This window comes from Mesoplodon densirostris, chromosome 10 (genome assembly GCF_025265405.1).
Source record: "Mesoplodon densirostris isolate mMesDen1 chromosome 10, mMesDen1 primary haplotype, whole genome shotgun sequence".
Taxonomy (NCBI): domain Eukaryota; kingdom Metazoa; phylum Chordata; class Mammalia; order Artiodactyla; family Ziphiidae; genus Mesoplodon; species Mesoplodon densirostris.
Genome location: NC_082670.1, coordinates 28,734,359 through 28,878,537, shown reverse-complemented (window position 1 = coordinate 28,878,537; position 144,179 = coordinate 28,734,359). Strand labels below are relative to the sequence as shown.

The 144,179-nt window shown below is 42.9% G+C and overlaps 1 protein-coding gene and 1 pseudogene across 1 annotated transcript; one reads left to right on the top strand and one right to left on the bottom strand.

The window, feature by feature from the left end:
* Positions 1-71,700: 71,700 nt before the first annotated feature.
* On the bottom strand, positions 71,701-136,444 carry TNFRSF21 (TNF receptor superfamily member 21). The gene is made up of 6 exons (XM_060111025.1): positions 135,969-136,444; positions 117,153-117,804; positions 115,114-115,608; positions 96,286-96,551; positions 74,452-74,680; positions 71,701-73,133 (listed from the first exon to the last, which is right to left on the bottom strand). The coding sequence occupies exons 1-6, from the start codon at positions 136,053-136,055 to the stop codon at positions 72,904-72,906; spliced, it is 1,959 nt and encodes a 652-aa protein (XP_059967008.1). The 5' UTR covers positions 136,056-136,444; the 3' UTR covers positions 71,701-72,903.
* Positions 136,445-136,609: 165 nt separating this feature from the next.
* LOC132497885 (CCA tRNA nucleotidyltransferase 1, mitochondrial-like) lies at positions 136,610-140,500 on the top strand (annotated as a pseudogene).
* Positions 140,501-144,179: the final 3,679 nt, after the last annotated feature.

Here is a 144,179-nt window from a genome sequence, read left to right as displayed (position 1 = left end):
AATCTATGACAAAGGAAGCAAGCATATACAATAGAAAAAAGACAGTCTCTTCAATAAGTGGTGCTGGGAAAACTGGACAGCTACATGTAAAAGAATGAAATTAGGACACTCCCTAACGCCATACGCAAAAATAAACTCAAAATGAGTTAAAGACCTAAATGTGACACTGGACAGAATAAAACTCTCAGAGGAAAACATAGGAAGAACACTCTTTGACATAAATCACAGCAAGATTTTTTTGACCCACCTCCTAGAGTAATGGAAATAAAAATGAAAATAAACAAATGGGACCTAATGAAACTTAAACACTTTTGCACAACAAAGGAAACTATAAACAAGACGAAAAGACAACCCTTAGAATGGGAGAAAATATTTGCAAATGAATCAACAGACAAAGGATTAATCTCCAAAATATATAAATAGCTCATGCAGCTCAATATTAAATAAAAAAACAACCCAATAAAAATTGGGCAGAAGACCTAAATAGACACTTCTCCAAAGAAGACATACAGATGGCCAAGAAGCACATGAAAAGCTGCTCAACATCACTAATTATTAGAGAAATGTAAATCAAAACTACAATGAGGTATCACCCTCACACCAGTTAGAATGGTCATCATCAGAAAATCTACAAACAACAAATGCTGGAGAGGGTGTAGAGAAAAGGGAACCCTCTTGCACTGTTGGTGGGAATGTAAATTGATGCAACCACTATGGAGAACAGTATGGAGGTTCCCTGAAAAACTAAAAATAGAATTACCATATGACCCAGCAATCCCACTGCTGGGGACTGGGAGGAAACCACATACCCAGAGAAAACCATAATTCGAAAAAGACACTGCACCCCAATATTCATTGCAGCACTATTTACAATAGCCAAGTCATGGAAGCAACCTAAATGTCCACTGACAGACAAATGGATAAAGAAGATGTGGTTCATATATACAATGGAATATTACTCAGCAATAAAAAGGAACAAGATTGGGTCATTTGTAGAGACATGGATGGACCAAGAGACTGACATACAGAGTGACGTGAATCAGAAAGAGAAAAACAAATATTGTATATTAACGCGTATATGTGGAGTGTAGAAAAATGGTACAAATGAATGGGGTTTGCAAGGCAGAAATAGAGACACAGATGTAGAGAACAAATGTATGGACACCAAGCGGGGAAAGGAGGGGTGAGATGAATTGGGAGATTGGGATTGACATATATACACTAATATGTATAAAATAGATAACTAATAAGAACATGTTGTAGAAAAATTAATAAACAAAATTTCTCTAAAAAAGAAAGTATTAGGAGATTGTTAACACAAATAAGAGAGAGAATGAGAGGGAAGGGGAAGGGGGGAGGAGGGAAGATAGAAAGAAAGAAAGAAAGGAGGGAGGGAGGGAGGGAAGGAAGGAAGGAGGGAAGGAAGGAAGGAGGGAAGGAAGGAAGGAAGGAGGGAAGGAAGGAAGAAATAGAAAGAAAAAGAAAGAAAGAAAGAAAGAAAGGAGGAAGGAAGGAAGGAAGGGAGAGATGGACAGAGGAAGAAAGGAATCCTGGAAGGAATATAAATATACATAATTTTAGGAAACCATTAGGTCACATTACTTACCATTTTGCACCGTTATTTTCAAGCTCAACACTATGTTAGGATGGCTAGCCTATTTTTAATTAGAGGCTGAACTGAAAGCTAAAGGAATAGACTCACAGAGGGTGAAAAATGCAAAGAGCAGCCCTCTGATATGGGTGGGATGTGGGGTACAGAGGGCTTTCTCTTAGTCAAGGGAAACTTCCTATGTGAGGACAACCTTATTTAACACAGACTTTACCCGCGATGTAAGCACATGGGGTCATTTTTTGCTGCCAGTTATTTGTGGCAGATGTTGGCTTCATTTGGTGAAAACTATTCTAAAATCCTGTTCTTGAGGAAAGGAGAGAGGAATCTTGAAGGACACAGTGCCTCACAGGGGTCCGTCTTTTGGAGCTGGATGGGGACACCCTCCCACATATCCACACCTCAACATGATGACATGTGAACCTACCAACACAAGAGGATCTCGGGAACAAAACCCAGATACCCTCCATACTCCACAGCTTCCTAGGTCTCGATGCAGGACTGCTGGTAAAAAGTTGTTTGAATATTGGAGGAGGATGACACACAGCAAAAAGGATTCCGGGGGAATATAGAACTAAAAATTGAGCAAAGTTATGTGCTTTTCTTCTCCCGAACTGGCCATTAGAGAAGATTCAGTTTTAGGCTCTTGAACGGGGGTTGGCAAACCATAGCCCTGAGGCCACATCCAGCCACATTCATTTAAGTGTTGCCCATACTGTTCTCTGACTACAATGGCTAGATTGAAGCCTTCTGGCAGAGACCACATGGTTCGCAAAGTCAAAAATATTGACTATCGGGCTTCCCTGGTGGCGCGGTGATTGGGAGTCCGCCTGCCGATGCTGCCGATGCAGGGGACGTGGGTTCGTGCCCCGGTCCGGGAAGATCCCACATGCTGCGGAGCGGCTGGGCCCGTGAGCCATGGCCACTGAGCCTGCGCGTCCGGAGCCTGTGCTCCGCAACGGGAGAGGCCACAACAGTGAGAGGCCCGAGTACCGCAAAAAAAAAAAAAAATTTACTATCTGGCCCTTTGTCCTCGAATGAGTTTGCTGATGTGTGACCCAGAGAAGTTCATTCTAGTTCCAGGGAGTCCCAAACTGAGTATTCCTAGTATGTTTCGTTGCTGTTGTTCTCTGGTTGGGGAAGAAACTTCGTTCTTGGTGGAAGCGAGGAATGAGGGAAATGCCTGCCGTTCAGTGGGAGGATCCAGGTTTGCCTCAGAGTCTAAGCCCTCAGGCCTGTTAGGACAGAGTCTGTAGGCGGAGGATGGAACAGGTTTCTTAGAATCAGATCAAGAATCAGCTCTCTCCAGCAGCATTACTCCACCCTCCACACCCATGACTGAAGAAACACTCTTTATCAACCTTCCGTGGGGACCAAAGGGGGTTGACTCATCCTAGTGCTAACTGGGGAATATTTTAAAAGGGGCCACAAAAGAAGATTTACAAATGACAAAGCTTTCTGTGAGGGATTTATTCTTTTTTTTTTTTTTTTTTTGCGTATAGTTGCTTTACACTGCTGCGTCAGTTTCTGCTGTACAGCAAAATGAATCAACCATACGTATACATATATCCCCTCTTTTTTGGATTTCCTTCCCATTTAGGAAACCACAGAGCACCAAGTAGAGTTCCCTGTGCTAAAGAGGATGTTCTCATTAGTCATCTATTTTATACATAGCAGTATATATATGTCAATCCCAATCTTCCAATTCATCCCACTCCCCCCTTTCCCCCCTTGGTGTCCATACATTTGTTCTTACGTCTGTGTCTCTATTTCTGCTTTGCAAATAGGTTCATCTGTACCATTTTTCTAGATTCCACATATACGTTAACATATGATATTTGTTTTTCTCTTTCTGACTTAACTTCACTCTGTATGACAGTCTCTAGGTCCATCCACATCTCTGCAAATGATACACTTTCAGAGACAAAGCCTTGTACAACATAATGCATTGTTTTTCAAGAACAAAGCCCTTTTTGCGGAATATTACTCAGCCACAAAAAGGGATTTGTTCTTGAAAAACAATGCAGTATGATGGTGCAAGTCTTTGTCTCTGGAGTCAGACAGGCATGGGCTTGAGTTCTACTAACTGAGGGACCTGGGGCAAGTTACTGTAGTTCTGGAAACTTCTCTTGAATCATCTGAAAAATAAGAAGAATAATAGTAGCCTCCTCATAGGGTTGTTATGAGACGTAGATTAAATAATGGATGAAAAATATTTAGCATGATTCCCAGCACACAAATAGTGTTCAGTGAATGTAAGCTGTTATCATCATGAAGACAGTCTTCTGGGTGACTCATAGACAGGGAGTGCGTCATTGTCATTTCCTAAAAAATTTTCTTAAGCATTGTTATTAATGGGCCTGGAAATATTTAGGCATTTAATAAATGGTAATAAAGATCTAGGTTGGAGATTACTTTGGTGAATGGAACATCTTTGAAATTGTTTGATTGAATCTGTGAGGAGAAATATATTTTATAATAAAACCCATCATGTACACGTGTGTGTGTGTTTACAACTTAAACAAAATGCTCATGAAATGCATAACCTTCCTACACAAAATGCACTTTGATATTTTCTACTGTATTTTTTATATGGTGGACATAATCCACTCAATTTTACAACCCACTGAGGGGCTGAGACCCACAGTTTGATAAATCATGCACCATGGAATCATCAAACTTTGAGTCCTAAGGCATGAATGTCTCTTGTCCCTAACACAACCATTTTTGGCGACCTATAACACCTCCCATTATGATTTGTTTTATGTTTCTATGTCTTGCATCCTTAATTATACCTTTTGAAGTCAAAACAAAGTTGTTTGCTTTCTTAGAATCTGGCTCCCAGAGAAGGGATATTGAACAAAATATATAAAATTGTTTTTAGGTGGAAATGAATTTATATTTGCTGCAAATTTAAGAAACAGATTTTCTGTCTTCCACAGGAAATTTCATAACACAAATTATAAAAGATAATCAAATGCCACAATTATCTATTATGGTCTACACTGGGATGTGAAAGTTTCTCAGAGAGGGGATTTTTCTTTTTTTTTAATTATTGAAGTTGAGTTGATTTACAATGTTGTGTTAGTTTCAGGTGTACAGCAAAGTGATTCAGTTATATATTTATTTATTTATTTATTTATTTATTTATCTATCTATTCTTTTTCAGATTCTTTCCCCTTATAGTTTATTACTATATATTGAGTATAGTTCTCTGTGCTATACAGTAGGTCTTTTTGGTTATCTATTTTATATACAGTAGTGTGTATCTGTTAATCCCAAACTCCTAATTTATCCCAGCCCCCAGAGAAGGGATATTGAACAAAATATATAAGGAAAAAAAAAAAAAAACCACGACCAGTCCTACTGGTTCCTTTCTCCATCTACCCCCTCAATGCGCTGCTAATGACGATTGCTGAAAGGCTGGATGCCAATGACTGTTCTGTCTTGACTCTTCTCCCTCTAACTACACTCTAACTTTCTAAATTATGATTCCCTCTGTCACTGACAGAAACACAGCCAATATCTACTGTTTTTGCCCAGGTGTCTTAATCAGAACTCTGCTGGTGAAGACCCTAGGAAGAGGCTCCAAGACTCAGAGGCAAACTCCAGCTGCAGGACTCTACCTGCATTCCAGAGCCACCCTGTGCTTCCAGCACATTCTGCCACCCACTGTCCTGAGCCAGATGAGACCAGCCTGCAGAATCCTCAGCCTCCTTTCTTGTCTATTTCACACACATTTTCTAATCTCCGTCCCTTATAATCTGTTGACCTTTGCCTGCACTGGAATTCCTAAATAAGCTATCCACTCTCAGCCAGCTTAGGAAAGCCATTTGAGTTTCAAGTTATTAAATTTTTTCTTGAAGCTTTATCCTTCAAACATTAAACCTGAGATAAATACTACAGAAAAAAACCTCAAAATATTAGTGGTATAGTGTTGACTCCTTTTCTTTCTTTCTTCTTCCATCTCTTTCTTTCCCTTTCTTCCTTCCTTCCCTCCCTCCTTCCTTCCTTCTTTCTAATTTGCTGAATAACTTTTTTTTAATGAATTATGAAGGGATTTTTTTTAATTGCTTAAGAAAAACTATACTCTTCTCTCTCTAAAATTTCAAAGAGCTTGTGTAAGAGAATTCATCATAGCTGGTGTGTTCATAGCTGAGTCTCAGAGGTGAGATCGGGAGAACAGGACATTTTTTTGTAGAGTAGTAATTAAAGGGAAGATAACCTGGTCCTTCCCTTTGTTATTTGGTAGCTGTGTGACTCTAGAATGGTGCCTTATCCTAGATGCCTTCACAGCATCCCTGTGAAGATAACCACAGCAAGCACTTAGCATACTCACTGGTCCCAGGCAAACACACAATACATAATAATAATAATAATAATAATAATAATATTATTATTATTATTATTATTGCCATAGGAGTTCTAATCCAAAGTCAGAACCCCTATGGGAGGAAACCCTGGCAATGACTGAATGTTTATTATCTTGATTGTGGTGACGATTTCACAGGTGTATGTATATGTTCAAACCCATCAAATTGTATATATTGAATATATACAATTTTTTTAAACATTGATTACACCTCAAAAAAACTTAAAACAGTAGAGTCGGCATGCATGCACATATGGGTGGAGGACAAATAGCATCTGTCTCTGCTAGAAACCAAACATGTTATTAATAGATATGTTAAAAAAATTTTTTTTCTAATTAAACCATAGAAATGGCAGAAAACAAACAAACAAACAAACCAAAACCCCACAAAAGCCAGAGCCCATAATCTTGGATAGAAGGAGGACTCCAGCAACATCACAGGGGGAAAACTTTACTTCCGGTCCCATCAAGAATTTCCCACCAGTGAACAGCCAGTCCTGTGACCAGAAGTTATGGGAAGGATCCCCAAGAAGAAGACGTGACCTCCTGAACGTCCTGTAACAGATCATCGAAACCTTCAGATGCAACTGGCCTGCTGCTCCAAACAGACTCCCCAGGCCGAGGGGTCCTAGGAGTTCACCTGCCCTTCCCCACAGTCCCCGAAAAGCACACTGTCAGTTCAGTGATGGAATGGGGTTAAGTGGAGGCGCATCCCTGAAGATACCCCACATCAGCTGGGGACAGGTTCCCACAACACAGTTATCAGGAGCAGATCATCTGAGGCTGTATGAGGAGGACGAGCTGCAGCTTGTGTTTTGCAACATTACCCAGAATTCCCCAGACTCCACAACTTTGACCCTACGTCCTAGAACCATGAGCTGGGAGCACGAGAACTGGGAATAAGGGGTCACACGTGTCCCCAGCTCCCACAGTTTCCTGCCTGGCTTCTTAGTGGTTGGGAAGTCTTTGCAGGCCCTTAAAGAGATGTGAAGGCTGGTCCCCAGTTCACCAGACCTATTGAAAAGTTAAATTCCTGGCTGAGTTGCTCAAAGTAGACCACCTATGACCGGAAGGAAGAGATCTATGGATGGCCCTGAGGTCAGCTCTCTGCCCTTTTCAATGCCCTGGTCTGTACCTCAGCCATTAGAGGGTATAATGAAGTACATGGTGACCTCTGGCTCCTCTCTCAACCCACAAGATTAATCAAGGTAAACTTTTTTTTGTTAATTGGAGTGTAGTTGCTTTACAATGCTGTGTTAGTTTCTGCTGTACAATGAAGTGAATCAGCTATATGTATGCATATATCCCCTCTTTTTTGGATTTCCTTCCCATTTAGGTCACCACAGAGCACTGAGTTCCCTGTGCTCTACAGCAGGTTCTCATTAGTTATCTGTTTTATACATAGTAGTGTATATATGTCAATCCCAATCTCCCAATTCATCCCACTCCACCTTTGCCCCCTTGGTGCCCATACGGTTGTTCTCTCCATCTGTGTCTCTATTAGAGTCTGATTATCTAAGTCTCCATCTGAGGAAATGAACTAAACACATTCCTCTGCATTTCCCAGCCTCCAGCGTTTTGGCCCAGGGCCCTGGAGACCCAGGAGGCTGAGAAAAACAAAGACATCTCGCCTCATACTGAATTCCCATCTCCTACCACTTCCTGTCAAATCCTCAGCCGTTCTCCACTCCGGGGCTTCACAAGGATTAAGTCACATCCCTCTGACTGGGAAGGGCTCTAGGGAGCATCCAGGCCATCCCCCTGCTTACTAGGAATTACACTCAAATCATGAGATACGCTCGTGACTTTGTGAAGGGGATCGCCCTTAAACATCCGCCAGACCCTTTCCAGGATGAAGCTGTCAGGGTTGGCCGTCCTGATGCAGTCAGGAGCTGCTCCTTCAAGTTTCCCCAGCCTCCAGCCCATGTGCAGAATCTCTGATTTGCACTTAACAGGAGCCTTTGATAACATATGTACCATTGCCACATGGGATAGAAACCACATATTTCTGGTCAGTGTCCCTGGGTTGGGCCAGGCCACTGTGTGATGGACAAAATCGGGTTGTATCTCAGGACTAAAGATGAGCTAAAGGTGACCCCGTGGTTTTGAGTCTGAAAGACAGAGGTGTAGTCTCTGATGGAATAATCAAATCAAGAAGTGAAAGGACGGTGAGGGTGTGGGGATGACAAGAGAGCAGATTCATGGAGTCATTTTAGAGGGTGTTTAGACCTTCATTCTGAATCCAGAAAGGATGAATCTCATTAGATAAATGAAACTATTTCTGAAGAGTTAAAGTGGGGGAGATTGTGCTATTATTTGTCACAGGAGATAGCTAGAAGAATAGGAAGAAGATACTACAAGATAACACCAGAAATTACTTGACATTTATACATAAAATAATAGCATTCTTCCATTTCCAGTGAAATTTCCAGGGAAAAGGGAAATTATAGGGGAAAGCATAGGGGAGCAAATAATGTTCCCTCTTCCAAAGTCAACCCTGAGTTCTCAGCTCATCTCAAGATTTGAGAATAGTTCTTAAGTCTCCCCAAAGCCATCTATTTTTAGTACAACAGTCCCCAGTTCATACATGGCTGCTTCCAAAACCCTTGACACTTACTCTCCTCTGAATACGTTCTAGTTTCTCACTGTGCTTCTGAAGATGTAGCATCCAGAATTTTCGAAAAGTCTCTAAATGCAGTATGATCTCAAAAAAAAAGAAAAAAATTGACAGACCTATCACCCACCTTATGCTGTCCGTGTTTTCCCTTTCACGCAGCCTAAAACCACATTAGAGTTTTAGCAGCAATCTGGCAGCCACAGTTGACTTTGTATTGCCTTTTGGTCAGTTAATTTCAGTTTATCTTTTTCAAACAAACTGGGTTTTTTTTGTATGTGTTTAGCTGTTTGGGTTGTTTTGTTTTGTTTCTGTCTGTCTAAAGGCAAACATTTATCCATGTTAAACTATATTGCAGAGATGGTAGATGCCTACCAATCTCATTTATTGAGACCTCTTCGAATCTGGATTCTGACTTATTAACCATCCTTCCCAACTTTGTGTTATTCCCGGATCAATAATCAGGCTACTTAAGACTTCTTTCAGTTAAAATATTGAACTGGGGAGGAAGGAAACCAAGAACACTTGGCAGGTGATATAATTTTCCTTCTTCTTAACTGGGTTTTTCAGGATCATATTGGTTTTTTTTTTAATTGAAGTGTAGTTGATTTACAATATTGTGTTAGTTTCAGGTGTACAGCAATGTGATTCTGTTATATATATATATGTGTGTGTGTGTGTGTATATATATATAATATATATGCTCTTTTTCAGATTCTTTTCCATTATAGTTTATTATAAGATATTGAATATTGTTCCCTGTGCTATACAGTAGGTCCTTGTTGTTTATCTATTTGATATATAATAACGTGTATCTGCTAATTCCATCCTCCTAATTTATCTCTCCTCCCCCCACCCCCCCACTTCCCCTTCGGTAATCATAAGTTTGTTTTCTATGTCTGTGAGTCTGTTTCTGTTTTGTTAATAAGTTTATGTGTATCGTTTTTTAGATTCCACATATAAGTGATATCACATGATATTTGTCTTAGCCTGACTTACTTCACTTGGTATGATAATCTCTAGGTCCATCCATCAAGACATTGTTAATGTAAGCTTCATTTACTTAGAAAATAAGCCATTACATAAGTAATTGGAAATTTTAAAAACTCTTCTTGCAATGCCTGTGTCATGAACTTCATTGGACTGAAGAAACATATAAGTAGCTATTTCATTATCAGAAAAAATATGTCTATGTTATTAACTTAGAATAAAAAAATGATAAGTATTCAACTTGAGATTCCCATTTGATTTCATGACATAATAACTTTCTAGCCCGAGATGAAAGATTAAGGCTAAAGGGAGAGTTGAGAATCCATAAAATAGATGTTGACAACGCGCTAGAAGAGGTCACTCCCCAGACCTCAGCAGTGTGGTGACGTCACAATTACTTTTTCGTTGCACAGGCATGTGAATCACTTAGGCTTGACACAAATAGAGTAATAAAGGCCATTTATTTATTTTTTTAAACATCTTTATTGGAGTATAATTGCTTTATAATGGTGTGTTAGTTCCTGCTTTATAACAAAGTGAATCAGCTATACATATACATATATCCCCATGTCTCCATATCTCCTCCCTCTTGCGTTTCCCTCCCACCCCTCTAGGTGGTCACAAAGCACCAAGCTGATCTCCCTGTGCTATGTGGCTGCTTCCCACTAGCTATCTATTTTACATTCGGTAGTGTATATATGTCCATGACATTCTCTCACTTCGTCCCAGCTTACCCTTCCCCCTTCCTGTGTCCTGAAGTCCATTCTATACGTCTGTGTCTTTATTCCTGTCCTGCCCTTAGGTTCTTCAGAACCATTTTTTTTTTAGAAAGGCCATTTAAAATACCATTTCCCTCTTAAATGATGTTTCCCATTGAGTGTAAACTAAAGAATTAGCATAATCGAGTGGCAGATTTTGACATGGTTATAAAAAGGGCAGAGGGAAACCTTTGCAAGTATGTTGACATTCGCCTAATAAAAATTTTGTAAGTGAATTAAATCGAGTTTCTTGCCAGCTATGAGTCCCTAAAGGGTAATCACAGTTCCTCAGTGAAACAATCTCCAGCCTAGCCCACACTCTTATCTCCTCTGGTGTCCATAGAAGAAGTGGGTTTGTTCGCAATCAGAAGTTTTTTGGTTTTCTTTGTTTGTTTTTTGTTTTTTTGCAGTACACGGGCCTCTCACTGTTGTGGCCTCTCCCGTTGTGGAGCACAGGCTCCGCACGCACAGGCTCAGCAGCCATAGCTCATGGGCCCAGCCGCTCCGTGGCATGTGGGATCTTCCCGGACCAGAGCATGAATCCGTGTCCCCTGCATCGGCAGGCGGACTCTCAACCACTGCACCACCAGGGAAGCCCCGCAATCAGAAGTTTTGATTGTTGAAACTGATGTTATCCTAGCTCTGCTATGACCTTCTCAGGCCAGTGGCCTTATGGGAAGGTCCTCTTACTGCCAGGGCATCAGAGGCCGTGTGCCCTGAAAAGGGAAGTGAGAAGGCTGGAAACCCACTGAAAGAGGGCCAAGAGCTGGGTGAGGAACCCACTGAAGGTCAGTGACTCTTCTCCCTTCTTGGGTCCACGTGGAACTGAATGTGGCAGGAGTGTTTCAGATTCAGGTGCAGAAACCTCACACTAGGGTGACCGATAAAGGTGGGGAAGTGGGTGATGGGAGCCTTTCAGGCAGAGGGAACAGACAGCATTTTCAATTGCTATAAAGTTTGGGAAACATGCTGCTAAAACCTTAAATTCTGTGCCCTGGGAGTCCCACTGATAGACAGAGGGTCATGGGAAAGACTAAGATTTGTCCCCATTCTCCACTTCTTCCTTTTAGGAGAAGGACTCTGATCTCTTTGGGTTTTAGCTGAGCACATAGCCCCCCAGCTTCCCTTGAACCTAAGTGTTAGCCAATGTCCCAACTTCCAGAATACATTTTTAAAAAAAGCAATCTGCTTGCCGTCCACTTCCTCTGACCCGCTTCCTGTGGGCTGGACTCTGTGGATGTGGAACGAGCCAGCTTCAACCATGCAGATGAACCCTGTATCCTAGGAGACGGAAGAACCACATGAAGGAGGGAATCTGGACCTTCAAATGGCCTGATGGAGAACAGCCTCCTTGAGCCACTGCTTCTGGACTAGTTCAAAAAGGGAAACAAATAAACTCTTTGCCGTTTTTTAAGCCACAAGATCTTGGGGGTCTTTTTGTTATAGCAGCTTATTATGTACTGTAACTAAGAGAAAGACAGGGGAAGAAGAGGGACAACACTGGAAGGGGAAGGGAAGTGGGAGAATAAGAAAGAGGAAAGAAGATGTGAGAAAGCTGGGGGAGAAGAATAGAACTGAGAAGAAAACAGAGAAGCTGTTTAAGCTTCCTAGTGCTTAAGTGACTGAGGATAGTACTATTTCCAACTAGGCAAACCTGGTGATTGAGGGAAAGGGGACCTGAATCAGGCAAGAGAAAAAGAGGCATATTAGTGAGCGGGTCCAAGGGCTAGTCTCCATCCTCTTGGGCAGAGCTGCCTTCACCTGTCCAATGCTGAAGTAAAACTTAGTGATGAGTACTCACTCTTCTGGGTACTTACTATACCATGAGTACTTTACATGGGTGGTCCCACTTAATCCTACTGTGACCCTAAGGGCCATTATCATCCTCACTTTACATTCTAGGATGAAGAAGTTAAATTATTTACCCAAAGTCACCAGGTAACAAGTGGATCCAAATCCAAGCACATGTCTCCGTACCTATTTGTTTCCCTGCTACATTACACTTCCTAGTAGGATGGAGTCTCAGGGAGAGCCCCCTGAAGAACACTGAGAAGACCTGCAAGTTTCAAAAGAAAGTGCAGTTTTGATCATAATGGCGTAAATTCTCAGCCACTGTAAGAAGAGCACAGAAGAAATACCCTTTGTACTGGGTGCCCCACTCTACCACCCACAGCTAATGGGCTCTGAGGGACACCTGGCCCAAGGGTAGCTGGTCTTAGTGTCACCCGAGAATATGCTATGATTGGCACCGCAATATGACCAATTCGAGTTCTTCCCTTATAACTCTGGGCTTGAAAAGATCAAGGGAATGTGCAGTTATCTACCGGAGTTTAAGGTAAAACGTCTTGCTCTTGAGAGGGAGGCTAGTTTAAAGTTGACGGAGCAGAGAGTATGAGAAAGGGGAGGAAAGAATGGAGCCGGTCAGGTGTCCTGGGGAAAAGAATATGTAGTTCATGAAAGCGAGCCTGAGAGAATGTACCTGTAGGGATCCAAGTCATCTCTAGCCATAAAATAAAGCCACCTCTTCTGAGATAACCTGGAGCAAATCTTTATGCTATGCGACTAAAAGAGCCTAAGGGGGAAAAGAGAGAGAGAGGGAGATTATTTACCTAGGACAGTGGTTCTCAGAATGTATTCTAGGAAGCCCTAGGGGCCCCTCAGACCTTTTCAGGGTGTCTTGGAGGTCAAAACTATTCAACGGGGCTTCCCTGGTGGCGCAGTGGTTGAGAGTCCGCCTGCCGATGCAGAGGACACGGGTTCGTGCCCTGGTCCGGGAAGATCCCACATGCCGCGAGTGGCTGGGCCCGTGAGCCATGGCCGCTGAGCCTCTGCGTCCGGAGCCTGTGCTCCACAACAGTGATAGGTCCACGTATCGCAACAAAAAAACAAAACAAACAAACAAATAAAAAATTATTCAACGAAGAAGTGGGAGGAAGGAGAGGAAGAGGAAGAAGAAGGAGGAGAAGAGAAAGAAAGGGAGGGGGAGGGGGAGGGGAGGGGAGGAGGGGAGGGGAGGAGGGGAGGGGAGGAGGGGAGGGGAGGGGAGGGGAGAGGAGGGGAGGAGGGGAGGAGGGGAGGGGAGGGGAGGGTAGGGGGGGAGGGGAGGGGAGGAGGGGAGGGGAGGGGAGGGGAGGGAGGAGGGGAGGGGAGGGGAGGGGGGAGGGGAGGGTAGGGGGGGGAGGGGGGAGGGGAGGGGGAGGGGAGGAGGGGAGGGGAGGGGAGGGGGGGAGGAGGGGAGGGGAGGGGAGGGGGGGAGGAGGGGAGGGGAGGGGAGGGGGGAGGAGGGGAGGGGAGGGGAGGGGAGGGGAGGGGAGGGGGGAGGGGAGGAGGGGAGGGGAGGAGGGGAGGGGAGGGGGGAGGGGAGGAGGGGAGGGGAGGGGGGAGGGGTAGGGGGATGGGAGGAGGGGAGGGGAGGGGGGAGGAGGAATGATTTTCCCTTTTTACTCTCATTCTGTTGCATCTGTATAGAGTATGAAAAGTTCATTGATATAGCTTGAAATGTCACATTGCAACTCGCCTTTAAGAATCATAGGTGAAGGGGATTTAAGAGGTGCAAAGTACTAGGTATAAAGTGAATAGGTCACAAGAGTGTAATGTACAACAGAGGGAATGTCAATATTTTATAGTAACTTTGTATGGAGTATATTCTATAAAAATATACAATTACTATGTTGTACTCCTTAAAACTAATGCAATATTGTAAGCCAACTATACTGCAATAAAAAAAGAAAAGATTTCCTTGGAAAGAGTAGTAAAGACAAATGAAAAAAAAAAGAATCAAACACCTGTCAATTTTTAGTGTATTATCAAAGAAGAAAATCCATAATTTCCTGAAAGGCTATTAAACATACTTCTCCCTTTTCCAACTAAATATGTGACAAGCTAGATTTTCAGCAAAATGATATATCACAACAGACTGAACGAAAAAGTAGATATAACAATCAAACTATTTATTAAAAAGCCAAACATTAAAGAGGTTTGCAAAACCTGTAAAGCAATAACACATTTTTGTTTTGGAAAATATAGCTATTTTTCATAAAAATGATGTTATTTATGCTATCAATACATAAGTTTTATTATTTTTAAGTTAATAAATATGTTTAATGTCTTTAACAACCCATAAGGTAAAAATAAGATAGAAACAGCCCATGTTCACAAAAGCTCTTTGAAGTCTGCAATAATATTTTTAAGAGTAGAGGGATCCTGAAACTTAAAAGTGTGGAAATCGCTGCTCTACTGTGTTTCATCCCCCTTCATCATTTTGCTTTTTATTCAGCTTGTTTCACACATTGGCCCCAAAGCCCCCGGTCACTGCTTTTCCACCATTTAATCCACAGCCCTCTCGGGTTGCTTTAAGGAAAACGGGAAGCCAAAAGCTAGCGTGCATGGCACGCTGCGAGGCCTGTTCCCACTACCTAACCTGCTGGCACTGTTTTTAATTCGCCCTTTAATTGTAGCCTTAAGTTATATCTCTCCAACCGATTTCATTTAGCAGGAGCTTGTTGGCAAATTCAAATGAGCTCACTTCATACGCGAGATTCACGGAGATTGCCTCCTATTGAAATCGCCCCCCCCCGTTAAATTATTTATTTCGCTCCAAAGGCGTGATGATTTCACTTTGCTCTCTCTTTGGGGACACGAAAAACAAGCAGCCTTGATTAAGTCTTAGCATGGCTGGGCACAGTCTAAAGGGTGTTGCGTGCATAGCCTAATTGACTTCTATGGATGATCCTCTGGGGTTGTTGTGGAAATTAAGGGCTTAGAAACAGAAAGTGTCCAATAAACAGGACATGCTCAGGAAATGATGATGATTGTTATAAAAGCCTCTCTACTGCCTTGTGAGTTACTTATTGTTATCATACCCATTTTGCAGATGAGAAAACAGACATTGAGCAATTCCTCCAAGGTCACCCTGGCAGCTTTGCCAGGCTTGGAACCCAGACACTCTTTCTTTGGAGCCCATGTTCCCTCTTTTTTTTTTTTAATTAATTTATTTTTATTTTTGGCTGCATTGGGTCTTCGTTGCTGAGAGCGGGCTTTCTCTAGTTGCGTTGAGCAGTGGCTTCTCTTGTTGAGGAGCATGGGCTCTAGGCACATGAGCTTCAGTAGTTGTGGCTCATGGACTCTAGAGTGCAGGCTCAGTAGTTGTGGCGCACGGGCTTAGTTGCTCCTCAGCATGTGGGATCTTCCCGGACCAGGGCTCGAACCCGTGTCCCCTTCAATGGCAGGCAGATTCTTAACCACTGTGCCACCAGGGAAGTCCCTGGAGCCCATATTCTTAACCCCTATCCTTATGGCTTTTATTTGCTAGAAATTTATGAAAGTTTCAAGTAAGACAGACTTACTCAAGATTTTATTTTAGACTCCTAGTTGTCTCTACAAATGGCTAAATAATCTTCTTCCATTTAAATTCCTTTGCATGGTTTTTCAGAAGCAATTATAAATAAACTTACAGTTATACTTAGTGCTGATCTTATCAATACTGTACCAAAAAAAGGAGTAATGAGTTGACAATTACCTAATATTATAGAAGATATATGGATAATTGCCCCCAGATCTTTCAAAAGATGACATTTCTTGGGGAATTCTCTGGCGGTCCAGTGGTTAGGACTCTGTGCTTTTACTGCCGAGGGCCCAGGTTCAATCCCTGGTGTGGGAACTAAGATCCCACAAGTGGCATGGCATGGCAAAAAAAAAAAAAAAAAAAGACATTTCTCTACAGATAAAATTCTTCTCTCTCTCTCTCTCTCTCTCTCTCTCTCTCTCTCTCTTTGGCCCCGGCTATCCATGTCACTAATAACTCCCTTATTTCGGGTTCTGGCTTGTGGTTCCTACAGGTTGCAAAATAAGTACTGCATTTGGTTGCTGCTCAGAAAGATTGTGCCATAAAACATTACAAGCAAAGTTAAACGACTGGCAGGGGAGAAGCCGTGTATCTGCATGTCAGTGATGCAATTTTCTGTTATTATTCATTATAATAACCATAGTGGTGCTTTCACTTCACCAGGCCCTTTGTTCCAAGGGTCACAATTCATACCTAATTTCTATTCAACACATACCCACTAAATAAGGGACAATTCCCATTTTACTTCCTGGGGTACTGAAAGGATTAATTGTAGAGTTAAGGTTAAAAGCAGTAAGTTGGGGGAAGCAGAGACATATGCGGTCTAAGAGTTGGGTTATTAACAAATAAACTCTTTAATGAGCAAACATTGGAGTCAAACTCAATGATGCCCAAGAGTGTAGTTCAACGTTTTTCATTGGATAAACTGAGGCAGTGTGAAAGGGTTCTGAGTTCTCAAACCAGCTTACTCTTTAGGGACAGAGTTTAATTTTAGTTTAATACAGGAGAAACATGCCCTCAGAATGGATGGGAGAAGGAACCAGCCGTTTGGTTTGTCTTAATGTTTACAAATAACAAGAAAACTAAATTAAAACAGAAGTAACATCCAAAGAGAGCTGAGGGAGGTCTCATCACGCATAAGAGAACTTGGGGAATAGTTGCTTTTAAGGATTTGGCAACAGTTGCCTTTGTACGTGCTGAAAGGCAAAAAGAGAAAACCAGTGCTTTGCTGTGGGTCTCACGGACAACCAAGGGCGGGTGACACCAGCACTCTGTACCGTCAGGTCTGAAGACTCCCCAGCTCTGAGGATGTCAGACCCAGCACTAGGACTGTCTTTGGAAAAGGCGCCCAAGTATACATAGAAGCCATTTACACTCATAGAAGGAGTGTTTTTAACTCATCACAAACCGAGCTTCTGCTCCTTGAGAAAAGGATCAGGAGTGCACAGCACCAGGGTGCCAAACGGGACCTGGATGAGGAGCCCCTTGGCAGAGACCTGACAGAGGATGTCGACAGAATGGTAACCTGGACGCTTTGGCCAATTTGACGGAGGCCAGGCAACACCTGATCAGGACGGTCGGAACCGTACCCGGGTCTTCTGTGCGCCTATGCCCTGAAGAATCTTGGGTTCGTGGGGAAGTGATACTGAGCGTTTCATTCATTAGCACAGAGAGCAAAACACAGAGCAAAATCGGATACAAACATGCAGAAAGCCGAGATCTTAGCCTAGAAGACAAAGACCTTTGATCTCTAGAATTGCTGTTGCGAGACACAGGTGAGAGGAAGTCCTTCTCTGCAGACCTTTCTATGGTCTCCTTTCCAGGCCTCTGCGGGGAGGATTTGCAGGATTCTCTGTGTGGGTGACAAATGTTTTGAAGCACATTGGAGATATTTTTAGGCAGAATGCGGAGTGCACCCGCCATCCCCACCCACCCATGGACTAGGGTAAACAAAGGCTACAGAACTCTTTGCACGGGGGAAAGCATTCCTTCCTTTCACCGTGATAATATTTCTGTGAGCCGAGCAGGGATATGGGTGGAGGGCAGGTCTAGGACAAAGCCTCAGCCGTCTCCTGTGACGGTCATCTCTGCCTCCCGAGACCTGCAATAGCTAAGAAGAAAGGGAGAGAAAAGAAAAGAAAGAAATTTCAAGGAAAGGAACTGTCGGCAGCCTGCCCCCCCACCCCATCTCTTGGCTTAGAGGCTGGGGTACATCAAGCTTCCTTTTTTTCTCTGTGTTAATGACACCAGATATTGAGAAGCCACTTGCATCCAGAGGCATAAAGCCACCCAAATTGCCTGAGGTGTTCTTCTGGGGTGCCCAGTGCCACCAGAGACAGCAGGAGTGTTCAGAGATGATTTTTTTTTCATTTGCGTTTAATATACCTGGAGCCAAAGAGTACACATTATTCCCTGCAGTGCCAGAGCACCTGGCAGATGGTGAAAAAAACCAATGCAGACAGCCAAAGCTCTGCTTTTAGGATTGGGAAATGGGCCAGGGACAAATCGCTGTGAGCCCCACCAATATTGAAAGGCAGGCGAGAGCAAGTCAAAGGAGCATCAGGGGTACTCTTTTGACAAATAAGTTATTGGTTTTTGCTTTTAAACAGCAAAAAGCAACAGCGTGATTTACAACCGGCCAAACAACACTGAAATGTACACATCTAAAGCCAAGATCCTCCTCCCCTCCCATCCTTCCCTACCCTCCAGGTAACTATTATTAACAGTTTGGTATGCATTCCATCCACCCCTCTTCAGTATAACCAAGCAAGCATACATGTGCGTATCGTAGTGAGATTTTTTTGTTTTTTTTTTTACTCCAGCCCATCAAGAAATCCTATTAGAAATATTTTCACAAAGCATCTAGAATCTGACCACTCACCCCCTCCACGGTCAGCACCCCAGTCTGAGCAGTGCCATCTCTGGCCTGGGTTACTATCATAGCCTCCTAAGTGGCCTTCCTGTTCCCTTTAGAATTTGTTAAAACAAAAGATGCTTGTTCCTTCTGGACCTAAATTCTCTAAACATTCCCATTCTCTTCAAAGTCAAAGCTAAGGGGCTTATCTGCCCACGACAAGCCCTGCCCCACTCTTTCATCTGAGCCCCAACCTCCTACTGCTTTTCCAGTACCTTCTGCACCCCATCCTGAGCCCCGGCCCCCTTCAAACGCACCAGCTACATGCCCCCCAACCTTTCCACAGAGGGCGTCCCCTGTTCCAAATGTCCTTGCTCAGATTTCAGAATGGCTCTGTCCCTCTGGACGAGTGTCACCTTCTCAGTGCAGCCCGCTCTGCAAACCCTATCTTAAAGTTAAAATGCTACGCCCCGGGCTTCCCTGGTGGCGCAGTGGTTGAGAGTCCGCCTGCCAATGCAGGGAACACGGGTTCGTGCCCCGGTCCGCAAAGACCCCACATGCTGCGGAGCGGCTGGGCCCGTGAGCCATGGCCGCTGAGCCGGTGCGTCCAGAGTCTGTGCTCCGCAACGGGAGAGGCCACAACAGTGAGAGGCCCGCGTACCGCAAAAAAAAACCCCAAAAAAACGTTATGTCCCACTCTACCTCCCCCTTACCGCCACTTTATTTTGTTCACAGCATTTGTCACCTTCTAACAAAATTTTCGTAATTTATAGTGTCTAGTAGTTACCGTTTCTTCCCCAACTAGAATGTCTGCAGAGGTTTCCATCTGTTTGCTTGGTTTTCCAAAGGCCTAGATCAGTGCCTGGAACAATCAATGATGAACCATCAAGGAAAATTACTTTTGCATAATTGTTGGAAATCATTGCGTGACATTCCATAGGGGTGTGTTCTATCAGTGATACACTCTTGATGAGGAACTAAACAACAACAACAACAAAAGGATCTTGACAAAGAAATAAAGTGTAACCCGTGGAGTGGAACAAGGAAATTGTGGAAAAGTGGGACTGGATGCCTCAACCATGTCATATATTAAGACTGGACCTTTTTATAAAATAGATAAAGAACAAGGTCCTGCTGTATAGCACAGGGAACTCTATTCAATATCTTATAATAACCTATAATAGAAAAGAATCTGAAAAAGAATATATATATGTATAACTGAATCACTTTGCTGTACACCTGAAACTAACACAACATTGTAAATCAACTATATTCCAATAATAATAATTAATAATAATAAAAGACTGGACCTTTTAAAACATAATAAATGGCACTTTCCCTGGAGTGTTGCCTGGTACCAGTAGTCTCACTGATGTCATCTGCATACTGGGACCAAAAAACAATAACAGAATAAAAATGCAAAGTTTCTAAAAATAATTTTGGTCAAACCTCATGATTTAGGAAAAGTCACCCTTCACTCTTTGTTCTCCTTTGAGCTACCTTTCTGAAAATTGGAAGTTATCAATGCTCAGCTCTGTCTGCCTGGTGCAGATGTGAGAACTGACGAAGCCAAGGGGATTGGGGGAGATGAAGATGAGAAACACAGATAAAGCCCACGGAAGGTCAACCCCTCCACCCTCTACTACACCAAGTCTCCCAGCCATACACCCTTGTTATAATTCTTTTTGTGTACTGTGGCTCCTTTTATAGCCTCCCCATCCCTTTCCCCATGCTGTCAAGTTGCTAGGGAAACAGTAAAGGGCAGGGATATGGTTAGGGTGAGGGGGGATTAGAATGCCCAGGCTGCATGCAGTTTGTTTAGGTTATGGGAGGGGAGGATATACACTCCAGGAATTATTGTGATTGCTCTCATGTCTCTAATGGTCTGTAAATATACATGCCAGAGGTTCAAGCCTCTTTCTGCTTGCTGGAGTTCACGAGCCTGACAAGACCATTGGGTCTGGCTAGTGGGAACAAAACTGGCAGGCATTCAACTGAGCCGTTCGAAATTCAACTGCATTGTTAAACACCTAGCTGGTATTTGAAATTTCTTCCCATCCAAGCATACTTCTCTTCCTCCTGGCTCTTCCCTTCCCTCAGAAAAATCAAAGCTCCCTTTGATCTTTGCAAGATTACCACCCAGTTACCACAGTATTGGCCCTACGGAGCCAGTCATATTTGCAGCTAGATCCTCTGTTTTACCACGTAACTAAGTACGAGCCCCGTGGCTCAAGTATTTTCAGATCCAGGCTTTGCCTTTTTCCACATGTTGTGGCCCAGAGGAGAGGGTGGGAATGGAACACAGTGGCAGAGGATCCAGTCTGGCCGTTGCCATGGCAACTTGCTGTTGCGTGAAATCCCAGTGTGGATGGTTGAGTGGTACCCATGTGTAGCAAATTTTGCATTCATCTGTTCCTTCACTCAACTCATCCAACAAATACTTATCCAACACCTGATATGTACCCCAAACTGTGCCACCGTGAGGAGAGTATTTATTTTTGTGTATGCTGAAAGACGTTATTGAACCTTACAAAGATCCATAGATACAAACCCTGTGCATAATGATCATCCATTTTTAGAAGAGAAGTGGAGTTCCTCCATTTGTAACTACAACACAATGTAAAAATTAATCCTTGAGTAGGAGAAACGTGGACAAATGTCTTGTGATAAAGTGGGGTCAGGGAATCCAGAGGATCAAGGCTTATGGCAGAGATAATATCTAAAGTACACTTAAAACTTGAATTCACTTCAGAACAACAGGGAAAGAGAAGAGAAGGTGACACTGGCTTTCAGATCGGAAAGGAAGCTGCCGGAACCAAGGTCAGTCCGTGGCAAACTAAAAACGGCATGAAGTTGGACCCCGCTCGCCTGCCCGCTTTCGTGCCTACCGCATACCCAGGCCAGCCCCACCCCATCTTCATGCCCCCTACTCTTCTGAAGGCAGAGGGGCTGTAAAGTCAGACCCCTGCACCCCCACCTAGTCTTCAGTGTACTTTCACATTTGCCCTTTTTCCCGCATCAAGGTCTGATAATCTGCTCGCAGGAAATGACTCATACTAAGGTGTAAGTTACCAGTATTGACACAGCACATTCCCCTGCAAGGAGATCACGCACTTTAACAAGAGATAAGCCGCCTTTATCCACGTAAATGACAAATGACGTTGGGCCTCAGGCTGCCCGGTGCTTGGAGGAGGAGGGAGAGAATTGCTAGAATCTCTAGGAGGGGCAGCTCCCCCAGCGATACACACCTCATCCGGATGCGGGGTCTACTTACCCCTTCTTTATGGGCTTATTTTAGGGCTTCCCTCCACTCAAGTGTAAGCTCTTTGGGGGCAGCTTTGCCCATCTTGTGTACCTCTACAACTGGTGTGTAGAACAGTGCCTGGCCTAGAATGGATAAGTAAGGGTTATTTGTTAAGTGAGGGTTTAGGGAATGTTGTCTGTTTCTAGCACCTGGCAGCAAAACGGATGAAGAGAATGGGAGGCAAGAAAGCCTGAAATTTTTCAAATAAATACAACATTTTTTCACATAAACTACATGTTCATTGTTGGAAAAAACGTTTTAAACAGATAAGCAAAAATAAGAAAGTTAAAAGCATTCATAATCCTGTTCCCAGTCAATTATTGTTAACATAGTGACTAACCCCATTCAGATTTTTATCTATGTCTATATCTCTCTTGTATACATACACTTTAACAACAACAAAAAAAAATCAGCGGCCTTAATGCTTTATGATTTGCTTTTTTTTAATATAATAAACCACAAACAACTTACCATGTAGTAACATATTTTATAATCATTTAAATGACTGTCTAACAGTCTAGCACCTTGCGGTGCCAGAAGGCCCTGTTTTACCAATTCCCTATTGCTGGACATAGGTTGTTTCCAACTTTTCACTATTATTTCCAAAACACAGTTAAGAATGTCTTTATCGCTAAATCTTTGTGCTTGTTATTTCCTCATACAAGTGAAAATATCATGATCAAACACTGGCAATATTTATTGAATGCTCTAGATACGTTGGGATATTTAACATTACTGTATTTAATCCTCTCCCAAACCCAATTTTTACCAGAGGAAGAAATGACCTAGAAGATACTGAGTAACTTGCCCGAGACTACTGTGAGTCATGTGTTTACTGTTTTGGATACGTATTGCTGAATTGTCTTCCGGAAACACACTTTGGAATGCTTCAGGGAATAGCTAGGAACCTGCTTCTTCAGGTAAACCCTCTACTATGGGATACAATCTCCTTTAGTGAACAATTCCCATGTTTTATTGACCCATCAAAGTTTGTTTTCCCCTTACATTTACCCAAAACCTTTGTGATAGTTTAATCACCTTGTACTTCCTGGCAGCAAGGTGTCTTTTGACTTGCTCTCTAAGTGAACCACACTCCAGAGACGCAGTGTGGTCCTGGGTTCAGAGTCCTAAAACACAGGCTTGACCCCTGAGTTCATCTCTTTTCCTGGAGTGGTGTCCTCGGGCATATCAGTTCACTTACCCCAGCTTTGGTTTCCATATAAGATGACAAAAATAATATTGGCCTAACTCATCTCCTAGGTTGCAATGAGAGGAGAAAATGGAATTGAAGGAGCTTTGCATGTGTTATCAGTACCAACATCTTCATCTTTATCAAGACCCTTAAATCAATTACCTGGTACTTTATTCAGGCCTTAGCCTTTTTAATAAGTAAAAGCAGTCAGAAAGAGGAAAAATAAAGATCGGAGGGAAAGGAAGATAGAAAAAAACAGAGGTCAGAACGGAATGGACTGTGGGATTGGGGGACATTTGAGGGAACACCCTGTAAGAAGGAGCAATTAATTGAAATTCAGAACAGGCTGAATGAAACCGAATTATACATTCCAGGGCCTGTATTCAGTGCGTAGTGCATTAGAGAAAGTACTCACAGGAAACCTAGCCAGACCTGCAAAAATCTGCAAGCCGCACCCATAATTAACTTTGCATCTCATTTTCTTAATCTTTTTATTTATTTTATTATTATTATTATTATTTTTTGCAGTACGCGGACCTCTCACTGCTGTGGCCTCTCCCGTTGAGGAGCACAGGCTCCGGACACGCAGGCTCAGCGGCCATGGTTCACAGGCCCAGCTGCTCCGTGGCATGTGGGATCTTCCCAGACTGGGGCACGAACCCGTGTCCCCTGCATCGGCAGGCAGACCCTCAACCACTGCACCACCAGGGAAGCCCTCATTTTCTTAATCTTTAAAATGAAGGAGTTAAATTATATACTTGGACTCATTTAGTCCTGAATTCTACAATTATTGGAAGTATTTCTTATCAAATTCCTTTGTCCTTGGGACTTTGAAAATTTCTTATCCTTTTTCCAAGACCCTGGACTTTAAGAAATCTGAAATCTCACCCTGCGGGGACAGAAGAATAGATTAATAGCGCCCTGTATCTGTTATTCCAGACGTGGTCCAAAAGGTATTTTGTCTTTCTTGCAACCACAACCCAGCATGAAGTATTGGTTTTACAGAGGATCCCATCCCTATCGCTAGCAAGGTCTAGTGAGCTTGAGAAAATCCACTGTACAGAGTTGAATTTTTAAATTTAATATCTGCTTGCTAATCAGTCATTCCCAAAGGAAAGAAAAAGAGGTTAATCTAATACAGGCCTTGAAACAAAGCAGAAGATTAAAGTTAGCTTCTGAGTCAGGAAATATTCAGAGTCGAGCACAAAGAGAAGGAAAATGGATAATTGATATTAAGCATGACATGTCAGAAAGAAACTTGAATGATTTCTAAATAAAACTATTCTCTCCCTTAATTTCTTAAAGATGCACTTCCCGCCCACCCCACCCCCAAGGATGGATAGGAAGCTATTGGCTTTCCTTCCCTACCTTATTTAAAGCTGAATGTCATTTCACTGCCAAATTATTCTAACATTAGTAACCTGGCTTTTAAAAGGGAAAATAGGATGTTCCTATGAATGGCTTGAGACAGTAAAAATGCAAACGCAAATTTACAAAGCTGTTAGTTCAGGGAGGGGGGCTGAGCCCAGAAGAGTGGATCCTGAGGTTCACACACTGGTTTTCCCATTCTGTGGGAGCCAACAAAAGGGGTTCAGCCCGGGTATTTCAGATTCTTTGCACGGAAAACGGGAATCTATTCTCTTAAAGCCCATCATGTCAGATTACAAAGCTTTGTCTTAAATCATTTAAACAAGAAGTTGGGCAATGACTTCTGTGAAGAAACCCAATTCCTGGAACCAAACAGATGAAAAAAAAAATTTAACTGATAGGTGGCTACGTGTCTTGTAAGTGGTAGTTTGGAAAGAAATTTATTGGAAATGATGGGAAAGGAATGAAAGTTACTGAAGTGGATGGTCTCGGTTACAGAGGCTGACCCAGGTTTTAGGGGTTACCCTGAAGTTTTCTGTTGTGGGAAAATGCCCAGGAAGTGACTGGGCCAAGCCCGTCATTATTGGAGGCACATAGAAGAAAGTCAGGATTGGCTGTGACCCTCTTCTGGGAACACTCTGGAAAGGGGTAGTCAGGGTGCTGGGATCAGGCCAGCCCCACATGGCCTCAGTTTGCAGGAATAGAGGTAAAACAGGATGGTATCTAGGAAAAGCAGAGTGGTCCTGAGAATTCAAGTGGAAGGGGACAAAGGAAGGAGTAGCATAGTAAGTGTGGTGGCATCAGTTGTGACAGTCCTGTTCTGTGAAGAATTGAGCCCAGGGGTCCCTGTCAACCTCCCCAACAAGCGGAGTGTACACACCTCTGAATAAAACAATTTCTCCTTCAGCCTGCTCTGAAATCCCCACCTATTTCCCTAAGAGTAAAAATGTAGACACCGGTGCAAAAGCAAATAAGCAGTTCTTGGGAATGTTGGAATAAATTAAACCTTGATTACTCATGAGTGTCTTGGAAAATTTGCATTTACCAGAAGTTATCCCTTTTGCAGGAATTCTGATGAAATAGGTACAGTTATTTCTGTATTAACAGTGGAGAGAAGGAGATAGGAAAATGCTTGCAAAGGTTTTCATTCATGGATGTGTTTAACAAGTGTTTACTGCAGCAACGTGGATGGACCTAGAGATTATCATACTGAGTGAAGTAAATCAGACAGAGAAAGACAAATATCATATGATATCACTTATCTGTGGAACCTAAAATAATGATACAAAGAAACATATTTACAAAACAGAAACAGACTCACAGAAAACAAACTTATGGTTACCAAAGGGGTAAGGTGGTGGGGAGGGTAAATTAGGAGTTGGTGATTAACAGATACACATTACTATATATGAAATAGATAGCCCACAAGAACCTACTGTATAGCACAGGAAACTCCACTCAGTATTCTGTAATAACCTATATGGGAAAAATCTGAAAAGGAATAGATAGATAGACAGATAGATAGATAGATAGGTAGATGTATAGCTGAATCACTTTGCTGTACACCTGAAACTAACACAACATTGTAAATCAACTGTACACCAATATAAAATAAAAAATTTTTTTAAAACCCAAAACAAATGTTTACTGAGCACCCTCTCTGTGCGAAGTCCTAGACTTGAAGTGTAGTGGGGACTTTCAAAAAGGCTTAGGACAACATGACTGCCCTCGGAATCTGAAAGTACAGCTCAGGATCTAAGTAAGCCCTGAACTGTAGGAAGGGGAACACTTAACAGAAGGCAGGACATGGCGCCCAATGAAAAGTAGAGTCAATTCTAAGTGATGCAAGAAGTCGGAGGAGAGAGAAGACCTTTGAAGAGGTTCAAAGCTACCCCAAGAGAGGGTCCTGAATAGGATAGTGCAAGAGGCACAGACAATGCAAAAGGGATGGTGAGACTGGGGCCAATAAGGGGGCTCCAAATGTGGGTAGCTAGAAGATGAGGATGCACAACACAGAAAAATGAAACTTGCAGTGAGGAGGAGAGCTCCAAAAGAAGATTCACAGCTGGGAACCAGACTCCCACAAGCCCAACCACCATACTTATCAAGGCAGTTTGGCAAAGCAGAAACAGTGGGTTTGCCATCAAAACAGCCTTGAGTCAGATGACTAGCTGTCTTGTGTTGGGCTCAATCCAGTGCCATGGTGACCTTGTTTGTAAAATTGGGATAAAAGCCCCTATCTCACAGGATAAAAGACATAACAGTGAGCCTGATGCATGGTGAGATTATCACACAAGCTCAGTCCCTTCCCCTGACCTCCAGATCCTTACACACACACACACACACACACACATACCTCCCCAAGAAGCTAGGAAGAGAAAGGACAGTCATCATATGTTCCTGTTTAACTTGATCCATAAGTCAGTGCTGTAAACTGTCTTTAGGAGAGTGGACTAGAGGAGATGTAAAACGATTCCGAATGTATAGGGGTAGAACATCTTTTAGGTTGTATCTCTTAAGAAAAACCACCATTGGGAGTAACAAAGAAAATAGATATTGTATATTCACCTGGAATGGAGAACATCTCTGGTCGAAGTTAGCACTCTACAAATAGGAATGTTGTTAGTAAATCAAGATTCGTATAGCTGTGGTCACTCCCCTTCCTTAACCCCCAATATTCTATTTCATATAATAACTGCATCAGCTTTGGTCTTTTCTTGGAGGTGAGTTATAGTAACTCCCCCTCCAAGTCTTACAATTTCCTCTCATTCTTGATCATTATTACTCAAAAATAGTGACGGTTTTAAGGCACATTCTCCTCCGTATGGTTAGGATTCTCCACCAACTCTGCATTCTTATTTGTCTCCAAGAACAAATCCTAAAGGCCAGATGAAAGAGAGACGGTGATGGAAGAAGAAGAACATTTCACAGTAAAAGTCAAATATTTGGCTATACACCCATCTGAAAGTACTGAGCACTATACTTAGGTTTTGTGTCTCGCACACGAGATTTTTGGACTAAGAACTGGTTTCTGCTCCCTGAGCTTTTTGGTACCTGTCTTCTCCCTCCTTTTATGACCACTTCTATTACCATTTAGCTGTTCTGGAAAAGATCAGTGTCAATACAGACTAAACTGTTTGACTTTAAGATTCTAGCACATACATTTAGAGTATGCAATAAGGATTCATTACAATAGGTTTCATGTCACAAAGACTTAGGAATGCTAAAGTAGCTCAAAAATTTGCCCCTCTTAGAATTCTGCCTGCAGTTTTGATAAACTGCTCTAAGATTTACTAGCTCAATATGGGTAAACTATCCAAAAGGTATGTATCCCTTTCATATGGCTAATAGTACACGTGTTTTCCTCCATTATACTTTTAAATAAAAATAGAATTTAAAACTTAAAGAGTGTGTTTGTTAGGGAAAAAATGTCAAAAACTTTGAAATGGGCAAAAAAAAAAACCCTGAATATTCTTTCAATGAAATATTATACATTATCTAGTGGACCTTTCAGAGTTATCTGATGCCATAGGATTGTTGCCTTTCATTGTCTTTGAGCCATTTTACAACTTTATAAATTACAGAAAACTGATAGTAATGCAAATGAATCTTGTCCATAAAGATGAAAATGTGCCCAGCAGAAATTCAATTGACCTCTCCCAAGTGGAAAAGACTTGTTTTGCATTTATTAGGAAATCCTCTTCAGTATTACTGATTGCCTGTTTAAACATCTGTTCTATGGATTCTCCTTTGAACTGGTTGTAACATCTTACTGGTTTCCTCATTAATTGATGGCTTAAATAAAATCTTTGACGTGTGTTCACTTTATAGTTGTAGGAGAGTCATAATTTTACCATTTTGAAATTTTTTCTTTTAACATTGGAAAGATATAAAAATTATTGATAACTAATTCTGTACTTAAAAGAATGAAAAAAATTTAGAACAAGACTTATCTAATACATGTAAGTAGATAAATTTACTGATGATAATTCCCAGCAAGCCCTCCCAAAGAATTGTAAAACCCGTCTGAGTCTATTTCCTTGCAGTCATTTCCCTCAGAAAAATCTATCCGTTCAATTTTTTTCCTAAAGAAATCTCACCTGAGCCATCCTTCCTCCTCTCCCACTGAGGATGATTTGCTCCACTGTAGTCCTGGGACTTTCCCTTCCTTCTCTGAATTTCTGGTCCCATGTTTTCCTCTTTCTTTTTTTAACCCCTTGTTTTTGAGAGGCACATCCTACAGTATCATTTGAGAAAGAGTTTATGAGGAATACATTTTTGAGACATTGCTAGTCTTAAAATATAGTCGTATTCTCTTAATCCTGTTTTGTTTTGTTTTGTTTTAATTTTATTTATTTATTTTTGGCTACTTTGGGTCTTTGTTGCTGTGCGCGAGCTTTCTCTAGTTGTGGCGAGCGGGGGCTACTCTTCGTTGCAGTGCTTGGGATTCTCATTGCAGTGGTTTCTCTTGTTGCGGAGCACTGGCTGTAGGTGCTCGGGCTTCAGTAGTTGCAGCACGTGGGCTCAGTAGTTGTGGCTTGTGGGCTCTAGAGCACAGGCTCAGTCATTGTGGTGCACGGGCTTAGTTGCTCTGTGGTATGTAGGATCTTCCTGGACCAGGGCTCGAACCTGTGTCCCCTGCACTAGCAGGTGGATTCTTAACCACTGTGCCACCAGGGAAGTCCCTTACTTCTGTTTTGTTTGGCTAGGTATAGAATTCAGCTCCCCCTCTACACACACAAACATAATAGTAATAATCGTTTCTTTAGAATTTTGAATATGTTTTCTCATTGTCTTTTTTGCTTCCCGTATGTATATTGAGAAGACAAATACCACTCTTATTCTTCCAGCAAAGATCTAATTTTCCTCTTAGAAACATTTATGTTTTTTTCTCTTTATTCCCAACTTATGGGTATTTCATGATGAGTCACATTGATATGAGTCATTTTTTTCTTTCATTGTACTGTGTCCTTGGTGTATTCTTTCTATCAGTAAACTGAAATTCTTCTCTTGTGAAATGTTTACTTGTATTATTTTAATACTCTTCTTCCTCCTTTCAGTTTTTTGTTTTTTTTTTTAATTTCTATTTCTGGAATTCTTATTATTTACTAGGTTGATTCTCCAAGTTTCTTAATTTTTCTCTTTACTTTTCAGGGGTTTTTTGTGTGGGTTTTTGCTTTGTTTTGTTTTTTACTTTTTGCTCTATATCCAAGAAAATTTCTCTAACTTTATTTTCCAACCTTCCTTTATTTTTCTTCTCTCATATTTCCAACTTCCAAGAATTCTTCTTGTCTTGAACTGCTCCTTTCACTAAGATGTTAGTCTTATTCTATGGATGCAGTAACTTCTCTTGATCCTCTGAAGATTTTAATTATAGATTTAAATTTTTTTCTTCTATTCCCTGAATTATTGCTCTTTCCTAAAACAATTTCCTCAACTCAGGGAATCAGCTGAGTTCCACCTGGTTTCCACTCCCTGAACCACAGGCTGGAAACTGTCTAAAGGCAGTAAACTGAAGAAATCAGAAGACTCACATCGTTTGCTTTCCCTGTTTCAGGAATCAGTGTGCTTCACTGCCTGATGACCATTGTTTCAAAAACTGTTTTTTTAAAAACCCAAAACAAATGTTTACTGAGCACCCTCTCTGTGCGAAGTCCTAGACTTGAAGTGTAGTGGGGACTATGTATTTCATCAGGTTTTGGGTTGTTTCCATTAGGAAGGTAAATTTAGTCCCTCTTATTCTATTTTAAGAAGAAACAAAAGTTCTGTGTATATGTACTTATTACTTTTATAAAAACAGTTACATTTTTGAGATCTCATTGTTCTCATAGTTTATTCAATTTATTTTCCTAGTTTTCTTGATATAGTATTTATGTCACTTACTCCTACATTTATCTAACTGTAGTAGACTGTGCATATCAAACAATGTCTCAAAATAGTCCTGAGAGTGGGGAGCCTTGTTTTAAAGTTTCTAGTGTCTTTTAAAGTCACATAATGTGCTGACTTAGGGCTTGAAATACATTTTTTATTGTTGTTTGGTGAAGAAAGTGTTCTCCTATTATAGTTTTCCTATGTGTTTGCATGTTTGTCTGTGTTTCTAAATCAGAACTAATTATTGAACTTCATTAAATGTCTTCTGGCCACTGATTGAGATGAACATTTTTTTCCTTTGATCTATATTAGTAGAATGCATTATCATAATATATGTCAAGTACTTAGCTGGCGAAATGAATTTCATTTGCTGTATTTTAATGTTTTGTTGAGTTATGTTTTTTAATATTTAATTTAAGATTTGTCAGCCCTATTCTTAAGTGAGATTGGATGTTAGATTTCTTCTTTAGTGCTATGTTTGTAGATTTTGGTACAATGTTACTTTGGCTTTCTAAAAATAATTTGAAAGCTTTGTATATTTCTCAATGCTCTGGAACAGATTAAATAGCATTGGAATTACCTGTTACTTAAAGATTTAAAACAATTCATCCATGAAGGAATCTAAGCTATATTTTCAGCAGTGGCCAGCAGGTGTAGGAGTCAGGGAGGTGGGTAGTAGATCTTTAATAATTTTTTCCATTTCTATTGTGGTGGTCATTCTGTTTCATGTCTTTTTATCTTCTGAGGTTAATTTTGTTCTGTAGAAAATTATCCTCTCATCCAAGTCTCCAAATACATTTACATATTGTCTTGCAAGGTGCTGTTTAATAGTGCTTTAAACATCCTCAGAATGTGTGGTTATTTCTAATTTCTCATTCATAATTATATCGATGATTGGTGTTGGTGTTTACTTTTGTCTTCTTCATTAAGCTGGGTCAGGGTTAGCATATGGTTAAGATAAAATGGGCTCCCAGGTAAAAATGCCTGGATTCAAATCATATCTCAATTACCATTTGTCCTTGGTGTCTGCATCTATAAGCGAGTGTACCCATTAGGACAAACTAGGTTATACCAAGGAAATAAACAATGTCAGCATCTCCCTGACTTGCCCTCCACCATGCTGCATATTCACTGCAGGTCAGCCTCATCCCTTCTTTGTGTCACATTCTCTCTAGGACCTCAGCTAACAGAGCAGTCTCTTTTTGGAATCTTGCCTCTTATCAGAGAGGGAAAATAAAAGAACACAGAGGCTCAGATGCTGGTTCTTAAAACTTCTGTTCAAAAATGATATACATCACTTCTGCTGGGATTTCACCAGCCACAGCAAGACATGGCCAAGCCTGCATCAATGAAGCAGATAAATTTAATCCTTTCTATGGAGGGACAGCAAATATCTTGAGGGATTCTACAGTCTACTGGAATAGATGACATTAATAAGTTTGTCAGGATCAATCCACACAGCTTCCTATGCACGTGCTTAAGCATAGTAAAGACTTACTAAATTATTCCATTCAACAAATATCACAGAACACCTGTTACGTGCTATGCATTATTCCAGGGATAGAATGTAAGTACAGGGGTTCTTAGTTACAGATTTATTCTAGCCAGTTTAATCTGAAGAATTGAACAATTCCTGTGTATTAGCTATCTCCCGGAATCTGTGGGAGGCCCAGAGAATCTGTATGGAGGCTACCGATGTACAAACAGTGAGTGCCCAGTTCAACCACAGACCTACTCCAGGCAGAGCTCACCACCCCACAATGGGGCATGAACGTGACAGACTGTGCCCACATTGCTGGATGTCAGATGCCAGAACTTTCACCACTCCTGTCTTCTAAAAGCTTGATGCCTTCACCACCATCCTGGCTAAAAGATGTATTCTTCGTGGAACCTGCTTCTTTATATTGTCGCTCCTCAGTCAGCCTCACACAGCTTAGTGTGACTGGTAGAGCCTGGGCCACTTGCCTGAACTGAAGTGGCAAGGAAAGATACATGAGTTCTGCATTCTGTCTTCAAGACATAGGACTCATAATGAAGAGAACTGGCCACATTTTTACAGGTGGGTCAGGGTTAGCATATAGTTAAGATATAATGGGCTCCCAGGTAAAAATGCCTGGATTCAAATCACATCTCAATTACCATTTGTAATTACCAGATGACCACACGCATGATAAACATCTACCACCTAGTATGAGGATAAACGTATATGGACAAAGGCTCTCACCCTTGCGGAGCTTTAGAGTTCAACAGAGATATTGATATTAATTAGAATTTAATCAAATATAAACATATAAGGAATTGTACACAGTTCTATGAGAGCTTAGCGTGTTCAGGCCTAGATGGATGGTCAAAGTCTCCCTGAGGAAATGGTAATTGAGTTGAGAGCTGAAGAAAATGCAGGATAAGGGTTTATCAGACTGAAGGTGAAGAAAAAGCATAAGAGGCAGAGGGAAGGATTTAGGCAAAGGCTCCTTTTAGGAAGGAGCTGGGAACCACATGAAGGACTGAATGAGAAGTCCTCAAGTCAGGCAGGTGGAAATACACTGGCGAGGTGGGCAGGGCTGCCCCTCGGAGTCCCCCTCAGGGCTCGGAGACTCTCTCCTTCCTGGGGAGAGGGCGGCATCCCCACCCCATGTGAGCCAGGTAGTGAACAAGGAAACAAGGACGTGTATAATTGTAAACTTTCCCCAGGGGCTCTCGTGCATTGGCAGCGTCAGTCTGGCCTAGCACTCCCCCTTCAAGTGACTTTTCCAAAGGTATCCGTAAGGGCAGCTAAAGAAAAGGAGTGATTGTTCTTTAAATACTTACCATTTGCCGAGCACTGTGCTTATGGGCTTTACAGAGATGACCTCATCAGTGGGTGTATTTACAGCAAGGAGGGAATTAATTCCCAGCAAGGTTAAGTAACTTGCTCAAGGTCATGCAGGTAATGAGGAATAGGAACAAGCTTTGTGCTCATAGCTCTCTGGTTCCAAACTCCAAAGTCTTTCCATAATACTGTGTAACCAACAGCAGGTTGGGGCAATGAGGCTCCAGGCCAGTGGTTCCCCAAGTGTGGTCCTCAAACCAGCCACGTCAGCGGGTTTAACAGAAACTTGTTGTGACAACCTAAATGCGAAAAGAATTTGAAAAAGGATACCTGTATATGTATAACTGAATCCCTTTGCTGTACACCTGAAACTAACACAACGTTGTGAATCAACTATACTCCAATATAAAATAGAAATTTTAAAAAAACCAGGAACTTGTTAGAAATGCAGATTCTATTACATGTAGGATGGATAAACAACAAGGTCCTGCTGTATAGTACAAGGAACTGTATTCAATATCCTGTGATAAACCATAATGGTAAAGAATATGAAAAAGAATGTATATATGTATAACTGAATCACTTTGCTGTACAGCAGAAATTAACACAACATGGTGAATCAACTATACTTCAATAAAATTTGAAAAAAAGAAAGAAATTCAGATTCTCAGACCTCACCCCAGACCTACTGAATCAGACCCTCTGTGGGTGGCCCCAGAGAATGACCTGAGTCTTAGCTAGCCGTGCAGGTGAGTCTGAAACACACCAAATTTTGAGAACCAGTGCACAAGGCCAGTCGTTCTCAAGGGTATTTGATGAAGGGTCCCTAAACTTGCATCCACTACTTTCCTTGCCTCTATTCTCCTTCAATCCAGAACAGCCATCTTAGCAGGGCTTTCTAGGAAGGATCTCTCATTGTTGCCATGATTCTGCTGTCAGCAGCAGCCCAGTGAGTTCACACCAGTCCATACAGAACTAGTGTGTTCACAGATGCTATTGCCCTCCTCTAAAAATAGTCCAACGGAGCCTGCTCCGAGGGCCTGTGAGTAACAGCATGTGCTTTCTCCCCTCCCCTGGAGAATAGAGAGCATAGGAGGAAGAGAAAGAGAGACTTCCTGTCCCTTTGTACTTGTAAAAATATAGAAGAATGGGGGGAGTAGCCTTAGTGCTCCAGAAGGAACTCTCACCATCTTTCATAAAGGAAATCCAGCAAGAGGGGCCCTAACTGGGCAGAGTTACCCCAGGGAAGCAGGAATCCATCACTTGCTCATGCATTTTTTAACGATCTTAGCAGCTGAAATCTTGTTTAAAAGAGCATGGTAAAAAGAACAAAATAATGCCATTTGCAGCAACATGGATGGACCTAGAGATTGTCATATTGAGTGAAGTAAGTCATACACAGAAAGACAAATATCATATGATATCACTTATATGTGGAATCTAAAAAAAGGGGGGATACAAATGAACTTATTCGTAAAACGGAAGTAGAGTCACAAACGTAGAAAACAAACTTATGGTCACCAGGGGCTAAGGCGGGGGAGGGATAAACTGGGAGATTGGGACTGACATATACACACTCCTATATATAAAACAGATAACTAATAAGAACCTACCGTATAGCACAGGGAACTCTACTCAATGCTCTGTAATGGCCTATATGGGAAAGGAATCTTAAAAAAAGTAGAGTGGATATATGTGTATGTATAACTGATTCACTTTGCTGTACACCTGAAACTAACACAACATTGTAAATCAACTAGACTCCAATAGAAATGTTTTTTTAAAAAAGCGTGGTCATATATACAGTACCAAGGTAGATAGATTGTGGGAAGCAGCCGCATAGCACAGGGAGATCAGCTGGGTGCTTTGTGTCCACCTAGAGGGGTGGGATAGGGAGGGTGGGAGGGAGGGAGGCGCAAGAGGGAAGGGATGTGGGAACAGATGTATATGTATAACTGATTCACTTTGTTATAAAGCAGAAACTAATAAAAATAAAAAAGAATAGTAGAAAAAAAAAAGTGTGGTGGCAGTGGAGTGGGCAGGGAAATCAAGGAAGTGAGATGCCGTCTGCAGGGCACCTGGAGGGGGCAGGAGAGAGGATTGCCCATCAGCCCACCTGGGTCTGCCTGACGGAGGGACTTGGGGGGTTGCAGTTTACCCATGAGATGCTGCCTTTTTCGCACCGCTGGAAGAGCCTCCTCCCCTCTGTCCCCCTCCCCAACTTCAGCCATCACCCTCACTTGCCAAGGCCCCAAACAAGTTCAAGCCTTCCCCAGAGCATCCATCTCAGGAAGAGTGACCCAGTTTGCTGTCCCCTGAGAGGGCCTGGCCTCTGGGAATTGCTGTGTCAGGTCACACTGCCTCTTTGTCATTTGCTCAAGACTTGTGTCAAATGTCAGCTTGGTGCCAAGACAGAGCCCAGATCCGAGGGTATGGTGGCGACACCAACCGTACAATCTTTACTTCGGGTTCAAGTCCTCAAGCAGAATTATGCTGACCCACGAATTTTCAATCAGGGCACTGGGCAGTTCAGAGGTTGGTAGAGGGAAAGAGGGATGTTAAATAGGAACCCAAAACCATCGATTGCTTCAGTCAACAATGACGAAACAAAGGAAACCTCACGCAGTTATGCCACAGGAATCGTGCTTGTCACTCTGCCCATGACAGAGCCCGGCCAGCTTGTGAAAGCTCAGTAGCCTCTTTATATGGTAACAAAAGAAACAGTGAGAAGAAAAATACTTTGTTTTCACTAAGCAGACTCCCCTGGTGGGTGTTAGGTGTGTCTCTTTCTTTTCCTGGAGAATAGGTTTTCTGTTTGTTTATTTGTTTGGTTTGCTTGTTTTTACCAGGTTCTGGTTACAGGGGAAGGGCCTGGATTCTCCATGAGTGTTTTGCTATAGCAAGGCTTGTACAGCGATGCACCATTTATGAACTCTACTCCGATGTTCACGTGAAGAATGGAAGTGGGGACTAAGCTGATGCTAAAGAGTGAGCTGAATTATTTAGTGGATTTAATCATAGGGCTGCTTCTGCTTACCCTTAAAAAACGAGTTCACCAGCCTCTCACAGGAGGAGGAAATTAACACGGAGGTTAAAGAATTTCATCAGTATGAATCCAACTCAACATCCCTCAATCAGTGGGGTCCAGAGACGCTGCTCCATTTTTAGTGGTTCTCCCAGCCCACAGCTCTGACTGGGGGCCCTTCAGCCTCCTCCTGTGCCCTCCTCACTGCCAAACTAAATGCCTTGCTCTCAAATGAATATGAACTGCAGACATATGTATGCAGTAAACATTTGTCATTTTCCTTCAGTCTCCCAGCATCTTCAACACCCTTCTCGTGACTGGGCAATTCCTCAATATAGTCACCAGACATTCTCTTCTGGACTGCTTTGCAGCTGGGGCCTGGCATATGACTTAGATTTTGACATCAGAGCCACCTGCTTCAGACTTTGCTTTGAAGCCTGTAGCATAAAGGAGTGGGTACTGTGCAGATTCCATTTTGGTGAGCATGTTAGCAGGCAGATCCAGTTTCCTAGGGCAACAGTGATGGGGGATTCTAGCAATAGCTCCCAGTGTCCCAGCACTAAGAGGGGGGCCAGTCCTCTGCCACCACCCCCAGACTAGATCCTCTACCAAATCTTAGCCATCTCTGACTACATAGCCCTTAAGCCCAGTTCGCTAGTCCTGACGGAGATTCTGTAGGTTACCTATTCTCCAATAAATTATTTTTCAGCCTAAACTTGTCCAAATTGGCTTCTGTGGCCTGCAACTAAGAATCCTAAGGCATACAACATGCTCCATCTCATTCAATCCCCCATAACAGCCCTATAGAATAGGGTTAACCTCATTTTACAGAGGGGAAAGCACAGAATCTTAGCAGTCACCAAGCCTAATAAATGGGAAAGCTGAGATGTTTTCTTTTTCCGATTTCATGGACTCCCTATCTTCCAGTGAACTTGGAGTAATACTTTATTTGATTTTTCTGCCTCTGGTATTCTACCCCAAATGCAACCGTTACTCTTTCTCATTGCTCTAGGCACTTAGGTCTTATCTCTCAGTGTGAACTTTCAGCTGCTGGGACCCTATCTAATACTTATGTTATATCACAGCTAGCTCTTTTCTCTTTCCCCTCTTCTTACTTATCATTTTTATACAACTAAAATCTAATTCAAATGAAAATATTATAGATAACATTTCAGTGTGTACATCTTAAAATCAGCACGCAGCCTATGGAAATTCATGGAAGGAAGGAAGGAGGGGGATATTGTTGCCAGGTACCCCATCTCCACCTTGCCTGCTGGTGGGATGCAGAAGAGCATCATTTCTCCTTTGGCAGCTGTGGTCTGCTGCCAGCTACACCCACCGCTTCATGCATACCTGCCGCAGCCTCTCTGAGTCACTCAAATCGTCTTGCCTCCAAAGAAACGCAAAACTTTCCCTCCGAACTCTTCATGAGTTCATCTCCTTTAATCTCCCCTTGCTGTCAGCTCTGGGGCAATCGGACCAAGGCTGTCCTAAGCCTCATAGCGGTGTAGCAAACAAGATCTGCCCAGCCTGACGTTCCAAGTGGAGTTGGCAGCAGTTGTTAATTGCCTAACATGAAGCCTGTGTTCTAGCTTCAGTGTCACCAGTCACAAGACACTGGGACCCCCCCTCACCGCCCACCTTGCAGCAAATGAGGTCTTTGATCATGTGGCAGCCACTCTAGGCTCCATCTCTCCCACCTCCTCCATTTTCCTTCTTCTCTCTTACCTCTAGGGAGATTTGGGGGATTTATGCTCCTCGAAGGTCCTTTGGGGCTTAGGATTCTCTCTCTGGAATCTTCCCTACTAGTGAGAACGAAGTGGGCACTACAAATGAGACCAGAGAAAGGAAGTATGGAATGGAGACAGAGAAAGTTGCAGTCTTTGAAATCACTGCATGTCATGCAGATGCTGTTATGGATTGAAGGTTTGTGCCACTCAAAACTTACGTCTTAAAGCCCTGACTCCCACTGTGATGGTATTTAGAGGTGGGGCTTTGAGGAGGTAATTAGGTTCAGATGAGGTCAAGACAGTGGGGTCCCCATGATGGAATGAATGACCTTGGAAGAAGAGGAAGAAAGACCAGATTCCCTCTCCCCCCTGCATATGAGGACACAGTGAGAAGCCAGGAAGAGGGTCCTCACCAAGACCCCAATCTCCCAACACCTTGATCTTGCACCCTCCCAACCTCCAGAACTGTCAGAACTGTGAGAAATGAATGTCTGTTTAAGCTGCTCAGTCTATGGTATTTTGTTACAGCAGCTCAAGCAGACAGGCAGATGTTATCCCACTGTGGCCATTATGGATTCATTCTTCATAGAAACAATAAAAAGAGGAGTGGAAAATAAGCAACTAATATTTCCCAAGTTTCCTGTATGTGCTATGCTCTATGCCAGATGATTTAAGTTTTTTCCTTAATTTTCACACCACCACCACAGTATCATCTCTTTTGTTTCAGTTTTAGAAATAAGAAAATTGAGCCAATAAGAGAACAAGTAATCAAAGTTATACAGGTAATATCTACCAGAACTACAATTTGAACTCAGAACTTGTTTGCTTGTTTGTTTGTTTGCGGTACGTGGGCCTCTCACTGTTGTGGCCTCTCCCGTTGCGGAGCACAGGCTCCGGATGTGCAGGCTCAGCGGCCATGGCTCACGGGCCCAGCCGCTCCGTGGCATATGCGATCTTCCCGGACCAGGGCACGAACCCGTGTCCCCTGCATCGGCAGGTGGACTCTCAACCACTGCACCACCAGGGAAGCCCAGAACTTGTTTAAATTTATTTTTTTATTGAAGTATAGTTGATTTACAATTTGTGTTAATTTCTTCTGTACAGCAAAGTGACTCATTTATAAACATATATACATTCTTTCTTATATTCTTTTCCATTATGGTTTAGCCCAGGATATTGAAAATAATTCCCTGTGCTCTGCAGTAGGACTCTGTTGTTTATCTGTTCTATATGTAGTAGTTTGCATCTACTAACCCCAACCTCCCACTCCATCCCTCCCCCACCCCCCTCCCTGTTCGTAAGCACAAGTCTGTTCTCTATGTCTGTATGTTTCTGCTTCATAGATATGTTCATTTGTGCCATATTTTAGATTCCACATATAAGTGATATCATACGGTATTTGTCTTTCTCTTTCTTACTTACTTCACATAGTATGATAATCTCTAGTTGCATCCATGTTACTGCAAATGGCATTATTTCATTCTTTTTATGGCTAAGTAGTATTCCATTGTATATATGTACGACATCTTTTTTATTGAACTCAGAACTTTTGATCCCGAAATTTCTACCACAATAAAATGAAACTTCTGAACAAGACCTCCCTTCTTAGAGCACACACAGCATAATAAAATGCAGATAAACAAAGATTTTGTCTTTTAAAGTCCAGACTGTTTTTGCTTTGGGGTATTTTGAGAAATGTAGATACTGGTTGCTTCTTCCTTAAACCGGGTTATTTCATGCAATAACTCATGAAAATTATTTCCTTAGCTGACAAGTCTAGAGATTCAGGCGCAGACATATCTCATTCATCTTAATACATCTCACAGTGACACCACCAGCAAAATGCAACAGGAAAATAACCTTAAGCCCCAGCTGGCCTTAAAATGTGGAGGAAAATGAAGCTAGCACAGTCTTCACACTGTCAGGCCTGTCTTTGAGGCAAAATTTTAATGGACTATAAATGAAAAGCCTACAGCCAGAAAACACTGGGAATTCTAGAGTTCTGACTCCAGAATTCCAAGTTGTATCCCTATTTGCATAAACCAGGGATTTTTAAAACTACAGTGAGCCAATTAAAATATTAAATTATTACACTTTCTGGCATACACTACAAGTGCTGTAAGGTTTCACAAGGAAGGGGAATTGATTTGAAGGCTGTGGGTAGGCAGAATCAGGTTCACTAAACTCCTTAGCCTCAACCTACGCCTTCCACAAGGCCAGCTCCAAGCCTGGAGGCTTCCCTGCCAGGCCAGTTGGCATCTTGCTTTGGTATTAACCATAAAGACTTCAGACATTCATCCCTTACTAGCTTCCAGTTCAAATAAACAGACACGTATTCATAAACGACCATGTGCAAAGTGCTTCCTGTCTTTTGAGGACACAGTGATCACTAAGAAACCAGCATTCTACGACACTCACCTTCAGTCTTTGGATGTGGGCTGCTGCAGAAAAGAGGCGTGTGACCTCGGGCAAAGCAACTCTCTTTAGCCAAGGTAAGTATTGCAAAGCGCTAACAGCTTAGGGCATCTGCACATAGCACTCCCAGCAGGTAGAGGAATAAGCCCTTCAAGTGCTGATGGGGAAGCTAGGCAGGGCATCACTGCATACACTAGTCTTTCCTTTATACCGTTTAAATCCACTACTTTAAGTTCTGGAAACATCTCCTCTAGAATCCCAGGGTGGTTTGTGAGGGGTGAGGAGATTCTTTTGAGGGAAACTTAAAAGAGGAAGGTTAGCCCTGGGCACTACCGCTGGTTTCAGGGTCAAAACCAAAGATCATTATTTCCTTCCTCTTCAAACATTGTAGATTCTTCTACCTCCTGGCCAGCACTTCCGGGGTCTTGGTGGCTTACTTTGTGGCATCACCCACATCCTCATCCCTGAGGAATCTCAGCCCTGGTCATCCTGCCTTTATCAGACTGTGGCTGCTGCACTCTTTTGTCATCAAACAAGGGAATTTTGAGAGGTGCCCAGGTGAATTACTTGTGTCTCCATTGTATAACAGAAACCATACTTGATCCTGATAATCAGGGTTAATTACCCCTGTTGGACTGTGACGTGAGCTCATAAATACAACCATCTAGCCTTTTTTTTTTTTTTTTTTTTTTTGCTGTACGCGGGCCTCTCACTGTTGTGGCCTCTCCCGTTGCGGAGCACAGGCTCCGGATGCGCAGGGTCAGTGGCCATGGCTCATGGGCCCAGCCGCTCTGTGGCATGTGGGATCTTCCTGGACCGGGGCACGAACCCATGTCCCCTGCATCGGCAGGTGGACTCTCAACCACTGTGCCACCCGGGAAGCCTCCAGCCATCTAGCCTTGAATCAAGCTGAGGTTTTTGCCTCATCCATTAGCTGGTTGTTAGGATTCTCCATATGGTCATAGGTGTGAGCTGAGGGAGAGGTTCTGTTGCAACAGTGATCCTCTTTATCTCCTATCTGGGCTACTTGCTCAGAAGTCTTGCTTGTCCAGAAATCTTGCTTGTCAAGAAATCTTGACTATTTTTTTGTTTTTGTTTTTGTTTTGCGGTACGTGGGCCTCTCACTGTTGTGGCCTCTCCCGTTGTGGAGCACAGGCTCCGGACGCGCAGGCTCAGCGGCCATGGCTCACGGGCCCAGCCGCTCCACGGCATGTGGGACCTTCCCAGACCGGGGCACGAACCCGTATCCCCTGCATCAGCAGGCGGACTCTCAACCACTGCACCACCTGGGAAGCCCAATCTTGACTATTTTTATTGCTCAAAAAAAATCTCTATTTTCTATAGCACTGGCCCTGCTCATGCTCCATCCTATGCATGCTGCTTCTATCTTGCAATGGATGGTTGTTGGACCTGTCCAACTTTGTGACTAGGTGGATCCAAAAGAACTCTGCCCATGATGGACACTTTTGACTCCATGATCATTGGTGTCCCCTGATCAGTCATTCCATCACTTCCATGGCTCAGTAGCACGCCAGAGGCTGTTTTTCAAAAGGTATAAAATTAGTTGTTAGAATTGGTATGGTCTTGCTCTAGAATCCTATGGTCTGTGTTGTGATTCTTCTTTGGTACTTAGTATAACTTCTATAGGAGTCTTTTCCTGCCACTGGGGATACTTCTAATCTTATAGGTCTACTAGGTCATAAGGCCAAATAACGCATAGCAGCCTTGACCTGCTTCAGGGCTCTTTCCTGCCCCAGCCCCCAATCAAAATTAGTGAACTTCCATGTCACTAGGTATATCAGCTGGAGCAATATTCCAAGGTGTGGAATGTGCAGCTTCTAGAACAGCAAGAGGCCCACCAGGTGTTGAGCATCCTTCTTTGTGCCAGGAGGCACAAAATGAAATAATTTGCCCTGTTCTGATAAACCCCCAAATAACTAGACACCTAAAATTTTTGCTAATATGGGGCCCCCAAAATTTTCAGGGTTTTTTCTATCCTCTGAAGTGTATGGGCTTCCAGTGAACTAGCCATTATTTTTTTCATCTAGTCCAATTAGCATGATTCCATCCATATAGTGGACCAGTGGATGTTCTATGGAATGTCCAGCCAGTCCAGATCTCTGAAAGTTAACACAGCCTTAGAGCCAGACTATAAATTTGTATAGTTGTCCAAGTAAATTTATAGTATTCCAGGTATGTTTTTCTGACAGAGATACAAAAGAATGGATTGTCCAGATCAAGGACCACATTTCATGAATCTGAGGCTATGTTTACCTGATCTAAAAAAATACTCTCAGGACTCAGCTGCAATTAGCACCAGTCCTTGCTTGAGCTTGTGGTATCTACAAGCATCCCACAGGAGCCATCTGGTTTTTTCAGGCTCATACTGGTGAATGTAATGGAGATAGGATGGGAAAGAATTTCAAGGATGACACTCATTTCTTTTGTTCCCCAAGGATGTAGTATTCTTTTTCACTTACTACCCTGCTAGAGGAGCAGGGTGCAATTTCAGAGGCTTCCTTCCACCCAGTCTTCCCCACTACAATAGCTCTTACTGCACAGGCCAAGGAACCACTGTCAAGATTGTGCATATTACCAAATATGTCTTCTTCAATTATATACCAGGGACTGAAAGAAGGACCCTGGCTGAGTCCATGCAGCTAGTGGACATTGTGCTTAGCAAGAGCTACCCAATTTCACTATCCTTAGAGTTACATTTCCCATATTTCCCAAACATGGCACTTTGGAGAACATTCTCTCCCACAAGAATACTTTTCCAGTTCACCTCCAGTCTATGTGTTCACAAGTGCAGAGCTGTCTTGTGCCAGGCACTGTCTGGTGGTGGGTGGAAGTCCCCATTGCCAACTGAGGGGCAAGTGACCCAGCTCCAAAATCTCATCCTAGCATCTGGTTTCTCAAACCACTCCTGGCACCAACTGTCATGGGCTGAGTTCCCAGGAAGCAGACACTGAGACAGAGGGTAGCATGTAGGAAATCTATTCCAGATTGCTCCTGAGCGTGATACCTGCAGAAGAAAAAGGGTTCAGAAGCAGGACTGTGCAGAGGGAGAAGCTGGGTTAGAAGGCAGTTTTGACAAAGCATCAGTTGACTCATCAGGCAGCTCAGAATCTGGGATGACCTGGAGGGCTGTGCAGAGTTGGAGCATGGGGCCAGGCATTGTATCCACATCAACTAGGCATTAGATACAGGTTGACTCAGGAAGAGGGTCTTCAATTTGAGTAAGGTGAACCTTTTTAAATAATTCTGAAGAGGATGGACAACTTAGGGCTCTGTGGACAATGCTCCCTGCAGCTGGGAGAAGAGGGTCCTTCAGTGTTACCAAGGGACCTAGGCAACACATTGCAATATCTACTCCAGCCACTCTCTTCATTGTGTAAGGAGATGGGATAACTAATGGGAGCTAAGAAGCTTCAGAGGACCAGCTTTGAACAGCTGGCCCTGGAAGGCCATGTGCCCAGAAAAGGACTGTTTTGTCCAGAAAAATTGTGTGGATTAAATTGAAGAAAGGTTGCTGAGTCAGCAAGGTAAAGGCACTGCATGAAGATTCAGGAGACAAAGATTTTGACCTTTCCTTCCTCAGCTACTAAGTGACCAGGAAAGTCACTCCACTTCTCTGTCCCTCACTTTCCTCATCAGAAAATGTAAAAGGTACCTAGAGGGTAATACAGGAGAAAACCTAAATGACCTTGGGTATGGGGATGACTTTTTAGATACAACACCAAAAGCATGATCCAACAATAAGATACAACCGCACACTTATTAGAAAGGTAGGAATTCAAACCTCTGATGGCACCAAATTGTGGTTTGGAGGATGTGGAGCAACAGGAACTCTCATTCATTGCTGGGGGGAATGCAAAATGGTACAATCACTCTGAAAGACAGTTTGGTGGTTTTTTACAAAACTAAACATATTCCTACTATACAGTCCAATAATCATGCTCCTTGGTAATTAAACAAGGTGAAACCAAATAAGAACAGGAATTACTTAGGAGGAAATAGCCTGGAGTCTTGAGAGTGACAGGATGGAGCAGGGGTAATGTGCAAGGGCCCAAATTTAGATTGGAGGGGCACACAGTAGCTGCATCATATAAGCTTCCAAGGCATATTAAGGACTTTAACTCAAGAGCAACGGGAAGATGTGGAAGGGTTTCAAGCAGAGTAAGAGGTGATTAAAGCTGCACGAGAAATCTAAGCTATTTTAGGAAATTTGCAATTACAGTATTAATTCAGCAATGGAATAGATTAACAACAGAGCTTGGGGGAACATTCTTCCAGAATAAATTGAGTTGACAGTTAAGGAAAATAAATAACTTCACGTGGGAAAGTTGCAGAAGAGAGTGCCAGGGGGCTGCAAATTAGGTCAGAGTTGGGGTGGGAAGGGTGGACAAAGCAAAGATTTCAGGCTCTTGTCCCTGAGACTGGAGTCTTCAAAGTGGGAAAGGAAGGGTAGACACTTTGCTCCTTTTGTCACAAGCTGAAAGTCTATTCTGAAGGGATATAGGAGCATTTTCCTGCTGTATCGTGGGCTCGCTAAGATGCAGGATAATAGGACAATATTTCAAAAGGGTAAGAATGATTATGACAGCCAGAAGAACTGCTCCCCCAAACATCTGCAATGACTTTTTCAGAGACTCCTCCATCCACATCAATGGATGATTATTTTCCTGGAGCACAGCCTGTCCCCAAGGTGGGCAACTTGTGAGAAAGAGAAATAGGAAAGGAGATGGTCTTAATTTTCAACAGATTCTCAGAGAACTTTTTCCTTTTTCTATCCAGTTTCCCTAATCTCAAACTAAACTCTGTGACTCCTTTTATTTTATTTCACAATTTCTACTACTTAAGGATGAATAGCTTCAATGCTGGAGTAGGGAAGCTTGTAAAATCCATGGTAACTAACAGGTCCATGGTTATCATTTCGAAGTACTTTCTAATTCCATTTAGTAATGACATGAACATCTATTGATGACATATTAAGTGCCATGCTGCTATAAATTTTATGTTTTATACATGTACTTCTTAGAAAAGTTTTAGTGCAAATGTTTATTGAATGAGTGATTGAACAATAATTGGTAGTCACCATTAGGTAACCGGAAACTGACAAACTATATGAATGGATCAGCTAGGGGATGAGTGAAAGAGGGTCCTACTAAGTTAAAAAACAAAACAAAACCCTGATTGTGCACATTTATCAGAGAATAAATCTGGCTGGAAAAAAAAAGGGCAATAATCCTGTAATTAACTGTATTGAGAGATCTCTAAATTGGCTTGAACCCCTGAAAACTCAAGTATATTCTGACTTGAGCCAGTTACTAATTTATTTGATGGGATTGTCAATGAAAAGTTAAACAGACTAGCAGAGACTCCTGCATAAGCTCAGATCTCATGTAAAAGAGATTGGTTTGAATGCATTTAATGAGAACTACCAGTTAAGAATCCTTTAACTGAATATGACCAGAGCTAGAAATGCTGAATAAACTATGGAAATCATGACCACAATGCATAGGAAAGGACATGTATATGTATATGAATATTGTTGGAAATTGAAAATTCCATATCTAGTAGTATTTCAACCTAAGTCTTCCACTCTAATGTCTTATTTGGTATTTAAGATTCTTCATCACTGCCCCTTCTTAACTCCTTTTTTTTTCCATTCATTGAACCCAAGGCTAGAAATTAAAGGAGAAAAAGCTGAGAAGCTGTAGAATGGTAATGAGATCAAAACATATAGTAATCACCAGCATTTGGGATGTTTATTGTTCTATCAGCCTGGGTCCCTGAGCAAAGACCCTCCGTTGAGGGTCATTTTCTTGCTTTAAAAAAATTAATTCATTTTATCATACATATATAGACCTAGGCAGTACATTGTTTTAGCTTTTGAACTTTATAAAAAGTATATCAAAAAAAGGGGGGGCTTCCCTGGTGGCGCAGTGGTTAAGAACCCACCTGCCAATGCAGGGGACACGAGTTCAAGCCCTGGTCTGGGAAGATCCCACATGCCATGGAGCAACTAGGCCCATGTGCCACAACTACTGAGCCTGTGCTCTAGAGCACACGAGCCATAACCACTGAGCCCGCGTGCCACAACTACTGGATCCCACGAGCCTAGTGCCCATGCTCCACAACAGAGAAGCCACTGCAACAACAAAGAGTAGCCCCCGCTCGCAGCAACTAGAGGAAGCCCGCGCACAGCAACGAAGACCCAACGCAGCCAAAAATAAATAAATTATTTTTTAAAAAAGTATATCATACTATATACATTCTCCTGGAACTTGCTTTTTTTCAATCTAGTTCATCTATGTTCTTATTTATAGCAGTGATTGTTTAATTACTGTATAATATTGTACTGTATAAACATCTCAATATTTTCTCCATTCTACTGTCATTGACATTTGAGTTGAGTTCAGGTTTTTTGCTACTATAGTCATTCTTGCACAGGTCTACTAGCATACATTTGCAAGAATTATGAGAGAAATAAAAATGAAAACAATAAGATATCATTAGGTATGAAAATTATTTGAAATGTCAAAAATGAAAAGGTCTATCAAGATCAAGGTTTGGAGTGATGAGCAGCAATTAGGGTCTTGTTTACATTGCTGATAGGAGTATAAGTACCAACACCATTTAAAATAACTCCGCATTATTGTTAAAGCTGAACATTGGCATACCCTGTAGCACACCTCAATAAATGTTGAATGAATACCTGAATGGGTAAGTAAGCACTCAGAGAGTTAGTTAAGATACTTTCAACCTCTTTTTCAAGTTTGTCCCTTTTCAGTCTCCTAGTGACTTTTCCATAATCATGGATTTTTATGCCTGGCCCATTTCCCTCTCTGCCTCATGTCCTGCACCATTTAGGTTACTTCATTTCCCAAATGGACGAACCACCCAACACGCTAGCCTTCTCTTTACATGACATCAGTTATGAGGACTAAACAAGCTAATAAGTCCAAAGTACTTAGAACAGTGCCTAGCACAGAGTGTTACATAAATGTTCATTATTGTTGTATTTCCTTCAGCGCTCTTCTAGAAAAATAGCACAATGGTATATAATTTAGGTGTTCTTGGTACCTTGGCCAAATATATTTGTATACCCATTTCCATTTCATTTTTATTTGGGGGCAAGATATTTGTTTTCCTAGCATACTTTTCCAGATTTTCCAGTGGAAGTCCCCCAGAGTGAAAGATCAAATGTCCATGAGTTCTGGATCTGCCCAAATCATCCATTATTCAAATAAGTCACACCTCCTTTTCCATTCTTTTGGAAGGATAGCTCCACTCTGATGTTACCTGCTCATGGTCATTACAACACCTAATGAAATCTGGACTTCACCCCTTGGAGCCATGCCTGTACCTCCTTTAGTGAACTTCATCTCCCCTTAGAGTTCTGACTTTATAAATTGTCCAGGTGTATCAGTCATTTCTACATTCTCCCTTTCAATCACACTGCCACATTGAAACTTACTAACCAATGCTCAAAACAGCTTACTCTGATCTTGTTTGTTTCTTCCTCCAATTATCCAAAATTTCTCTGCTGGCTTGTATAGCTGTCCCAGTCATCAAAGGCAAGTTCCTCTATTGAATTTACTATTGATTCCCTTTTTATAGCTTTAAGAGAACTGCTGGAAACTTTCCTCCTTTGTCAGGATCAAACATGTGTTAGGCATTGCTATTTTGGGATTGAAAGCATGTGTAATTGACCCTGGAGTTTACCAACTAGATTCTCTCTAAGCCAGGAAGGACTTGGAGAGCATAGCGAAGATTTAGATGAAGTGGCTTCCATACTGAGTATGTGAGCCATCAAGCACAGTCCTTCATTTTTATCTCCACCAGGCAGGGGTCATCAAAACAAGTCAACTTCCAGGGTCTGTGAGAGGACTGTGTCCCAAGCAGCCTGGATATATTGTTTACAGCCTTCTGGGAAAAGGTTTGGAATGGGATATGGGCAGGTCTCATAACACTTCCAGGAGACAGCTTGCTCAGTCAGGAACTATAGCATAAACTGGTAAAAAGAGAACAGAAAGAAAGGTGGATGAGTAAGAAGAGTGGAAAACAAGAATCAGATAACAAGGGTTGGAAAGGGGTCACACACTAGACCATGCATGCCTTAGAATTATTAAATTTCAGAACTGTAAGCGACCTTAGAACTTGTCTACTTTAACCAGCTCACTTTACAGTTAGGAAAATGTAGCTCATAGGGGTGAATGGATTTGTCCAAGGTCTTAGAGCTGTCAGCGGGATGGAAAATCCAGTTGTGGGAAATCAAATTTTTTGTTTATATCAAGAAGTTTATCATAAGATGCAAAAATGCTTCCTATATTGAAAGTTAAAATAATATGATAATGTACTACGATAAGATCATAATAAAATTAAATTAAATTAACCAAGAGTTAATGTCGTTCCCCTGATCGAGATCCCATGATTATTATTATTATTTTTTTGATTATTATTATTTTTTTTTTTTGCCGTACGCGGGCCTCTCACTGTTGTGGCCTCTCCCGTTGCGGAGCACAGGCTCCGGACGCGCAGGCTCAGCGGCCACGGCCCACGGGCCCAGCCGCCCCGTGGCATATGGGATCCTCCCAGACCGGGACACGAACCCGTATCCCCTGCATCGGCAGGCGGACTCTCAACCACTGCGCCACCAGGGAGGCCCCCCATGATTATTATACATAGGCTTTAATCATTAGTGGCAGTTTTCTCTGGTACAAGGAATTAAAGGTATTTTTTTCCTTCTACTCTTCTGTATTTTCATGATAATCACATATTCCTTTCACAGTCATTAAAAAAATGTTTTACCCATTTGATTTAGAGTTATTGGTCCCCATTGGGTTGTTCAGAAGGGAACAGTAAATTAAGTAGTCTAACATCTCATTTTACGATATGGGAAACTTGGCAAATTTCTTTTGGTTGCTATTCTTAGGAAATACCATTTTAACATTTTGTTTCACAAAGATTCTCAGATACCTGTTCTGCTCTTCAGTTTCCAAAGCACTAATACACAGTAATCTAGGAGCTAGAACAAATTCCCATGGGAAAAAATTCCTCTATTTGTCAGTCATGTCAAAAACACAGACCTGGAGGGGAGGGATAAATTAGGAATTTGGGATTAACAGATACACACCACTGTATGTAAAATAGATAAAGAAGGATAGTATGGGAACTATATTCAATATCTTGTAATAACCTATAATGGAAGAGAATCTGAAAAAGAGTTTTTATATGCATATGTATAACTGAATCACTTTGCTATACACCTGAAACTAACACAACATTGTAAATCAACTATATTCCAATTAAAAAAATTTTTTAAAGACACAAACCTAGGAGGATTCTAGAAAGATGGTGTGTTCAGTTCCAGACCACCCCAACAGAGTGAGTTACAAGAATGTTTTGGTCTCCCAGAGCATATTAAAAAGTTATGTTTATACTATATTGTAGTCTATTAAGTGTACAATAGTATTATGTCTAAAGAAAGTACATAGCTTAATTCAAAAATACTTTATTGATAAAAAACACTAAGCATCATGTGAGCCTTCAGCAAGTCATAATGTTTTTGCAGTAGTAACATCAGAGATCACTGATCTCAGATCACCATCGCAAGTATAATAATAATGAAAGAGTCTGAAATATTGAGAGAATTACCAAAATGTGACACAGAGACATGAAGTGAGCAAGTGCTTTTGGAAAAACAGCACCAGTGGACTTGCTTGAGGCAAGGTTGCCACCAATGTCCAATTTGTATAAAACACAATATCTGTGAAGCACAATAAGAAAATGAGGTGCACCAGTAACAAAATATATATAGTCTATATAATATAGTATATAATACATGGAATTATATATAATACATTTTTCTAGTTTATTTGTGATATTGACATGTAACAACTTTCAAGTATGCAGTACAGTATTGTCAACTGTACACCCTATGCTGTACATAACATCTCCAGGACTTACTTATCTTGTAACGAAGTTTGTAACTTCTGGCCACCTTCACCGATTTCTTCCACCACTCACCCCCCAACTCTGGCAACCACCAACCTGTCCTCTGTTTCCATGAGTTCGTTTTTTTTTAGATTCCACATACAAGTGAGATCATATGGTATTGGTCTTCCTCTGTCCAACTTATTTCACTTAGCACGATGCTCTCAAGGGCAACAACCATCACAATGCCCTTCCTCTCCCTTCCCTCTACCTGTTGCTAGAATTCCCATTGTCCTTTTGATCCATCCAGTTGAAGGTGAGCTCTAACCCCAGCTTTCAAGACAGCCATGAAGCCTGTGAATGGAGTCTGTCTCCACACACTGACCCCAGGTTGCCCTCCTTACTCAGGTGTTGTCATGGTGATCCACCCGCTATTCCCCGCTAGAACCTTCCTTCTGTTCCTTCCTTCAACTCCTCCAGCATCAGGGTTAGACCCTCTTAGAACTTTCCACAAACCCAAGTATTTCATACATCTTTCCCAGAGGGAAATCTCAGTACACCATTCTGCACCTCTCCACTCCAACATGTGAGCATTTCCGTGACAACTTCCTGATAACAGTACTTTTGTTACACTGAGGCTCGTGTTAACATGTCAGACAAAAGAAGCCGTGATAAGTCACTAGAGACATTTAGGGGCAAATTACTCTGTTTAGCAGAGTAACACTGGATGTCAGACCAGGGCATGGCGGAGGGGGCATGAGGGCAGCAGGACTTAATTTTCTCTTTTCCTCCATGTTCTTGCCAGAGGAGTGGGATTGCTCACTCCATGTGGCTCTTGGTTACACCTGCTTGGTAGGGAAGAAAGAGTTGAATCTGGAGGGAGACCTGAATTCATTGTTAACTCACTCTGTGGCCCTGGACCCAGTTCTTAATGCATCTACCTGGGCCTCGGTTTCCTCATCTGCAAAATGGGGAAGTGAATATCTACTCCATGAGATTGTTGTCTAAAGCACCTGGCATATAATAGAGGCTCAGAAAATGGTTACTCATGACCAGCCTCCTTGTTCTAAGACTCCATCCTTGCTGTCCCCTTCTGAAGCTCGGGGGAGAAGTGAGCACACATGATTGGGAGGGCCTTGGACAGACTGGGTATGGTGTCCACATTCAGAGAAACACCCTAGGGTGTGGCGAGCCTCTTGCTTTCCTTTCCCCAAATCACTACTCCCACCGGCTTCCTGCATCTTACACCACTCTGGGGCCACCTCAAAGCTTCCTGCCAGCATCCTCGCCCCTCCCTGAGTCCTCCCAGGGCAAACATGTCAGCACTTGGTGTTCAGAAACAAAGCTTTGAGGCCCATCCAGGTGCAGCCTATGGCCATAAAACTCACTTGGCCTGGACCCACATTTGGCAATCAGGGAGCATCAGAGGGTATGCTGCAGTGACGTGCGATTCAGGGAAAGAAATCCCCTTTCTCCCTTTCCTTTTTAATTTGTTTTATTTGCATAATGCCATCCATAATTGCTTAACAATTATATTCATGGACCAATCTCTTCCTGCCCCGGACCTCCCCACACTCATGCTTTCAACTTCTGATATTCCTGAGCAACAAAGATTTATGTCCCCACCCCATACATCAAAGTTAAGAAGGCAAGCCCTCCAGGTTCCATCATGCCTCTGGGGTTATTCAAGCTGCTCATCCGGTTATATTCATGGACACAGGAAACCAGCCTCCCTTCTGTTGTGAGGACCAGCACTGTGTCCAACTGAGTCTTCCTTGGCCTCCCTCATTCAATCCCCTTGTGTCCCTCGTCTGCTGTGGTCAGCCCAGCCTGTGTGGTACTCAGCTGACCCCTCAGGCTGACCATGGGCCTCTACCACGTGGGTCGGCAAAGCTTTTCTGTAAAGGGCCAGATAGTGACTATTTTAGGCTTTAGGAACCAAGAGACAAAGTCATAGATACTACAGTCATGTAGGTACTTATGCAACCCTTTCAAACATAATAATTTTTTACTTTTATTAATTTCAATTTTTGTTCCTGAAGGTTCTATTTGATTGTCCAGTTGGCCCAGTCATTTTCAATAATCTCTTATTCTTTACTCATCCATTTGATAGCATCTTTTCTTTGATAAGCATATTAAATATACTTCAATTTATTCCATAACCAATAACCAAATAGCTGAAGTGTTTGGCAGGCTGTACCTGTTGTCTGTTGTTTTTTCTGCTTCTCTCTCATGAGGCCTTGTTTCCTCAAGTGCCCTGTGATCCTTTTTTCAGTTGTGAACTCCAGTTCCATGGAATTTTACATCTGGGCATCGGTAAGGTCTATGATAAAGGTGATTCCTTCAGTGTGGATTTGATTTGTTACTAGACTGAGAAACTTGGCCCCATTAAAACAAACTATCAACTAGGGTTTTTCAAACTACAGGGAAAGTGTGAAGTTGGCTGCAAGCCTGCAAAAGGTTAACCGGTGGTCATAAATTCTCAGCTTCTTCCTCCTGTTATCCAGAGACTGTTAACGCAGGCAAGTTTCCTTTCTATCCTCTTCCGTGGGGAAATGGAGTTGCAGAAATTCCTGGTTTCAACTGTCACCGAGAAGATATCCTTTGGGGTTAAAGTACTTTATAAGAGGGCCTCTGATCTGACTTCTCATGTTCCCTGGACTTTGTCTCACGTAGATTGTGCAGATATTAAAACCAAGTCTCTGGGTCACTTGAGGGTAGAAAGATACCCACAAAGGAGCCGTCAGCTTCATCATTCTCTTATGTCTCTGCTTCCTCATCTGTTCATTTATTTTGTCTCTTACTTTGCAATCAGCATAGTGATACATTTTGAAAGATTTTAAAAAAAATTTTTAACAAATTTTTTATTGAAGTATAAGATTAAAAATTTTTTTTATTCAGAAATTGTAGGTATTTTAAAGAAGAAAACTTTTATGATATCCAGGTCCCCCTATGACCTCTTGTATATTTTTGGAAAGCTCTAATCTCCCCAAAATATGAGTTCAGTGGTACCAGCATTCCAGATGCTCCCTAGCAGTCCCACCTATTTTCTCTCTTCCCTATGTGACTGACTGTATCTGGCTATGACCTTGACTTGGGTACTTCTTTCCTGGCTAGGATTCCTGTAAGTTGTCACATTTCTCTCTCGACTCCTGTTCACTCTCTCTTTTTTCTGTTTTTAAATGCTCATTTGTTTCCTGGTTAAACCAGTTTTCAGTGTTGATGTTTAATACATCTGCTCTTCATAAACCCTGCAGGCTGTTTCTATCTGCGCAAACAGAAGAAAGTCAAATAAATGGGCCTCACAACTGCCACTTGAATGAGCTGCCTATGATCCCAGGGCCCTTTGGTTCCATAGCATGCATGCTCCTTTCCACCTTCTTTTTAAAGTCTTCCTGCACCCCATCCGCAGCCTCCTATGGCCAAGAGAAGATACTCATATTCCCTTAAATTATCAGAGTAAGTTCTTGGTTATTTACATGGAAATGAATTGAATCAACTTTTTTGTTTTCTTCTTCTTGAATAGAAACCCATTACAGGATGAAAATATACAGGGAGAGGCAAGTGGACAAACTTCTACTTCATTTATTTGTCTCACTGGAGCTGAATAGCTATTATTTTTGGAAGTCAGTAGCTCTTAAATTTTGGAATATATTTCTGTTCTCCAATAATATTATCATGAAAATCAATATTTCTAAGTAACATCATCATCTTCATTAGCACTTACAAGGATATTCTATGTGCCAGGCACTGAACTGATTTCTCTATATGCACAGATCATTTAATCTTTACAACCACCATATGAGGTTTATTACTACTACTGCTACTTTTATTATTTTACACAGGTAGAAATGAAGGTTCAGAGAAGTTAACTTGCTCAAGGTCACAAACACACAGCTTGTAAGTGGTGCAGCAGAAACTCAGAACCCAGCATGTCAGACTCCCAAGTCCACTCAGTAGTCAACATTCCAGCAATATTTACAGAGTACCTGCTAAACCCCACCATGATTCTAGGCACCAGGTACACAGCGGTAATCAAAACAGACTCGGTGTCTAGAAGAGTTTACAGTTGAGTGGAGGAGACATAGTAAACAAATAAACAGGCCAATTTTTTAAAATAAATGTATTTATTTATTTTTGGCTGCGTTGGGTCTTTGTTGCTGCACGCGGGCTTTCTCTAGTTGCGGCGAGCAGGGGCTACTCTTCGTTGCGGTGCGCGGGCTTCTCATTGTGGTGGTTTCTCTTGTTGCAGAACATGGGCTCTAGGTGCACGGGCTTCAGTAGTTGTGGCACGCAGGCTCAGTAGTTGTGGCCCACGGGCTCTAGAGCACAGGCTCAGTAATTGTGGCACACGGGCTTTGTTCCTCCGTGGCACATGGGATCTTCCCGGACCAGGGCTCAAACCCTTGTCCCCTGCATTGGCAGGCGGATTCTTAACCACTGCGTTACTGCTCTGCCAATTTTGTTTAGTGAATGGATTTTTCATGGAAATCATGAGTGCTAGATTTTGTTACACCTCATTTAGCAACAACAACAAAAAACCCCTGAAATTCCCCAAAATGAAATTGGTCAAAGATCACAGTCCAAAGAAGTAGGCCAATGGTATTGAAACAAAGATCACCTTCAAATGTAGATCATTAATGGCACATGACAATTTTCTTGGCGGGGAAGACTTTCTAAGGTATCTTGAAGATGAGAGAATAGGAAAAAGGGAATACAATCAGCAAAATCCTTAAAAATAAATGGAAACAAAAAAGAAGACAAAGTCAACTGAGCACATAAAATGAATTGCACAGTCTAAGCCTGCTACCATCCTGGCCTGGAGAAAGATGACGTAGAGTGAAGATCAACAGAGAAGAAACAAGTCTCTGAAAACTGGGTAACTTGCTGCAAAAGATTTCCAAAGAAAACAATGTAAAATAAACTTGGGGAGGAAAAGTCACCAAAATACCTTCTTAAGAACTCTTTTCACACAGTAGAAGAGCAGAACATGCTGTTGCTTCCCCCTCAGCACTTCTGAGCAGTTGTGTCCATATTTCCACAGTTACACAGAACACGTTTACATCTAGGATTAATCCCAGCAACTGAGACAAATAATCCTTGACTACAAATCATAGGAAAGTTTTAGGGCCCAAGTTCCACAAGTGGGGACTATGGGGGATCAAAGTAGACTGTGTTTGATCTTTTTGTCTTGTATCCTAGTAAACTGGACAAGAGGATAGCAATATAATTGTGATGATTGTCAAAAATAACTAAATCAGAATCTCTGATGACAGGGTCCGGACATCAATACGTTGGATGTACTGGTTTGATTCTAAATGTGCAGCCAGTGTGAAGAGCTCTTGGCTTTGACGAAAGAGCCAGAGGGTTGGAGTCAAAAAACTGGGTTTGAATCGCAGCTAGAAGGTACCAGCCTTGAGACCTTAGAGCGAGTTCCTCACCTCGCTCATTCTGTTTCTTCATCCACAAAATTGAGCACATCTACCTTATGAGCTCTTGTGAGTATTTGATGGGACTTTGTAAGCCAAGTATCTCATGGTGCCTGGTAGAGGGGCCATTAAAGTCGGGGAGAGTGGGTTTTGCATATAGCCCAGTAACAATAAATACATGTCAGATTTGAGTGATTTTGCTCATGGCCACCCATTCAACTGTGCCTGGATAATTAGGAGATGCCAGAATGACTTATTTCTTCTACCATCACACACACACACACACACACACACACTCAACACATTACACACACACACACACACACACACACACACACACACAAGGCAAAAGTATCCAAAGGAAGCTGCAAATAATTTCTAGTTGGGGAAAAAAAAACATCCAGGACCAGGGGAAAGGGAGAAGAGGGAAGTAAAATATGGTCGTGAAGGGCTGGATGAGGCACTACAACATCTCAACGTGCTGACAAGGCAGGCTTAGAACAAGAGATGAAGAACAGACACCTTAGAAAGCCAGACAATACCTTAGCCTGAGAGTAGGACATACCTTTGGCTTGGGACACTGGAAAGAAAAACCAAATGAGTTAAGACATTTCTCCAAAGGAAGACTGGGATCCATCCTGCATTTTTATGTTTCCAAATGATATATAACTGATTCCTTTATAGAGTCCGTATTGTCTGTAGCGAAGTGGCTGCTGCTAAACTCAAGCTATGTAGTCTGAATGTATTTCAGTGTTTCCAGTAGTAACAGCTAACAATTACTGAACGTTTTCTATGGAGCAGACACTCTGCTAAGCCCTTAATGTGCGTTCAGAAGACAGAAGGTAGATAGTGACTACAGAATAGATACCCTTGTCTTCTTACCATTTCACAGATAAGCATGATTTGAGAGTGGGTGGTTTGCTAAGGCACACGTGGTTAGGCTAGTGATGGGAACACAACACGGTCTGGTCCTCTGATTCCAAAGCTAAGGCTCTTAGGATCTGTGCTCATACCTGCTGGTATGACAGTCCCTTTACTAATCAACAAGAATTTACCAAGCAACTTCTTTGAGGAAGAAACACTGGGGGATGCAAATGTGACAAGCTTGCTATCGTCACATCTTGTACCTTTCAGTGAAGGATCCAGAAAAGTGCACAGCTATCTGTTAAAAAGTTAAAACACACACACGCACATGCACACACACAATACAGGGTGCTCAGTTAAATTTTAATTTCAGATAACCGACAGAAAAATTTTAGCATAAGTATTCCCCCTATTATATCTAGGCCATAATTATACTAAACAAATGTACTCATTGTTCATCTGAAATTCAAACTTCACTGAGTGTCCTGTATATTATCTGGCAACCCTGCTGTGTGAGAGGTTGCATGGCAGAGATTCAAAGTAGAAATTCAGAAGAGAGAGAGTTCTAGGAACAATTAAAGCCAAGATATAAAAAAATGGTGACGAGATAGAACACTGAGATAACTCCAAAGAAAGATCACACCTAGTTGTGCAGTTAAGGAAGAATTGGGAATTCCCTGGCGGTCCCGTGGTTAGGACTGCACATTCTCGCTGCCGAGGGCCCGGGTTCAACCCCTGGTCAGGGAACTAAGATCCCACAAGCCGTGTGGAACAGCCAAAAACAAAAAAGGAAGGGCTCACAGGCGGTATTTGCACTTGACCTTAGGGGTGAAAGATGTTGTAGAAACCCAAGGAGGAGTGAGAAGACAAGAGCAGACCACAGCATCCATGTTGCCAAGAGGTCAAATAAGATGAGAATTAAAGAGTGTCCACTGGATCTGGAATGGAGAAATCATTGATGACCTGGCCAGAAGCCCTCTGAGCAAGTGATGTAGACAAAGGCTAGATCACAGTGGAGAGAGAAATGAATTAAAAGTGAGGCACTGGAATTACAGACAAATCTGAGGAAATTCAAAAACCACTACATCTTTATGATGTATCCTCGTTTACATCACTTTCCTCCTCTCCTGCTTCTTTCCCTCGTTTACCTATACTGTCATCCCCAATTCTCTTCCTATTGAAAGCCTAGCCATTTTGTTAAAGATCAAATCAAATAAAATCTTCTTTTAAAATCTTTTCCATCCATTGTCTTATTTTATTTTATTTATTTATTTTTTAAATAACAGAACATACATTTTTAAAATTAATTAATTAATTAATTTTTGGCTGCTTTGGGTTTTCGTCGCTGCGTGCGAGCTTTCTCTAGTTGCAGCAAGCGGGGGCTACTCTCTGCTGTGGTGCACGGACTTCTCATTGTGGTGGCTTCTCTTGTTGCAGAGCACAGGCTCTAGGCACGTGGGCTTCAGTAGTTGCAGCATGCGGGCTCAGTAGTTGTGGCTCACAGGCTCAGGAGTTGTGGTGCATGGGCTTAGTTGCTCCGCAGCATGTGGGATTTTCCCAGACCAGGGCTGAAACCCATGTCCCCTGCACTGGCAGGCAGATTCTTAACTGTGCCACCAGGGAAGTCCCCAAATACCATCTTTTTTTTTTTTTAACATCTTTATTGGAGTATAATTGCTTTACCATGGTGTGTTATTTTCTGCTTTATAACAAAGTGAATCAGTTATACATATACATATGTTCCCATATCTCTTCCCTCTTGCGTCTCCCTCCCTCCCACCCTCCCTATCCCACCCCTCTAGGTGGTCACAGACCTACTAGAGAATGGACTTGAGGATATGGGGAGGGGGAAGGGTAAGCTGGGACAAAGTGAGAGAGTGGCATGGACATATATACACTACCAAACGTAAAACAGATAGCTAGTGGGAAGTAGCGGCATAGCACAGGGAGATCAGCTCGGTGCTTTGTGACCAAATACAATCTTATTTTGAACTTCCCTGCACTCCTGGCAGTTAAAATGGATTACTCAGTACTGGTTACATAAATCTTTGCTGAATTAGCAAACTGTTCCCATCGCACTGATCATATGGAATTTCCTTTGTATGTCTGTTATAGCACTGACTTCTTATCACCTTGTAATCTATTTAGTCATACACAGCTGTCTCCCTGACTATACAACTTAATGATGAGCTAGCTATGTATTAGTCACCTTTAAACCTCTCATAGTTTCTAAGTGCGTTGGGCAGTGGCGTCATCCAAATTGATATCTACTGACTGTTCTCTAGCTTGCATTGATGTAAGCACATGCTATGTATGCCATGATCTTTATCCTTGGAGACAGTGGTTTTTAATGGTAACTATAATCCTAGGATTTGCTAGAGTCATCTTTTCTTTTTTTGTTTGTTTGGTTTTTTTTTTTTTTTTTTGCATTACGCGGGCCTCTCACTGTTGTGGCCTCTCCCGTTGCGGAGCACGGGCTCCGGACGCGCAGGCTCAGCGGCCATGGCTCACGGGCCCAGCCGCTCCGCGGCATGTGGGATCTTCCCGGACCGGGGCACGAACCCATGTCCCCCGCATCGGCAGGCGGACTCGCAACCACTGCGCCACCAGGGAAGCCCTTAGAGTCATCTTTAACCTCTCAAAATCTTTCCACTATTATTCATATGCTTTACATATTCTAAATTCTATACAATGTTATCAGATTGGATCTCTGTATGAATGAATACTCTACAAGCCAACTTTCTGATTCAAGGAAAACAACCCACTCAACTTTTAAGCTCAGAAGACTCAAATAGCAACTCATTAATGAAATTAAGTTAATATTCACACATATCTTTCTTTCCAAAGAACAACCTAGGAAATGTTAAACCAAGCCAAAATAGGAAAATGACATTGAGCTTTTGGGTTTCTAAGGACTAAAACCAAAAGAATGTCATATTCTTAAATTCTAGGAACCTGATGATTATTTGGATTTGATTGATTTGAAGAGGGCAAGGACCATACAATGTTCGATGGATTTATTATGTCATAGACTGAAAGACTTCCAAAATTTTTCAAAAATTTAGTAGTTGGGGAAATTAAGAGCAACTTAAACTCTGTTAAATTCATACAACTGATAAACTCCAGTTTTAAATTATTTTAGAATTTCTATTAGCATGTTACATAATTCTTCTGCAATGGAATCTGGAACTTTTGTCACCTCTTCCCTTTCAAAGCCCCACCTTTCACCGCATTTTAAAGAAAAAGCACAGAAATAGCCAACTCATCTCTGGGTCACTCAATAGAATTGGGATTAAAGTCCAAAGCTCCATTTCTTTAGAAAACAAAATTAGGAAGCAACTATGGTTAAATGTTAATATCTGACAAAACTGGGTAGTGGGGACCCAGGCAATTGTGATATTACTTTCTGTTCTTTTCTCTTGGTGTGAAATGTTTCATACCTTTAAAATGAGAGGGAAAATATCCATGTCATCCAAAATTACTGGAGAACTCAATAACAAAGAATTTCTTGTACTGATTCTTAGTTACCCAATTTCTGTACTTGCCCCATGAACACTTAGGGCAGAGCTATTTCTTCAGTTTCCAGAGGAAGAAACAAAAGTAGTTAAGAGAAACCAAATGATTCTGGAGTAAGGGTAGGTGCAAGTTCAAGTCAGAGTTAAAATTCCTGGAGTATCAAAGGACAAGAGTCTGCCTCCAAATACTGAAAGCATAAAAGACATTCAATTAGCACTGATTTGATTAAATGGTTGCTTGTTTAACAGGAACGAGAGCTCAGCTCCTTGAGAAAGATGGCAGATGTCACCTTTCATTCATCACTGACCATGGCAGTGCTGGACCAGACTCAGGCGACCTTTGTGTGACTTCAGGAGTGGTGAGAGTTTCATGTGGAAGCAATCACACTCTCAAGGGGCCGTGCATTTATAAGGTGACTTACCTGGGGTTATGGGTACTGTTAATAGCCTCCGTGTAGAGCAAAGTTAATAAATCCAGTGATAGGAAGAACTACAGAACCTAAGGACAAGAAAGAGCAAAAATATCCCCAAGGAAATTAACATCCAATCTCCCTCACTTTGCAGCATTTCTGTTGCCAAAGAGGTGACTAGATGGTGCTGATTTGGTTGGTGGAAGAGTCCACCAAACAAGAGAGAGAATGCATGGTGGTCCCAGTCCAGCTCTTTAAATCTTCTCTGTCCTTCAGTTTAATACAGCAGCACTTATTAAGCACGAGCTTTTACTGAGTGCCAACAGTAAGATACTACACTGTCTTTTCTCCCTCAGCTTCTCAATGTGTTATCTCTCTATCAATCCTTCTCAACCAGCCCCAATCTCTCTCTCTTTCTCTCTCCCTCTCTCTCTCTCTCTCTCTCTCTCTCTCTCTCTCTCTCTCTCACACACACACACACACAGACACACACACACATTCCCAATATTGCTAGCAATTTGTTCTGCCTACAAGAAACCCATGTTCAAAGTCTATGAGGCATCACTTTAAGCAGCTGTAGTGGGTTGAATGAGCCAAGGAAGGCCAACCTCAACTCTAAGGAAAGATATTGGCTGAAAAAACAAACTGAGCTCGTCAGTGCTCATTTCCTTGAGGCTGTCTTCTTAGGATTCCTTCACAGTGCTAACTCATAACTAAGTCGCTACCATCAGCTGACCTTCCTCAGCAGCAACACACACAACGTGGGCCCACCTTTCTAGGTGCCAGCTGTTCAGCTCATCCCCAGTGTCCTTGACTGATGCCTCCTTCTTCTCTCCAACATCATCTCCCACTGCCCATGAAACCCTGCCTCAAACAGGCAAGTCCAGGCTCATCTTGGACCTCTTCTTTCTCACATGCATCTCGGTTCATGTTCTCCTGGGAAATCTCCCTGTATCCACCCCACACAACAAATCCTCCCAGTCCTCACATCTCCACTGCAGGCACTAGAAAACTTCCCTGGACCTATCAGCTCTTCAGCTGAAAGGAGGACACTTGTGGCATTGACAGCCTCTCCCCTCTCTGGGTAGTTACTACATAAGCCTCTCTGCAGGACTGGTCACCTGTCTCCCTTAACCAGACTGAAATCTTCCTTCAAGCTGAAACCCTGGCTTGCCCCAGTCTGAAACAGCATGGTGGGCCATGCCAGAGTCGTCAGTACTCGACTTACTCATCCCCTGTTGACTATTGCTGCTGTGGGATGAGAATAGCAGAGAAGAGGGTCTGGCAATTCAAGGATATGGGGCAGATTCAAGGATCCAGAGATGCTATGACTTAGGGACCACATGAGTCCATGATACATATAGAATTTCCCTTAGCTTTGTCTTAACCAAGGGCCATTACACGGTGCAAGAGAATTCTGGTGACAAGGGCACAGGTGATATGTTCACTGAAGTGTCTTGGGAGAACTGTAGTTCAAATGCATCCTCTTAGAGAGAGAGCGGTCAGAGTCACAAGAAGCAAAGATGTGCATGTGTCTATGTGCGTGAGCATGTGTGTGACTGCTGTTTGCAGGAGTGGTTCTTACATGGAGGCGGCATTCATGTGCCCTCCCTGGGCAGCCACAGCCCTGGTTGGAGCCAGGATTCCACCCCGGCCAGGGCTGAGGATGGGAAGGTCCTCAGGGAATCCTGAAGGCTGCAGCTGGAAAGAACTTAGCAAGAAGCCCAGGCCGCCCCCCACCCCACATTGCACAATGGAGAGGTAGGACCTGGAGATGATGCTGAGCTTAGACCAGACTCTGGGTGAGCGAGAATGTCAGCTCAGACTCTGTTCCTGACCTGAGTGGTGTGGGGCACAAATGCCCACCGGGAGCCTTCTTTGTCACCTATAAAACACCGCCAACGACCGAGAGGAGGAATCATGAGGCTCATGCTCTCATGAGCCTCATGAGTCACCCTCCCAGGCTGGGCCATATACAGTGTCTTTCCAAACCTTGCCCCTGTGACTGGCAGTGGAATTTCTCCTCCACAGCTCCATGAGAAGGAGCCAGAGAAAGTTAGAGAAGGTTTCAAGAAGGGCAATGAATGAACAGGTGGGAGAAAGGGCTGCACAGAGGAGAGGGGGTATAAGATGAGCCAAAGGGAAGCCAAGGTCAGCCCTGGACCCATGACAGCAAAGACCAAGTTGAGCAATGCTTTTCTCCTCTCTGCAGGGGAGGAGAGCCAGACCAGGCAAGTTCTGGGAGTTTCCTCTGAACACCCCAGCCTGCTGAGTCCTTTGCTTTCCATGACCTGGAAATGGTGGGTGAGGGGATGGCATGGAGGCAAAGCTGGTGGTGGGATGAGTCCCAGACACACACAGTCAGGGCCCCCGAGTGAGTCCATACTTCCTAAGCAGGCTGCCATCTCTGTATCTGGGGGACCAATGCTGGGCCAGACCTCAGAATAGGATACCTCCTTCAGGACTTCTCATCAACCTTTGGTCTGAACTTGCCTAAGACCAAGACATCCTATGCCTCAGCCAGCCTAATCCTCCTAAAAAATGCTTTCATCTCACCGCTCCCAGGATCAGATCACTCTCCTGGCTCCAGAGTGACTCCTGCTTCAAGTCTCAACTTCTCTGCCTGCTTCCAGGCGCCCCTAGTTCAGCCCTGCCTCCTTCCCCATCCTCAGATCCCTCCCCTCTCTGCACACTCACTGTCCGCTCATTCCTAACTCCCTTGCCTTTCTCTCACCTCTCTTACCCAGGACATCCTGTCTTCTCCCTCTGCCTAAAAATAATCTGCTTATCCATTCAAGCGTGGCTTGGGCTGACTTCTCCCATGAATCCTGCTTCTTTAAGAATTCACATGGATCTCTCCCTTCTCAAAATGTCATTGTAACAATCCAGAGCACACCCGGGAATGTAGACTCTGAGCTCTGGGGAAAGAGAGCTCCCAGGCAGCAAGATGAAGAGTCAATGGTCTGACTCCCAAGTCTGCTGGGCAGGTTCACACAGGGCATCTGATAGTCCGTATGACATCTTTGTGCCCATTAGAAAGAGGTGCCCCACCTGCACAGTGGTACACAGCAGCCCTGGTGCCAATCGCTCACCTGCTGCCCACTAGCTGTGTGCCCTGAGGCAAGTCCTTAATTTCTATTAGCCTCAGTTCCTCAGCTGTAAAATGGAGGTAATAGTGCCTACCCCACTGAGTTATTCTAAGAGTTAAGTATGAAAGCTGATATAAAGTGCTCAGCATTTGAATCCATGGAGCAGTCAGTCACTAAATTTTAGCTATTACTGTCATGAACCTTCACTACCTCTTTGATGAGCTGTCTCTAGAAAAAGGAAAGGTCTTCAGTAATTTTTTAAGACAGCAACTGATGCCTCTGCCTCTTTCTCTTCTTTTTTCTTTGCCATCATATCACTACATCCCATAATTGGCAATTTCAAAGACCCTGGAACCAAAAATATTATAGCTGTGGGGAAAAATTACATCTGAGGAGTAAGAGGAATCAGATTTAGCCTAAGACAATCCAGGCATCAGGAATACAAGAGAGAGAAAAAATTAACTTCTAAAATGGGAGAAAGAGAGTGAGAACATTGTCCCTAAAGCCAGTATTCGAGAGTGGGGAGGTATGAGTACAAATGAAGTGTATGTGGAAGCCGAAGCATTATAGGGCTGACTTGGGCAGTTCTTAATGATTAAATGAATTGACTTTGGAGTTTGACACCATAGGGTTCAAATCTTCAATTTGCTCCTTACTAGCAGTGTGATATTGGACAAATTGCTTAACCCCTCTGTGCCTTAAATTTCCTTTCTAGGGATAAGAGTTGAGTGGAACCAATTAAGGGAGATAGCATGGTAAGTGTCCCCATATTTGATAGATATTTAATATGTAAGAGGCCCTCTGTGGCATCCATTGAGAGGAGAAATCTCTGCCCATTTTTCAGCCATGGGACCATTAATAACCCTTACCATCTCCTCCAGAATAAATCATCCCTGAACTGAGTCAGGGTTCAGGACAACCAGGATTCACTTTGAGGAGGAAGCAGGAAACATAGGGACAGTTGCATTTATCACAGTAAATATGTGATGCCTTGTCAAGTATCCGACACATTAACTTTTGTTGAAGGCATGCATAAACAAGCAGTTAGTATATAATTTAGCCTGGAATAATACTTAACCAGAGCAGAATTCATAATCCTGATGAGGATTTATTTTGTATTTTTTATTATGAATAATTTATACAAAAGTAGAAAAGTTTCATAAACCTCAGTGTATTCATCACCCAGACACAACAACAGTCAACTCACGGCCAGGCTTGTTTCACAGACATCCCACTCTCTCCCTGCCCAAAGCCAAATTATTTTGAGGCAAATTCAAAATACCATAGCATTTCATGATGAGGATATATTTTTTGTAAAGGAAAGGGAGAAGGGACACATACCTTTTACATAAGTTTTACTTTTCCTAAAACAAGGCATGCATGGCAAAGAGGAGGCAGGATGAGCAGAAAGTGACTGATTCTAGTCCTTTTTAATTGCTTCTCCACTTTATATTTACACCATTTATTCTTTATCATTGCTGTTATGTATGTTGCCCTGTAATGTGTAGCTTTAATCATCTCACTTGGATTTGTTTCATCAACTCCAATGGAATCGAAAACACATGGTTAGCAAGAACCATGTTTTCCTCTCACTGAATTTAATGTACGTTCTAATGTTCTGTATGACATCTGGTCTACCTTTCCACGACCCTTTCCTCTTAATGTCCTGCCTTCCACCCTCACCAATCTCCTAACCTCCTAATAACTTCCTAACTTCCTTCTATTAATCCCATCAACATTGACTGGGCACAGATCCTGGCGTACAGTAGACAAAATGAAAATGAGATGGGAACACCTAGCAGACCATTGGAGGCTGAAAGCTGGCAGGAAGGTGGTGCATGCAGCTGAGTCTTAAAGGATAAGAATGAATTAGCCAATAAAGGAGGAGGTGGAAGGCAGTGAGGGTGCAGGAAGATCATTTTAGGAGGAAGCAGCCCTGACAAGGGTCTAGGAAGGAAATTTGGGGTCTCTTTGGGGAACTGCAAAATGTACCATGTAGCTGGACAAATAAATTTGAGGGGCTAAAGGGGTGAGAATAATAAGGGTTGAAAAGGTAGAATTAAACATAGTCCAGTCCCTGGAGAACAGTAACGGTTGGTTAGGGTGGGGGTTTGTTGGAGTAGGGCTGGTGGGAGTGAGGGGTCCTGATATGATGGAGACACAGTTAGGATGCACTCTCCAAGTACCTGGAAGTCTTTTCAAGTCCTACATCATCTCCTGGGAAAGCATAATCTCCCAAGACTGGCTTATCTGTTTGCTAGTTTACTAAAAACTGGCTCCTGCCCCAAATATTTTTTTTCTTGATATAGAATCTACATGTCAAAGTAGGCATAATATCCAAAGCAGGTACATTTATTTTGTTTGCAAACATTTGTTTTCCCTGAAAATATTTTCAAAGCAGAAACGAGACCAGACCTTATTATTATTATTATTTTAAAATAAATTTTATTTATTTATTTATTTATTTATGGCTGTGTTGGGCCTTCATTGCTGCGCGTGGGCTTTCTCTAGTTGCGACGAGAGGCGGCTACTTTTCGTTGCGGTGCACGGGCTTCTCGTTGCGGTGTCTTCTCTTGTTGCGGAGCATGGGCTCTAGATGCACGGGCTTCAGTAGTTGTGGCTTGCGGGCTCTAGAGCGCAGGCTCAGTAGTTGTGGTGCACGGGCTTAGTTGCTCCGTGGCATGTGGGGTCTTCCCAGACCAGGGCTCGAACCTGTGTCCCCTGCATTGGCAGGCGGATTCTTAGCCACTGCGCCACCAGGGAAGTCCCAGACCTTATTATTTTTATCTATTTCTTTTACTTGGTGCAGCAAAACAAATGCTAATTAGGATGGAAAGGTGGTGATGTGGACAAATCATTTTTATGGTGGTGGTTGTTTTTATTAGGTTGACTGTATCTGTAATGCACCTGTGGAAATATATTTGGAAATGTTCACTTCATAGCCCTTGAGCTGTTTACTCGTGTAGCTGAGGCTTTGAGTTAGATTTGTAAAACTCAAAATGAAATCAATTGACCACTGAATTGGAGTGCGTAGATAATCATTGCCATTGAATTATCTATTTTTTCGTCACTTCCCCAATTTGCTTGGCAGTTGAAAATTCCACACTTTGCACTTGAGTTGTTGCACTTGACTACTTTTAGAGCTCAGGGGCTGGAGGGTTGTTTTTAAGTTTCATGGGTCATGAATTTGAATTACAGTGAAGTATGCAATAGAGCACTTTGGAGTGAGAAGTGTGATTAAATGACCTCTAAGTTTCCTTCCATTTACATAATATTCTAGTTCCTGGACCACAGAGATCTGGAGCTACTAAATTTAACTATCTATAACTAGATCTACATCTATATCTATATATTAGTATTATCACTTTTAATGTTCTATAAAAAGGGAAAGGCTATTTTCTACCTGAGCCCTAGTGTGATCAAGAAGAGACCGTGTACCATGGGACAAGCTGCTTTCTGATGGACCCCTCCCCTCCAGGGGTGCAGGGCAGAGCCAGAAGTGGGCTGGAGTTAGAATTAAACTAAATTTCAGGAAGATGACTCAACGACAAGTTTGGATGGTAGAGGTAGGAGTTCGACCATGTTGAGATCTAGTTTCATATTTTATGATATTTACATTCAGGGACCACAGAGAATCTTATTCCAGGACAATTCCAGTTCCCCTGCATCCAGAAGTGACTTCATTTCCACTCACTTGCACCCCCTTTGAATCAGGGGCTCACTCACCTGTCTTCCTCAATTCCCATGGTTTTTTATGCCCTGCTTGTATTGTCTTGCTTGATTGCCATCCACCCACCTCTCATCCTCATCTATAAAGACAATTGTGCCCCCAACTCCAGGGATAGATCTGATCTTAGGGGAGGAAGGGCTCTTTGGGGAGAACTTGGAGCCTAAAATCCCTGCCTTTAAATCCTCCACTCTCAAACCATCACGAGTGGGTTTCCGCCCCTATTTCCATCTTTGAGGGGCTGCTTGCTGAACCCATGCTGCTGGCCTTCTAAATACTAACATTCTACTCTCTGGACTTTGGCTCATCTCCCACGCTACTCCTGCTTGGGGCCACCACTGATTTTAAACTGGGAGGCCTTGAAAATTGTCCTTGTGACCTACGAGTTCTAGATCCCTGGGACACACACCCTCTGGAACCCTCCTCCATCTGTCTCCCAGCTGGGCTCCCATGTGGACCTTCAGGTTCTGTCTTGACTCAAGCTAAGCTAATAATCCATAATTCCCTAGTCTGTCCCAGCCCCCTGCCAGGCCTATGACCCTGGACTTGGTTTCAGGCCAAGGAGAAAGTGAAGGTGAAATCTCTGGCTCTGCCAAAGCCTTGCCTCAGTTATCAGCTCCACATGATCACTTTCTAATGGCTTTTCCCTGTATCAATCTTCTGTCTTCTATGTCCAAATGCTGGTCTCTGACCCAGAGCTTGACCTGATGATCATGGTAACAGTGTCTGTCTTATGCTGCTTGCTTCCTTGGAACTCTCTGGGCCTCTTTAGCCACTGGGATATTACCTAACTCTGATAGATGGCTCAGATGTGCTCAAACCTCCCTAGCCTTAACCAACAGCATTTGTGGGCTAAGGCCTTCTGACCCCAAATCCAGTGTTCTTTCTAGGATGCCACAGTGTTATGATTTATACCAGTGCCCTAACTTCCCACCTGAAAACCACCGGCTCCCTGGATGATGTCCAGTGTTCCCTACAAAGGTAAGGGCTACAATTCTGGCTAAACAAAAGATCACATTTACTTTTCTCAAATCAAAGGTCAAGATAGGACCTTGCTGCATCTACAGGACTGTACAATGAGATGGAAGCCCCAGTGGCTCAGGTGTTGCAAAAGTCTGAGATTCTATGATACAGTCAGTGCAGGTTTATGACTCATGATACCTTATTTCATTTCTTTGAAATTGGCAAACCTTCAATCAAATATACAGGTAGAAACATAAATCAGGATAACATCACTTCCCAAGTGTTCCTGTTGAATCATAGGTTCATAACATCACTTCCAAAATATTCTTGATTAATCATACCTTATATATTATGCTCAAAGCCATGAAGAACTGATTAGTTGCAGATGGGTTCATCAGTGCAATTAAGCCATAAGATGTTGCCCCAACTGTGCTTGGTAGTGTATCGATTCCTAACAGTTACATAACATTTTTTAAAATTAATTAATTAATTAATTAATTAATTAATTTGTCTGCACTGGGTCTTTGTTGCTGCACTGGGCTTTTCTCTAGTTGAGGCGAGCGGGGGCTACTTTTTGCTGCGCTGCACGGGCTTCTCATTGTGGTGGCTTCTCTTGTGGCGGAGCACGGGCTCTAGACGCATGGGCTCCAGAGCGCAGGCTCAGTAGGTGTGGCGCACGGACTTAGTTGTTCCGCGGCATGTGGGATCTTCCCGGACCAGGGCTCGAACCCATGTCCCCTGCATTGGCAGGCAGATTCTGAACCACTGCACCACCAAGGAAGGCCACTAACAGTTACATAACATTTTACAGCAGGGTTATGTGTCCCAAAGCAAGTCTGCAGGGTTGTGTGGGACTGGCTATAGCAAAATCACAGCTGCAGATCCCCAGGTTACCTCCCTGTAAGATTTATCCATCAGATCTGGGGTGAGGCTCCAGAATCACTCTCTTCACGAGCTCTTAAATCAGCAGTTGTGCAAGCTGACTACACACTGGCATCTCCTGGGGAGCTTTAAAAAATGCTCATGTCGGGGTCCCATCCCTGAGAGGCTGACGCAATTGGTCTGGAGTTGAGCTTGGGCATTGGATTTCTCAAAGCTCCTCTGGCTGATCCCAGTTGCTGTAGATTCTGACCAGGACTGGATTGCCTGACGGTGGAAATCTCTTTAGATCATCAGAGATTTCTTCCTTCTCTCCTGTGGAATTGGTGTAAGCTTCTCCCACATCAGTGCTACTCTTTGGAAGTCTCTTTGAAACCGAAGCTTCATCTCAGGCTCCTCAGTGTGATCTGGGGGTCAGCAGCATCCATGCCACCCAGGCACCCCCTCTCCCCGGCCAACAACTGGAAAAGAATCTGTGCTGTAACAAGATTTCCAAGTGTTTCATTGCTTATTAAAGTTTAAGAAGCACAGCAAAGTGGCCTCAAACTATGCATTTCTAAAAGCTCCCAGATGTAGTTCGGCTGGTCCCCAGTCCACAGTGGCAAGGATCTAAAGCACTTTTCTCAATGTGACCCAATGAGGGTTTCCAGAAAACTTGTGTGGGAAGCTCGAACTCCATGTCACCACAAATCTCCTGAATCAAACTTTCCAGGAATCTGCCTATTTAGCAGCCTGCTCATTCCCAGACGATGCTTACTTACATGAAAGGTTCAGAAGCACTGAAGCACGTCCAAGTTCTCCTCAGAGGAGGAATCATTCTCTTTGAACACCAGCCTCACCTAGGTGTGTCAAAGCTCCTCTGCATTTAGCCTAAGTTGGTCTAGAGAAGACAGTATGACTCTCTAAAGATAGTCTCTTGCTTAGCCTTTCAAATCACTGAAGGTAGTCTTCCCCCTGCCTCCATGGATCTTCCTCATCAAGTGTAGATTTCCCAGCCGTTGCTCTCAATTCTGTGTCCTACTCTTCCCCCCAACCCCACAGTGGAGACCTTCCAGTTCAGCAGACCCCTCAAAGCAGGGCAGCTCCAATCAGAGAAAACCTCCAGAGTGAGCAAGAGAGTATACAAATGAGATTATCATCAGCTCCAATCAGAACATTCTAGTTTTTAATACTGCAGTTAAAGGTGATCTTTTTTTTTTTAAAGAAAAGCTATATATCATGTTAATTCAATATTCAGCTTCTGTTTAACCACAACTCCTATGTCCCTTTCCCCCGGGTCATCAAGAGATGCCACCCCTTCCCTATATTTCCACAATTATTTATTGAACTTAAGTATAGGGCTTTCCTTATAACCCAGATAAACTTTATCACCATGATCTCTGTGTCCACTGTTTCAGCCTGACAAAAGAGTTCTGGATAAACAGTCCTGAATAAACAGTCTTGGATTCAGATTCAAGTCTGATCTCTACAACTCTGCTGTTGGCCCTTAAGCAAGTTCCTTAGCCTTTAAAATAAGCCTATTTTTCATCTATAAAATGGGCACAAATTATAGTTCCTGTCTTATAGGATAGTTGCGCGGATTCAATAACATAATATGCAAAGTACTTTGTAAAGTATAAAGCTGTGTAAAAGATTAATAAAAGCATCTCCAAGCTATGAATAATTTACAAATTACCGTTAACGCTGATTCATTCATTTATGATGTTCTCAACCCCACATAAAATAAGCGGCAGTCCTGAAATCCTCTGAAAAACAAAAAAATCTGTCTCCTCCACTACCCTCCAGGACCCATTCTGGTTTGTTTTCCTTTTGTGAAGAGTTTCTGTCTTCTGGTGACAAAGAGGAAAGGAAACTTGGCCCGAGAACCATGAAACCAAATCCCAGGATGGTGCTCTAGAAACCAGCCACATGGAAGTGGACAAAACCAGAAAACCCCTTTCATGTCACTGACATGGGTGTCAAAGTGTTCAGACAGGGTATCTACTTCCAATTTCTCACTGAAAGAGGAACTCAAAGTTGCTGAGGGTCTGGCTGTGGGAATTCTGTAGAGCCAGGGTTCCCAAGCTAAGGGAGATAAGCAGTGAAATATAAAATATAACATAATAGCTAAAATATAATGTAATATATCCCACCAACATAAGATGTTACCCTGCCATACTGCCAAGAAAGCCCCCTGAAGTTAATCAGGGGCAATAAGGTTTCATATAGAAGCCTATGAACTTGTGTAGACAGGCCCATGAACTTATATAGACCCGCCCATGAGTATTAATTTCCAAGATGGAAATGAGTTAAGAAGAATATAATCCAAAGCCTAGTCAGCATTTATACCTCTCCACCTCCCAATCCTCATTTCTTAAAGCAGAGACAATCTCAAAAGCAGGAGCCTCAGATTTACCCCCAATAAACTAGGAAATGCTTGTTCATCCTCAATGCTTGGAAGTCCTTCTCTATGAATCTCTAGGTCCTTTTCCAAACACAAACCTTCGCTAATGTGCATGATTCAGATTAGAAATGCTTACGTTTTTAGAATACACTTTTCCAAGAGACTAATCAAAGAATTATAACATGAGCACACGAACAAGGCAAGGATTAAATATACTCAACTACTCAAGTAACAAACACCTAATATTTATTAATAAATTAGTACACTTGAAGGCAGTTTTCTGATATCAGTCCCTCACCACTACCCACAAACCCCACCCACACAAAGGGAGTCCAGACCACCTTTGCATTAGAATTCAGCAACTAAGCATCAAAGAGCACGTTTATAAATGGGAGCAGAGTTGCAAATATATCAGACAAGAGTTCTTAAAGCTGCAGCCATTTTTAACTAAAGTGATTGAATGAAGGAAACCCACCGAGACCAAGGCCTTGAGGGCAGACCAGACCTATCGACTATGTGTGTATAAAAAACAAGACATCTTGTAAAGCAAAGCTGGACAAATTCCCTTTGGAAAAGGTGCCATTTGTCACCAGCACTTCAATTGTGACTTTCCAAAGTGCAGCAATATGTTCCAGAAGAGCTCAATCTCTAAAAGTTGAAGTTCAAGTTCCTTGGTGGCCCAGTTGTCAAGCCACTCAAATAGCAAGTCATGATGGCTTGTGAGGATTTCATGTCTCCAGCCCAGAGCAGATTAGCGTAAGGGGAGCACAAGTAAACAAGCATTCAACACGGTGTCCAGGTGAAAACCATACAATCAGCAACAGTGTGGTCAAGTTTCAGCCATAAATATGAACTATCCAACAAGGCATGTTAAAAAGAGATTTCAAGATCTAATTGCATTACAGTAACTCAATGGGGTCTTACGTTTCTTGAACCCTTAAGAAAATTCATAAATGGCAAATAATAAAATAGTAATAATAATAATAATAATAATAAAGCAGATGTGAATGTTGAGACATGAAGACAGCTTATAGCATTCACAAGATGCTATGACACTTTTAAGAAGTTAAGAGCCTCATAATCCAGTGTGTGGGAAAAGCCACACTATATTTGTGATATATTAAGTGAATTTAAAGTGCACAGAACAATTTTGAGAATACATATGAAGGCAAAACAGAGAAAATATGGAACCTAAAAAAACTTCAGCGGTGGATATTCTGAAACAGTTGAAAAGGCTTATATGTTAACTTCCCAGGAGGGTTTTTAAAAAGAAAGAATGAACTCAAAACACTGGCCATATACTCTGTTAAACACACACACGCGCACGCACGCGCGCACACACACACACACACACACACCAAAAAACAAAAATTTAAAAAAAATAAGAATAAAAACGCCACCCTGCCACTAAATTGAGTAATTTCCAGAGTGTAGTATTCCTCGTGTTCTACAACAGGTCGGGAAGATGGCTATAAACAGAGTCCAGGAGGGTCTGGCTGGCTTCCTGGCTCTTGACTCCAATGATCTCAAACAGCCGGTCCAGCTTGTCCTCGGCCTGAGGAATCTCTTCAATCACCCGCAGCTCCTCGGGATTCAAGATGTGGAGCATGTCATCAAAAATAGGCTGCAAGTCGCAGGGGTCCAGGCGCACCTGTCGCAGCACTGTGTCCTTCTTTTCTGCAGGGAGGAGAGCAGAGGCGACAGCTGTAACGGGACTGTATTGGGGGACAGAGGAGAGCTAAGGTGACAGCGACCCTCTCCCCAGGCTGTCCCCATCCCACTCCACAAGGTGAGGGAGTGAAGCTCAGGCACATTGGTTTTTACCGACGTTGCACGTAAGATAACAAACAAGATGTGCCTAACAGAGATCAGACAAGGATCTGCTTATCTGCTTGAATGCACTGTTGATGGAACATGACATTTGCCTAGACTCAAATGACGTCTCCGAAATTCTCCTGAAACTCAGGAGAATGCTGAAATACTTAAAGAAACTTTAAAAAAACAAAAACAAAAACAAAACGTCACTACTTTCCCCATCTGTAACATGTTAGTAAGCAAAGATATGAGCCCAGCCTTTCCCCTCAAACATTCCAAGTCAATAATCGGCTTATCTGACTTCCTAATTACATTGTCATATTTTAAAATTAAACTGCTTAGAGCAAAAGCACATAAATAAGAAAATATTGCTTCTTGGGTCATATCTTACAATGGAGTGAGGAACTATAACTTCTATTATCATTTATAAAACGTATTCTCTAAAATATAATATGTAACATAAATTATAAACTAAAATATAAATCTTTATATAAGTATAGAGATATATGAATATATAAAGTATAAAATATAAATATGTAAAATAGAATTATAAAGATATAAAAAACAACATAAAGTATAACCCTTTTGGTAAAATATAACCGGTGTTACCCAAACTAGGAAATTTCTAACAAAAACCTGTCATCAGTATAGTGTACATGCTAATTCCCTACCCTGCTATTCAAAACTGCAAGTGGCAAATTATTTACCGAAGTACCAACCCATGATGTTTAAAACATTGTTATTTGCAACCAAGCTTAACAGAGCGAAATTTAATTTCAGTCACTAAAACCTCTACTCTAAACTCTCAAGATAAGTTATACTTTAAATCCCTGGATTCTGCAAGCCTAGTAAATAATTTGCACACACACAAAAAAAAAACCTGCCAGACTACACGTTATCGGACCTTCCCCGAAACACACACTCGATAGCATCATGAGGATCAAGGGTGACCGATACTCCTGGACACAGGCTCCCGGCCAGACAGTCGGGGCTGTAAAGATTTTCTAGGCAGGTCCCGACTAGCTAATGATGTCATTTCGCGCAGGCCTCACCTCGGAGTCCAGGGCAGGTCATTTAGATGACCCAGCCCCTACTGGAATGGGGAACTGATGGAGGGAGAGATGCCACGGGCTATTTGAGGGGAGGCTAAAGAATGAATGTGGGTCTGAGCCATCCGTACCTTTGGTTATAAAGGATCCGGTCCTGCTCAGCGCCGAGGAGCCGCTGGACGTGGAGTCACAGCGAAGGAGGGGCTCGGACTCGTCCACGAAGAAGCCCTTGTTCTTATCCAGCGGGGAGGGCTCCACCGTCAGAAGCGTGGAATTCTCAAGTTTCGGGTTGGGGCTGGCGACCGGGCTCGTGCTAAGCGGGCTGGGGCTCCTCGGGAGAGCCAGCTTGTCAGTTTCCAGCTGTGGAAAGAAACAAACAATTTTGAATTATATACTTCAAAAATTATAGAAACTGGGACTTCCCTGGTGGCGCAGTGGTTAAGAATCCGCCTGCCAATGCAGGGGGCACGGGTTCGAGCCCTGGTCCAGGAAGATCCCACATGCCGCGGAGCAACTAAGCCCGTGTACCACAACTACTGAGCTTGCGCTCTAGAGCCCACGAGCCACAACTACTGAGCCGGCGTGCCTAGAGCCCGTGCTCTGCAATAAGAGAAGCCGCCGCAATGAGAAGCCTGTGCACCGCAACACAGAGTAGCCCCGGCTCGTCGCAACTAGAGAAAGCCTGCACGCAGCAACGAAGACCCAATGCAGCCACAAAAAAAAAAAAAAAAAAATTATAGAAACTAAATGGAAAGCATCTGAAAAAGAATATACATATATGTGGATAACTGCATCACTTTGCTCTACATCAGAAACTAACACAAGATTCTAAATTAACTATACTTCAATTTTTTTAAAAATAAAAAAAAATAAAGATAGAAATAATTTTTAAATTAAAAAAATTAAAGAAAAAAATGAAATTAAAAGCCCTTCTTGGATGCTTTTTTTTTTTGGTTCCATTTAGTATTTTGTGGATAAATTCTCCCATTTGGACAGTCCATAACTTATATTATTGCTAGATATACACACACACACACACACACACACACACACACACACACACGCCCTTCAAAATGCACGAGAGGATATGTATGAACATTAAAAATTAGGAAGCATATGCACCAAGCTGTTACCTCATAGGAGTGAAACTTGGGCAAGAAAGTGAGGAGGAAGATCTCCAACAAAAATATAATTTCGTACTGCTGGAAATGGTCTTAGATATTATGCAGCATATTCCCCTCTGTTTCGGGATGAATTCTGTGCCCCCAAAATTTGTATGTTGAACTCATAACTCCTTGTACCTCAGAACATGACTATATTTGGAGATAGGGCCTTTAAAGATGTAATTAAGGTACACCTGGGCCTTCCTCCAATATGACTGATGTCCTTATAAGAATAGATTAGGACACAGACACACAGAAGGGAAGCCATGTTGAAGACACAGGGAGAAGATGGCCATCTTCGACACACCCAGGAGAATCAACCCTGCTGACACCTTTATCTCAAACTTCTAGTCTCCAGAATTGTGAGAAAATACACTTCTGATGTTTAAGCTTCCCAGTCTGTGGTAGTTTATTATGGCAGCCCTTGCAAACAAATACACCCTCTCTTTTACAAGTAAGGAAACAGGCCCAGAGAAGGTAAGTGACTGTCTTTAGGGCACCCAGCCAGGAAGTGGCAGAACTAAAACTAAACCCTCCGTTTCCTGATTCCCATTTCAAACTAGCTCAGGAAGTAAATAAAACTGCTTGAACAAAATGAGAACAGGAGAAGCCAGAGCAAGAGCGGCTGGAAGGAGAGAGGGAGAACCACCCCGCTGGAGCCAGTGGATAGGCTCTTCAGGATGTAGGGGAGACCGTGAAGCTTGTATTCCAGGGCAGGGATCAGAGAGAAGATAACAAGAAAGCAAGCAAACAAGATGGTTTCAGATGAAGACAGTGAGCATCATGACCTCTCTGGCTGGTGCATGGAGGCTGGATTTTAGGGAGGTAAGAATCAACACAGGAAGACTAGTTAGGATGCTGCTACAGTGAGTGGGCAGGTGAGGTGTAATCATGGCTTGTACCAGGGTGCGCAGTGGAGATGAGGGTAAGTGATGAGTGGTATCACCCCATTTTGCAGGTGAAATGACTACGGCCCAGAGAGGGCACACAAACCCAGGGAGAAAGTCAGTGCTCAACTCAGGCCAGCTGGACATCTCTAGTTGCCCCTGTCATTTGACACCGTACCCTAGAAATCTGGCAGACACTGGTGGCACCTCCTAGTCAGTTGACTTATATTTTTATTGGTTCTTCTGGCACACAGAGGGAAATCTGGGAGCCAGGTGGCCAGACGACATGGGGCCGGGTGCAGACAGTGATGTGCACTCTTCCCGGAGCTGTTAATCACTGCTCATTAGAAACCTCATGACTCGACTCCCACTTGTCAAGAGAAACATTTTCAAGTTCCTCAATCAGGAAGACATTGCCCCTTGTTTCAAAGGATGACGTTCTCCAGTTGTAAAACACACAAAGCAAAGCACAACTGCCTCTTTTACAAGCCTTACGGCCTGAGAAATTCTTGCAACTGTGCAGATTCCGAAGGCCTCTGACACGGCAAATCTAATGTTCCAACAGCATTTTTCCCTTATACAACCACCCACATCCTGCTTCTGCTTCCAGTGCAGTCTTAAGGCTTAGATATCACGCATTCCCACCAGCCCCCTTCTGATCCACAGACAAGTTTTATGGATACGCTTTTAAGATTTGAATTCATTAGGCCCTGGCATGCATATGCCCCTCCTCCCTGAAAATGCACATGGCCACTCATGCCAAAATATGTTTTTTATTCACTCAATTAGACAAAGAACACTTGTCTACACTCTGGTTCTCAGGGACAGTACATTGGATGACCCGGCCAGTCAATATAGTGCACTGTTCTTGCTTAAGAAAAGGAATTCCTGCCCACAAACCACATGCCAACAGCCTAAGAAATCCACCCACCTATTTCCTGAACTCAGTTCAAAACTTTCAATATTTAATATCCCCCCCCAATTTTGCCAAAGGATATTATCAGTGGAAATTAAGTACATGACTTCTAACATGATTTCGAAGGCAGAATGCTGAATTGGTGCTGTCCAATCATTAACAGTGAGTCAAGTGAATGGGAAAATGCTGCTAGGAATGGTTTTAGCAGCTCCACGATGGAGCTCAGAACCACAGCTAAAGCCAGAGACCATTTAACAAGCATCTTTCTAGAAAATCTATTCCTCTACCAAGTATAGATATCTGTCACTATGTACAGGATACACAGTAGCTGGCTGCATTCCAGATTCCTCTAAAGTTACTGGCATTTTTTTCCTAGCAGGAAAAAAAAAATTTGCCCCTAGAAACTTCCTTCTTTCCTCCCTTTACCTTACTATTGACAATATCCATCAAAATTCTTTTGCAGCGCTGCAACTCAAGCATTGTGTTACCTGTGACTTCTCTAATAAGAAATTGAAGCCTCAGGGTGTGTGGAATAAATTAATTCTTTATTTTCTTAGTTCAGAAAGTTCATGGTTCAGTATTGAGTTTATGGCAAATAAAGAGCACTTATAATAAGATTCAGATACTAAAAAAGAAGGCAAATGCTCTAAACAAGAAAGCTAGATGTCCACAGAAGCGGGTTGTATCCTCTTGGAAAAGATTTGAACATACACTTATCCAAAGAGTCACAAAAGAGATCCTGAGTAAATTAATGTATTCCTTTTTCTCCTTTAAGCTTCCCAAATTCTCTACAGGGCCATATTAACTTTTATAATTAGAAAAACAATAAATGTTATTTTTAAAAGCAGTCACCACTGATAAGTATATTTTCCCTCTGTTAAATGGACAATGCGGCTGCAACAGCTTTTATTTATATTGGTAGCCAAGGAACAGGACAGGTGGAAAATCATCTACTTGGCTGAGCTCCTCTCTTTACTTTTTGTAAGCATTCACAGGCACAAAAGGGCAACACTCCTCCCAACTTATTGTGGTGATGCAAATATTAAGACTTAAAAGAAAGGCCTCAGGGAAAACTTGGCCAGTGAAGGCAATGGATCCACCAGATATTTGAAGTCCCTTTGGAGAAACTTGAAAAGTAGAGTTCTTTTTGCTCTATAGCCATGTTGTAACCGTGCTAACTGAGAAGACTCATTTGAGAAATCAGGGTGAGACAGTAAGACAGACCAAAAAGGGGGAGAAGGCAGGGATCATGAGGGGAGAGCTCCCTAAGTAACCCAAATCAGTACGAGTCTATTGTATGAACTTCAAGACCGTGAAATTTATTTTGGCCAAATGAGCCCCAAATGTCATCCTGATTAATTTCCATACAAATACACTTTGTCCTTCCAGATACTGTATTTATTGGTCTAAGCTGATAAGAAAAGAGAGATAAGTGGTTCACCTTACTGGACAGCTGAGTCATACCTGAAACTCCACTGCTGACCTGACTATTTTCCTTTCGGATTCCCAGAACCACTGAGTATGAGGAACCATCCAAACGGATTAGGTAAACAAGCTATTGATTAAAATTCGTGGGCTTGAATGCCTCTGAGCTACAGAGGTTTGAGCAGTATCGGTGAGAAAAATGATATAACTTGTCCTGGGTTTGCATTGGAAAGAGCCATTTCCAGCTGTGTCCTTGCAACCGTCCACGCCTCCCTCAACCAGCTCCCCAAACTGACATGCCCGCTCTGGGTGCACAATCAAATCACAACTTGAAATTGAACCTCAAAAATAACTCTCCTCTTGGGCTTCCCTGGTGGCGCAGTGGTTGAGAGTCTGCCTGCCGATGCAGGGGACTCAGGTTCGTGCCCCGGTCCGGGAAGGTCCCACATGCCGCGGAGCGGCTGGGCCCGTGAGCCATGGCCACTGAGCCTGCGAGTCCAGAGCCTGTGCTCCGCGACGGGAGAGGCCACAACAGTGAGAGGCCCGCGTACCTCAAAAAAATAAATAAATAAATAAATAACTCTCCTCTTAACAAATATACACTACTATAGATAAAATAGATAATCACAAGGACCTACCATATAGCACAGGAAACTCTACTCAATATTCTGTAATAACCTGTATGGGAAAAGGATCTGAAAAACAATGGATGTATGTAGATGTATAACTGAATGACTTTGTTGTACACCTGAAACTAACACAACATCATAAATCAACTATACTCCAATATAAAATAAAAAGTTAAAATAAAATAAAATAACTCTCCTCTTTTAACATCAAACAAAACACACTTCCCTGTTGACTGGCCTTTCTGAGGATGACACACTGTGGAAGGCTGAAATGTTTCTCCAGCCCTGGGGATGGTGGAGCCATGGATGCTGAAGCCATTGTCATGGCGAGGGTGGTATATAAGTGAAACAAGAGTTTGAGACTACTTTGCTTCTCTCCTATGATGGAGCAGCATTCCTGAGGATACTCTGCAAACAGGCAGGGGTGGAAGACTCCAGCCCCAGAAGCCTTCTTTTCAGCGTGTTTCATGATCTTCATAGTCAACTCCTAAAAGTCAAAGTCATGACAATCTTGGAACATCATGGCAAAGGAAGAAAGGAAATCTACCACTCACTAGCTGTGTGGTCTTAGAAAAACCGCACCCCTTTTCAGATCTGTTTCCTCATTTCTATAAGAAAAAGGTTACTCTAGGTCATCTCTCTTCAAATTGTCTTATTGTTTGTCTCACTATGGCTCTTTCATTCTCCCCCCCTCCCCACCTACAGACCCCAACTCCCTTTCTCCTTCCAAGTTACTTCCACTGGTTCCTCAACTAAGGTTTACCACTGAGTTATTTTCAATTACTATCCAATTACAATCTCCCTGTGGTTGCACAATTTGTTTTCATAAAACTAATTAACAACTTTGATGCATCAGTGATCCCCTGAAATGAAGCCTTAATTACCCAGCCCTGATGCCCCTTGCCAATCTGCTAAAATGGTTCAACTTAACCCCTTGGTTCCTGGCATCACCCAATCAGATTCCACAAGATCCTTTTCTCTCCCCTCTGTAGCCAGATATGTCTGATAGACTTAAGAAGAAAGCTCCTTACAATTAAAAATCACCTTCCTACTGAACTTTCCCTCCAGACCTCATCATCCAACACTTAGAAAGAAGGAAGAATTCTCATGTTACATTTGTGAAAACTTCTGTCACTTTAATGATGGTTTTCGAAAACCCATTTGCTAAATTCAATGTAAACTAATTGCTATTCCATCTGAGTTGACCAGCTTGTTACTCAGATCCAGTAAACAAAAAGGGACTTTAAAAAATAAGCCATCATCAATACTCTGCTAAACAACTCAGCATGAAATATATGGAATCCATTTGATGTTAAGGTAGCTCTTATTAGCTCCATTTTACAGATGAGAAAACTGTGGCTTTAAGAGGTTTAAGTAACCTGCCCAAGATCACAGAAGCCAGGACTCAAGATCAGGTCGGGTCTAGTTTCCAAGTAATCCTCTTTGCTGAGTCATGTCACTTCCCTGTCTGGACCCACTGCAGTTACAGAAATTGACAAACCCTGTAAACTCAATACAAAGACATCACATGACCACAAGGGGCTGCCGTGGTCCATCAGCCAGGGTGAAGGGGCCAGAGCCAGGGTCTGCAAGGACCTGTAACTCAATGGCAGATCTTGAAGCCCAGCTGGATGACTGCCCTGAGATAAAGATGAGAGATTATGTAATGAAACTTAAAAGCTTTTGCACAGCAAAGGAAACCATAAACCAGACGAAAGGACAACCCTCAGAATGGGAGAAAACATTTGAAAATGAAGCAACTGACAAAGGATTAGTCTCCAAAATATACAAGCAGCTCATGCAGCTCAATATCAAAAAAACAAACAACTCAATCCAAAAATGGGTGGAAGACCTAAATAGACATTTCTCCAAAGAAGATATACAGATTGCCAACAAACACATGAAAAGATGCTCAACATCACTACTCATTAGAGAAATGCAAATCAAAACTACAACGAGGTATCACACCTCACACTGGTCAGCATGGCCATCATCAATAAATCTACAAACAACAGATGCTGGAAAGGGTGTGGAGAAAAGGGAACGCTCTTGCACTGTTGGTGGGAATGTAAATTGATACAGCCACTACGGAGAACAGTATGGAGGTTCCTTAAAAAACGGAAAATAGAACTACCATATGACCCAGCAATCCCACTACTGGGCATATACCCTGAGAAAACCATAATTCAGAAAGACTCATGTACCACAGTGTTCACTGCAGCACTATTTACAATAGCCAGGACATGGAAGCAACCTAAATGTCCATCGACAGACGAATGGATAAAGAATATGGGGCACATATATACAATGGAATATTACTCAGCCATAAAATGGAACAAAATTGAGATATTTGTAATGAGGTAGATGGACCTAGAGAGTCTGTCATACAGAGTGAAGTAAGTCAGAAAGAGAAAAACAAATACTGTATGCTAATGCACATACATGGAATCTAAAAAAACGGTACTGATGAACCTAGTGGCAGGGCAGGAATAAAGACGCAGATGTAGAGAATGGACTTGAGGACACAGGTGGGGGGAAGAGGAAGCTGGGACGAAGTGAGAAGGTAGCATTGACATATATACACTACCAAATATAAAAGGGATGGCTAGTGGGAAGCTGCTGCGTAGCACAGGGAGATCAGCTCGATGCTTTGTGACCACCTAGGTGGTGGGATAGCGAGGTGGGAGGGAGGCTCAAGAGGGAGGGGATATGGGGATATATGTATATATATATAGCTGATTCACTTTGTTGTACAGCAGAAACTAACACAACATTGTAAAGCAATTATACTCCAATAAAGATATTAAAATTTAGGGCTTCCCTGGTGGCGCAGTGATTGAGAATCTGCCTGCCAATGCAGGGGACATGGGTTCGAGCCCTGGTCTGGGAAGATCCCACATGCCATGGAGCAAGTAGGCCCATGAGCTACAATTACTGAGCCTGCATGTCTGGAGCCTGTGCTCTGCAACAAGAGAGGCCGCGATAGTGAGGGGCCCCGCGCACAGCGATGAAGAGAGTGGCCCCCACTTGCCGCAACTGGAGAAAGCCCTCGCACAGAAACGAAGACCTAACACAGCTATAAATAAATAAAATTTTTTAAAAAAGATATTAAAATTTTAAAAATAGATAAAGATGAGAGACTATGTAAATAACCAGACACTTCAACTGTGGCCAATAACTGTTTTCTATTAGAAAATATTTCCGATCCCAACAGACCAGTGACTATTTAAAAAAACACAAATTCAATTTCCACTAAAGGTTTATCTCAAAGGAATTACAGTCACAAATAAATACATGACTACAACTATTTAAGGATGATATTATCTGAAGCTTGTTTCCCCCATTCTCCCAGCTGCCCATGTAATCAAGATCTAATTAGATTTCATGACCTCCCATAGGTCCATGTAGGTATGTAAGATGGGCTCTGATAAAAACGAGCACTTTCCTCCTTGCTATACCAATACCTCTTGATATCTGAATCTATGTAGTTCCTACCTTGAGAGAACAGGAATTTGGATGATAAGAAACGCTTTGTCATCCAAAAAGCTATGTGGTTCCAGGACTTCAGATCTACATGAGGGTTCAGATAATGATGGCTACCAGCCCTATCACAAAACATGTACCTGAATCTATTCAATTCCTAAGTTCAGATACTAAAGAATACCTGTATACGATGATTTCTCCCTAAAAAAATTAAAACAAATACACCACCTCCAACAGAAAAGGGGGAAAATAGGTGGGTTTCTTTAAAGTTCCAGCTGATAGGGGACAGACTTTTAATTATTCTTCCGAGTGTGAATTCTTGTTCAATCCAACCCAGAGAAAGAGGTCTTAAGAAGAATAATCCAAATTTACTCAGCAAAAATTTTTGCAAACAAAAAGAAAAAAATTAAGAGGAAATTGAGAAGACGCTGATTCCTAAACCTTTAAAAGAAGGGTTAGCAGTTATAAGAAATTTGGACGAAAGTCTTAGAAAGAGGAACATGGACTGGAAATATATACACACATATATAGATAAAGCAAAGATGTCAAAATATAATTGTTGAATCTAGGTGGTAGGTTCTGGGTGTTTGTTGTACTGTGTTTTAACTTTTCTTTGTTTCCTAAGTCTTATTTTTAAAAGTTAGGACAATAAATAAATAAAAAAGAAGGGCTAAGGGCCAAATAACCTGAAGACAGAAATTCCCCAAACTTTTCCTAGGCTTCTGATTATTTAGTCTTTTGTTGACCTTCCTTCTTTCTTCTCCGGCCCAGCCCAGAACATAGGAAAGGGAAGCACAGAGGGGCTTCCATTGCATAAGTAGGGAACAGTGCTAACACTTAAACGTAAATCATCAGCTGGCAAGCGGACACTGCAGCATTATGCTGTCTAGATCTCCCTGGGTTCACTGGAGGTCACGGGATGGAAGCAGGAACAGGAGTACAATGCCAAGATGCCCTGTTCAGCTTCCCTGGGAACCCCTGCGCTAGACCACAGAGGCAACAGAGCTGAGTGCACACTGAGCTATGCACTGCCCAGGTAAGCTGCAAGCACCTGCAGAACAAAGTCACCCACCCTCAGGAAGCTCACAGGATTCACGTGACCAAAAACTGCCCAAACCACTGGGGAATTATTTTAAAAGACACCCCACACGCCCCCTACATCTGTCCAAGCACAGGATAATTAAAGAATTTTGTTTCAACTGCAACCTTACTTAAGATTCCATTTAAACATTAGTCCAGGCGAGCTGGCCATGGCTGGTTTCTCCTTTAAGTATCTCAAGCCCCAATCAAGGCAGTTGTCAGAGTCTTGTGTTTATATGTCATCTGCTAATTCTGATCATGTCTAACAGTTCATTTCAAATCCACCCACGTTTAAGCCAAGGTGTGGTTGGTGGCCAATCCTTGCCTAGCAAGAGAATTTAAGAGGACTGGGTGCACGGTTGGGCGAGGGGGCAGCCACAGGAAGCCACAAGCAGTGCTGTGCAAAGCTGCCAAAACTGGTAAGAACCAGCTGGCTCCGGAGGGAGGAGAGGAGGGCGTGGCCACCAGCTGCTGGCACATGTGTCTGCCAAGCAGTCCAGGCTGCTGACATCAACCGTAATGCTGCAGCCCTGAGCTGACTCACCGACTAGCTTTCTCAAAAAAGGAAGTGAGGAGAGTAAGTCAGGGGTCCCCATCATTATAGGAGGAGATCTTGCTGTTGGAAATGCCTCGGGTTTTCGTAAACTTCACTCAATGAGACCTATTAGGAAACCTTTCCCACAAAAAAGCCTTTGGACAATTCTAATCATGAAAAAAGGTTGCAAGAATCATAAGCTTGACTTAAGACAAGCTAGAAGTATCCAACTATATAAAAGGTCTTGTGCATTTCAAGTTTGCAAGGCACCTGTGTACTTAAGCTATGTACAGACACTTACTGTACAGTAGCTTTGACCCTTTATTTGGGGTACATTAATCTTAACAGTATTTATCCACCCAACCCCAGACTGAGATACTGCTCCAAGGTGCCTTCAGTAGCTGCCAGTAAATTATTTTAATGGCTATCTTGAAGTTAACAACTGTTATAATGAAATAGTCTACCTGGTGCTAAATAAAGCCTTTAGAATGTTTTTTAGAAAAGTATGGAGGACAGAAAATAATTTCATAGGAAATGCATGACCTTGAAATAAGAAGGGTCAAGCCAACCTTTGTGACTCAAGTTTTCTGAACGTCCCAAATTTGATTAAATTAGTGTTGTTTAATAAAATCGTTAACTGAATTCATGCCATTAGAATTAGACTATACATGGTACACAATGCCACAGGTACAAAAGGGGACCATGAAAATACTTCCCCCTCACTAAACCCTGACTTTAGCTTCTCCATACCCACCCCGCAGTGTTAACTGTTACCAATTCCCCATGTATTCTTCCAGACATTGTCTATACTTATACCAATTGGTAGGTACATATATTCTCCACCCTATTCCAGACCTTCTCTTTCATGTTTTACAATTTTTTTTTACAATATGGTGGCAAGGTATACATACACACTGTCCTGTACCTTGCCCGTTTTTGTTTAAAAACGCTTCTTGAGGTTAGCACATAAAGAGCTGACTCATTGTTTTTTTGTTTTTTTTTTTTTTCTTTTTGCGGTATGCGGGCGTCTCACTGTTGTGGCCTCTCCCGTTGCGGAGCACAGGCTCCGGACGCGCAGGCTCAGCGGCCATGGCTCACGGGCCCAGCCGCTCCGCGGCATATGGGATCCTCCCAGACCGGGGCACGAACCCGTATCCCCTGCATCGGCAGGCGGACTCTCAACCACTGCGCCACCAGGGAGGCCCCTGACTCATTGTTTTTGATAAGTGCATATTGTTACACGGTGTAGATGTTCCATAGCCTACATAACCAGTTTTCTATTGAAGCGCATTTGTGTTGCTTCCACTCTTTTGTTATTAATGAGAGATACTACAATGAATACTTATACTTGCATCACTCTGCACATATGTGGGATGTATATAAGGATATATGTAGGATGGGGTCAGGAAGGGATGGATTGGGAGTTTGGAATTAGCAGATGCAAGCTATTATATAGAGAATGGATAAACAACAAGGTTCTACTGTATACCACAGAGAACTGTATTCCATATCCTGTGATAAACCATAATGAAAAAGAATATGAAAAATAATGTGTGTATATATATATGTATAATTGAATTACTTTGCTGTACAGTAGAAATTAACACAACATTGTAAATCAGCTATACTTCAATAAAATAATTTTTTTTAGAAAGAATATATGTAGGGCTTCCCTGGTGGCGCAGTGGTTAAGAATCCGCCTGCCAATGCAGGGGACATGGGTTCGATCCCTGGTCCGGGAAGATCCCCCATGCCGTGGAGCAACTAAGCCCGTGCGCCACAACTACTGAGCCTGGGCTCTAGAGCCCGCAAGCCACAACTACTGAGCTCGCATGACTAGAGCCCGTGCTCCACAACAAGAGAAGCCACTGCAATGAGAAGCCCAAGCACCGCAACAAAGAACAGCCCCCGCTCGCTGCAACTAGAGAAAGCCCACGTGCAGCAACGAAGATCCAACATAGCCAAAAATATAAATAAATAAAATAAATTTAAAAAAAAGAATATATGTAGAATGTATTCCTAAGAGTGGAATGTCTGTGGTCAATGGACATGTCCTTAGGTAGATGATACCAGATGGCCCTCTGAAGGGGCAGGGCTGATGTACACACCCATTGGCAATGGATGCTGTTCCTCTTTCCTTATTCCCTTCACAGTACCAGAATGGTGTCATACCTTTCCCTCTTTGCCAGTCTAAAAGGTTAAAGTTGTATCTCAGTGTAGGTTTCAATTTGAATTTTTCTTATTTGAGCAAGGTAAAAAAATAAAAAACAAAAAAATAACATTCCATTGTATATATGTGCCACATCTTCTTTTCCATTCATCTGTCAATGGACACTTAGGTTTCTTCCATGTCTTGGCTATTGTAAATAGAGCTGCAATGAACATTGTGGTACATGACTATTTTTGAATTATGGTTTTCTCAGGGTATATGCCCGGTAGTGGGATTGCTGGGTCATATGGTAGTTCTATTTTTGGTTTTTTAAGGAACCTCCATATTGTTCTCCATAGTGGCTATATCAATTTACATTCCCACCAGCAGTGCAAGAGGGTTCCCTTTTCTCCACACCCTCTCTAGCATTTACTGTTTGTAGATTTTTTGATGATGGCCATTCTGACTGGTGTGAGGTGATACCTCATTGTAATTTTGATTTGCATTTCTCTAATGATTAGTGACGTTAAGCATCCTTTCATGTGGGTAACGACTAGTTTGTTCTCTATATCTGTGAGTTGCTTCTTTTTTGTTATATTCACTAGTTTGTTGTATTTTTTAGATTCCACATATGTGATATCATACAGTATTTGTCTTTCTCTGTCTAACTTATTTCACTAAGCATAATGCTCTCCAAGTCTATCCATGTTGCTGCAAATGGCAAAAATTTGTTCTTTTTTATGGCTGAGTAGTATTCCAATGTATATAGTGTGTGTTTTCATTTAGTATATCTGGTGCCTGGTACAGGGCTTGAAACAAAATGGGTGTTCCATTAACGAATGCTAAATAAATTGCTTGTGTTAAACTATCTCATTTTTAAAGGCTACTAAAAAAAACAAAAAGCATGTGTAAGTCTGTGTGTGTTGGGGAGGGAGGGTATATCAATCCCAAGATCCCAAGAATCTGTTTCCCAGACTTTTCCCCCTATAACCTGTACTCTTCAAGCTCAACTACCATATTTCATTAATTCTATGGTGGGATATTTCTTTTCACATTTTAACATCTCTGAAATAGGGATGTATCTAACAACTATAATTAGCAACGTTTTTATTGCTTTCTTAGTGGTACCTATAATAACGGTGCATACATGGTTGCCATGGCATTCAACGAAATACAGAAATATATCTTAATTCTAATATTGACCTATATCTCACAGGGCCATGAAGCTTGCTAGATAAAAGCAGATGCAAAGCACCCAATGTGTTTGGGACACAATAGATACTCAGCAAACACTGGTTCCCTTTCTCCTTAATCTCCTTTTACAGAAAGTAGAGTGGTATTGCTCTTGAGTCAAAAAAGGAGAGTGTAGAATTCAAATTCCAACATGGAAAACAGTAGCTAAGATTTACTGAGCCCCCCTAGTAGATGTCAAGTGCAGGACTGGACATCTACAATCATTACCTCTACTATGTACACTCTATCTCACCAGATGCTTACAAGATGGCTACGAATTCAAGAAGTAGGGAATTCCCTGGCGGTCCAGTGGTTAGGACTTGGTGCTTTCACTGATGTGGGCCCAGGTTCGATCCCTGGTCAGGGAACTAAGATCTTGCATGCCGCATATTGTGTCCAAAAAAAAAAAGGAAATATATATATATATATATATCTGTTCTTATTTTCTAGGTATATTTTGGTGGGTCGCATAACCCTGCCTTCTGATGCTATCTTACAATTCCTCGTGCACACTTCTATTATACATTTGCTTATCCCACTGAATTGTCATTATTTGCACATGTCTCCATCTCAGTGAGTGAGCTATTGAAAGGCACACACCTTTCTTCTTTACATAGTACCAGGAACACAGCTGGTGCTCGACAAAAGATTGTTGACTAACTGAATGAAACCTTGGAGTATGATAACAAGTAGAATGGCCTGAAATGTCATTAAAAGTCAAAAGGCTTATTCATAGACATGGCTCCTTTGTACACAATAACCACCTTAAACACAGGCATCACTCAATGTACTTGGGCCCACTGTGTGTCAGCAATGCCTTTACAATGTCCCCTTCTCACCACCTCACAAGTTCCCCAGAGCCCACAGTCACACCCTGCAAAATTAAGCAACTTGACCTGAAATGACCTTCCACGCAGTGGTCACACAGCAGAAGTCAGGGGCTCGACACACGTGAGTTTAGCTAACATCTTAAGGCCTTAGGACAATAATCCCTGTTTTCTAGGAGATGATCAACTGGCAAGTTAAAGACAGATTTGAAAAGCCAAAAAGTCAACAGCTAAAGGTACAGCTGGTATTTGCCTCCACTCACCCTCGCTATATTAAATTTCTGAAAAGAGCTGGTCTCAGTCACACTGTAGATAAGGACAGCTGCATCCTGCAGCTGGTAAGAGAAAAAAAAAAATCACATAGTTCCCTTTGCAGCAAAAGCAGTAGTACCGTCCTTGCAAATAGAATGACCAGTGCTCACCTCACTGGTAGATTCTCCCTGTTGATTATACAGAGCAAAACCACTCAATCTCCAACACAGAGTCCGCTATAGTTGAGAGAGAGAGACAGAGAGAGAGAGAGGGAGAGAGAGAAAGAGAAAAAACTCTGTCCCTGGGATGTAGGTTTCCTATGTGGTTTCTGGAAAGGATTAAGAATCTCTAACAAAGAATCATTCTACTACATAGAAGTTAACCACAACAATACTGGCTTCAGAGCCACTGGTTGGTACATTACAGTGTAGTTTTAATCTAGCTAATCCTATGGAAGGAGGGCAGGGGGGATGAGCTACCCAAACCCCCTGCCTGACCAACACCAACTCTTTTCATTTATGAATCTCTGGTCAAAGCAGGAAGCTAAAGTAACACTTTATATTATTTTAAATGACTGTGGTTGTTTTTAATATGATCATTTCTTTTTATGGAAGTGTAGTTGATTTACAATGTTGTGTTAGTTTCTGGTGTACAGCAAAGTGATTCAGTTATACGTAGATATATTCTTTCTCATATTCTTTTCCATTATGGCTTATTACAGGATATTGAATATAGTTCCCTGTGCTATACAGTAGGACCTTGTTGTTTATCATTTTTAAGTATACCTAAAATTCCTTTTGCCTCCCTTTCTCAAAATGAAACTATAAAGGAATGCTGGAAAATTCAAATCACCACGACTTCCGAACCTAGCCAGTAGGCATCACTTTCATTACCTCATTTTTTTTACATCCCACAGTTCAACAAGCCATTATCTGATTTAACTCTGAAAAGCACTTGAATTCCCATTTTAAATAGAAAACTCTGAGTCAGAGAAATCATTTGCCCAAGGTTTCCTAGAGAGAAAAAAACAAGTCCAAGGCGAGGGGAAAAAGAAAAGAAAATGACAGCACTGGGTAAGCCTATTTGAATACACAAAGTCCCCCCCCCCCCAAAAAAGAAAACAAAGGAAAGTAAGGAAACCTAGAAATCCAGTTGCTCAATTTCATGTCCTTTTTCTGACAGCCCTTGAGAGCAGACCTGTCTACATACACACCATCACCTTTGTTTCTTCACTACAGCAAACATCCCTGCCAGCCTAGGAACGCTCACTCAGGAAGTAAGGAATAAATATCTATAACTACTAGAATTTCCAGTTCTTGGGCACTGAATGCAAATGGCAACCCTCGTGCTCAACCATCTACCCGTCAAGCAGTCTTGGACTTGGCTGTCCCTTCCCACCTGACACTGAGCAACCCTTGGCGTTCAGGATTTAAAGGATCCACCATGTGAGTTGGAGCTAGTTCAGGAACATTCTTCCACCTCTCTTGCCTCTAGAGCCTGGGAATAACTGCAACGATTCATGGCAAACATTCACCAAGAGCTTCCTGTGAGTCACACTGACCTAATGTCACAACAACTCAAAGGACAGGCACTAAGGGTGCTCCCATTTTCTCAGGAAAACACTGAGGCAGAGAGGTCAAGTAATTGACCATTGAGTCCCCAGTGTGATATGCTGCCTGGACAGGAATTTAACCCGGCACACACCTCCACACTGACATCCCGATTTGGAGCCTTAATGTTGATAAACTGTACATCCACCAATTCCCTCCTCCCTCCCTCCTGGGTTTACTCCCTTAGATTAAACATTGATATGTATACGTTTCTTCCCTTCAATGGTAAGTTTCCCCGACAGCAATGAATCTGTCTTCCTTGTCTTTGCATTGCCCGAAGTCCATGGTATAATACTGCACGTGTAATTCATTATGTAATATAGATTTAAAAATAAAATCACATCCCCTCCTTTGCTATTTATTTAGCAAGGGAAACTTAAACCCACGCAAGAAAGTACTGAAAGAAAAATAACTATCAAGCTTAAGTTCTATTTTCCAGCTCACCTTCAAAAACAAAGGGCAAGAGGCTTCCCTGGTGGTGCAGTGGTTGAGAGTCCGCCTGCCGATGCAGGGGACACGGGTTCATGCCCCGGTCCAGGAAGATCCCACATGCCGTGGAGCGGCTGGGCCTGTGAGCCATGGCCGCTGAGCCTGCGCGTCCGGAGCCTGTGCTCCGCAACGGGAGAGGCCACAACAGTGAGAGGCCCGCGTACCGCAAAAAGAACAAAAAAAAAAAACAAAGGGCAAATAATGCAATTTATTTTAGTCAGTGGGCATTTTCCAGGTGAAGAAAAACAGAGTTTATTGCCGGAAACCTACACTAAGTATTCTTTAGGCCAAAGAAAAATGTTCTCAGGCAGAGATGGGGAATGAAGAACAATAGAAAATATCAGTAAGTAGGTAAATCTATGTGGATCGTGACTGTGTAAAACCGTAATAATTATGCCTTTGGGAGGTTTAAGAAATGTGTAGTGTTAAAACGTATGACAACAAAAACACAATATAAGAGAAGGATAAATAGGATTAAAGTCTTTTTTTTTTTTTTTTTTCTTTTTGCGGTATGTGGGCCTCTCACTGTTGTGGCCTCTCCCGTTGCGGAGCACAGGCTCCGGATGCGCAGGCCCAGCGGCCATGGCTCACGGGCCCAGCCGCTCCGCGGCATATGGGATCCTCCCAGACCGGGGCACAAACCCGTATCCCCTGCATCGGCAGGCGGACTCTTAACCACTGCGCCACCAGGGAGGCCCAGGATTAAAGTCTTTTAAGGCTGCTGTGTGGTCTGAAAAGTAGTAGAAAGTACACATTTATAAAATGGCTCATAATTTAAGTAGGCGTGTTGTAACCTCTGGGGTATCCGTTAAAAGTAAAGAAAAAATGTGTAACTAAGAAGTTAAGAGGAAAAGTAGAATAATAAAAAAAATGCTTTATGAACAAGAAAGGAAAGGGGGAAGAGAACAGATAGGACAAATACAAAAAAAATAATAAGATGGCCAAATACACAGGTAATTATGTTAAAAACGTAACCACACTGAAATTCTCTAGTTAAATGACAAAAACTGTCAGAATAGGTTTTTTAAAACCTTAAATATATGCTCCTTACAAAAGACTTTCTTGAAATAAAGCCACAGAAAAGAATCAAAGTAAAAGGATGGAAAAAAAGAGATAACATAAAATTTGGAAGGCTGTGTTAGGTTTTTGTTTTGTTTTTTTTTTAAAGAGTTTCGGCAAAATCCCAGTAACTTCCAAACTATTGTCCCACTGCTTTACTGCTTCTCCCAAAAGCTCATGACCAGGAAGGAAAGAATTCAGATGATTCTGGAAGGCTGGGTTCAGTTTTGATGTTGACCTTGAAAGAAGAGGGAACTGAAAAACCCAGCTCATACTTCAGAGAAGGAAAGAGTCAGGCAAGTGGATGAATACATAAACTGTGATAAATCCAGACAACTGAATATTATTTGGCGCTTAAAACAAATGAGCATTCAAGTCATAAACAGACACAGAGGAGGCTTAAATGCATATGACTGAGTGAAAAAAGCCAACCTGAAAAGGCTACACACTCTATGATTCCAACTATATGACATTCTGAAAAAGGCAAAACTGTAAGAGACAAGGAAAAGGTCAGTGGTTGATGTGGGAGAGAGGTGGGCAGTGGGGAAGAGAGAAACAGGGAAAACATAGAGGATTTTTTGAGCAGTAAAAGTATTCTGGGGCTTCCCTGGTGGCGCAGTGGTTGAGAGTCCGCCTGCCGATGCAGGGGACACGGGTTCGTGTCCCGGTCTGGGAAGATCCCACATGCCGCGGAGCGGCTGGGCCCATGAGCTATGGCCGCTGAGCCTGCGCGTTCAGAGCCTGTGCTCCGCAACGGAAGAGGCCACAACACTGAGAGGCCCGCGTACCGCAAAAAAAAAAAAAAAGTATTCTGTATGATAGTATAGTGATGGACATATGTCATTGTACATTTGTCCAAATCCATAGCACATGTACGACACCAAGAGTGAACCCTAAGGTAAACTATGGACTCTGGGTAATTATGATGTGTCTGTCAATGCAGGTTCACTCTTGGTAAAACTGTACTATTCTGGTGAGTGAGATTGATAACGGGTGAGCCTGTGCATGTGTGAGGGGAGGGAGTATACAGGAAACTCTGTAACCTCCCTCTCAATTTTGTTTTAAACCTAAACCTACTCTAAAAACTTGTTTAAAAAAAATGCAAAGAACAGTACACCAAAAAGTAAATTTTACTGTATAATTTGTTATGCATATTTTTTTTTTAAAGTAAGACTCTGGATGTGTTTAACCACCATGGTTAATAATGGACCAGCTGTTCCTGACAGAGGTAACTAAAAGGAACACCAGGGCTAATCCTTCGAGTGGAACATAACATAGGTGTTCTCAGGCTCATGAATAGGAAAAAACATTTAACCATTTTAAACACACACACGGAGTCATTTTTGCATATTATGAGTCCATTAACTCCTGGGGCAAAGTCTCAAATTGTCAGCAGTACCACCGTACACACAGAATACAGATCCACTAGAAAATGGAAGCTAGGTCTCAATTATGCCCCCTGCGTTTTGATTCTCTTGTTTGACTCCACAAGTCTCAGAGATAAACTATGAACAAACTGTGCAATCAATAATAGCTGGCAGCCAGAAATCCATGCTCACTGGCTGTTAAAATTAGAGTAAGAGCTGGGTCCACAACACTGCCAGACAATGATGGACATGATTAAAACATGGAACAAGAAGCTTAATACTGCCTTCTCAGCCTCTATCCTAACATGCAGGCTGCACTAGAACCAAGAAGAAGGCTACAAGAGGTCTTGATGTCACTGTTTCTTACAAAATAAACAACAAAAAATAGACCCTAGCATCTTTTGTATGTGTAGGAGATAAGAGGAAGGAAAAAACTAAAAGGAACAAGAGCTTGGCACTTGGGGACCAAGGGTTTTGGTTTCTTATTCATTGACCCAGTGATTTTTGCTATAATCACTCTCCCTGACATGTAGTCTCCTCCATGGAGTCTGCACCTTTGGTCCACTTTTCTCAGCACCTAGGACAGTGCCTGGAATAAAGTAGGTGCTCCATAAACATTGATGAAGCTCAATGGTACTATAAGAGAAACATACCAACGTCATTTGGTATAGACAATACTCTACCACCATCATTACCACCATTCAGAAGTACCTTAAAGACTAGGCCCAAATTCTAAGTGATTGCTGAGTGTACACAGAGAGAGGAGACAGGTCTGCAGAACCTGAAAGTAAATTAAGTTTTAGGCAAATATGACCCAACATAGCAAACCTCAGCCAGTCCTCCCAAGGAAGAATGGATGGCACATAAACCACTGTCTGCTCTTCCTCCATTAAAATGAGGATGGTTCCGTCTTTCAATTCAGCACAGTAAAACAAAGCCCTACCTATCTTTCCTCGTGGGCCTTTTCAGCTGTCATTTAAAAAAATGTTTTAAACCACAAAAGTAATGTTTTCATTATAGAAAATAATTTTTAAAAATCACTTCTAATTCAACCACCTAGATTTAATAATATTAACATTTATGCATTTTCCTATGTTTATATTTGTTTTTTCTAATGAAAAACCTTCTTTTGAACCCTTAACAATACATCATGATCATCCTTCCACCTTATTAAATATTCCATTGAACGACATCAATTACATTTTCTCTTTTTTGAGAAACATCGCATCAATTACATTTTCTCTTTTTTGGAGGCATTATCAAGGTGATACAGCGGCTTATTCTCAAGTATCTAAATCCTTCTTCAAATCTACTGCTCGTCCTAGCAGTTCTTTCCTTAAAGCCAGCACTCCAAGGAAGCACAATAATGTTTTTTTGTTTGTTTCTTTGTTTGTTTTTGCGGTACGCGGGCCTCTCCCGCTGCGGAGCGCAGGCTCCGGACGCGCAGGCTCAGCGGCCATGGCTCACGGGCCCAGCCGCTCCGTGGCATGTGGAATCCTCCCGGACCGGGCACGAACCCGTGTTCCCTGCATCAGCAGGTAGACTCTCAAACCACTGCGCCACCAGGGAACCCCTGCCTTTTAAATTTTAAGTGGGTTTTTTTTTGTTTGTTTGTTTGTTTGTTTTGCAGTACACGGGCCTCTCACTGTTGTGGCCTCTTCCGTCGCGGAGCACAGGCTCCGGACGCGCAGGCTCAGCGGCCATGGCTCACGGGCCCAGCCGCTCCGCGGCATGTAGGATCCTCCCGGACCGGGGCATGAACCCACGTCCTCTGCATCGTCAGGCGGACTCCCAACCACTGCGCCACCAGGGAAGCCCATTAAGTGGGTTTTATCAAGGCTCAAGGGCAGCATTTTTCCTTTGGGAACACGTTACAAAACATCAATCGAAGTCTAAGAAACATGATTGAATAGCCAAATTTGTATTTAATTCATGGCCTTTCAGGGAAGTACCTTATGATTAAGGAAAGGCTAAGTAAAATGAGTTACATCATGACCATAACTACAATTTACAGAACACCTTCAATGTGTCAGGCATTTTACATACTTTATTTCCAGTCTTAATTAACCCTATAAACCTGGCTTACAAGGGAGAGAACAGAGGCAGAGAAAGTTGAAGTAAAGTACCCTTGGTCACCCAGCTAGTAAGTGTCAGAGCCAGGATTCCTATCCAGTGCTGTCTGACTCCAAAGCCAGGGCTCATGGACCAACGATTATAAATAAATCACACTCCGGGGTCCCCTCAGTTTCATCTGAGGCACTGATTGGACAAGCCCAAGGAGAAATATCAATCCTGTTACTAAATACTGCCAGTACCACCTGCATCCTTGGGGGTACTCAGGGGTAAGACACAGCATTCTTAAACCACATCACAGAAAATATCGTCTGGAAGGGAAAGGGGATAGAAAAAAGTCTTCCTTCTTGCTTTTGTTCCAAATGTGTTATGCAAAATGAAACTCTAAATTGGGTAACGAGGAATAGATCTAGCCATACAGTCTGATGCCAGAATCCACTCCAAAGGCAAAGATTCTCAACTTTGCACATTAGAATCACTTGGAGAGCTTTTAAAAATACTGATTCCTAAAAATACTGGTTCCTAGTCCTGTCCCTAGAGATTCTACAGTGACTGGTCTACAGTGAGGTCCAAATAACCAAAATTTTTTAAAAGTTCTCTAGATAATTAATGGAAAACCATTGAGAAGTACTGCCCTAGAAGAGGGGTGTGTGTCTGTGAGTGAGACAGAGAGAGAGAACCTAGCCACCTGCTATCAGTTCTTTCTCCTTATTACATATACCTGGTAAAGTCTGGAGCACAGGGACCTAAAGGTTAGTGGGAAAGACAGACAATCCAGGCTGCATTACCTGGGCTGTATCTTCCATCAGGCCACGGATCTTCTCCACAACATCGTTGCGCCGGTGCTGGCGCAGGGCGCTAATTAACTGGGCCAGGCTGGCCTCGGGGCCCCGGATGGTCCAGTGCTGCAGTGCTGCGTAGGCCCGCTCGTGGTCCGCCGTGTACCCGTTGGAGAAAGCGGCCACCTCCCTCTCGCTGGCATTGCACAGAAGCTGATAGATATCCTTCCACTGGCTTCCCACTTGGGCTGCTACAAGCTTCAGGATGTCAATGCCTATACCAGACACAAAATAAAATAAAACACAAATACAAATATGTGAGGTCTTTACAGAAGGCCAATCTGTTTTAATGAACTTAAAGAAGCATGCTTTCCCATGGCTCTCGTCCGTCAAAGGGATGCAGGGCCTGCTACTGCACACACAGGCCATCCGGGAGACTAGTTAGGTACCCTCCTGCAAATGTCACTTCCAGAACGTGGAACCAGAGGAGCAACCTGGAAGAAAAATAAATCGCCCCTAAACAATATTTTGAAAGTCAAACCCAAACAAAGTACTCAGAGTGATGCCTTTATCGCTGCTAAAAACTGGAACCAAATAAATTAGAGACTCTCAGATGAAAAAAGTGGCGACTTTATAAAATCTAGAAAAGGTAAGCCACAGGTTCAAACTGCAGTGGAGTTTATCCAGCAGGGTCTGGGTAATGGGTGGTGAGAGTCTGGCTATGGTGTCTTGTATATCAACTGATGAAATTCCCAACTGATCCAGCCCAATGGGGGTATTCCTTCAGAACTTCTAACTTCCCATGCTCTAAAATTCTATGCTCAAAAGGCAACTTTCTGATTTATTAGTCAGTCTCCTAAAGTTGACTTGCAGTTATAATGAAGACAACAGCAAAATGACAATATACTAACAATAGCTATTATCTTCCAGGTATTATGTGAAGGCATTCGCTCATTAACATTCCAATTGCCCCGTAAGAAAAAAAAAAACAAAAAACACAGAAAAGTCAGGCAACTTGCCCAATATCACAAAGGTAGGTGGGTTGGGTTTTGAACCCAACTCACTGGATAATGTTATAAATGGAGTCATTCTGGCTCATCAGTTACTTATAAACTCAATCAGCATGGGTCTGCAGTCCCCAGATCTGATGAACAGAGGGTGAAAATGCCAAAATCAAATCTTGGGATTTGACAACTAAGGATAAGCACGTGGCACCGACCCTCTGGGAGCTGGGGTTTTCCCCGAGTGGCACAATTTGGTGTCTTCCTCTTTAAGGCACCTTCTCTCTGCAATTATGCATTGGCTTTTCCCAAATTTATCCATGGAGTGTATATATAACCCCACAGTAAGGGCTCTGGTAGGTATCACAACAGGTGAATGAGTCTTCTGAATCAATATCACCATATCTTTGAATGAGGCCATACTCACAAACCCAGATACCAGAGTTATTATAGTTAACAATGTCTTGGCTAACTACAGCTAACAAAGAGGATACACAATGGAATACTACTCAGCCATAAAAAAGAATGAAATAGGGACTTCCCTGGTGGTGCAGTGGATAAGACTCCGAGCTCCCAGTGGAGGGGGCCCGGGTTTGATCCCTGGTTAAGGAACTAGATCCCCCGTGCATGCCGCAACTAAGAGTTCACAAGCCACAACTAAGGAGCTGGTGAGCCGCAACTAAGGAGCCCAAGAGCTGCAACTAAGGAGCCCGTCTGCCGCAACTAAGACCCGGTGCAGCCGAATTAAAAAAAAAAAAAAAAAAGAATGAAATAGTGTTATTTGAGCAACATGGGTGGGCCTAGAGATTATCATACTAAGTGAAGTGAGACAGAGAAAGACAAATACCATGTGATACCACTTATATGTGGAATCTAAAATATGACACAAATGAACTTATTTACAAAACAGAAACAGACTCACAGATGTGGAAAACAAACTTACGGTTACCAAAGGGGAAAGGGAGTGAGGGAGGAATAAATTAGGACTTTTGGATTAGCAGACACAAACTACTATATATAAAATAGATAAACAACAACATCCTACTGTATAGCACAGGGAGCTATATTCAATATCTTATAATAAACTATAATGGAAAAGAATCTGAAAAAGAATATGTGTGTATAACTGAATCACTTTGCTATACACCAGAAACTAACACAACACTGTAAATCAACTACACTTCAATTTAAAAGGAAAGTTGAAAAAAAGTCTTTAAAACATTTACTACTCAAAAAAAAAAAAAAAAAAAAAACAGGGGGCGTATTCCCTGGCGGTCCAGTGGTTAGGACTCTGTGCTTCCACTGCAAGGAGTACAGGTTCGATCCCTGGTTGGGGAACTAAGATCCCAAAGGCCACGGGGCGAGGCCAAAAAAAAAAAAAAATGAAGTCAAGTTCCCAAGTGAAACTTGGGGAAGAAAGCAAAAGAAGAGAAGAGGCACTTACTGTGATGGTTAATTGAATTTTTCAATTAACTAGAGGTTAGTCGGGAGGGAAAGAAAAAAACCTTTTTTGCTCCAATCAGTTGTTGGGGAAAGCATTTATAAAATGAGCTATCAACTTTTGCCTGAGAAAAGAGCAATAAGAATTCCCGAAGTTCCCTTGTAAATAGAGGAATTTGTGGTTCCTCCATGGAAACCCTTCCTCTGCCATGCAATACCATTGAAGCAGATGACTTGGAAGACTTGCGTGTACATCCTGAACCAACCCCCTGAAAATGGTTTCGGAAAGTGAAGTTCCTGGTGGCAGGCTGCTTTCTTGTCAACTGTAAAAGTAGAATGCCACAGATTGAGACCCGACTGTACTTCCCACACTATTTTCCCCGGCAGTGTGAAATACACTTGAACCCGCTGCTTTTCAGTTTTCATAGCAATGTTTAGCCAGATACTGAGCTTCTGATTTCAAGCAAACAGACGCCTCAAAAAACAACATGTCTTATTTAAAACCCCGCAGGTAACTTTCAGAAGCAAGCCAGCTCTTTGTGGTTGGTGTGGTCGATTCTTCCAAACACCAAAAGGCTTCTTAGCCCCTGAATCTTTTTTTTTTTTTTTTTTTTTTTTGCGGTACGCGGGCCTCTCACTGTTGTGGCCTCTCCTGTTGCGGAGCACAGGCTCAGGACGCGCAGGCTCAGCGGCCATGGCTCACGGGCCCAGCCACTCCACAGCATGTGGGATCTTCCTGGACCAGGGCACGAACCCGTGTCCCCTGCATCGGCAGGCAGACTCAACCACTGCGCCACCAGCGAAGCCCTGCCCCTGAATCTTAATTTAGGTCAAGTCAGCGAAGGCCCACAGTGTCTTACATGGAAACATGACTGTGTTTTCTTGTATGTGGGCCCTTTGCTTAAATCTTCGTAGTGACAGTGACAGTGTGGCTTTGGGCAAACCACTAACTGTCATGTTCATTTCCTCATTTGTACAATGGAGATACTCAGTATGGTCCCTGGGGATGAGCTGATTAACATTTTCTATAGAGTGGATGTATTTTTGGAAGCACCCCATCATTATAAATGTTCCATACACTGGGCACTACAACTTAAGACTAAATGCATTTCTGATGGAAACACACAGGCTTTATAGAGTAATTACAGAGTTTAAAAGGCTTACGCTTAACAATAGCTCCTTCTTCCAAAAGCCAGTATTTATACATTTTTTCTGCCACAAAATTAAAAAAAAAAAAAGGAAAACATGAAGAATGGGTGCAATGAGATTTTCCTGCAACTAAAATTGCCCGGAAGCTAAATTTTAGGTCCACGAATCAGGTTTCACCTTATTCTTTTCCTATGTAAACATGGAGTCAACTTATGTGAACCAGCCTGGATCAACAAGGTTCCTCACCAGGGGCCCCTCCCACTTCGGAGCTGATAAATACAAAGATATCAGAGACAACCACTACCTCCGGAGAGCCCAGCCTCAGCCTAGCACAGGATCCCAAACCACAGCAGGAGGAGGGAAGACCAGTCTGAACTAGCCCACGACTTTGACTTTGGTGTACCCTGCCCCGACCCCACTATCGCCACCAAAGGGAAAAGAAAAACCTGCGGAATATTTCAAGAGTATTTGTTGGGCAGCCACTGTGTGTTAACTTTGTTTGCTGGACTGAAAGCCCTTGGGAGATTTTCAGACAAAGAGTTTAGCACCAAGAAAATGAAGTCACACTGATGAAGCACAAAATTTGATGGAATCTGAAAGTGCTCTTCGTTTAGGAAACAAGTTTCAGGCAAAACTAAACAATACAACTATAGGGAAAAGCAGTAGAATGATTAAACTAAATTGAGATAGCTACCATTGGGGAGGGAGGGGGGTATGGTAGCTGTCCACTACTGGATAGGTGCACAGAGGGGACTTCAAAGGTATTCCCGAGGTTCAATTTCCTAAGCTGGATGGTGGGGAAATGGGTCTTCTTTTTATTTTATTATTGTATTTGATATTTATGTTATTATTCCTTTTAAAGCTACATACATATATATAACACACATATATAAACATATATTTACATATACTTCATACCTATACATACTATGATGTGGGATACATAATTTTTTAAATGTTTAATTTTACTGGTGAGGAATCTCATGTAGAAAGGTTAGTGACTAGTTCAAGGTTGCCCAGCTAGTTAGTGGTACCTCTGTTGTGGTTAATAGGGAATATGGTATCGCAGAGGAACATTGCTATTCGCTGAAATTAGGCTCCTACGGCATAGTCCACATATGAATGCACTCGGCATAGACCATGAAGAACATAGGGGTAAGACAGGAATAAAGACACAGACCTACTAGAGAATGGACTTGAGGATATGGGGAGGGGGAAGGGTAAGCTGTGACAAAGTGAAAGAGCGGCATGGACATATATACACTACCAAACGTAAGGTAGATAGCTAGTGGGAAGCAGCCGCATAGCACAGGGAGATCAGCTCGGTGCTTTGTGACCGCCTGGAGGGGTCGGATAGGGAGGGTGGGAGGGAGACGCAAAAGGGAGGGGATATGGAAACATATGTATATGTATAACTGATTAAATTTGTTATAAAGCAAAAAATTAAATAAAAAAAATTAAAAAAAATTAAAAAAAAAATAAAGAGACCATAGCTAGACTGTCAAATGGCAAAAAGATTTAGAAAAGCATTGTGTTAAAAGAAGCACAAACGCACACAAAGCCCACAGAATGAAAGCTCCTACCCCAATGGTCAATCTCAATGTGAAATGATAGTAAAATAGAGACCAAATCTCTGCGTGGCTGGGTGCCCTGGTCACCCGTCTATCAGCGTTCCGACAATTTTCATCTAGAATGGAGACAGTCACCATGTGTTGAATTAATCTAGCTTGTTTAGTGTGATGCCAAATCTTTTTTCTTAGGTTGAAACGCAATACAGCCGTCCACCCACAGAAGTGCTGACAGATAGGCAAGGAGCTTAACTTCGCTCTTCTTGTGATGGCAGGTGCTGGGGCTCTGGAGAATGGCTGAAGTTTCCAAAGAAGTCAGGAAGCAGCCAAGCCCTATAAACCAGGGGCTGTACTTGCCAGGGGCTGTGTCTGAGAAGGTGGTTCTGGCACCAGGGAAGTGGCTTGTGACTCTTAAGGTGCAGGTAGTAGAAAGATCATAAACTTGCTAATCCCAAGATACAGTTTCAAACTCCATTACTTGTGAGTTGTGTGACCTGGGGCAAAGGACCTCTAAGATGTCAGTGTCCTCATCAGGAAGACGAAAATACCACCTCTTATCTCATAGGCTGGGTAAGGAGATGTATGGGGTCAAGTATGAAACCCGGAAAGCACCTTGGTTCTCCTTCCTCTATCCCCTCCATTTCTGGACAAGAGTCACTGGGGCAACGAAGCTGACAGGCGGGAGGAGTTCTGCACAGACATCGGTTTTAGCACCAGGACCACAGGCACTGAACAATGAAGCCGGGCACCAGCATCCTCGCCTCCTGGGTTTTTCAGAACCTCACCAGTATGTGTCTGAAGGGGCACCACTGCACAAGAGGGGCACCACCCACAGAAAGGCACATGTGAGAGGTCAACGCTGTCCCCTGCCACACACAGGGCATCACAACAGGACTCGGGGGGTTCTTCCGAATGAGTGGACTCTGCCCAGCTCTGCTATGAGGGAGCTCAAGGAAAAGGCATGAGGTGAGCAGTTGGGTTATTATGGAACGCATGGCATTTTCCCATGTGTTATAAAACCCTGAATCAGATATAATCTGGGTGACAACCCTCATCGGAGGCTCAATGTCAATGTCAGTGTGCAAAAAAAATTCCTCCTTTTTTTTTTTTTTTTTTTTTTTTTGCAGTACGCAGGCTTCTCACTGTTGTGGCCTCTCCCCTTGTGGAGCACAGGCTCCGGACGCGCAGGCTCAGCGGCCATGGCTCACGGGCCCAGCCGCTCCGTGGCCTGTGGGATCTTCCCGGACCGGGGCACGAACCCGTGTCCCCTGCATCGGCAGGCAGACTCTCAACCACTGCGCCACCAGGGAAGCCCCTGCAAAAAAAGTTCCTCCTCTTTTAATACGAACCTGAATTGACCTTTACAAGAGAAGGTATTAACGCTCCTTCCTTTTGGAGATAAATATCTGAAATGAGTGCTATCATTAAGAAGCCATGGTAAAGCCTTCCCTGGAACAGGCATGAAGAACAGTGACGACAGAGCTGGAGGAAACGAAGGCCGTCTGGACCCCATGACACAGCCCTCTGGATTTCATGCTGTACAACCATACTTCGTACAGAATGGGTACCTTGAGGAGGCGAATGTGTTTATAAGCTTTTTGCTGGTACCACATTCTCATCGTTTAAAAGATTCAGGTATTCCCACTGCATCACCCATCCTTGTTAAAGGTCATGGCTCTTCTCATTATTCTGCTAGGAAAAGAAATGGCGGGGCGGTGGGAACAAATAAGGAGAAAACTCCCATGGAGGCAGTTAGTACACAAACTCACTCCTCTTGCGACAGATGACTCCACAGTTACCCCTGTGCTGGTTTGCTGCTTTACACACACACACACACACACACACACAGAGTCTCCTGAGACATACATGTCGAAAACAGGCCATATGAGCTCAAAACGACTTCCCTGATCCCAACAGCCTGACTCCCACCCCAAACGTGCCCTTCATCGGCAAGTGCTGTGACCCCGGGCTTGCCAACTGCGGACACAAGGGCAAAGATGGACAGGACACATAAAACATTTGTACAGAACAACAACTTGTAAGTCAAGTTCAGAAATGTGAATAAGAGTCTGGCTTTAGCACGCCATGATGGTCTTCCCTGTATAATGGTCATGTCCTCAGAGATGCCTTTTCTGGCCACCTTCTGCTCGAGCCCCATGTCTGCTTCGATCACCATTATCCCCAGCTACTCCCGGAGCCTAGCACATAACAAAAGTACAGTGAATGTCTCTGATTGAATGAGTGAATGAATGAATGAATGAGAGCCTTTTTACATCCCTCCCCTCTTGCCTGAACCTCCTCCCCACCTATTTGTTATCCCATTAGCCCCTGTAACTTAAGTCCCTGAGAATGAGAGGGCCCAAATGCTATCACATCCTTGCTGTGTAGCCCTGCCAGATCTACAGTCTCTATGATGACAAGAAGGAAAGCCCACGTGTGGCTGCCAATGGGGGAAACGTGGGCTTCCTGGCCCAGGAACCCAGCTGTTGTGCAATAACTCTCCCTCTGCTGGCGCCGTCTTCCCACTGAGGGTGGTCCACTGAATCCATGTCAGGGCCCAGAGCTCACGAGGCAAAGAGGTCTCACCATGGCGGAAACCTCCTCCAGAGATAAGCTATCCAGGCCACGGTCTGTCTGGCCTGATAACATAGTAAATGCTCCTAAAAGCAACAACCCCACATGTGCATGGTTTGTTTTTTTTTTTTTTTTTTTTTGCAGTAACCAGCATGTCATAGGATGGTTAAAACATGCTATATCAGGACTTCCCTGGCAGTCCAGTGTTTAAGACTCTGCGATTCCATTGTAGGGGGCACGGGTTCAATCCCTGGTCAAGGAACTAAGATCCTGCATGGCCAAAAACAAAAACAAAAGACAAAAAACATACTATATCTAAAGTGATCGCTCCCAAAGCATCACACAGGAAACTGCTTCATCCACACCAGGAACTTGGTTTGCCCCAAGTTAAAAATACTCCTTCCCTATTGAGGTAAAAAGTTGGAGGAACTGCTTAGATTTCATTTGAAACCCCAAAAGTGATTTCCAAAGCTGAATTCATCAGTATCTTGTTGAAGGTTCAATAGGCAATCATTCCAAGCTCAGATGAATCTCGGGAGCCGCTAAAAACCACCGTGCAAAGGTCTCGTGGTTAATGGAAGAACTGTTTACCAAGGGCAAACTCTATCAAAGCAGTAGGAATGGAAGATATAAATTTCACTGAGGCTGTGAGGACAAAACTAATAACCTTTTCTTTCATTCCTGTAGGAAAACAAAAACAACACAAAACAAAAAATGCCCTCTTCCTCCCTGTCTTAGACTCTGTATGAAGCTGTTCGTTTATTCATATAATGAAAATGTACTGAGCCCTTACTGAGCACCAGACACAATTCTGGGCATTGGGGACGTGGCAGCAAACGAGGCAAAACAAAATCCTTTTTCCTGGTGAAGTCTGCATTCTGTTGGGGAACGCGGGAAGTAATAAAATATTCCATACGTTGCATAGCCAGGAGTGCTAAGGAGTAAAAGACAGCAGGGGAAGGGGGCCGAGGGGGCAAGGCTGCAATTTCAGACATGGGGCCTTCTCCCTGATATCTCAGAGAAGGCTCCACTGAGCTAACGCTGGAATCAAGCCCTAATGGGGGTGAGGGAGCAAGTCCTGCGGAGGGAACAGCAGGTAGAAAGGGAGGAAGGGTGCTGGCATGTACAAGAAGGGCAGGAAGGCCAGTGTGGCTGCAACAACGAGTGATGGGGAGTGTGGTGGGCGTCAAGAGGCCGGATGCGAATGGCCAGGAGGGGAGTACAGATTGCACTGGGCCTTCAGGCTGCCGCTCCCCGTGCAGTGAAAAGTCACTGGTGATTTCGACTTTTCAAGGACAGGACTGCCGCGATGGGACTTACATTGAACAGGCTCACTCTGGCCGTCGTGAAAAGAATAAACTAAAAGGGGCACAAGCAGAAGTGGAGCAACCAGTTCAGAGGCCACGGCAAGGATCCAGGAGGGAGGTGACAGTGCCTTGGGCCAGGGTGGTGGCTGTGGAAATGAGGGCAAATGGTCGCCTTCTGCATCTATTTTGAAGGTAGTGCTGATTGGATTGGCTAATGGCTTGGATATGGGGTGAGAAAGCAGGAAAGGAGTTAAGGATGATGCTGAGGTTTTGCTCGGAGCAGCGGGAAGACCAGAGGGGCCATTTTCTGCACGGGGCAACCGATGTGAACAGCACGGCTCGGGATTCAGGTTTTCACATCTTAAGTGGGAGGTGCCTGTTGGACATCTGGGTCCATCAGGCAGGTGGGAGGCTATCTGTATGTTGAGTTCAGGTACAAGATCCAGGCTGGGTAGATGCACTTGGGAATTAGCAGCAGATAGATGGCATTTAAAGCCATGGGTCACCCAGGGAAGGGGTGTGTGCGGGTAGAAAAGAGGGGTGAGTCCTGAGCCCCGGGGCTCTCCATTATTCAGAGGTGGGGTCCAAGAGGAGGAACTAGCCAAGGAGCTGGAGAAGGAACAGCCAGAGAGGTGGGAGGAGAGCAAGAGAGGGTGGAGTCCAGGAAGCCAAAGGAAGGAAGTGTTTCAGGAAGAAGGGAACCAAGGGACCCAGTAGGCTGTAGAGGACAACTCAGAACCGAACAACGCAGTTAGAATCATGCTGTCAGACTACGTGGAAAAGAGGCAAGATAGGGGCTAAAACATGGCTACCATATTTTAGGTGCTAAAACATCTAAATGCACTTTTTAAAAACTGAAATATAGTTGATTTACAGTGTTCCAGGTATACAGCAAAGTGATTCAGATATAGATAGATTGATAGATAGATAGGTATTCTTTTTCAGATTCTTTTCCCTTATAGGTTATTAAAAGATATTGAATATAGTTCCCTGTGCTATACAGTAGTAGGTCCTTGTTGGTTATATACAGTAGTGTGTACCTGTTAGTCCCAAATTCCCAGTTTATCCCTCCCCCACTCCTTCCCCCTTTGGTAACCACAAATTTGTTCTCCAAATCTGTGAGTCTAATTCGGTTTTGTAGATAAGTTCATTTGTATCAGTGTTTTAGATTCCGCATATAAGTGATATATATGTTTTTAACCAATGCCTTTCTGTAGCTTGGTTGCAGGGTGCTTTTTTCCTTCGTGGTGTATAAAATACTGGTGCATCTCACGATCGGTGGTGTCTTAGATTTGACGAAATATAGTAAGAATGATTATTTTTTTAATTTATAAACTTGAACCCACCTAATTTTTACAATCTCACATACCATCAACAACCTAATACGTCAAATTCTGTTCATACGCTGCAAGGGTAACGACCAGTTACTCGTGAAGAACAATCAACAGAATTAGAGAAATTCCTCCTTCTCTGCAAAATCTGCTTACATAATACCTGACCAGGTTGATTCAAGGACACTCATTTGTAAGGATTTTCTTTTCTGCTTGTATTTTAGCCCTACGTGGGGAAAATGTTTATGTGTTTTTCAGTATCCCAAACAGCTTAAATTCAAAAGCTGTTCGATAAATTAGACAATAAAATATACATTTAAAATATAAATACCTGTCCTCTAAAGCCTAGAGGAAGAAGCCATTGGTGGGTGGGCCTGGGGAGGACAACAGCCTTCCAAGGGCAAAGGCCACACCTTCCTTGACTCTGTGCATGAGATAATGCTTTTGAGCCTGTCGCAATAAGAGGCTTTTCTCCTGCAGTGGTTGTGTGTGCTTTATAATTCTCAAACATCCTAGAGGTTCAAGCAAAAGGTGCCGTCGGCTGGAAGCAGCATTACTGGAAGCAAAGGTGGCAAAGACCGGGGTTGGGGAGCACAGGATGGAGAACAGGCCGCCTGTTGCTGCCTGCTCCCCGAAAATGACTGCGGCCCTGGGCACAGAGCAAGGGCACAGGAACCTCTTAAATGGAATAATCTGCTCCCTTCAGCCCGGCTTGCCAGTGTTTACACTTCAAGTCTACTTCCCGTAGGAAATTTGGGCTGACAGACAGGATGACTGTCTGGAATTTGGAGTCCAGGAGCCTTTTGGCAAAGGAAGGAGGGTTTCTTTGGTTGCAGCTGCTGCTGTCTGGAGCTGAGAAAACTACCACCAAGTTCAACAGATGTGCGTTCCAATTAGCACGACTCCATCACCTCTGACTTATCTGAAACAGCCTTTATGTTTTCAAACAGCCCTCAGAGCCTTCAGCCATTGGGTATCTGGCTTTAGAATGTTTCCATTTCAAGCAATCCAAGAAAACAGTGAAAAGTAGGAAATCGGGATGACTTCTATGGAGGAAAACTCATTCTTGGTGACAATTTTTCAGTTGTTTTATTTCAGAACAAGCTGGGTTTTCTAAGGGAAATAAATTTTTCTTGATTGAGCACAATTTTAAAAAATCAACCATAGAAACTAGAAATTTCTAACATTGGAAAAATTAAAATCCAGATTCCAAGAACCAGAAAAATAAATCCAGATTCTAAGAATCAAGGGGCAGTGTCCAGAGTCAGATCAGTGCCTGAGTTTAAAGCCTAGCACTGCCCTTTGGTAGCTGTGTGACCTTGGGCAAGTGATTCTCTGTACCTCAGTTTTCCCACCTGTAAAATGGTGATGATAGTGGCCTACCTCATATGGTTAAGAAAATTAAGTTAATATTTATAAAAAAATGCTTAGAACAGGATATGGCATTCAGTAAGCATGATACAAGTCTTTGTTAAAGAAAAGTAGACAATGAAAACTTAATGGTAGCAGAAACCTTTCTTATAAGGTTAGAAAATTATATTAGTAAGTCACGGTTTATTCCATCTTTTGCACCCCCAAATCACCTCAATATCTTGCCTATGTGGATGGTAGCAAACACTCCCTAATCTCACTTTAGAAAAATGTAAAGTGGAAAAGTACTTATTATTGAATTCCTAATGCACTTCATTCGTTCTTCATTTCTCAACACTATTTATGGTGGTTTTAATAATTCAGGCAAAATGTTACGTCATTCTTGAAACCTGATTGAAGAGTATATTGATGTTGTTCAAATGCATCCAAGGCACAGATTTCAGTTACTCAGCATCTGTCCCTAACCAAGCCCTGCAACTTCGGGGAAATATTTATAAGAGAAACACAATCACAGTTCCACTCTTACAATTCGATTGCATCTTACTGCTTCCCCTCGAAAGAGGATGAAGTCTGCAGAGTTGCAAAACTGGAGGATGGTTTTCCTTCATAAGCCCCAATAAAAACCACTTCTCCCACACTGGGCCAATCCTAAAGAAGGAAGCACTTTTTCTCAGCCTATTGCTGGGATTTGTAAGGAACCAGAATTTGGGGAGGAAATGAAGCATTTATTCTCAGCCTATTGTTGGGATTTGTAGGGACCCAGACCTGAGAACATGGTCGTTACTGAGTAAAACCTAAAGACAACAGAGATGGGAGGGGATGTGTCTCTGCTTGTTTGCTGGGTAAGGCAGGATGATGCCCTATTTTGCTTTGCTTGAGCAGTGAGTTGTGGATGGGGGAAAGGATGGAAGAAATAAAAAATATATTACCAGAAACTCAAGATCTAAAATAGAGCTCAGTGCCAGGACGATATCTGAACCTTTTAAGTAAGTGCACTAAGCCAATTCTGTTCCTTAAGCAGCATTGTTTTCCCTAAGAACAGTCTTTAGGTACCGATTGGGACGTCAAAGTTATGCAAAAACATGGATGTACCTAGAGATGATCATACTAAGTGAAGCAAGTCACACAGAGAAAGACAAATACCATATAATATCACTTATATGTGAAATCTAAAAAAATGATACAGATGAACTAATGAACTTATTTATGAAACAGAAACAGACTCACAGACATAGAAAACAAAGTTATGGTTACCAAAGGGGAAAGGGTGAGGGAGGGATAAATTAGGAGTTTGGGTTTAACAGATACAGACTACTATAGGACCTAATGTATAGCACAGGGAACTATATTCAATACCTTATAATAACCTATAATGGAAAAGAATCTAAGAAAGAATATAGATAGATAGATAAATAGATAGATAGATAGATATAACTGAGTCACTTTGCTGTACCAGAAACTAACACAACATTGTAAATCAACTATACTCCAATTTAAAATTTTTGTTAATTAACAATTTTTTTAAAAAGAAATAGCATCTTAGTATCTCGTTCTACAGTATGAGCCCTTTGCCTTTTTGCTGCTGCAGGTACAAAACAGTCTGCTTGAGAAAACATCCGCCAGCTACCTTCACAATCCCTTTTGCAGTCCATTGAAAGGAGATGCTGTCTTTATATAACACGTGCTTTAAGAAACTACACAGGGACGCATTACTGTCCCTGTCAAATGCTTCCGATCTCCCCAAGATCCAGGACTATAAATGTGCTCATCAGGAGCTAAGTGCGGTTTAAACAAGGTAAATCCAATTCCTTTGTCTCTCACCCTTTTTTTCCCCTCATTTTTCTTCATAGCCTGAAGTCTGAAAGAAAAAGGGAATGCGATTGAAGAGAGACATTGTCTGTTTTTTGCTCCTTTTCTCACTATCCAGAACCTTCTCCACAAGTATTTCAGGGCAATTTCCATGCCTCACTTGCTTTTCCAAACTTCCCCTCAAAATCCCTAGGGCAACGGGGCTGCTGGGAACCCAACTTCATACTTATCACAAACAGTTACAGGTCACAAATAGGAAGAGAAAGAAGTGGGGAAGGCAGAAGGGAGGAGAGGAACAAAGGAAGGAAAGTCAATAGCAAGGACTCATATTAGAAACAGCAACGGGACAACGGCATTGGCTCCCATTCTCAAGCCATCTCTGTCCTTAACTGGGACAGGACCACAGTTTTGTATGATCCATAATCCTAACGGAGTGAATGAGGTGACTGTTTTAAGATCATTTGAGACTTTCTCAGTGCAATGGATGGCCAGTGTGTACACGCTAAGTGTCACTCTCCTTACTTTGGTGCTTTTTGTTTCCAAAGCGATCAGACAAAAAAAAATATTGTTTTCCGTGTAACTTCCCAAATAACATGAACCCACATTCATCTTTAAGTTGAACATTTTGGACCCCCACTTGCCCCATTATGCTTGGGTTATGTTATCAAAAGAACTAAAATTTTTAAAAACGACAAAAAGGGACTTCCCTGGTGGCAAAATGGTTAGAAGCCCTCCTGCCAATGCAGGGGACATAGGTTCAATACCTGGTCCGGGAAGACTCCACATGCCACAGAGCAACTAAGCCTGTGTGCCACAACTACTGAGCCTGCGCTCTAGAGCATGCAAGCCACAACTACAGAGCCCGCGGGTCACAACTACTGAAGCCCGCACGTCTACAGCCCGTGCTTCCAACAAGAGAAGCCACTGCAATGAGAAGCCCGCACACTGCAACAAAGAGTAGCCCCTGCTCGCCGCAACTAGAGAAAGCCCGCGCGCAGCAACAAAGACCCAACGTAGCCAAAAAAAAAAAAAAAAAAAAGACAAAAACATGGCACATTAAGCATTAACAACAGACTTACATCTTGATGATACTTGGACCCAGTAATAAACTCTTAAATAAATTCTGAATGGACATTCAATACCTGCTGCTGAAAAGGACATATTACAGGAAACCACAGTACAGTCCCAATCTACCAACAGAAAATTGCTATGACTCCAGAAAGGAAGGAAACATACAAACTGCCACAGCCCCTCAGTCTCCCATCCTCCTGGCCACATAAGGTCTCGTCATGTGTTTCCAACACTAGGATTCCACGGAAGTAGGGTAGCAGTTTTGTGGAGTTCAATTTTAAAACCGTAAACCCATGGAAGGCAGAGAGGGGTGAGTGGAACCAAAAGAGGCTCTTGCTGGTGAGAAAGATGGGAACCACTGGGCTGGCTTCACAGTGCTGGGGGTCTACATGGCATTCAGGAGCACAGCACCATCTGCTTAAGGTGGGTAAGGGTTCAGTGAGATCCTACACGACCTCTTATACAGAATACACAGGACTAGGCGATTTTATCCCCACCCTCATCCTCTTGAACAATTCAGTGTGAAATGGACAAGGACCAGAAGACGATCTTATTATACAGGATCATCTGCTGCCCAGAACTCACTGCAATCAGATCAACAAGGTATTGTTTCCAGAGGCCTCTCTGAGCACCTGGAATGGTTTTTCTGAAACAGAACCTCTCTTTGTTATGGGATTTTACCTGGGTGTACCTCTGAGAATAGCAATTTGGAAACAGACCTTCCTTAAAAAAAACACCTTAAACATAAACTTCCCAATGCAAAATCCCAGGGAAAAAGGTTAAACTACTGGAAGAGATAATAACATCTGAGTGAGACGACTGTGATTTAGTTGGAAGAGTGTATTGCTGAAATACTGCTTTCTCGAAAGGTAGGCTCAGGTTTTGTTTGATTTGGCACTTCCATTCTTTCTACAAAATAGGATTGTTTCAAGGACACAGACATAGTTTATGAGGTTACAGCGGTTATAAGAATGCCTAAGATCATTGTATTAAATTGCTTTCTGCTGCTGGACCAGATTTACTTCTACAACTCCCTGTGTTCTCAAGAATTCTGAAAACTGCACTGCAAGAGAGTTTAGAACTATAGCTGACCATAATCTAATCTATAAATCCAGCTACTAAGGTAATGGAGTTGTTTCTTTAATAAAGTGAGGGCTTCCCTGGTGGCGCAGTGGTTAAGAATCCACCTGCCAATGCAGGGGACATGGATTCGATCCCTGATCTGGGAAGATCCCACATGCCCCGAGGCACCTAAGCCCGTTCGCCACAGCTACTGAGCCTGTGGTCTAGAGCCCTCGAGCCACAACTACTGAGCCCGCGTGCTGCAAATACTAAAGCCTGTGTGCCTGGAGCCCGTGCTCTGCAACAGAAGACACCACAGTGAGAAGCCCGCACACCGCAACGAAGAGTAGCCCCAGCTAGCCACAACTAGAGAAAGCCCACGTGCAGCAACGAAGGCTCACGCAGCCAAAATTAAAATAAATAAATAAATAAATTTATTTAAAAATAAAATGAAGAATGAGAGGAGAGTTCCAAATATTTACATAATTAAGCACAATGTGCACTGTTTTCTGCTAATTAGATATATTAGAACAAGTATTCTGCCTGGCCACCTTAAAGGACAATTTAATGAAATATAGGATCCTAGGCAGGATCCTATACCAGAAGAAAAAGTATGCTGTTTATCAAGGGGCTTACTGGGTCAACTGACAACTATGGAATATGGACAGCAAATTAAAATATTGTATCCATGTTAAATTTACTGAAGTTGAAAACTGTGCTGGTTTTTTAAGAGAATATCCTTATTGTTAGGAAATACATACTGAAGAATCTAGGCATAAATGGTCATAAAATGGTTCAGAAAAATTATTTTATGTCTGTATATATGTGCATATACATGCTATATATTGTGTACTATGTAACATTATATTATATAACATTATATATAACATAGATTATTCTACATGGCACATTTTATTTTTTTTATTTTTTTTATTTTTGCGGTACGCGGGCCTCTCACTGTTGTGGCCCCTCCCATTGCGGAGCACAGGCTCTGGACGCGCAGGCTCAGCGGCCATGGCTCACGGGCCCAGCCGCTCCGCGGCATATGGGATCCTCCTAGACCAGGGCACGAACCCGTATCCCCTGCATCGGCAGGCGGACTCTCAACCACTGCGCCACCAGGGAGGCCCTACATGGCACATTTTATAATATAAAATTTATATTTTTATAGAAAGAGAGCAAATGATAATGCAAAAGGGCAAAATGTTAACAATAGGTCAATCTGGGCACAGGTATATAGATATTCTTTGTACTATTTTTGTAATTTTTTCATATGTTTGAGATTATATCCAAATAAAAATTTTTTATTAAAAAGGAGGAAGAATTGGAGTCTCCCTTGCCCAGCTGGTTGCCTGCAAAGGGTTGTTTTATTCAAGTCTGTATAGGCTCATCCCAAGTCGGGGGTTCACCCCAGTCTGACTTTCACTTGGTTTGAGCGTTCATATAAATTAGCAAAAAGAAGCAAAATGAGTTGTTTTTTTAAACTTTCTCTACATTTCTGATTATAAAAGTAGCATGTGCTTATTATAGAAAATTTGGGAAAAAGACAGAAAACTAATAAAGAAGGAAAAAAATCCACATAAATCTCACCAAATCCCACCAAACTGGAAGAAACATCATTGTCATTTTGGCATACTTCCTTCAGTATTTATTCCCAAATTTTAAGAGAACTAGGATAATATTCTATAAAGTGTGTAGTGTGGAGCTTTTTTTTTTCCCATTCTTTAACCTAGTATAAACATTTTCCTATATCATGGGTAAAAAGTTAAAAACTTCATAATAAAATCTTCAATGTCAACATAATATTCTACTATATAGATATGCCATAATTTACATAGCCATTTCCCTAAAACCAGCCCTTTGAGTATTTCCAGTTTTTATTTATTATAAATAATGCTTAATTAAAAGTTCAAGATCTTTGTGCTTAAATTTTTTTTTAATATTTCTTGTTTATATCTTTATGATAGATTCACAAAAATAGAATTGCTGGGCCAAAGAGTATAAACATTTTTTTCAGACTCAATACAAAAGGCCAAACCACCTTTTAGGAAGTTAAGCTTACTCCTTTATCTTTTTATTTTGTTTTTGTTTTTTTGTTTGTTTTTTGTTTGTTTTTCAGTACACGGGCCTCTCACTGTTGTGGCCTCTCCCGTTGCAGAGCACAGGCTCCGGACGAGCAGGCTCAGCGGCCATGGCTCACGGGCCCAGCCGCTCCGCGGCATGTGGGATCTTCCCAGACCGGGGCACGAACCCGTGTCCCGTGCATCGGCAGGCGGACTCTCAACCACTGCGCCACCAGGGAAGCCCACCCCTTTATCTTTTAAGGAAAACGATCCCAAATGGGATTATCAAAACTTTGAGCTGAAATATCATTTAATATTAAAGAAATGGAAGTTACTGCCATAGTCTGAAAACTGTAGTCTTCAGATCACACTTAGCTGCTAGGACAAGTTCTATAAGCTATTTTTTGCCCTCAAAAGAGGAAGAACTGAAATATTCCAGCCTGCATCCACACACACTGACAACTAGGTAAAAGATACAGGGCCCAGCCTCAGATGATAACCTATATACTAAGCTTTGAGTATCTAAAACCCTAAAGACCTTTCTATCTTCCTGATAGAAATCCGATCCTAAAAATATAAGGGGGAAAAAGTACATGTGAGAAAAGTGATAGGAACCTAAAAGCAAGGTTCAAATTCAAAAAGGCAAATTTAAGACAAGTTGTTTTTTTCCTCCCTCAATTTTCTGAGCAGTCTCCTGTGAAGAAGCAAGGGCTCCAAAGTCAGGAGACGTGGATTCGGTCCCATCTGTCCCAAACAAAAGACTCCCCTGGGTCAACGCAGCCAAACCTCTCTGAACTTGATTCCCTCACTTGTTAAATGATGAGGTCGAACAAAGTCCCTAAAGGTCACTCTCACGACTCTGATGCCAAAACACTGTCCTCTAAGTGTGCCATGGGGACAGATGGCAGAGGAGTTATTCTCTCTGAACATATTATGTCGAAGGCTGACCACCTCCTTTTTCGTAACACAAACAGCACTTGGTATTCAAAGGAGATGCCAGAAACTTTGCATTTCCCATTCCTTCCGCCCACAGGGACTAGGGAGGGAGAGGCGGGGGATCTGGAAGCAAGGGGAAAAGATGGGAGGCTTACCGTGGCCATTGCAGTAGTAGATCCACTTCTCCCGGTTCTGGGTGGGGGTCATGGATTTCTTGAGCCCCGCCTTTTCCACAATGGTGCTGGGATCCTGCCGGGGCCCCTTCTTCAGAGTCCTCGAGCTTTTCCGGATACTGCACACCACTATCACCACGAGCACCAGCAGCAGGAAAAGCACGATCATCCAGGGCAGGTGCTCATTGATGTCAAAATGCTTGTGTGGGTTCTGCCTGGGATGGCCCCTCTTGAGGCCCTTGATGGGCGTGCTGGACTTCTCGCCCCCAGTGGCCTCCATGGATGGCAGCAGCTTCAGGATGTGTCTGTGGTGGGGGCCTTGCTGGTGGTTGACTACCTGGAGGTTTGGGAGGGTCTTGTTCATGCCTTCCACCCCCTTCGCTGAGCTTGTGTTCTCAGGGACTGTCCCTTCCTGGATGCCACTCGGCACCTTTGGTCTAACAGAGGCAGAAGAGTTGGATTCTGTTGAGTTCGTGCCTAGAAAAAAGAGTAAGGAGGGGGGAAGAGCTTTTCTATATGTGGGGCTCCGTACATTCCCTCCTCTTCCTAGTCATCTCCAAACCAGGCCAGATAATCCAAGAAAAGATGACCTTTGGAGCTTAAGAATAAATGGCATTGTACGCTTCATAAAGACCCTGACAGCACCTTTATGTAGAAGGTAAAAACTCAGCTTAACAGCTAAACTCACTTCCTCATGTCAAAACCAAGGGCATCCTCAGGGATCCAGTGTCTGAGCTTCACAGCAGCTTCTCCTGGGCTGCACATACTGAGTCAACCCTTAATTGTTTTGATTATTCAGAAAACTAGTTCCAGTTGAATTCCTTTGTCCTTTAGTTTCTTTATTGCTACTCTCCCACCAGTTCGCTATTTCACGATGCAGTGGTAAAATGGAGAATATGACTAAAATAAAGAAAAGAGCTCGAACTCCAATCAAAGTCTGACTAGTGAAAGGTCCGGTGAGACAGGTCAGTGAATAAAATAAGGCAGGACTTGCTTAGTATGTGCTCGTGATAAGAGGGACAAGATTTGAGCAGGCAGCTTAGCGGGCTGCTTTCGGAGAAGCTTCCACAAGCTTTCTCTATTAAGGAGAGAAAGCCTGGGAATTTGAGTCCCAAGAGACAGGACCTGGCCTAAATCGACCCCTGAGGAAACCTGGGCAGGTCATGGGATCTCTCTGAGGCTGTTTCTTCATTTCAACTGGCGGTTGTGAGAAGGCCCTCCTCATGGAGTCATCAGGAAGGTCAAACGTAACCACACGTGAGAGTCTGCCAGAAAGCACAGCTCACATTGGCTGTCATCTCATGAAAATTAAATTTAATCAAAAAGGATTTGAAAATAAAAACAATGTTATTCTTGCCTGAGGTTCAAAATGAATTCTGAGGAAAACTGGGGTACACTTAATGGAGGACATGAAGTCCTTTGAAAACAAGAAATTCTTTTCTAGATGTGAATGCTAGTTACCTTCCGTGTGACACGGATGTGCTTGTTTCCTGAAGCTTCTGCCTTTCTTCCCTTTTCTGGCCCACCTCAGATCCAACATTCATCCCTCCCTTCCAGATGTCATGGTATTTTTCTCCCCTTCTCCTTCTGACTTTCAGGCTGTGTCTCCCCAGGATTGGCTGGGTGTTGGAAAACTTTTTATCTAGAAGGGACCTTAAAACAGCTAAATCACTCATTTATGGTGCCATACGATTGACAAGTTTGCAACCAAGGCCTGGAGAAGTTCAGTGACTTCCATAAGGCCACACGCTGACCTTGTTTCTCTCAGTTTTTACTTTCTAGCTTGATGTCACCTGGTTCTCAGATACTTGCTCCCCCGAATAGATAATTTCTGAGTCTCAATGTTTCTAATAGGTCCAAAGAAGCTAGACTTTAAATAGCCACAAAACGCAAGCCCTTTCTTCAAGGGGTGACTTTGGAACAGACCAGATGGAGAAAACATCCTGGGTCCAAGCCCATTCTCAGTACCTCCATGGGGCACAAAGCCTTCCTCACATACATAACTCATGAGTTTAAGTTACCTTTGGGAACATAAGTGGAGGAAGGGACTTCGTGGGGTTCCACGTGCTCAGGGCGGGAAAGGCTGATTGTGGCAGGGGAAGGAGGGGTGGTGCTGGAGAGGGGTGGGAGCGTGCCACAGATGTTGTCTGCCTCCTTGGTCCCCAGCCTGATCACCACCAGGTTCTGACTCAGACAGTCTGTGTATGATCTGCATCTCATCACACTGGAAGGCACATCAGAGAAGGTCCCCCGAGCACACTGCTTACACCGCACGTCCTCTGTCTCTGTCCCCTTCTTCCGCACCCCCCAACCCACAGGGCACACCGTGTGGGGGGCGCAGGTAGCATTTGACTGGAACATGCCAGGTGGGCAAGTGCATTCTCGGTCAGTCAAGGCAGCGCAAGGTAATTTCTCAATCATCGGCCGGGGGCACGGCTGACTACACTCGTGGCATTTCTCAATGCCATTCTCGTGTCTGGTAAAGGTCCCCATGGGGCAGCTGCTGCAGACACGCAGGCTTGTGTTGGTACAGTGCTCAGACACATAGGTTCCTGCTGGACACTTGTCACAGGTAAGCACCTGGCCGGTGACACGGTCGACATGGTGGTATTTGCCAATGAGACTTGGGGCCTTCTGTTCCGGCTGAGCCCTGGTGGTACTGAGGAATCCAAGCTGAAAGAAAGAAAAAGCAGGTGGGGGGACAAAAACCAAGAAGGTGTTACACGGGAAGAGGAGGAGAAAGGATGGAAGAATCCCAACCCCACCATCATCATCATTCCCATGAAAGGCCTGACCCGTTCTGTACCCTTTTAACACTGCGTCTGCAACATAACAGAGAGAGAAACAGACTCCAGTTCCGTACAGGGGCCTGATCTCCTGGCTGTGAAGCTTTGGTTTTGTTGCCTGACCTTTGCCTCAGCTTCCTTTTTTTCCATCTGTAAAATGAAGCTGACAGTACCTCTCGAACTGATTGTAAAATCAATGGAGAATACGAATGTGAAAGCACTTTGGGACTCACATTAAAAACGCTACACAGAAGTCAAAATCCTAATGCAAGAGGAAAATAACTTGCTGAACAGCGTCCTCCTTCTATGACCCAAAGGTTGCGTGGCCATTTCTTGATACCAGGACAAGTCAGCTGAGAAGCAGGATGGCAGATATTTGAGCTGCTACTTCCATAACAGGTGACCCGGGTGGAGCTGACCAATAGACAAAGGTAAATGTTTTTTGTTTGTATTTTGTAAAACAGAGGCAGGCCCTTGGCATTCGTAACGAGCTTTAAATAACAGAATTAATGTTTTTAGTTAGATGCACATCCTGTTTGTTGAGCCTCCGAAGGCCACAGTCAACCTGCAGCCACCTAGGAGCCCAAGCACAAAGCTTGGGGAGGAGGGCAGTCAAGTTCAAAAACAGTATTTAAGGGACTTCCCTGGTGGCACAGTGGTTAAGAATCTGCCTGCCAATGCAGGGGACACGGGTTCGTGCCCTGGTCTGGGAAGATCCCACATGGCGCGGAGCAACTAAGCCCGTGCGCCACAACTACTGAGCCTGCACTCTAGAGCCTGCGTGCCACAACTACTGAGCTCATGTGCTGCAACTACGGAAGCCCACGCGCCTAGAGCCCGTGCTCCGCAACAAGAAAAGCCACTGCAATGAGAAGGCCACGTACTGCAACAAAGAGCAGTCCGCTTGCCACAACTAGGGAAAGCCCACACGTAGCAACGAAGACCCCATGCAGCCAAAAATAAATAAATTATTTTTTTAAAAAACAGTATTTAAGAATGTTCCCTATAAAATGTAAAGACAAATTTGATGATACCGAAAATCTGATGTTAGGGAAAACACCTGAATCGAGAGACACAGTCACTGAGAAAAGTTCAGGAGAACAGGAGCCAGAAAGCCTGAGGCTGGTTCCCCCTGATCGAGATCCTTACTTCTCTCCTTGATACAGAGGCAGGGAAACTAAATCAGAGCTTCAAACAAAGACTCGGGCCTCAAACGCAGCATCAAAATGACCTGAGAAGTTTTTAAAAAATCCACATCCCCAGCACATCACCTGAGATCATCTGGATCTGCAGTGTGGCCAGGAATCTGTTTTGGTTTGGTTTGGTTTGCTTGTTAAGCTTTCCAAATGATTCTCATCCCCAACTAAGTTTTAGACCCCCTGAGCCACGACGGGCCTCCTGGGGCTCTAATCACCTACGATTCTGAGGCAGCTCAGTTCCACGGTCAGAGCCCTTCCCTCTGCCTCTCACCCAACCTGGCACTTTTTACTGTTTTAATATTACTCTTTTTTAAGTATTATTTTTATAACAAAAATAAACATTCTTGTAACAATTTTACTAATTATGAAATCGAGTGAAATGAGTGAAAAGTCTCTGCTCAAATCCACCCATTCCCCAGAGAAACGCACTGTTCATTCTGGTGGGCACCGTTCCAGACCATTTTCTGAGCATTTACACATAAAACACACATACATACGTGCTTTCAGTTGGCCAGTTCAGCTACTTTGGGTTTGGGTTTGGTTTACATATATAAAGGGGACAGGCCATACCCACTATTCTGTGACTTGCTTTTGTTCACCTTCTAATACTGCATCACTGAAATCTTTCCATGTCTGAACACATAGGTACTTCCTTCTTTATAATGGTCAAAGCTCTCTTCAACAGTATGGATACGCCTTTGAACATGCACATGGTAAAGAACTTAGACATACTTCCTACTAAGGACATGTAGATTGCTTCTCCGTCCATGTGTCAGTGTACGCATGCGTCTTTCTATAATCCATATTCACCTCCTTCCCTTCCCACTCCACACCCCAGTTTCCCTTTTCTTTCCTTCTCATCCCAAATGACAGCTACAACCATGCTGCCCTCAGTCTTTTGAGAACCCCTTTCTTCAAGGACCAAAGAAGTCTCCATACAACCCGTAACTAGGAACTTCTCACTCCTTCTCCTCTTTATTACTATGAATTTACTAGATACGTATTTTCAGCCTACGAGAGCACCAGACCTGAAATACAAAGAATACCTGGGCAAAGATTTAGAGAACAGAGGACTTGTGTTCTTGTCCAGACTCTGCCTTAAGATCAGTTGGACCTGGTTTTACATGCTTGTAAAATTATCAGGTTGGACTACGTTGTATTCAGCTCTAACCTTCAAGGTGTCTGTGATTGTTTATCAAGTTCCACCTTCTCTATGAAGCCTTTACAACCATTCCTAGACACCCAGATTCCAAGCCGATGAGCAAATTCTTCATCACATTTCCTGTTTCTTCTGTTCATCATGTTGGTGCCTAACGACATATTGCCTTGTAATGTTAGTTGATGGCTTCCTCAGTGTATATACTTATCTTCCCATAATGATTATAAGCAGCTCGAGGCCAGGGTCAACCACGTAGATTGCATTTCCTTCCTTGCTCAACCACCTGTGATGAAGATCATGGAAATGATAAACAAAGCATCCTCTGAGCCAAGGGTCAGCAAGCTACATGCCCCCTGTTCCTGTAAATAAGTGCTTTGTGACCACCTAGAGGGGTGGGATAGGGAGGGTGGGAGGGAGGGAGACGCAAGAGGGAAGAGATATGGGAACATATGTATATGTATAACTGATTCACTTTGTTATAAAGCAGAAACTAACACACCATTGTAAAGTAATTATACTCCAATAAAGATGTAAAAAAAAAATAAGTGTTATGGGAACCTAGGCATTCATTCAGGTATTGTCTATGGCTGCTTTCATGCTATAACGGCAGAGCTGGATAGTTGCAATAGAGACCATATGGCTGCAAACTTAAAGTATTTACTATCTGGCTTTTTACAGGAAAGAAAAAATAAAAGAAGCCTGCCAATACCTGTGCTCAGCAGTCAAAAGAAATGTCAAAAAATTCAGGGACCAGGAGCTCACTCATAGAAACACTCATACCTCCTCGGAGAGTCTAGCAAAGAGTATGGAGTTCGTGGCTTCCTTTCTTGACACCCATTCCAACTGACACGCCAAATCTGATCCTTCCGTCCCCTGCTTAAAACTCTCAATGGCTCCCCACATGACTTACGATGGAATGCAAAACCTTTACCAGAGTTAGGACTTCCTTGGAAATGCCATCCCTGCCCTCCCCTCCCCAACTTAAAACTGGTCTCATATTCTCCCCTCATATACATTTTTTAGGCTAATAAATGTTTTAATTTTTTAAACTTATTTTATTGAAATATAGTTGACTTACAGTGTTGTGTTAATTTCTGCTGTCCAGCAAAGTGACTCAGTTATACATATATATACATCCTTTTCCATATTCTTTTCCAGTATGGTTTATCCCAGGATATTGAATACAGTTCCCTGTGCTATGCAGTAAGACCTTGTTGTTTATCCATCCCCTCATTCCTGTTTTTCCTATACGACTACCTTCATTTTGTAGTTACACATGCATCTGCTTAGTGTGTCTTCCCCTCTGGACCACAAGCTCCATGAAGGTAAAAATAGACTCTGTTACATTCTGATGCTCTTCAAGTCCTTGAGGAGAGTACCCAATGTGTGGTATAACTGGCAAGGGTTTGTTGGCTAAATGAATGAATGGCTTTGCAGACCATGAGTAATTAGAAGCAGCAAAGTAAAGGGTGGGGATGGAAGAGGTTGCTGGGCATGAGCACGGATATAAAGGCAAGTGAGAGAAAACCAAAATGCCTCCACCACGTAGCCATCATCACTCAAGAGATAAAGCAGGCTGGCACCTTTCGGTGGAAGGGCAAATAGTTAGTTTCGCCTCCAAAGCCCCTGAGGATATCACTCTGTTTTAACAGAACCAAAAATGGCTTATAAGAATTATGCTCTGTGTGGTGCTTAAGATGACAAGCAAATGTAATGAAGAATTTAAAATATCTCCCCTTCATTTCATAAAAAGATTACACTAACTTGGTGCTTGGAATTATAAGCAGTATAATGAGATTATTCTCCAGAAGTCACCTATGTCCCATCTTAGTTTCAACTTTAGTTATCTGAAAAATTTCATGTACTTAGGACACTTATTTCACCACCAATCATGGTTAAATGAGCAAATATCAGTGTACCACCCCAAACTGTACAGGATATGGGAGCACTATAAATACTCATGAAGTGATTAAAAGGGAAAACCCAAGACAAAGCAAATTTCAAAGGAGGGAAGAGGTAGCTTTAAAATGACCAGCTATGAAGGCCTCCACACTCACCTTGGTGATACACGTCACACCTGTCCTGTTATATCACTTCTACTCTAGGGCACAGAGATGGACCCAAGAAGCACCAGATGTGCTGATACCTGTCAGAATGCTGATGCCTATTTCTCTTTAACAATTCTTACCCCATGACGTCGTCCTTCAAACAAATGGGGAAAAAATTCCATGCAGTTTATAAGTACAACGTGTTTATGTCATTCTTGTTCCCTATCAAATTCCAATCACTTTTCATGGAAAATAAGCAAACTCAAGACAGTGATAAACTTTTGTGTATTCATAAGGGATCAGCAGGAAGACCACTTGTGAGTTTGCTATAGAAAATTGTTCAATGCTGCCTAAAACTAGTACATCAAAAGGAATCTCCGCTACTGTGGATACGATAACAAAGAAAAGGGAACCAAGTTATTCCTGAGATGGTGACTATAAGACATACTAATAGATGCTCAAACAGCAAAAGCCAAGCAGGGTAGAAACACCCCCAGAAGTTCTGACCATTTTATTTTCAGCGCCACATTAAATTTGTAATCGCAAGACACTGACTGCTGGGAATTCTCTAGACTTGAAGAAAGAAAAAGAATGTACAAAGAGAAAGGCACCAGGGATAAAGCATCTACAAAGCACAGACAGACCTGTTCTCAGTTGTGTTATATAAATTTGGTTGGCTCTGGCACTGCCTACTATCCTCTCTGATATAAAAAAGCCTTCTGTTGCTAGGGTAAAAGCAGGGACTGCTGTTAAAGCTGGCAAATCTAGAGAATGCTGAGGCTAGAATGAGCTGACAACAGGACCAGAAGAAGGCAAGCTCAGGGCACACAGGGGAAAAGGGAAAAAAATGGGCAAGACTGAAGTAACCCGAATGCTGTCTTCCCTGGAACCTACAATGCAGAAGAGTGTGTACTCAGCCTTCAGGCCTTGGACCACAGAAACGCATCTCCCTCCATCCATCACGATGGCTAGTTTTATAGGCTAAGACCCCACCTACGTGGAAAAGCCAACTTATAAATAAGACAGTAGTAAAGGTGTAGGGGAAACATGCCTCTGGGCTCACTAAGAATTTATAGAATCCTCATATAAACCAAGGCAAAACTAACACCACCAGCCAGGCCAGCAGCTCCAGCCTGAAAGTATAAACAAAACCTAATTTAGCCTGAAGCATCTGAGCAAGCGCAGCTCTATCAGATCCTGATTTGGAGCTGGGGGGGGGGGAGGGGGAGGGTATGGAAGTGGTTTGACCTGTGTCTCCATTTCCTCATTAATATAATGGAGATAATAATAATACAATTAAATAATTTTAATAATAATGCAATAAAAATAATACATAGGATAACAATCCTAGGGTTGTTTTCACAATTAATTGTTACTACACATAAAGCAGGTAGAACACGCATGACCCAAGGAAGTTCTCCATGAATGTTCGTTATATTAATCATCACTCCTGGTACTATCATTTTACTCTAGTTTAGCTTCAGTCCCTTGGGATTAGACAACTTTTTAAAACACCCCAATTAAAACAGAAATATCCAATAGAGAACAAACTAGTGGTTACCAGTGGAAAGAGGCAAGGGGGAGAAGCAATATGGGGATGGGGGAAAAAGGGTTACTATGGGATTATATGAATACGAATCATGTGTATGAAACTTCTGAAAATTGTAAAGCACTACAGAATTTAAAGAACCTTTCATTCAGTAAAAATAATAATAAATAATACCTGTTTTTTTACACTAACTAAAGAATAAATGTGTAGCCTCCTTTTTATTAAAAAAAAAAAAAAAAAAAACCACGGGAGTTCGCTGGAGGTCCAGTGGTTAGGACTACGTGCTTTCACTGCAGAGGGCATGGGTTCTATCATCCCTAGGTGGGGAACTAAGATCCCACAAGCCATGAGGTGCAGCCAAAAAAAAAAAAAAAACACACGAAAATATCCGATTCTTGATAAGTGTGTCAGAGACTCTAGATTAAAAAAAAAAAAAAACACTGTAAACCTAAAACACACCCTACTAGGCTAGGAGCCCACACAAAACAACACATACAGACTGCATGGCAAGGAGGTAAAAGACAAGCAAGGACCAACTGGCGTTTCCAAACAGATTCAGAATATAAACTTACTATACAGCAAATGAGAAAACACAAGCGGAGAAAGGATTTGTTACTAGTAGGTACACTGGAGACAAAGGGAGAAGAAGTTAAGTCAGCACTTTCCAGAGTGAAATTCCCTGATCTTGTCCCACAAGATGTTCACGATTCTAGGATCTACAACACCGGTGAACCAACCCCGGCTTTTACATTTTCAATAGTTGGGGAAAAAATATCAAAAGAAGAATAAAATTTTGTGACACATGAAAAAAAATTATTTGAAATTCAAATTTCAGTGTCCACAAATCAAGTTTACTTGGAACCCAGCCACACCCATTCTTCTGGGCATTGCCTAGGTCTGGCTTTCAAAGTACAGAGGCAGAGCTGAGTAGTTTCCACAGAGATCACAGGGTCTACATGGCCGAAAATACTATCTAGCTCTTTATAGATAAAGTTTACCAACCTCTGGTCTAAAAGTTTAGGAAATGCTCCTGATCGGAGCCCTGTCTTGCAGAGGCACAATTCATGGCAGCCTGATGATGGCTCCAGGAGGCCCAGCGGGAGGGCTGCAGAAAATGGTGAAACATGAAATCCTTTCCTCACACTAGGAGTATGAACATTCTGCAGTACACACTGATGTAGTTCTCACCACCAACATGATGCTGAATTCCAGAAAGGTTAATAAACCCAACATTAAAAAGATCAAATATAAAATTTAAAGTAATAGCAATAGTTGATTTAGCCCATCTGTAAGGAGATCGATGTCTAGGAATAAAGACGCAGATGTAGAGAATAGACTTGAGGACACGGGGAGGGGAAAGGGTAAGCTGGGATGAAGTGAGAGAGTGGCATGGACATATACACACTACCAAATGTAAAACAGATAGCTAGTGGGAAGCAGCCACATAGCACAGGGAGATCAATCAGCTCAGTGCTTTGTGACCACCTAGAGGGGTGGAATAGGGAGGGTGGGAGGGAGACGCAAGAGGGAGGAGATATGGGGATATATATTTATGTATAGTTGATTCACTTTGTTATAAAGCAGAAACTAACACACCATTGTAAAGCAATTATATTCCAATAAAGATGTTTAAAAAAAAAGAGATCAATGTCTGACTGTGAAAACAAAAATCAACAACAAAAAAGAAGATACTCTCCGACACAAAAGAAGATACTCTCATTTTCTGATACTCTCAGAAAATAGGTTTAAGAAATTAACCGAGGGAACTCCCTGGCAGTCCAGTGGTTAGGACTCCACACTTTCAATGCCGTGGCCCAGGTTCAATCCCTGGTCAGGGAGCTAAGATCCTGCAAGCCGCATGGCACGGCTGAAAAAAAGAAAAAGAAAGAAAAAGAAAAAAAAAAGAAATGTTTGCATTATGAAATATAAAAACATTAAAAGTAGACTGGAAAAATATATGCCACATATAGCTAATAAAAGCTTATAACTGAAAATGTAAAGAATTAATGCAAAGGAGGTTAACACAAATTCCACGCAATAGTTGAGACAGAATAATTACAAGGGAAATTATCCCACGGATAAATTGATGATATCCCTAGCAGCTACTGAAATGTAAATTTGCACAACCAAGGACCTTTACGTGTCTATATTAAAGCGGCATAAATAAATTAAAATGAGAAACTTCAATGTTGGCAGGCTTGTGGGGTAGAAGGTACATTTATAGGTTGCTGGTGATGCTCTCAATGAATTTAGTCTTCCTAAAGACAATCTGGCAACATGCAGCACGAGCCATAAAATGGTTCATTCATTTCCTGCGACCCAGCAATTCCACTTTGGGGAATACACTTCAAATGTACCTCACTTTTGGGAACAACCCAAAAGGAAAAAGAGCAACTCGTCTGTACAGAGACAACGCTATTTGTGCTGCTCGCTTGCAGTAGGAAAACAATGACAATAACCCAAGTGTCCAACAACGGGGGATGACTCAACACACTGCCAACCAGAGAAGAGGTGGGCTTAAAAACTGGCGGGCATGAAGATTGCACTGACATAAATCACAGCACCTCAAACTCACATCCAAACTTTGGGTGCCCCAATCTCACCCACTCCTTCCCCAGCCTCCCCTTCAAAGGAATCAGATCATCAAAGACTCAACTCAAGAACTGGAGAGTCATGGGATTTCCCTGGCGGACCAGTGGTTAGGATTCCGAGCTTCCACTGCAGGGGACACAGTTTCGACACCTGTGCCCCCCGGGGAACTAAGATCCCACAAGCCACACGGTGCCAGGGAGCCAGGCTTGATGACTGCTTTCTTTTCACCGCACCTGCCCGCTCGTATTTCACCATCAGGAAACTCTCTTCAAACTCTTGCAAATCTATGGTAACCTCCCATCTTCACTGCCACCACCCCAGAACCATCATCTTTCCCCTGAACTATGGCAAAAGGTTCCAACTGGCCTCCTGCATCTACGTTTCTCCTTTCCAACCCATTTTCCACAGAACTGCCAGAGTGATCTATTAAAAAAAAAATCTAATTAAAGCCATATTATAACCCTGCTTACCACTGTACTCTGAGTGATATCCTGACATATTCGTATCTTTAAAGATCTTGTACAATCTGGCCTCTGCCCACCTCTTCAACCTCAGTCCCTGCTCCCTCTGCCTCTATTCGCTGAGCACCAACCACAATGGCCTTCTTTCCAGTCTCTAAACATGCAGGCCCTTTCCTACCTCTGGGCCCTTCCACGTGCTGTTGCCTCTTACTGGAATATCCACCCTTCTGCTCTTTCAGAAGATCAGTCCTTAAATAACAACCCTTCTGTCTTCCCTGATAAACTATAAACTTCAAGAGGGAGGACCCATTAATAGCCTTTTACTATCACATACCCAGAGTCTAGCAATGCCTGATGTTTAACAGATGCAGCATAAGCATTTATTAAATGAATGAAAAATATATCCCTGTAAGATCACAGAAAAATAGCTACATAAAGAAACACAGAGCACAAGCATGTACATATTAGTTTTAACTGTACACGAATGGTTGTGTAACATCCAAGAATAAGAATGAATTGGGAAGGGGCTTCCCTGGTGGCGCAGTGGTTGAGAGTCCACCTGCCGATGCAGGGGACACGGGTTCGTGCCCCGGTCCGGGAGGATCCCGCATGCCGCCAAGCAGCTGGGCCCGTGAGCCATGGCCGCTGAGCCTGCACGTCCGGAGCCTGTGCTCCGCAATGGGAGAGGCCATGGCAGTGAGAGGCCCGCGTACCGCAAAAAAAAAAAAAAAAAAAATGAATTGGGAAGACACATAAAGAGACGTCCACGTCCACTAGGTTCTTCTAGTCTGCCAACTTGCTTAGGTTTACAATGTTCTCTGTTGGGAATTCCCTGGCGGTCTAGTGGTTAGGACTCCGTACTTTCACTGCCGAGGGACCAGGTTCAATCCCAGGCCCAGGTTCAATCCCTGGTCACAGAACTAAGATCCCACAAGTGGTGCAACGCGGCTAAAAAAAAATAATAATAAATAAATAAAATGTTCCTTGTTAGTAACTCAAATACCCTTGAGATGTAGCTCCAAGTATTGAGAGATAGATCAAGCTCTCACTACCCTCTAACTTGTCTAGAATGAATGAACAGTTAGTTTACAGCAAAATCCTTCTGGAATTCATTCAACAATCATTTATTGCTTAACTACTATGTGTCAGGGCATTGAGCCAGAAACACGAAGATGAATAGCACATTGTCTGTCGTCAGTAAGAAGCTGAAATGGAGTAATGCTGGCCCTGAGCATTTCATATGGGGAGGGAAGCATACCCAAATCTTGTCCAATTTGGTGTTTCTCCTGGACCAGGTACACAAGATTTCAACCAAAGAGAGAAGAGCCATGGACGTCCAGAAGTAAAGGAAGAGCAAGGAGTGACTAACGACCAGTTAGATTATTCTGGGAACCTGTCACCATTTGCCTTTGAGTATTTTTTCCCCTTCCGATCCTCTTGCCTCTCTTAACCCTGGTTATGCTGAACTGGCCATACCTAAGTTGATATCAGATTATGGTCTTGGCTCTAAAGGGTTCTTTGGGAAACCAGAATGCTAACTTCTTTCCTGGAACCAGTGATAACATTTCTTCTCACCTTATGCCTTTCTTTAGTCTACTCAGCACCTACAATCTATGAAAACCTTGCTTAGGAGAGCACTACAAGTGTGATCAACCACACACAAACACATCACATACAAGACCATGCAAAATCATGGAGCCCAACCAGTTTCTAAGAGACCTGAAATGAAAAGTTTACAAAGAAAATACTAATAACAGATGAGGCAAACCCATGCACTGATCCTATACAAATAATCAGGCTGGCAGCAAAGAAAAAACCCCAAGAGGTCCTCAAGTTCTCAGGATGAGTTGAAACTGCCATGCTAAGCAGAACCCATGTCACACTGTTACTCACTAAGCAAATATTTTTCAAAATGACCCAAGGAGCAGGAAAGCAAAGCGTCTATTCCCTATTTATAACATTTTAATTTCCAAGAGTATCTTTCCATCCTAACCATGGCACCATTCCTTGTCAGAATCACACCATAGGAAAATGCTTGCCAATGGCTCCATGCCCTCCCCTTTCAACACACACACACACAGGTTGCTCTTACTTTATAATCAGCCCTTTTGGCTAAATTTCCAAATGCCATCGTGGAGCAGAACTGCTCACCCAGTGGAAAGAGAATGTTCGACTCTCAGGTAAAAGCATTCCTTTAACGGGAAACAAAATTCCAGTAAATTAAGGTTACTTGTGCCCTACCCACATCTTGGCAGAAAGAGCAGTGTGTAGGAAGCCAGGTTGGCCTAGATCTGAATTCTCTCTCTGGCAGTTGACAATTGCTTGACCGTAACTTCTCCTAAGCCTCATTTCCTATAAAATGGGGCTAATGCTATTACCTCATGGACTTGAAGGTTTTATTGAGATCATTCAACACAATGTCAATGGTACATGCTCAATAAATAGAAGCTTAACAATACCAACATCGATGATTCATATTAAGAGCCGTTAATATTCCTTCCCTCTGGGCTGTCAGGGCCAAAGCCCTCTTTGAAGCCACCGCTGCTCATTTGAATCCAGAACCCATGAACTCACCCCTTTCCTTTCTCCTAAATCCATTCAACTCAGGCTCCTTCTCCCAAAACAGATTAGCAAATGGCTCCAAGAACTAGAGCCACCAAGCAGTCCTGGTGGCAAAAGAGCAAATGGAAAATTATATCGGGACATCCCTGGTGGTGCAGTGGCTAAGAATCCACCTGTCAATGCAGGGGACACAGGTTCGAGCCCTGGTCCGGGAAAATCCCACATGCCTCGGAGCAACTAAGCCCGTGTGCCACAACTACTGAGCCTATGCTCCAGAGTCCATGAGCCACAACTACCGAAGCCCATGCGCTTAGAGCCAGTGCTTCGCAAGAAGAGAAGCCACCGCAATGAGAAGCCCGTGTGCTGCAACGAAAAGTAGCCCCCGCTCGCCACAGCTAGAGAAAGCCCACGCACAGCAACGAAGACCCAACGCAGCCAAAAATAAATAAATAAAATAAATAAACTAAAAAAAAAATGATATCAAGATCAGCTCACGAGCCTTGCTGTGACTTCGTTTATGAAACCCCCTCTTTTTTATTTTTATTTTTTTAACATTTTGGCCACACCGTGTGGCATGCAGGATCTTAGTTCCCTGACCAGGGATCAAACCCGTGCCCCCTGCAATGGAAGTGCAGAGTCTTAACCACTGGACCACCAGGGAAGGCCCAGCAGCCCCGTCTTTTTTAAACTTGGTTTTGTTTTTTTCATTTAGAATGAAGCCTTGGACAAAATTTTCATATATTCTCAAGAGAAGATGGGGCTAGAGCACGCTGTCCTGACTCCACACCCATGCCCTGGCCAATCCCACCCCTGCTTGAGGACCCCCTGAGCACAACTTTCCCACCACTGCAAGCATCCATCATCTCCAAGGCCAGGGTGCTAACATGTGGAAAAACTCCAGAGAGCCAGAATCCACGAGAATGGACCATTCCTGGAGGCCTTCAGCAGCGTGAGATCACCACTGCTTTCAAGCAACGGCCTAAACATCCGTGAGCGCCAGGTTTCTACAGCTCTCGTGAGCGTTCAGCAGACACTTAAACATCTGCCAGGTTCCTCCCTACTTATAATCTCTGCCTGGCTCCTCTCCTCTTGGACTCAGGCTGGAAGTGGGAGGTGGCAAAGTCGCCAGGTGGCAGCACACGAGCCAGTTTAGGATATGCCTGTTTACTTTTGGGTATTTGACAAATACAAACACTGCGGCAAGGCCAGTATTTATTCACGATCTCACCCCGCCCCTAAAGAGTCGAAGCTCAGCAGCTGCTATCCCAGCAACAGTAATGCCCAGTGTCCCGCTAACGCTAAACGGGGATTCAATTTGGGGACCAGGTTAACGCCTATTACGGCTTCCGTTTTCATTCTCTCAAACAGACCTATCTGCACCTAATGCTCCAGGCTGCATCCGCTCCAAATGGTCGTCAGGCACATGCCCAAAGGTGATGAGAGACTCTTGTCACTGAAGAGAAGCAACTGAGTTTTCCAGGAAGTTGCCGGGTGACCTGACATCACCGGAGTCTGCCAGGCCTGCTTGGGGGAAGAGGGCCAGCAGAGTGAATGCTTACCGGAAAAAAAGGCATGGCAGTTGACAGAAAGAAAAGTCACTCAATTCACACTGGCCCCAGAATAATCTGATGATGCATCTGACCATTTCCCATCATACACACACACACAATTAATAAAGTTTACTTGAGCCAATTATAGTTTGCATGCTTTACAAAGGGCCGGCTGAGTACAAAACCAATTGCAACTTCTCTAGGGAATCTCTGAGGAGACGTTTGCCTCTCATCCTCACAGATGGAGTCAAGTGTAAGGTGAAATGTGATGTCTTCTGATCTACAAGCAGACTGAGCCCACGCACACTCACCCCATCCACCTGGAGAAAGGGGCCTTCTGCAAACAGTGCTGGAAAAGACAGCATTAACTGTGCTAACCACATCCAGCTTGAAAGACTCTGTCCAAATTTAGCCACACGAAAATATGTAATCTAGCCAGTTGGTGGACCTATGCCAGTTTAGTCCCGGGTACTTTCTCAACTTAAGGTAGCATTCATTCCAGGACAAGGAATCATTTTCTTGCTGATTTGGTGCGCCTGTGTATTTTCTTTACACAGTAGGTTTGTTTATTTGTTTTGGACTGGGCCTGAGAAAGATTCAGCCATATGCCTTTAGAAACAGTTGAGATGAGAATTCAGATGAGAAAGCTCGATCCCATTCTATACATTTTGACAATAGGGATGGGAGATTCCTGGGGTACATGAGAAACCCTGCCTTCCGGGACAGGTCTGCATTCCCTACTCTTCTGAGTCATAAGTCACTTTCCCTACGAAGGCTAGTAGATATTATTCTGAGAGTAGGAAGACGTTTCTTCTTCTGACTTTCAGACTAAAAGCCAAAATTATTTCAAGTAGTTTAAAGATGTTAACATCTATCACATTTTATGTATTACTTTGAGTATAGTACATTCATCCACTGATTCTTTCTGAACGCGTGAAACCCAAACAGCACTATTGATAGCCATGTACGTTTATACACCATATAAATTGCACCTGAGGGGCAAGATCCAAACCCTAATTCATCCCCAGGCTCCCACAGTGCCTCTCACAGTAAGCGCTCAATGTAGGTTTGTCAACATGAAAAAATAATTTGCTTCCCCAATCTAGGCTGTTTTTACTCCTCCAGTTTTCCCTTCCGGTTTTCACACTCTAGGATTGTGGAGTTCAAGTACATAAAAAAGAGAAAGTCTTTTGGATATAACATCAGCTCTAATCTAAAGTTCTCCTCGAACTCGTCACTAAGTCCACCCAGGACTTCAGCTCCAGCCAGCTACTCCACACGGACCTAGTCAAATCGCCAAAGTCAAATGCCAATGTACTAGATAATTAACTTTGATAAGCAAAGGTCAGGAGATGGCATTAAGCTAGACATCTAGTCTCAAAGACAGTGACAAACACCATACTTGGGACTTTCTAGAGTAGCACAGCTGAAGAATCTTACAGCAACTGTCCTATCTGGAATTCATAATCTGTGCAGATTAGTGGTTTCTAAAATTTCAGACCTCATTTCCTTAACAGTTACGGCTCCTTTCTTCTGACTGTCCCACTGCCAATATTCTATCTGTCCAGTCAAAGCAACTCCCTGAGGGCAAGAGACATCTTTGAGTGTGTTGTGTCATACTGGGCAAGCCCTTCTAGGGCATTCCTTAACACTGGCACAAACCTTAAGCTCTCATTTATCTGCTCTCCAGACTTTTGGCCTGAAACACGTAATATTGTTTTTTTGTTTTGGGGGTTTTTTTAAATATATTTTATTTATTTATTTTTGGCTGCATTGGGTCTTCGTTTCTGTGCGCGGGCTCTCTCCAGCTGCGGCGAGCAGGGGCCACTCTTCCCTTAGGTGCGGGGGCCCCTCATCGCGGTGGCCTCTCCTGTTGAGGAGCATGGGCTCCAGGCGCGTGGGCTTCAGCGGTTGTGACACGCAGGCTCAGTAGTTGTGGCGCACGGGCTTAGTTGCTCCGTGGCATGTGGGATCTTCCTGGACCAGGGCTCGAACCCATGTCCCCTGCATTGGCAGGCGGATTCTCAACCACTGTGCCACCAGGGAAGCCCTGAAACACGCAATATTTTGCCTTTCAGTGTGTGGTTCACTTTCCAATATCACATAGACATCTCAACTCATCAGAAACAGGGGCTTTAGGACTTCCCTTGTGGCACAGTGGTTTAGAATCCGCCTGCCAATGCAGGGGACACGGGTTCGAGCCCTGCTCCGGGAAGATCTCACATGCCACGGAGCAACTAAACCCGTGTGCCACAACTACTGAGCCTGTGCTCTAGAGCCCGCAAGCCACAACTACTGAAGCCTGCGAGCCTAGAGCCCGTGCTCCACAACAAGAGAAGCTTGAGCACTGCAACAAAGAGTAGCCCCCACTCGCCACAACTAGAGAAAGCCCACGCACAGCAACGAAGACCCAACGCAGCCAAAAATAAACAAATTAATGAATTAAAAACAAAAAAGAAACAGGGACTTCCCTGGCGGTCCAGTGGTTAAGACTCCGTGCTTCCACTGCACAGGGCATGGGTTTAATCCTTGGCCAGGGAATTAAGATCCCACAAGCCACGTGGTGTGGCCAAAAAAAAAAAAACAACCACAACAAAAATAAACGCATCAGAAACAGAAGTGCAAGCAGCGAAAATACTTTCCTCCAAAGGCACTCATGTAATTCTCATCACTGTCCTGCACCAAACCAAACCACCAGCCTCAACTCTCCCCCAGTGAGCCTTCTCTCTTGTTACATTTCATCATCAGGCAATTTGGAGTTGTGAAGTCAGGGAAGTCCCATGAGATCATCATTTTATACACTAACAATGCCTGGGCTGAGGACTGGAGCTTGCAGAGCTGGAATGGGAAAAATAAAAGACATTGCCTCCCCACCCTGGTGACCCCTGGTCCACCCTCTCAGTTTCCCTTCAGGACAAAGGGGTCAATTCTAGGCCATTCCATGAACTGAAGTGGAACCTTTCTATCATAATTAGCAGAAGAATAAGGACTCTTATTTTAGTTAATATCTCGAGATTGCTTCTAAACACGACTATAAATTTCATTTTTTTTTCAAGACAGCCAAACTTGCATTCTCAAGTCTTCAGTTGCAAATCCAGTGCACAATTTTTAGGTCAACTGGACTTAATGATTTCAGAAAAGGAGCTGGGCTCTTTCTCCAGAGGTTAAAGCAAGCTGCACTTTGATTACATTCTAACCTTACTTAAAGCAGCAGAAATGGAAAGTCAATGAAATATTGCACTGACTTAAGACTTAATCCAGAAATGGACTCTATGGGGAGCATAATGATCAGATGTGTTGGAGGAACTGGACAGGCATGTAGTGGGGTGGCACGTAGTGGGGTACAGTAGTAGATCTAAGGCTGACAAGGAGGCAGCTGAAGGATGGACCTACTTCATCTTAGGATCAATGTTCCCTGGGCCTTAGATGGGTTTCTCTCCACACCAAGACTGTCCAATCCAGGTTCACTGCTTTAAGAGACCTTCCCCCTCTACCGCTCATCATCCACCACCCTTGAGTCAACGATAAAAATCTTGACTTTGCCATTTCTATAAAGTGGGCAGAAAAGGGTCTTTGAAGGAAGACTGGGACTTACCTCATTATAAATGCTAACAGCACCAAACTTTTCTTTAGTCTCTCTCTTCTCCTTTAAAACACACCCTCACACAGGGAACCAGAGTGTCTGTAGGATGAATTCCCAGGCCATAGCAACTGCAATGCCCTGGGATCTAAGAGATCTTGGCTGGCCAGGCATTAAGCCCTTTTCGGGAAGGAGACAGCAAGCCTGCCTTTCCCTGACACAGCCCTGCCATGAAAATAGGCTCTTGTTTTTTGTTTTTGTTCGGCCTTTAGCTAAGAATCTCCATCCTCCTTGAGGAGACAAAAAGATATGCACGGGAAGCTTATGGTGGCTCGGGTTTGATCTTAAATCAATTTTCTTCCCCCTAACTCATCCCATCCCCCCTAACATTTGCAAAGAAGGGGAAGGGTTCTGGGGAAGTTGGGGATAAGTTTTGGGTCAAAGGTGCTTTCAGGTTCTGACCAGATAAGTGACGGAGAGGACTACCTACAGGGCACGCCCTGGAGCTGGATGCAGACCGAGTGCCCAAGGAGGAAGCTGTCTCACCCTGCAGGCTCACCTGCCCGGCCACAGGTAAGCGAGCGATAGGCAAGACTGGAGAAAATTCAGCTTCCTTTATGGAGAGCTCTCTCCCCCTCCCCCCACTCAAGTGCCAACGCGCTGGCTGCCTGGCTGCGAGCCGGCGCTTTGGAGGCGCCTGAGAGCGGGTCTCAGGGTTCTTCTTTGGGCGTGCCGAGACCGGGACCCACCCAGCCAAAGCGGAGAGATGGGAGAGAGGGGGCGAGGCGCCCGCGCCGAATGCTAGGCGCGGATGCACGCGGCGGTCTCGGGGGCCGGCGCGCACAGGTCCCGCGCTCTCCCACTGCGGTAGCATCCCGACATGACACTGCAGCTGCAACAAAGCGGCGGCCGCCGCCAGCCTCAGCGCCCACCTTGCGGCCCCAGCCCCACTCCACGCGGCGGGGGCAGCGGCCGGTGGCCGTGGGGGTGCGTGGAGGGGGTGGAGGCCCCCGGAGGGGCCGAGGAGGTGGAGAAGCCCTGAAATGCGCAGGAAGCCCGGTGGCCACCTCCCGCACCTCGCCCGGCGCAGCCAGACTGCAAGGAAAACAATTCGCCTTCATTCCGGAGTCCCGGCTGAGCCCTACGGCTCCCCCAAATGACCCGGTCCGAGCCCTCCGCTGTGTTGCCTTCCCTCGGTCGCAAACCTCCCGACCCAGCCGGCCGGACCCCAGCCCCCTGCAGCCCCGGCCCGAGGACCCGCCCGGTTCCCGGAGCGCGGTGCCTTCTGCTCCCGCGCGGCCGCCACCCCCGGCTCCCCACCCCCCCGCCCCCAGCAACCCCGAGCTCTCACCAGGAAAAGGGAGCCCGCGATCATCGTGGCTCCGGCAATGCGGCTGCAGGAGGCCGGGGCGGTGCTGCTGCTCGCGGAGATCCCCATGGCTGAGCCCGGGGCTCGCAGGGCGCCCGGGGCGCGTGGCCCCCCGGCAGCTGGAATCAGCGGCTGCTTCTGCCCAGCGCCGCATCCACCGCCGCCTCCCGAGCCGGGAGCCCATCTACCTCCAACACCCCATGTGCACTGCGGCAGCCGGACAGCCCGACAGAGGAGGGAGGCAGCGAGGGAGGCTCCGGGGGCGCTCAGCACCTGCCCAGCTGCGCGGCTGCCCGGGCGGGGAGAAGCAGCCGCGGCTGCAACCAGCGCCTCCCCGTGCTCTCCTCCGACAGCGGCTGCGGAGAACCAGGGAGGAGGGCTGGGCGCGAGAGAGCGAAGGAACAACTTCCCATAGCGAAGCCTCCAGCCGCTGCCAACCACCCTCCTCCGCTGCCCAGACCGGCCGGCGAGGGAATGAGTCGGGTGGCCGCCGGGCGCGGGGACACACGTGGTGGTGCTGAAGGGGCGGGGAATCGGCTCTTTGTGATGTCACCGCGAAGGAGGCCGGCTCTTTGTGCGATCTGAAGTGGGAAGGCGGTCCAGGAGGAGGGAGGAGGGAGAAGATGCCGCCTGGCGTTCGCCGAAGAAATTGCAGCTGCTTATTGACCCTGGGAAAACTTTGCGAAGGTATGCACACCCTTGACTTCCTTTTTCTAAGATGATTCTCAGTAAATTATTTTCTGCGACAGACGCCTTTCTGTTGCTTCTGGCTCAATGATTAAGGACAGCAAACGACCATAAAGCATTAGATCAACTGTATGCCATAAAGAGACCAGCAACTTGGTTCTCAAACGTAGCTGCGCTTTAGAATCAGCTGGAGAGTTTAAAACATACGCGTTGATGCCTGGTCCTACCCCAGAGATTCTGCTTTACTTGGAACAGGATGTGGCCTGGGCATTGGGAATTTTTTTCAGTTCTCCAGGTGATTTGAGGAGATTATGGGGCAAAGTTTGAAATCCTCTGGGCTAATGAATGCAGTTAAGGAAATCCAGACTAAAGAATTCCAAACCCGGAGTCCGCGGAAGCTGGGTCCGTGGATGGTTTTCCAGGTCTTGGAAATCCTTGAAATACGTGGGCCGGTGCATTTTCCTAAATAAAGGATCCAAAGTTTTGAATCAGACTATCACAGAGATAAGAAACACCCTTCCCCTCAAAAAAAGTGTTAAAAATTTTTGAGCTGAGTTCCAAATGCCTTTGTGGGATGGGAGTGGGTAGAGAGGGAGGTAATATTCTGCCTCAGAAGTAAGAGCAACCAGAACATTCCCTTGGTTGGTTGGCATCTCCTGCATTTCTCAGTGTGAGAGAAGACCTGGTCTCCCTTTCTTTGTCTCTCCTGGGGGGAGGCAGAGTCTCCTGAGAACGGCCACCTTTTCTGGGACAGTGTCCATCTTCTAGGTTCTGCCAGCACAGGGCACACTGTATTGAAATTACCTCTTTGGCCATCTGGCTCATACCACTCATTTGTGAACCCTATGGTGCTGGGCTTCTTCTAGCTTTCTTTGACCCCTTCTACTTCAAGATAACACACTTTCTCAATTATTTGCTTCAAGACTCAGTACAGTACTCCTGAAGGTAACTTAACCAAGGCAGAGGTGCCAGCTATTTATTTTCTTATTAAAATATTGTGCTTTGGCCTTTGTACTATACACACTTGGAAGATGCTAAAAATTAATCTAAGGATTAATTCCAATCTATTCTTTCAAACATCTGTCAGTAAAGAAAAGCGTTGTCCATAAGTATTGGAGCAGGCGGAGCCATAATATGTAACCGCTGGTGAAAGTCAAAGAAGTTCTAGAAAACATTACCAGTAAATATGGAGTTTGGGGGAAAGGATTATGTTTGGACTTGAATTTCTATAGCTAGTTCCAGAAGTTCAAAAGAGGGAGGGAGATGCATTGTGCCTCCATAGATAACAGCTTCAGTTATTTCTTCAAAAATTCAAATGACTGGTCAGTATCATCATAAGTCTTGTTTAGGGAATTCCCTGGCAGTCCAGTGGTTAGGATGTGGTGCTTTCACTGCAGGGGCCCGGGTTCGATCCCTGGTCAGGGAACTAAGATCCTACAAACCCCGTGGAGTGCCCCCCCCAAAAAAAATCTTATTGAAAAGAAGTTGCATAGGTGTAAAAAAAAAAAAAGAGAGAGAGAGAGCAGTTGTTTGTTAGTCCATTTAACTCCTTCCATCCAAACTTACATTTCTCAAAGTAGGTTCTGATTGATTCACTCCATGAAGTCCAGCAAATTTAGGGTTTAGAGTTTGGGTTCCTATGTAGGTAGAAGTCCTTTCTCAAGAGGTCATTTCTCAAAGAAGTCCTTTCAGAAGAGTCTGACAGAATTTTCGTCAAAGAAAATCATGAACTAAGAATAGCTGGAAGAGGGCTTCCCTGGTGGCACGGTGGTTGAGAGTCCGCCTGCCGATGCAGGGCACATGGGTTCGTGCCCTGGTCTGGGAAGATTCCACATGCCATGGAGCGGCTGGGCCCGTGAGCCATGGCCACTGAGCCTGCGCGTCTGGAGCCTGTGCTCCGCAACCGGAGAGGCCACAGCAGTGCGAGGCCTGCGTATCGCAAAAAAAAAAAAAAAAAAAAAAAAAAAAAGGATAGCAGGAAGAGCAGTGAGGGATTTATTAAGTGGAGTAAAGCCGCAGGATGTGGATTTTGTTACCCTTGCTCAAATGAAGGAGCTGTTTCAGTCGGTTGATATTCAGCATTTGTATGATCAACAACAAAGGAAAAAAGCACGGGACGAATAGAATTACCATACAACCCAGCAATCCCACTACTGGGCATATACCCTGAGAAAACCATAATTCAAAAAGAGTCATATACCAAAATGTTCATTGCAGTTCTATTTACAATAGCCAGGACATGGAAGCAACCTAAGTGTCCATCATTGGGTGAATGGATAAAGAAGATGTAGCACATATATACAATGGAATATTACTCAGCCATAAAAAGAAATGAAATTGAGATATTTGTAGTGAGGTGGATGGACCTAGAGTCTGTCATACAGAGTGAAGTAAGTCAGAAAGAGAAAAACAAACACGGTATGCTAACACATATATATGGAATCTAAGAAAAAAAAAAAAAGGTCATGAAGAACCTAGGAGTAAGACGGGAATAAAGACACAGACCTACTAGAGAATGGACTTGAGGATATGGGGAGGGGGAAGGGTAAGCTGTGACAAAGTGAGAGAGTGGCATGGACATATATACACTACCGAACGTAAAATAGATAGCTAGTGGGAAGCAGCCGCATAGCACAGGGAGATCAGCTCGGTACTCTGTGACCACCTAGAGGGGTGGGATAGGGAGGGTGGGAGGGAGGGAGATGCAAGAGGGAAGAGATATGGGAACATATGTATATGTATAACTGATAAGCAGAAACTAACACACCATTGTAAAGCAATTATACTCCAATAAAGATGTTAAAAAAAAAAAGAAATCAGATGTTCAAATTTGGAAAAAAAAAAAAAAAGAGCACGGTACGATCACCGTCAGGCTTCATGAAGAAAATTTTAAGTTACTACGGATTGACGTTGCCGCTGAGGGAAGACATGCTGAGGTCGAATTCACAACTGAGTGGCAGAAAGATGCCGAACGCAGAGATCTCACTATAAATTCTATGTTTTTAGGTTTTGATGGTACTGTATTTGACTACTTTAATGGTTATGAAGATTTAAAAAATAAGAAAGTTAGATTTGTTGGACAAGCTAGACAGAGGATAAAAAAAGATTATCTTTGGTTTAAGATATTTCAGGTTTTATAGGAAAATTGTAGACACACCTGGTGACCACGATCCTGAGACTTTGGAAGCCACTGCAGAAAATGCAAAAGGCTTGGCTGGAATATCAGGAGAGAGGATTTGGGTGGACCTGAAAAAAATTCTTACTGGTAACCATGTAAATCATTTGATTCACCTCATCTATGATCTTGGTGTGGCTCCTTACATAGGCTTATCTGCTAATGAAAGTTTAGAAGAATTTAACAAAGTCAGTAAAAGTGTTGAAGGTTTTTCACCAAAGCCAATGACTCTCTTGACCTCATTGTTCAAAGTACAAGGTGACATCACAAAATTGGATCGGAGGTTGAAGATTTCAAAAAAAGAGAAGAATCTTGGTTTATTTATAGTTAAAAACAGGAAAGATTTAATTAAAGCAACAGATAGTTCAGAACCATTGAAACCCTATCAAGACTTCATTATAGATTCTAGAGAATCTGATGCAACTGCTCGTGTGTGTGAACTCCTCAAATACCAAGGAGGGCACGGTCTTCTGAAGGAGATGCAGCGGTGGTCATTCCTCCATTTCCTATAAGTGGCCATGACAACAGAAGAGTGAGCATTTCTTCTGGAAAAGAAATTGGGACTCTCTTACAGCAGTTGCGAGAACAGTGGAAGAAAAGTGGTTACCAAATGGAAAAAGATAAACTGCTAAGTTACATAAAGAAGACCTAAAATTGATGAGAGCTGGCTACTAAAAAGCAGAAGATTTTTGCTAGTCATAGCATCTTTGTGTGCTACGGGCAAATAGCAATTTTGGACCTTGATAAAACAATTTTGAAAAGCATATTTGTATTAAAGCCCTGCTAAGAGAAAGTGTGACAAACAAACCCTCAGTATATTAACAGAGACTGTGTTGCAAGAAAGGGAGCCTCAGAAACGACTGCACACAGGTCAGTAATTAAATGTATTATAAAATAATCCACTGAAATATTTAAATACTATTAAGATATATATTTGGACCCAACACTGTAGAATTCCTACTATGCTATATAGGAAGTATGCAGATTTAGCTATTTGAGATCTGGTTTTGTCATGTATAAAAAGACTTTAAAAAGAAAAAAAAAAGAATGTAAGTACCCACTTTTTACAATGAAAATAACAGTTCACATTCTTAGTAGTGCCTGCTTTATGGTCAACATCCTGAGCTGATCCATGAAGGAATGAATGACAGGAATTTGATGGGAAGAGGTGTGAGCATACAAAAGGTACAAGAATCAGCTTAAAGCCACACTCACAGGGAAAAAGAGCATGAAATTCATCTAAGCAACAACAAGATTGTTTCATTTCGACACTTAACTGAGTATCTCCTATGTGTCTGGCACTGTTGGGTACAGCAGAAACAATATTAAGAACTGATGATCCTGTCTGAGGAATTCACAGTCTCAGGGAAGAGAAAGGTTAAAAGATGACTAAAATAGTACAGCAGGTCTGGGTGTTAGAGATGGCTATTGTGCCCCATTATAGGTGCATACTTATTTCAACCAATCATGTGGCTGCCCAGAATAAAAGACTACTTTTCCCAGCCTCCAGTGCTCCTAGGTATGGCCATATGACTAAAATTCTGGCCAAGTAGAATTGCCATGTGTGTCTTCTGGGAAGCATTCCCATTGGCTAGACCTTAGTTATTCATCATCCCTCTCATCCAAGGTCATGAAGACCTGCTAATTCTATCTCAATTAATTCTAATCTAATTCTGTCTCTGTCATTTTTTCCCCTTTGCTCCTCCTCTAAATCCCTTCTGCTCTGGTCAAGGCCTCTTGTCTAGACGATTACACAAACCTCATGACTGGCATCCCTGCCTCTAGTTTTGCCTGGACCTCCCAGTCCTGCAATAAATCTCTTCTTCACACCCTAAGGATAATGAACATTTTAGAACCTAAATCTGGTCATGTTCTTTCCTCACCAAAACCCCGACAAAGTTTCCTCATTATTCTCAATTTGAAGTTCAAAATCCTAACAAGACAATTCATTCTGATCTCTGTCTATGGTTCAACCCTCCCCACTGCTACAAGGTTGAGTAAACATGTACAAATATGGCACATAGAGCCTTTACTTCCTACATCTGGCTTAGTTTCATCCCCACTACCTGCCAGTCCCTACAAACCCCAGGTTCTACATACTAATCCCATTAGATCATTGTGTTTCTTAACTACCTTGTCCTTGTCATACTTCTGAGCCTTTGTTAGGTGTTGTTTTCTTTTCAATTCCCCTCCTCTGCTTATTGAATCCCTATGAATCTACCCTTTAAGACCAACCTCAAGTGGTACCTCATCTCAGAAGCCTTTCCTAATGTCCTCTCCTCACCTTCTCTACCCTCATATGGAAAGACAGTTGTTCCTCTAGTTTTATCCTACATGTCTCTGTTATAGCATGTATGACATTATACTATAGTTAGTTTACCTCTCTGTGTCGCTGGCCAGATCTTGAGCTCTTTGGGTCCAAAGTTTATGTCTTAATCATCTTCTATCTCCATAGTGAAGATTCAAGATATTGACCTGGCTCAATAAATATTTGTTGAGTGAAACAAACTTGGAAAGTTTAACAAACCATGGAACAGTTAACACACCTGATGTACCTTTTCCTTTTCCAAGCCTTAAATCAAACATCCTGAGTTGTGTTATACAAATAATAACAGGTTTAATCTTGTGTTTTGCTAAAGTGCTGTGTCCTGGACTTCGGTTAAGTGTTTTGTCCATAGCTTTGTTTCCTTAAGCTAGTTCATTTAAGAACTTGCCGTTCTCTGGCCTAAGAAGGAGTATCAGCCATTCTGCAACAGATTGCAAGATTAAGTGCATGGGCATGGTTTGATCAAGTCTCCATGATGACATTCTACAAAGAAGGCATTCTTGGATAAGATCAATTGGGAATAGGATTGCAAGGCAGGCATGGTTCTGGAAGCTTCCTTCTCTCTTGGACAGTAAAAGAGGGATGATTTGAAAAAATAAAATAGCCGATCATTTGAAGGTATGACATCTTTGTCTCACTCCCAGGAACAGTGAGGTGATTAAATTAGTTCCTTTTTCTTTTTCACCTGCAGTGCTCTGAAAAGTGGCCCTGACCTTGAATTGCCCATCATCCATATGCCTTAGGAGTTCACACCTGTAATGTTCTCATTATACCATAAGCTCTTCCATGCAGGGGAATGGACAGAGAAACAACTTCATTAGCAAGAGAAAATTGGAATTGGACCCAGAATCATTTAAGCAATGGAAATTTAGGCAGTATAATCACATACCCCCCAATTCACCATTCCACACACACCCTGCCTCACCCCATCAAGGGCCTTTAGGGTTTTTTTGATGATTGGTCTTTGGTGCCCTGCCTCCATCAACTGATCTAAGAAAAAAGGGATTTTTTTCTTTAGAGGGAATTTTCCCTTCTGATTCTATCTTTTTCACTTTTATTCTCCACAGCACTTACTATGTATAGTATTTGACAAAAGATGTCCCAAAGGTCTTAGTGCAATTTTAAATGTTCATACTTTCAGAAGCATATACGTTACAAACTTTAAAAACCATTTGAAAGTTCAGTTTTTTTACTTCTTCATGCAATTACTACATTTTTTAATGTTTTAGGATAATTCATATTTAATTTTAATTTTTGTCTCTCTAATTGAAGTTAGCAAACATTGACCAAAACAAACAAACAAACAAACAAAAATTGAAACATTAGTCATTCAAGGGAATTCCCTGGCTGTCCAGTGGTTAGGACTTGGCACTTTCACTCCCATGGCCCAGGTTCAACCCCTGGTCCTGGAATTAAGATCCCACAAGCCGCCTACAAGCCACGTGGTACAGCCAAAAAAACAAACAAAAAACAAAGTCATTCAAAATGCACCAAAATGCATAAAGGTAAAGAAATTGAAATACTAATACTTTTAAATGATTTTGTTGTTGTTTGTAACATATATACTGTTGAAGTAATGAAAGCTTGAAACCACTTCAAGATTTTGGGGACATTCTGCTCACACTATGCCTTAAGCTCAATTGAAGTAACTTGCTTGTATCTGAAGTCACTTTTAAAGCAGCATGAACTTTGCTTGGAAAATAATCATTTTATGGAATTATCTGAAATATTCAAAAGCCTTAGAGTAAACGACAATGTGGTTGTCACTTTGTGAGATTTTCAGCCATCTCTCTTCACAGCACTAAAACTAATATTAAATAAAAGATTCATAATGATGAACACAATGGATATTTGTATCTTAATGTAGTCTTTTCTAGAACTGATTTATGAAAGGGGTTGTTTGAAAACCCATCCTCCTCTTATGTCTTTTCCCAAATCAGTTAGACTCTGTTTTTAATATAGAAACATTTACTGCTTTTAAAATTAAGGATTGTAAATGAGTTGA

What these genes read in the sequence shown, in the direction of transcription:
- TNFRSF21 (XM_060111025.1), bottom strand. Translation starts at nt 136,055, where the DNA reads ATGGGGATCTCCGCGAGCAGCAGCACCGCCCCGGCCTCCTGCAGCCGC. An exon ending in CTCCACTTATGTTCCCAAAG is followed by an intron (nt 115,609 to 117,152) that starts GTAACTTAAACT and finishes TCTTTTTTCTAG; the next exon opens with GCACGAACTCAACAGAATCC. An exon ending in TGATGGAAGATACAGCCCAG is followed by an intron (nt 74,681 to 96,285) that starts GTAATGCAGCCT and finishes TTCTTTCCACAG; the next exon opens with CTGGAAACTGACAAGCTGGC.